This window comes from Vipera berus (genome assembly GCF_964194415.1).
Source record: "Vipera berus genome assembly, chromosome: 8".
Taxonomy (NCBI): Eukaryota; Metazoa; Chordata; class Lepidosauria; order Squamata; family Viperidae; genus Vipera; species Vipera berus.
The window spans coordinates 21,757,588-21,900,048 of record NC_138211.1 but is presented as its reverse complement, the minus strand read 5'-3'; the positions used below and the strand labels follow the sequence as shown (position 1 = coordinate 21,900,048).

At 46.6% G+C, this 142,461-nt stretch overlaps 5 protein-coding genes across 5 annotated transcripts in view; 2 read left to right on the top strand and 3 right to left on the bottom strand.

Moving 5' to 3' along the window:
* Window positions 1-1,282: 1,282 nt before the first annotated feature.
* On the bottom strand, window positions 1,283-47,607 carry SNRNP200 (small nuclear ribonucleoprotein U5 subunit 200). Its single transcript, XM_081333680.1, has 45 exons — window positions 47,415-47,607; window positions 45,465-45,628; window positions 42,207-42,378; window positions 40,107-40,299; window positions 39,444-39,499; window positions 38,246-38,344; window positions 37,518-37,670; window positions 36,172-36,271; window positions 34,435-34,571; window positions 33,814-33,897; window positions 33,521-33,694; window positions 33,293-33,430; window positions 32,878-33,033; window positions 32,308-32,478; window positions 31,763-31,956; window positions 31,101-31,224; window positions 30,775-30,924; window positions 28,611-28,721; window positions 27,743-27,874; window positions 27,396-27,584; window positions 25,067-25,264; window positions 23,798-23,950; window positions 22,984-23,064; window positions 22,232-22,315; window positions 21,713-21,819; window positions 19,549-19,667; window positions 18,807-18,961; window positions 18,275-18,464; window positions 16,639-16,812; window positions 15,258-15,418; window positions 14,076-14,300; window positions 12,155-12,346; window positions 11,237-11,415; window positions 10,923-11,074; window positions 9,251-9,359; window positions 8,302-8,410; window positions 7,393-7,582; window positions 7,078-7,242; window positions 6,850-6,971; window positions 6,266-6,409; window positions 5,940-6,116; window positions 5,011-5,171; window positions 3,506-3,587; window positions 3,286-3,378; window positions 1,283-1,770 (listed from the first exon to the last, which is right to left on the bottom strand). The coding sequence occupies exons 1-45, from the start codon at window positions 47,457-47,459 to the stop codon at window positions 1,627-1,629; spliced, it is 6,408 nt and encodes a 2,135-aa protein (XP_081189806.1). The 5' UTR covers window positions 47,460-47,607; the 3' UTR covers window positions 1,283-1,626.
* An 11,191-nt stretch (window positions 47,608-58,798) lies between these two features.
* On the bottom strand, window positions 58,799-75,795 carry LOC308671632 (pituitary homeobox 3-like). The gene is made up of 3 exons (XM_081333983.1): window positions 75,240-75,795; window positions 66,889-67,103; window positions 58,799-59,410 (listed from the first exon to the last, which is right to left on the bottom strand). The coding sequence occupies exons 1-3, from the start codon at window positions 75,325-75,327 to the stop codon at window positions 58,904-58,906; spliced, it is 810 nt and encodes a 269-aa protein (XP_081190109.1). The 5' UTR covers window positions 75,328-75,795; the 3' UTR covers window positions 58,799-58,903.
* A 17,828-nt stretch (window positions 75,796-93,623) lies between these two features.
* Window positions 93,624-95,174, top strand: ITPRIPL1 (ITPRIP like 1; the record flags this gene model as incomplete). Its single annotated transcript, XM_081333627.1, has 1 exon — window positions 93,624-95,174. The coding sequence occupies one exon, from the start codon at window positions 93,624-93,626 to the stop codon at window positions 95,172-95,174; it is 1,551 nt and encodes a 516-aa protein (XP_081189753.1).
* An 11,584-nt stretch (window positions 95,175-106,758) lies between these two features.
* On the top strand, window positions 106,759-135,538 carry NCAPH (non-SMC condensin I complex subunit H; the record flags this gene model as incomplete). The annotated part of the gene is made up of 17 exons (XM_081333510.1): window positions 106,759-106,991; window positions 107,211-107,304; window positions 108,321-108,413; window positions 108,992-109,130; window positions 110,253-110,374; window positions 115,514-115,703; window positions 117,729-117,820; window positions 118,337-118,542; window positions 119,099-119,247; window positions 120,254-120,360; window positions 122,577-122,699; window positions 122,872-122,991; window positions 126,194-126,373; window positions 127,988-128,104; window positions 129,384-129,469; window positions 134,393-134,468; window positions 135,047-135,538. 17 exons carry the CDS (start codon window positions 106,759-106,761, stop codon window positions 135,104-135,106), a joined length of 2,187 nt encoding a protein of 728 aa, XP_081189636.1. The 3' UTR covers window positions 135,107-135,538.
* A 5,504-nt stretch (window positions 135,539-141,042) lies between these two features.
* Window positions 141,043-142,461, bottom strand: part of NEURL3 (neuralized E3 ubiquitin protein ligase 3) — a gene marked incomplete at both ends in the record, with an annotated part of 11,538 nt that continues 10,119 nt past the window's right edge. The window contains 2 exons of the mRNA XM_081334102.1: window positions 141,043-141,314; window positions 142,103-142,461. The exon at window positions 142,103-142,461 is cut by the window's right edge and continues 139 nt beyond it. Coding sequence (XP_081190228.1) covers window positions 141,043-141,314; window positions 142,103-142,461 — 631 coding nt within the window. The remainder of the gene's footprint in view (window positions 141,315-142,102) is intronic.

Sequence of the window (142,461 nt, the reverse complement as noted above, 5' to 3'; positions counted from 1 at the left end):
ATTAGAGCAGTACCCGCGGAGGCGGCCCTGCGGCCCGGCTTTCTCTTGCAGAAAGCAAGCTGAAACGGAGCGAGGGAGATTGCCAGAAATGCGAATCGGCCGATCTCGCGCTCCTGCAAACTCCCTTGCTCGGTTTCAGCTTCCCTTGCTACAAGAGAAAGCAGGCTGAAACGAGGGAGATTGCAGCAGAGCGAGATCAGCCGATTCGCATTCCTGGCAATCTCCCTCGCTCCGTTTCAGCCTGCTTTCTCTTGTAGCAAGGGAAGCTGAAACCAAGCGAGGGAGAGTGCAGGAGCGTGAGATCGGCCTTTCTCAACACGTGCCGATTCGTGCTCCACTTGCAGAGGTTGGGGCTGGCCATACGGATCACCTTCGGACCATAAGACGCACCCTCGTTTCCCCCCCCCCCCTTTTGGGAAAAAAAGTGCATCTTATGGTCCGAAAAATACGGTAGTTCCGTAAAGGCTGTTGACACTGTTAGCACTGAGTGTCTCCTCTCCTGGATCCTAAACAGTTCAATGATTATTCCACTTGTACCTTTATGGTTTCTCATCTGATAGCTGTTCAATTTCCTGACATGCTTTGCTTCCTAGAATTCATTAATAGAATTTTGCCACTTTCCAAGTATTACAAACAGCTTTTTTCAAACCCTAACAGCATCTGTTCACTCTCTTATTACTAAGGAGCTGTTAAGAGCAGGCATGTCAAACTGCCGGCCCGCGGGCCGGGTGCGTCACACCAATGGGGAAACAGTCACAATACGTTGCATGACGTCATCATGTGACGTCGCAAGTTTGACATGCCTGTGTCAGAGTCAGGCAAAAAACCAGGAAGAGAGCCAGCTTTTAGCAGCACTGTAAAGCCTGCCTATTTGGTTTACTTGAATTCTGCTAAAACTGATGTAGATGGAATGCTGAAGATATACAATCTCTTACAAAATCTGCAGAGAACTGTGTTTTTTTTGCTAATGAAAAGCAGCCAGGGGAATAATTTTGTTAAGATTGAAAAGGGGTGCCTGCAGCTTCTTTACTTAGACCTTCTTGCCGAGAGGAATACTTTACTCTGGAGGGCAAGACTATATTTAGTTTCCTGCAATTGAGATTCCAAAAAAAAAAGGATTCTAACTTTACACCAGATAATGAATAGCAAAGATTACACATGTTCAAGACAAATGCAAATCCATGTAGTACAGAGGATTGGGAATATTGAAAAGACATCAACAGGTATGCTGAACAAATATAACCACCTTCGCTTGCTTACCCTCCTCAAAAGATGATCTGAGTTAATTACTGGAAGTTTTTATTTTGGAAAATTAGCAGGATCTCAAAACTACTATCAATTCAGCTCATTTACTCAAAACATTGTACATAAAGCTACTGTTTGTTTTGCTGAATTTAAAAAAAAGAAAAAGGTCAAAATGCTGGAAGAAACGCAAAACAAGGAAATCCCTTCTACGCCTGTCGGTTGAGGCTTAGACGATGCAGGAAACCAGAAGACAGAGAACATCTACAGCACACATACAAAAACACCTTCCCAACCACCTATGGTGGTCCATCTGCTCCAAGAGAGTCCACAATGGCTTTATGGGTCCATCACAGATGATGATGATGATGTTCAGCGTGTCACTCAGTCGGAGTCGCTGTCACTCTCTGCCTCCTTTACATCCACGCTGAACTTATATTCCTGGTCACAGCCCATGTAGGCATCGCTCATGAAGTAGAGTGTGTAGTTGTGCGTCCCAGTGGCCGGGGCCACGAAATCCAGTTTCACCTAAATAGCATAAGAATAGGGTTTTTAGAACAAGTCAGATCACAAGGGACTGATGTGGTGAGAGTTTGCCTGCAAAAAGCTCACAGTGCAAAAACAGCTCAAAGCGATTGGTGTCCCTTTGGGAAAAGCATGAAAAGCAGGCAGGTTGAATCAGCTAAGAGCTACAACAACATCAGGGGCACTTCGTGCTTTGTTTAACTTCTTAAGGTTTCATCTTGACATTTCAGTCCAGATGTTTTTAAAACCTACAAGCCCACATGCAGGACAATGGACATTACAGAATGTGAGACAGGAAAAAGTGACACAGGGGACAGAATTCAGCTTCAAAGAATCCTGGTTTCAATAGAAGTGAATAGGTTGAACTGACGGGTCCTTGATGCTCTCTGAATTTGGTGGTTTTCTGGTGTGTGTGTGTGTGTGTGTGTGTGTGTGTGCGCGCGCGCATGCGCATACACACACACACGTATACACAAACATATCTGAAGTTAGTAAAGATAAAAACGATGCTGCTCTCTGAATTTGGTGGTGTATATAAAGGTAAAGATTCCCCCGCACACGCATGCTAGTCGTTTCTGACTCTAGGGGCCGGTGCTCATCTCCGTTTCAAAGCCGAAGAGCCAGCACTTGTCCGAGGACGTCTCCGTGGTCATGTGGCCGGCATGACTAGATGCCAAAGGTGCACGGAATGCTGTTACCTTCCCACTGTAGTGGTCCCTATTTTTCTACTTGCATTTTTACGTGCTTTCAAACTGCTAGGTTGGCAGAAGCTGGGACGAGTAACAGGCGCTCAACTCTGCTACGCGGCACTTGGGATTTGACCCGCCAAACTGCCGACCGCTGTTGACATCATCAGAGCAAGGGCTGAATGATACACACACTTGTATGGCAGTTACAACGTTCAAATTGTGGAATGTGGGTGTGGCCTGTTCGTGACAAGCTCGTTTGTGTGTGTGCATGTGTGCGTGTGTGTGTGTGTCTGCACTGTCTGATAAGCCTGTGAATTTTAGCTTATCACTGTCCAGCAAACCACTTCCAGAAGAAAAGGTCTGTAAATGTAAAGTCTAGCCCATCTTCTTCCTTCTTGTTCCTCCACCAATTTCCTTCCCTGGTTTTCTACTGTTATTCCAAAGCATCAGCATTACTGAAAAAAGCACTGGAAAAAATTCCAATGGCCCTTGAGTAAGATTGGCCTTTCCCTGATCACAAGCATATATTGTTCAAAAAGCTTGCTTTGATAGTCAAGATTAGCCTTTAACATAAATACTGAAAATCCTGCCTAACGCTGGTCTTCAACTGCTCGGCCTCCTGACCACCAAGGCTCACCACTAACGTCCTACCACGCTCCCTAGAATGCCCTGGCTTTTAAGCTTACACCTGTGCAAGACGTGTATCAAAAGAGTATCGAAAGGTTTTAAGGGAAGGAGAACGTAGCAAGGCGAAGAGAGAGATGCTGGTTCCCCACGTCTTCAAAGCGCCTCTGCCTTTTGCCCTCTCTGCAAGCACTGCTGGTCTCACCTTGGCCTTCTGCTGCAGCGTCAGTCGCTTGATGGAAATGAGGCTGTTGGATTTGGAGTCACCAATCACCACCCACCAGCCTTCCTCGCGTTTCTGCAGGAAAGAAGCAGCAAAGTGGGGCACGCAAAGTGTGTTCTCGGCCCCAACAGGCCCTTGGCCTCTTCCAGAAGCTGAATCGGCCGTAGGCTTCCCAGAATCTTTCTCCCAGGACTCTACTTACCTGTGGGAACAACGGGGCAATCACTGGCCCGGTCACTTCCTCCTCTCGCTCCAACTGCACCAGCACAACCACAGGTCCTCCACTGGAGAAACAAAGAGAGTAGACTCGCACGTTTCCCCAGAACTGTTTAGCCTTTACTCCCTTCCCAGTCCACTACAGGCAAGAGGCTGAGGAATCCACAGAGTGTTCTGTTCCAGCCTACGACCGGCCCTGTTTGTGTGTCAGGGACAACCCCTTTTTCCTTTTAACAATCAACAGGTTGGAAAAAACCCAACCCAAATCTATTTCAAATAATAAAGTCTTTCAAACAAAAAAGCAGGAGAATATTTTCTTCAATAAATGATTCAAAGCATCAAACAAAAGTGAACAAACAAGAGTTAAACAGAAGTAGCAAGAACAGACCAGGATTCCCTTAGAAAGTCTCCAAACGGTTGCCTTCAGCAACCAGCCCCGCCCACACCTTCCCCTTTTATTATCAGTCCCAAGGCGTGGCTTCTCACTGCCTTCTCCTCCTCTCACTGAGTTGCCTCATTGATTTTCTCTGCCCTGGTGGATTGCCTTCTGCTTCTAGCGTCTCTGAACAGATTCAGCTGTGACTCCTCTGAGTCCGACACCTCGTACTCACATAGCTGAGCCTCATGAGGAACACGACTGGAGGGGCCAGGCTGAGAGTCCTGAAGTGCATCAGAGCCTCCCTCTGACACCGAAGGCTCTCCAAACCCCTCCTCCTCCTCCTCCTCCTCCGATTCTTCAGACTCAGCTGCTGGGAGCATAGGCTGACACTGAATCACAACACAGAGTGCTAAAACCTTGGCGGTTTCCAGCATGGAATTCTGTCCCATAGATTTTTTTTTTGTTGGTGCCTTCAAGTCAGTCTTGACTCCCAGGGACTGCCTGGACATCCCTGCAGTTTTCTTGACAAGGTTTTCCAAAGTGGTTTGCTGTTACCTGCTTCCTAGGCTACCCAGCTGGCTTTGTGCCTAAGACAGAACTAGAACTCACAGTCTCCCAATTTCTAGCCTGATGCCTTAACCACTATACCAAACTAGCTCTCACAGAAAGTTTGTCAATTTGAAGGTAGACAAAGAGCCTCTGAATGCCCAACTTAATTTTGGAAAAAAAATGGAGAACCTGAAAAAATGCATGACTATTAGGGAGCATCTTAGAAAGTCCAAAGCATTTCGTGTTCTTCTAAAACTAAGTTTAAAAGTTCTATAATAGTTCCTCAGTACAAATTGCTGCAACGCTGGTTACCAAATTTGTCATTCTTTAGCTTGCACCACCCACTCACCCAATGACAAAGTAGCTCACTCTGTAACTGAAGAGCCAATCCCTTCCTTTAGCCTCAGGCCCTGTTCTCCCCTACCTGTCTCTCCTCACCAGCAGCAAAGCCCATTCAACAAGACTCGCCTCTATCCGTAAGCAACGAGAATAGAAAAAATGCAAACTGCTACTACAAGCTACATCACCAAAGTCCTCTTGCAGCCTTCCCCCGGCTGTCTTACCTGCGGATGCCGTCCTTTTCCACCACCTCATAGGAGAGTTCAATGTTGGGGTAGCGGTTGCAGAAGCGAGCCACGTCTGCAATCTGGGCGTCGGAGAGCTGAAGCAGGGCGTTGCGGTCCTCGTCTTCCATCTCCATAATGTCAAACACACTCTCCACTCCCTGTGCAGAACGGCAGGTGGAGGATAAGCAGAGAATGGCAGCCCAAGGGGAAAAGCTGCCGGGTTACAGCGTCATTCAAAGAGCCCCCGACACCCACACCGCACTCAGGATCAGCTGACCCATGGATGAGGATCAGCTGGAGGCGCTGTTGAGGTCCCACCTGTGGGATGACTCTTAAGCCCACCTGTTTTTGGCAACGGCAGGGAGGGAAGAAAGCAGGGTGAACCACCCACCCACCCACCCACCCACGCCTGTCATTCTAGGAGCAGTCAGGCAGTTTCTGAGAATAAATTCTCCAGGCTGCAAGAGGTTCATGGCACTTTGGGTAAAAGAGACCTCCTTCGGGGTCAGACCAAGCTAGAGCATCTTGAATTGCTCCCCTTTGGGAGGACCTGCTCCCCAAAACGCCCCCCCCCCCACAAAGAGCTAGCAATGTTCCACAAATTGGGCTCCTCCCTGGCTCTCAATCCTTCCCCAGGAAAGACAAGAGGCAGCTGAAAGCTGCCTGCTAACTTCGGCACTGGAAAATAGACAGCTGGAGTCCAGAATGCTGTTCAAGCAGGCCGGATATAAATCTTGTAAAGAAATGGGGCTGGTGAAAAGTTCCTTTTTTTGTTTTTTTTTTTAAACTCTCATTGCAACTGGGCCCTCCACTGTGAACCGTGTCCCGCTGTGCCCAGTCGGCGGGACCTCCCCTGCCCTTTTTCTGGGCTGCTTCGCTGCTCTTCCTACCTCGCCAAAAGGGGGGGGGGGCGGGTCAGTCCTCACCTTCTCCGTGCAGCGCTTGATGTGTTCGGAGGTGAAGTGGGGCAGCTGCTTCAGGTAGGAGTCCTTCGACCACATGGCCTGCGTGACCATCTGGGCCAGCTCCATGGCAGCCAGGGCGGGGCTGAGCCAGCCGTTGCTGGAGAGGACGTCGACGCAGGCTTGGATCAGCCGGATGGCCTGGGCGGGGGCAGAATCGGCTTAGTGCCCCAGGTGCAGCAGGAAGAAGCCCCCGCTGGCTCCCCGGCTGGACAAGACTCCTGCCCCAGGGCATGTTTCCGTTCCCCCACCCCTCTTCCCCCCACCCGTCCTCCCCCACCGCTCTGCACCTTGCTCAGAATCTCCTCGGTGTCTGACTGGAGCTCTGCGCTTAACTGCATCCGTGACAGGTGTGCTTGCAAAAGGAGGTTGGTTTTGACGTGGGGGTCGTTGAACTTAGGGTTATTCAGCTTGTGGGGCACTTTCTGGGCCAGCTGGAAAAGGAAGGGAAGCGGGAGTCTTCTGAGTCATCAAACACAACTGTACACTGGCGCGAGCTGCCCTCCCCACGTGCTGCCCACCGATGCCCCGCTTACGAGGATGGAAGCTACTGAAATTGGGAGCTTAGGAGATTAGGCAAAAAATACCCTGGGGGAAAAACAGGTGGGGTTCTGCAAGAAATGCACAGCCACCTCTCTGTTGGTGAGCTTATCTGAGGTCTTAAATTTATACGCTGCCCATCTCACCACCGAGCAGTAGAGAATCCCTCCTGAGGCCCCCCACCCCACCCCCAGGGCTTTCCTTGTTAGGGAAAGCCCCCCCCCCGTGGGCCGGCCATAAGAGGCGTAACGACTAAGTAACTCACCAAGCAACCCCAGAAAACTTGTAAGGCAACCAGGAACTTCCCTTGGCACGGAGATCATTCTTCCCTTACCTGCCGCAAGAGATTGTCCTCGTGGTGCCTGATAGGAATATTCTCATATTCTGCAGCATTGGAGATAATTTCAATCAGACCTCTCACTTTGGTCTTGGCATTCAGGGACATGCTGAAGAGTTCTAGAGGGAAGAATTTGAGGAAGAGAAGTGGCCATCAGATGCCAAGCTGCAAGCTCAGGCTGAGGCAGCAAGGGACACGGGCCCCCCTCTTCCCCAGGCTCCTTACCGATGGTGGTGTAGTTGATGTAATAATAAGCGGCAATCATCCCAAGATTCAGAGGTGCCACGTCCATCTCGTCTTCGACACTGATGCACTTGGACTGTTCCAGATCACTCAGAGTTTGTTCCACTAACTCGGAAAGGTGATCAGAGAGATGCCGGTGGGACACACCTGGGCAGAGAACAAATCCAAGTCAGAAGCTGCACATTTGGAAAAAGGCTGGGAAACTGTACGGGAGCTGCCCGGAGCGGGTCAGGGGAGACAGTCAGGAAAAAAAACCCAAAAAACCCACAAATAGTATTGGGACACCGCCCCTTTCACCTTGCAGATTGTAATAGTTGGGGTTCTGGGTCATCCTGCGGTACAAGAAGGTCCAGGTGAGGTAGTCCACGGCGTCCTGCTTGTTCTCAATGGTCTTGGTGACAATTTCAGCATTGAAGTGATCGTGCATGCAGTGGTCAAGGTGAGACTCCACAGGAAGAGGCTCGTAGAGGAACTTTTTGAAGAAATCCTTGAAGGGAAGAGCCAAAATGGTATTTAGCACGGGAAAAACGGCCTGCTTCTTAAGGTTCTGCTCCAGGGCAAAGGACTGCAGAATGGAAGAGAATCTGCTCCAAGGAAATCAAGCCACTACGCATCCTGGAAAATCAATGAAGGATCCCAGGGGTGCAGGCTTTTGCAGCCAGTGTCAGTCAAGCAGCGATGAGTGTTCAGGCTGAATGACCACGATTTAGTTGTCTGATGTCCTAACATTAAGAGCTATTTAATCTTGAAGTGGCAAAAAAATAAATAAATTCTACAGCGGCATCAGAAAGAATATCTAGCACTATCCTATCTCAAAGACGAGCCAATCAGGAACCGGGTCTCTTGAGGTTCTCAAAAGCAGGTCAGTCAGAAATCTACCTATGTAAAGAACCAATCAACGGTCGGGTTAAAGGACGGCCCAATCAGGAACTGGTTCTCTTGGAACTTCCTCAAAACAGATCGATCGGAAGTCTATCTAGAGAAGGAAGCAACTTGCTTGGGCTCTGGGGACAAGGATCAATCAGAGATCAACATGCTCCCTTCATATACAAGAGCTCGGTCAGTCCGTTGCCTACGAGCTGCTGGCAAAACATGAGGGCCCACCCAGACTAAAAGCTCTTCCCAGCGAGAAGGATCCCACGTTCTAGGAGCCCTACTTAGCTCCTAAGCAGCAGAAGAATCCACCTGCTTCCCACCTTTGCTCACCTTCTTGGACCCTTGGCACATAATAACACAGCGTCCCTCATCATCCTGCAATGGGCGGTTAGCACGGCCCACCATCTGAAGAACATCATAGATTGGATAGTCCACATACCTGGCACAAGGAGAACAATTAAGTCAGTTAAGAATCTTGTTAACTGTTTGGGGGAGGGACTGGAATCTAGTTGGATTGAAGGATGTTAATTAATGTCTGTACGTGACAAAGGTCAGCAGTAAACAGAGAAAGCGGCTGTGATTTCAACTAATTAATGAAAGCCCCACTTACATTCTGTGACCTCTTTGTGAACAGAGGAGATCATGCACCTTTAACTGCATTAACCCTGAATCCATATTTTTACATATGTTTCACATACTCCAACGTGAATATTTTAAAGGTCAAATCGCATTTGCACCCAGAGGCAACTCTAAATCTTGCAGCAATCACTCTGGACATTATAATAAAGATGTAAAGCACAAGGGCCCGTATTTTAATCTTAATTAAGTGAACTGTCAACCTGAAGGGAGACCAACTTCCAGTTCACTGGACCCGGATTTCAGCAGCAAACTTTTAAGGATTCTTTGGGGGGAAAAAGAGAGCCAGTTTGGAATAGTGGTTAAGGCAACAAGCTAGAAAGTTGGAGGCTGTGAGTTCTAGTTCTGCCTTAGCCATGAAAGCCAGCTGGGTGATTTTGATCCAGTCACTCTCTCTCAGCCCAACCCACCTTTTTGTTTTGGGAAAAATAAGGGGAGGAAGGTTTGTGGGCTATATTTGCCACCTTGAGTTACTTATAAAGATAATAAAGGCAGGATATTAAATAAATAAAAATTAAAAAATAAATTTAAAAAAATCACCAAGTGAATCCAATTAACTCCCTCTGAATTCCCCATCACACCCCAAACTGCAAACCGCTTAGTGGCAGCTTCAGACAACCCTTTTCCGGCACCCTTCACTCACGCATGGATCTTCCCATTGTAGTACTGCGTGTCCATGATGATCACCAGGTGGGCTGCTAAATTCATTCCCCAACAGAGGCTCCGGGAAGCCACCACCACCTGGATGGCCCCTAAGAACAAACCACAAAGAGGGAACACTCCAGAGCTGAAACAACCACCATGGGACATATTCATTCAGCTGCCTGCAAACAAAAGCCCCTAATAGCCAGAGTACAAATAAGCTTCCATAGCTTGGAGGAAGTATGTCAAGTCTGCTACTACCTAGAGCAGGGCTTTTCAACCTTTTCACCCATTGTACCACTTTTAGGATATGGCAACATCCGAGTACCAACAGTCGCCTAGCAAGGTGTCAAAAACTTGGATGACCCCCCCAAAAAAGGAAAAAAGTGATGAAGTACAGGTAGTTCTCGACTTACAACAGTTTGCTTAGTGACTGACGTTACAACAGCACTGAAAAAAGCCCCCCCCCAAGCCACAGCTGAGCAAGAAGCCTGCCTGCCTGCCCGCCCAGCGACGCTCTTCCTCCTGTCTGAGGTTTTCATTGTTGTGAGCCTTTCTGTTGAGGATTGGCAGCGGAGGTGGGGTGGGGGGGTGTTTGGTTTTTATCCCCCTCCCCGGGTCTGCTGGGTGGTTGCAGCAGGTTTTGGTCACTTCACATGACCCTGGGACACTGTGACTGTCATAAATAGGAATCAGTTGCCAAGCATCAGAATGTAAATCACAAGACCCTGGAGATGCTGCAACATTCCAGCTGATCGGTGCTTCTTCTGGGCTCAGAAGCACCGGGATCAGCGCTGAGCTCCAGCTGGAGCCTGGCGGTGATCCTGGCGCTTCCACTGAGCCCTGACAGCCCTGCAGCTCCAGCCGTCTCTCGCTCAGGCTTGTGCGGTGCTGCCACCGGTTCAGTTCATTCCCCTCCCCCGCTACTTTTCTAGGATGTTCATGTACCACCTGCCAGGTGCCAATGTACCACAGGTGGTACCCGTACCACTGGTTGAAAAGCCCTGTTCTAGAGCAGCACCTTCATTTCTGTTACGGCTGACCAGAAGCATCTTCCAATATGCAACTGGTGTTCACCCACTGCACCTCACAGCAACCAAATCAGCAAGATACAGGTAATCCTCGACTTGCGACCACCACTGACCCTCAAAGTTTTGTTGTTAAGTGAGACAAGTGAGCTTTGCCCCATTTTACGACCTTTCTTGCCACAGTGAATCACTGCAGCTGCTAAGTTAGTAACAGGGTAGTTAAGTGAATCTGGCTTCCCCATTGACTTCCCCATCATAAATATGAGTCAGTTGCCAAGCCCCCGAATTTTGATCATGTGACCATGGAGATGCTGCAACGGTCTAAGTGTGAAAAAGGGTCATAGGTTTTCTCAGTGCCATTGTAACTTTGAACTGTCGCTAAACGAACTGTTGTTAAGTCAAGGACTAAATGTACACTTTTGATTATTTCTTCTCTGCAGATTGTTTATTTCCAGTGGAAACTTAAAAGCACACCCTCCTCGCGGCCTTTTCCTGCAACGTTAACAGTTTACTAGCTAATCTTTCCAGCAGAAGGGATTTGACCTATTAAGTTGTTTCCCTGTGAATCTGATGGGTTGTTGTTTTTTTTCTTCCAAGTAAGGCCTATTTGGGCCCAATTGGCTTTGCTTTTCCTTGACGGTTTACCTGAGCTAAATAGCTGCTCCACCACTCTTCGCTCCATTGAGGTCAGCCCCTCGTGCAGGTAGCCCACCCCGTTCACCACCGTCTCTTTCAAGGTATTGTCGTTCAGTTTGTCCACGTACGGAGCCACGTCCTTCTCAGTGCAGTGCAGAAACCTGTCGAGACAGGAAGCCAGGCAAATCAGATCAGATCAGATAAGCCAGATCTCAGCCAGCTTTTCCTTCGCAAAGGAGGACGTGGCTTTGTCGAGGGCCGGACTCTGCCGGGCAGAAGCAAGCAGGAACGGGAGTCGAGTTCGAAGCACGCTCAAAGTCTACCTGTGTCTCTGGACATCTGAAGCGCAGGTGGTGAGGATGTCAATGGCCGTCAGCCGGGTCTGCTTGCGCGAGGGAACGAACACAATGACCGGCTTCTTCGGAGAGTGTTTCATGATCGCATGGTAGACCGGCTTCGCCATGGAGAGCAGGCGGGTCTGCGTGTGGCTGATGTTGAAGCCCTGAGCAAAAGAAGGGAAGGAAACCAAGGCAGGATGACAATCACATCAAATCTACTGGCTGGGCAAACTTTAAAAGGAAGAACTGCAATTAAAGCCCACTGACAGCATGGAAGGGGAAGCTGAGGTTTGAGTAGCTCCAGAAAGGGACGGAAAGGGAATCTGTGTCAGGTCCACCAGCGTGTCCTGCCATTCTGTGGAAAGGTGGGGGTGGGGGGGAGGAATGTTTGCTGGCATCTTTCACATGCTTTCACTTTTGCTATAACCGCTTGGGAATTAGGGAGGGAGATTGTCTTCAGAGACGGAGCAGACTCTCTCCCAGCCGGTTCCAGCCTGGCTTCAAGGCCGCCAGGCCCTGAGGATGCCCTGTTATATGCCTAGCACCTCAGCATTCTCAAAACAACCTTCCGGCATCACACTGGCTGCTGATAGACCGGTCAGGGGATGGATTTGGGGAAACGGAAGAACTGCTTTGAGCTTTGCGCGGGGCTCTCGGATTTGGCCTGACTTTTCTGCATCCACTTTCTCTCAGTAAAAGTTCTTGTGATTCAATTCAACAGAGCCAAGAGTTCTGCTTTCCCGAGGGACCAGCTGGGTAGCTCCTTACCCTTTGCTTTGCCTAATAAGATGCAAAGCATCTCTCAATCAATGAAGGTGGATGCAGAGGTAAACTGAGTAATGGACTGATTTTCAGGAGCTCCGTGTGGGTGGAGCTGGCCCACTGAAAGAGCGGGAGACTTACTTGGATGTGCAGCTCCAGAGGTACAGGGCGCACATTGGGGTGGAAATTGAAGGTGGCTGTAGCACTGCAACCAAGCCAATGGGCCACATCCTTGGCATTGGACAAGGAGGAGCTGAGGGCCACAATTCGGATGGGCCGCTCGATCTGGGAGGAGATGTAGCGCATTCGGGAACAGATCACCTCTAGGACTGGCTGTGAAAAGAAACCAAAGAGAGATAAGTTACGTCAGGGACACCCAATCTAGCAATTAGGGACAAGTGAGGAAGAAAGGCATGCGATGAAGTGCTGAACTTCACCCAACTTTCGCTGAAGAAATGAAGAAATCACCCAGAGCTCTATCAATGAGCAAGAACTGCATTAGGTCAGGGGGTGGAGGTCAACAATGGATTATCAGTCACAATCCCACACATCAGTGTTTCTCAATCTTGGCCCCTTGAAAATGGACTTCAATTCCCAGAATTCCCCAGCCAGCATAGCTGGCTGAGAAATTTTAGGAGTTGAAGTCCACCCCTCTTCAAGGGGCCAAGGTGGAGAACCATTGCCATACATATCTACACATTTTCAGTCTCTTAGGAAAACAAAAGAGGGATTCAAAATGGCAACCGTTTCATTTAGGCCGTCTACAATCCTGTCCCAGAAGGAACGAAGGGACTGCAGATGTGGTGAACTGGGTGAGCTGAAACTCTCTGGCTTTTTTCTGGAAACTTAATTTACAAGGAGAGCTTGCTTTCTTAGTACTCAGATCTTTACTCATTTGAACCTATCTCGGACATAATACATTTTAAAAAGACTATATCAGATCTCCTTTTAATAACCTGGTTTACTGAACAGTGGATTTCATTCCTGCAGTAAGGAAGAATCAGTTGTCAGTATCCAGGTAGAGATGTGCTACCACAGATGTGCTACCACAATTTTAGACCAGAGATGACTACATCCTCAATCACATTATGCAAAGCCATTATCCTTGAGGAAGGTAAATGTGTCTTATAAAACAGCGTTCCCCAATGTTTCTGGCTTTGTAGACTTGGTGGTGGGTGGTGGTGGTGGTGATGGGGAATGGTGCACGCAAGTGGCCAGCGTGTGCCTGGGTGGCTCCATTTGCACAAGCAGCTTTCACATGTGCCTGCCGCTCACGCACAGCGTGTGTGCACACACTTGCTGGATGCTGGCACAAATGTATGCACGCGCACGCTCGCTGGCTGTTTCCACGGCCCAGTTGCAAACCCCTCAGGGCCCAACAGGTTGGAGACCCCCGGTTAAAAAAAAGCCTGTTGCTGAAACACGCCACACACCTGGCAGCAAACCCGAATGGCTTCCTTTGCAAATTGCACTAACATCCAGAGGTGAGGTAGCAGTCCAGATGAGACAGATCCCTACGTGCCTGCTTTCCTCTTAAAAGAAGCAGTGGAAGTGTTTTTCAAGCAGGAAAAATAGGGTGGCTTGGAGCAAAAACACCCCCGTGTGCACCTCTCAGTAAACTGGGGTTGATGTCTTCCAGGTCATTACACGGCGTGAAGTACTGCCCCAGTTGGTTGGGGAGGAAAGAAGGGAAATTGCTCACCCGAAATTTCTAACACAAGCACTGACAAAAACCTTTCACAGTCGGAGACCTGCCTTTCTCTACCACGCGAGGCAAAATTGTCCAACTAGGTTGGAGGGAAAGAACCAAAGCTTCAGGATACAGGCATCTTCTCCATGAAAGAATAGAGCAGGGCTCTTCAAACCTGGCCCTTTTATGGCTTGTGGACTTCAACTCCCAGAATTCCTCAGCCAGGCACACGTGCCTGTCTGAGGAATTCTGGGAGTTGAAGTCCACAAGTCATAAAAGGGCCAGGTTTGAAGACCCCTGGAATAGAGCAAAAGGAAGCTGTGCCCAACATTCCCCCTCCAAACAGAGCGATTTTCTCGGCTGGAAACTCACCCCGTTCTCGCCTCCAATGAGGTGGACTTCGTCCACAATGAAGAGATTGACGTTCTGCACGTTTTTGCGCTGCTTCCATCGCCGGGACAGGATGTCCCACTTTTCCGGGGTGCTGATGATGATGTTGCCCTTGCCCAGCAACTTCAAGTCAGTGCTGGTCTCCCCCGTCAACAAGACGACTTTGAGCAGCCGCTCTTGGAATTTCTCGTACCAATCCAGGAAGATCTGCCTCAGAGAAGGAAGGAAGGAAGGAAGGAAGGAAGAGGAAGATGAGAACATCTCAAGAGGTCCTCCAGGTTGAACCTTGGCTAGCTGGGCCCCTTCTACTCTCGCCAAACCCCCACCCACTTCCTCCTTTTCACATCTGCTGCCTGCGAGACTCTCTGTAAAGCAGGGCTGGGGAACCGTGGCCCTTGTATGACTTGTGGACTTCAACTCCCAGAATTCCTGAGCCAGCCACGGGTCAAGAAGGGGCCAAAGTTTTTCCCATGCTGGCTAGGAATTCTGGGAGTTGAAGTCCACGAGTTATACAAGGGCCAATACGGTTTCCCGGCCTTCCTGCAGAGCGAGCAACCTCCATTGAGTGCTGATCTGTTCCCTTCCATGTGTGTGTGTGTGTGTGTGTGTGTGTGTGTAAAAATAAATAAAAATGGGGAGAGCGGATACTTAATGTTACATGTATTGACAGCAGCGAGAATTATGTATGTCCAATATTGGAAAAATGAAAAGTTACTGACTGAAGAAGTATTAATGAAGAAAATATTGGATTGTGCAGAAATGGATAGATTAACCCTAGAGATTAAAGAGGAAGGACATTCAGTTTACTATAGAACTTGGAATAAATTCTATCAATGGCTAGATAAGGGAGTTAGAGAGAAAGGAATGTGACATGCAATTTTGAATGTATTTGAGTAAGAATACCATACATTGAAAACTTAGTACTGTTTATGATAATCTATTATGCCTATCATTGTTATTATTACCTTTATTACTTTTATTTATATATATTTACCCAGACAATATGCTGTTTTCCAAATAATTAATGTTACTGGGGGAAACCCCAACCCTCACCCCCAACCTTCCCTGTACCCTACCCCAAATTTCCATTCCCTTAGCCCCCTCTTTAACCCTATAAAAACTAATAAAAAAATTCAAAAAAAAAGCTAGCCCAGAGCTAGGCACCTGTTCGGCAAGCGCCTCCATGGGAGTGATGTAGACGCAGCGTCCCTCCACGTTCTGCAGAAGCATCCTCAGGATGGCAAACTCCGCACAGATGGTCTTCCCACTGCCGGTTGGCGCGCCCACAAAGACGTTTTCGTCACTGTTGTAGACGGTGTTGAACACTAGACATGGAAAGAGCCGGACTGAACGCCTTGCAGGCATCACTGGGTGCTGCGGTGATGCCACAGGTGCAGCCAGGTGAGCGACAAGCACCAGATAGGGAAGCCATGCTCCTGTGCTATAAGGCAGGAGTTTTGACCATCTGCAATTCTGCAACGATGCGGTGGAATCCCCGGCTGACAGGGAGGGCCCTCTCTAGGGGAAGTAAGGAGACATTCCAGCTTGGAGTTGGTTCAGAGGAGGAAATGTATCAGTGATGGCGAACCTTTTGGAGACCGAGTGCCCAAACTGCAACCCAAAACCTATGTATGTATTGTTGGTGGGCATGGCCCATTGGGTGGGCGTGGCCCATTGGGTGGGCATGGCCCATTGGGTGGGCGTGGCTGCGGTGCTAACGGCAGACTGGGTGGGATCAAAAACTTCACAATCAATTCCAACTTTGCGAGATCTTTTTCCTGCGAGAAGTTGAAATTAATTGATTCACTTTTTTTTTCACACGGCGGCGGAGGCCTAAAGCGACAAGGTTTTCTAAAACCCAGCTGAAGGGCTAGGACTGAGGTGATGGTGCACGTGCCCACAGAGAGGGCTCTGCGTGCCACCTGTGCCATAGGTTTGCCACCACGGAAATATATCCCCAGGTCTACATCTGCTACTTCCCAAGGGACGGTGGACAGTCTGGCGAGATTCTTGTAATATAGGTGATCAACAATGAAATATCCCCTTGAGCCTATTCGTGAGCTATTCTGGCTGCGCACGCCCGACACAGAGGCAGACTTTGTGCCGGCTGTCATTTGAGTCTTCACAACTTATGGAGGAAGCAGGAGGTGATTTAATGTTACAAACCATGACCCTAATTTCCACTCCTTGTCAACGAAAGGCATCCAGTCTTGGCTTAAGCCACTCACTTCATCGCTATACCCTCTGGGCTTGATTTTCATATTTCTCCAACCTTTTCTACCCCACCTTTTTTAAAAAAAAAAAAAAACTTTGCCTGAGGAGAATCCCAATCATCTGCACACACTACGACCCGCTTTGCTTTGTCTTAATAAAGATATTACCCAGTTTTGGGTATTTTGTTTTAAGTTTCTAATGGCTTAAAATATTTATTTATTTATTTAGCTATCGTTTATTTAGATATTCCTGTGCTGTCTACGTTCAATCTCCAGGACGCTCTCCACGGCCAAGAAAATGCTTTCTTTTTTCTTTTTTTGGCAATGCCTACCTTGGGTCTGGATTGGATTGAAGAAGGGGAACTTGTCCTGGTAGAGGCTCTCAAAGGCGCTGTTCCGCAATGCAGAGACCGGCAGGGGCTGTAAGTCCAGCAGTTCGGTCGGAGGAGGGTACTTCTCTGGAAGGATTAAGTGCCGGAAGGAGACGGGCAGCTGCGTCTCGCAGGCTGGAATGAGCAAGCAGAGAAACCCAAGTGAGCAGCAGGGACACTTGAAGAGCCCGGGCACCAAGAGGTGGAGGAGAAAACAAGCTCGCATCAGCTCTCCACGTTTCTCTCTTGCTAAGCCAGTCCCCTTTGGAGGAGAGACCCGGCAGTCAGTTTGAGAATCCTGAACCGTAGTTTTAGTCTGGTTGCCAAGGCGTCTGCAGGGGAGCCCAGTGACGTTGTCACACGTGTCATGAAGTTATCACACAGATTGCACTCTTCGCATCAGTCATGCAACAATGTCACTCGGGATGTCATTGAGGCTTGTGCCGGACACCCGACGGGCTGCCATTAGCCTTCAGGAGCCCAGCAGGATTAGCAACAACAAGGCAGACTGGACTGATATTTCTGTCTCCTTTACATTCACTTCTCACGGGCTCTGACTTGTAACTGTATATTAACTGTGAAATATTCTTTTGCCATTTTTAGCTATAGGGCTCTTGAATTGGTGTTAAACTGGACTTTTTTTTACCTTCTTGTCAGAACCCATTCCTGTTTCATTTCATTTCTATCTACCCTCTCTGATCTAAGAATAAATCCCACCTTTTCCTGGGTTTTGCCATACTTCCAAGGGGGAGGGGGGATATGCCTGCAAGGCTATTACTTTCACTTCCCCTATTCGCTACAATGAAACCCTTTACTTTGTTTATTGGGTCTGTATCATGTTTCCTGCCTTCTCTCTTTTAAACTGTCAGTTAAGAACAAAGGAAGAAATAAGGAATGTATAACCTCAGTGCCTGGTTTATGTCTACGTCTCTGAGAAAGGTGTGAAGAAGCCACGGGCATGTTGAGACGCCAAGATCTGAATTCCCCTCCCTTCAGCACCTAATACCTGGCACAGTTCCCTCCTCCAATTAGCAGTCATGAATCACGTTCTCCAATTAGCAGGCTGAAGGGCAAAGCTTCCCTTCCATTCTATAAAGGGCCATTTCTTATCTTATTAAAAACAACTGGGGTAGCATCCTCCTCCCCCCAGCTTCATCTAATTCTAAGAGCAAAACAATTTAAAGGAAGAGGGCGCCTCTTATATTGTCAAAGCAAAAACATCCAAGGTTTGCAGCGTTGACATACTGCTTCACAGTGCTTTACGGCTCTAAGTGGTTTACAGAGTCAGCAAATTGTCCCCCCCCCAAAAAAAACAAGCTGGGTCCTCATTTTACCAACCTCAGAAGGCTGGAAGGCTGAGTCGGCTTTGAGCTGGTGAGAATCAAAATGCTGGCAAATCGGCAGAGTCAGTCTGAATTACTGCATTCTAACCACTGCGCCCGGCTCTTGCAAAATCCAGGCTGGACTGACTTCTTGCAAGAAAATGCTTACGTGCAGACGGAATGCCTTCCTAACCTATCCCCCCAACACTGCTATTTCCATAAATAGAATAAACCTGTTTGGCAAAAGACCCCTACCCCCCTCTCCACAGACTTACAAAGCCAGCGATCCGAGACCACCCGAATGAAGTACTGTGGAGGAAGAGGCTCAAAAACCGGCACGAAGAAGGTGATGAGGTGCTCATCTTGGGCGTACTTGGCCTTCAGAAGGAAATACTCGTGATGGAGAATCACTTCGCTGTCCACGTCTTCCACCAAAATCCAGAAGGCCTCAGAGGAACCATGGACCTGCCCCCAAAAGGAGAGAGAGAGAGAGAGAGAGAGAGAGAGAGAGAGAGAGAGAGAGAGAGAGAGAGAGAGAGAGAGAGAGAGAGAGAGAGAGAGAGAGAGAGAGAGAGAGAGAGAGAGAGAGAGAGAGAGAGAGAGAGAGAGAGAGAGAGAGAGAGAGAGAGAGAGAGAGAGAGAGAGAGAGAGAGAGATGGGATCGTATCAAGGAAGCAAGAAGAGTCACCAGACCAAGACTGAAGAGATTTCTCCACCGTGAACTGCCCCATCCACAGGTGACCCTCAGATCCCAGCTTCTCAACATTACTGGAAGTTGTTCCTGCAGATTCCAGATTGTCCGTTTACCTTTTCATCCCACTGGAAATCAGGAGTAATCGTTAGCTCCACTTTCAGAGTAGACCTAGTGATGGGCTGCAAGTGGACAGACAGCTCCAGTTTGGGGAAGAGGTGGACATACTTGTGGATCGTCTTTCCCATCTTGGGCATCCGAATAAGCTCTCCTGCAGAAGGACAGTATTGGTAAAGAGGAGGAGACAAGGATCTCCTCAGAAGCATTAGAATCAGGGCTGGGTATTCCCCATGGCTGGGTTCATACACCGTGGTAAGCTTTTGGCATGGTTCTGGTTAAGCGTTATCATGTGAATCCAGCTATCGGATTTATAAATCCCGGTTTATGACTTGCCATGTCATGTGAGCTAAGGCATTTGTAGTTGCTCATTCTTCAATGTGAGGTCAATCTTTGTGTCACTTCAAACACAATCGAACAGAGATCTGTAATCGTGTATTCAAATAGTCTTCAGGAGTTTACTGTTTTAATTTAATTTACGTAGAAATATCAAATTCATTACAAATGGTATTTATTCTGGTGATTCACATAACGCCAGGTCACTTCTGTCTCAGCTTTTGGTGTCTTCAAATTCAGCCGTAATCTAAACATTTAATTCAGGATCAAAGATGTGCACTCAACTATGTTGTGATACAAAACTGAGCAATGCGCACCTTTCAAAGGGATACAGTACCTTTGTCAGCCTACAGGAGGAGCCCTCCCCTACGCACATCCCTCCTGTCTGCCGTCTCCCTCACTGACCTATTTCGTTGTGATTCAGGTCATACAGCCGCTCAAATGGGAAGTTTTTCTTCTCAATTTTCTTCACCACCTCTTCAGGCAATTTCCGGAACTGTCGGAGGGGGCACATGGACTGCCACCTGTAGGAACAAGAAGGATCCAGCAGATGCTTTCCTTCAATTGTCGGCATCTCCGGAAACAATATCTAAAACTGCGAACCAGTGCAGGGAACTGATCTAACTCCAGGATTGCATCTCTCAAGATCCAATCCTCAATCCTGGCTAGAAAAGATGAAATACTAGAAAGCTACAGTTTAGTTCCTTTCATCTATTCAAGGAGAGAAGCAACCTAGAATTAAGGAGAAACTTCCTAACAGTGAGAACAATTAACCAGTGGAACAGCTTGCCACCAGAAGTTGTGGGTGCTCCATCACTGGAGGTTTTTAAGAAGAGACTGGACATCCATGTTATAGGGTTTTCTACTTGTGCAGGGAGTTGGACTAGAAGACCTCCATGGTCCCTTCCAGCACTATTCTATTCTATTCTATTCTATTCTATTCTATTCTATTCTATTCTATTCTATTCTATTCTATTCTATTCTATTCTATTCTATTCTATTCTATTCTATTGAATCTTTTATTTTTATTGGCAAAAAGTGGTCCTTTGCGAGGGCGGTGAGACCCAACTTTGCTCGTTCTCATTTACAAGACTCCCTAATTTTACTATCTTGGGGGTATGCACATGTTCCTTATGTGTGTCTACATGTGCAAAATAGAACATTCTCTTCCCAACATCTAATGTGGGGATTCCGAAGCCTGCACTGCTGCAGTCACATTTCACGTTTTCTAACAAGACCTCTTGGGAAATAGAGGAACTTATTAGAATATTAAAAAGGTTTATAGAAGGTTCTGGTGGCAAGGACTGCTTTCAAGGTTGACTCAGCCTTCCATCCTTCCGAGGTAGGTAAAATGAGGACCCAGATTGTTGGGGGCAATTAAGCTGACTTTGTAAAAATGCCGCTTGGGGGAAGCCCTAATAAGCAGGTATATACATAGAATGAAGGCTATTGCTAAGCACATTGATTTGTGCTTCTTAGATTGTAAGCCGCCCTGAGTCTTCGGAGAAGGGCGGGATATATTAAAAAAATGCTGATCAAGGAATATGCCAGAACCCAGCACACTTAAGGATACAAGACACCCATGCTGCCATCTCCACAACGCAACGGTTCCTTCCTTTCTCCCTGTTAACCCTGCTTAACACTACTGGCAAACTGTTAAAAACTTTTCCTTTAAAAAGTGTGTTCCTCCCCAGAGACAAAATTCAGAAGACCAGGACACAGATATCACAATTGCCAGTTGCATCATTTGAGGGAAACCAAAGTATGACTGTCTTTCACACCATCGTTGCAGCATCCCTGGGGTCACATGATCAAAATTCAGACGCTTGGCAACTGACTCATGTTTATGACGGTCGCAGCGCCCTGGGATCACGTGACCTTCTGACAAGCAAAGTCAAAGGGGAGGCTTCGTGGTATCCGTAGCAGAGCAACCAGATTCAGCCATAGTTTCATTCCACACAGCATTAACCTTGTGAACTCTCAGGCTTCCTCCTTCCGTTATGTATTCAAGATGGACAGTATTTAATATTTTGTTACGTATATGTAGGGGTGTGGGTCTATAGATACGCTGTACGTGGTATGTTTTAGGTGTGTGTCATGTATGTGTTTCACTTTGAGAGCGGGCAACTAAATTTCATTTTTGATGTGTGCCGTCGTGCCCATAGTAAAAAAAATGACAATAAAGATTATCTATCTATCAGATTCACTTAACCACCATGTTACTAACTTAACTGCAGTGACTCTCTTAACAACGGTGGCAAAAAAGCTGGCAAAATTCACTTAATGCCTGTCTTGCTTGGCGATGGAAATTCTGGACTCCGTTGTGGTCCTAAGTCAAGGACTACCTGTACATATATTTATTTTTGAAGTTGAACATACATTCAACAGATTTGTCCCTCCCTATCTTAATCCTTAAAGCCCTATTTCAAACCATTCTAGCAATATTTACATGGAACATTGCCGAGACCGAGCAACTGAGTTATTTCTCTCGCACGGAAACAAATGATATGATAGGCAGGTCAAATTAACAGACGGAAGCTACAAAAAAAATTAAGAGAAGCCGCCTTACATTCGCTTGTCAATCATCTTACAAAGGTTGAGGGTCTTGTCGGTGAGCTGCGCCCAGCCCCGGTTAAGGACTATCTCAAAGATGGCCCGCATGAGCCGCCCAGCAGACTGAGAAAACAAAAACAGAGCGACAATTTCAGTTCGCTACAGGTACCGAGAGGAAGAGGAAAAATAATGTGCATCCCACCTCAGGGAGCCTTTAATTTCCCATCTCAGAGAACCATCGCCTTCTGAATCCTAAACCGTCTGGATCTGAGGTTCCCATTCCATCATACAGAGGAGGAGACCTCAGAGGCATTCCCCCTTGTCTGAGAGCCAAAGAAGCTTGGACAATCAAGAGATGGATCAAACTGGACTCTAGTCCACCGAAGGCTTTATGATTTTAAATTTCATGAAATAGTAAAAAAAAAAAATCTCCAGATTCCACAAGGATCCTGAAAACCTGGGATAGCCTTCTCCAGCATTAGGACAGCCACCCCCAGCTACGGAGGCATCCAATTATCTTGGAACTGTGACTCACCTGAGTGACGTAGACCATGTCCGCCATGAGGGCGAAGCCTTCCAGTTTCAGCTGAGAGATAAAGGCTTGGAGGAGCACGTTGATCTAGGAGAGAAAACGAACTTAGCCCTCTCCCAAGAACATGTCCTTCCTTCTGTCCCTAGAAGGGGAGATACTGTTGGGGGGGGGGGGGGGGTTAAGAGAATTTTCTTAATTTGGGACTCCAGCCTCAAACCAACTAGAACAGTGGTGGCGAACCTATGGCACGTGTGCCAGAGGCGGCACTCAGAGCCCCCTCTGTGGGCACGTGCACTGCTGCCACTAGCAGCTCACGCAGGTCCCTTAGGGCGCCACTGCCACCGCCCGGAGCACCAGCCCCGCCCAGCACAAAGCAGGCAAAATGGCCAGCTAGCAACCTCACATAGAAGTGTTAGAGTAACGAGGTGGCCATGCCTACCTGGTCACACCCACCCAGGCTGCTGTGACCACCCTGGCCATGCCCACCCAGTGGGCCGCACACCCCGCCCTCCCTGAGGGAACCGCAGCGCTGATGCAGCCCTGCAATAAATAAGTGGGTTTTGGGTTGGGGTTTGGGCCCTCGGTCTGTAAACGTTTCTCCATCACTGAACTAGAACATACTGCCTATTCATCTGAATCTCCCATTCAGTCTTCTAGGCACTTGGCAATATGTGTGTATGAACAGACCAAAAATAGACACGCACTGTAAAATATAAGCAAGTCCAGACTTTCCCACAGGACTTGGAAAAACGTACCTTAGCGCTTGGCTCCTCAATGCTCTCTTTGACTGGAATCGGGACCCTTTCAAGCAGCTTCTGAAGCTCCAGTTTCTCTTCCTGCAAAGATTAGGAGAGAGGGGGAAAAAGGGGGGAAGTGAATCACCCCTGTCAGGCTAAAGTGGACAGACCTTGAACAAGAAAAAAAAGTGTTTTATTTTTATTAGAGTTCCACCAACTGGAATCTGCTGTGTGAGACTCACTGCATAACAATAAAGAATGCTGAGTTCAGAATTTAGTTCCAAGGACTAGGATGGAGCTTTTCTGATCCCCTTTTTCCTTTCAGCACTACAATTTGGCTGTCATTCGGGAATCAACTGGCTACGGTGATGGATGAATTACTGCAAATCACCCCTACCTCTGCCCATCTTAAGTCAATCCATTTCCAAAGGTAAAACATGAGCAACAAAGGGCTACACTTGAAAGCAAAAATTGTGGCTAGATTCTGTAAAAAAATAATAAATAAATGAAAGGACTGTGAGGTTCTTGTGGAGGGAAAGCTAGAATGCCAGACATTTAGAAATGGGCACACTTATTTTCGTGAAGGGAGCTAAGCAACAATAGCTCTAATGTTAACATTCAAAACTATTTTAATCCCTGAAAGATGGAAAACAAGCGCCGAAACTAAGGCAGTAATATTATCCTCCTCCCCTGATAAAAGCAGGAGTTGGGAGAAAGCTCTTGGAGCGATGCAAAAATACCGGAGGAGTTGCAGAATGTGACTGTCCCAGTATTAGCCCAATGGTGAAGATAACAGATTGGCAGGAAGGAAACGTCACCTCTGACTTCATACCTCTCTCACGGTGATGTTCTTGAACTCGGAGGACAGAGAGAAGACGCGGAAGAGTTCAATCTCACTCAAGGTGGGCTTGAGCAGCTGATTGTAGGTTTGTATGGTGTCGTTGGTGATGTAGTAGTGGCTGGCAATGCGGCCCAACTCGGTCACCTGCGAGGGAGAACAATTGGGGAAGGAGCAGCTAACATGGGGAGAAGGAAGAATCAACTGTACGCAGAGCTATGCATTGTAATGCTGTTGTTCTAAAGCCACTGAAGATAGGGGGTGGGGGTGTGTGTCTCTCTGTGTGTTTGTGTCACCGGTTTTGCAGGCAAAAAGGTTTGTGTTAATTAAGCTTTGTGTGGAGCAGCGCTTCCTTATATCTTGAAGCTGCTGACAATCTGGTTGACTTGCAAACTGGGCAACCTAGCTTTACAGGAAGATTTTTATTTTTATTTTATTTTTATTGATTAGATTTGTTTGCCGCCCGTCTCATCACGTGGCAATGCTGCCGCGCCATGCTTTTCACAGGCTCGAACCTGTTGTAACTCCCTTGTTAAATTTCATTACAACAACAGCACTGAGGCTGAACTGCACGAGTCTCACCGAGCAAATTTTTGTATATTTTGTGGTCTTGCCTGCCTTCTGGAACAGCATCCCACCAAAGTCCAGTCACAATGCTGCTGAAAACAGCAGCATTGCTGTTTGGCTCTTTTTGCAAACTCTAAAGACAGGATGACGGGTGGTGTCAGTTATTATTTTGCGAGCATGATGTAATTTTTAACTGTTGTATATTTTATCTTGGTTCTTTTCCCCCTCTCCGTAGTATTTGTCTTTTATTGTTGTGGTCTTTTTCAATTTTAGTAATTCTCTGTAAGCTGCCCACAATTGCAAGAGAGTGGGCAGCTTTAGAAATAAAATGAAATGGAAATGTACGAGATACTTTGGGCCTCGTACACGATAGCAACAGCACTTGGACTTATAAACCCATTTCACAGTGCTTTACAGCCCTCTCTAAGAGGCTTACAGAGTCAGCATCTTGCCCCCAACAATCTGGGTCCTCATTTTACCGACCTCAGAAGGATGGAAGGCCGAGTCAACCTTGAGCTGATCAGGATCGAACTCCTGAAGTGAGCTGTGACTTAATCTGCAACACTGCATGCTAGCCATCGGGTCATCAGGGCTCTTTGCCAATCACCAACGCAAGTGATGATTTATGGCCAGACCCTTAACAGAGGCTGATGGAATATGCTGAGGTAAAGTAACCTGAAACATCTCCGTACTAACCTGGAAATTCCCAGTCTTCTTATCATATTTGACTAAATTGTTTTTGTCCAGCATCAGGGCTGCCGTGTGCACCAAGTCCAGTCGGCGCTGGTCCAGCAACGGGTCTCCTTTCATGTCGTCGTGGGAGATGCCGTAGAGATTTGGAGATCTCAGCATTCGTATGTAGAGATAAGTGTAGCCAAGCCAGTTCACTGCATCCTACAACAGCCCAAATAGGAAGCACACAGGGACTATCAATCTCTGAAATGCTACAAGGGCCAGGGAATGAAATGGCATTGACGACTCCTGCTCTGAACACCAGTACGGTGTGGAAAGTAGGCTCATAGACTATACTAAAAGGAAAAAAAGTGAGAGAGCAGAGAGGATATAAGAAATGGCCTTGAGCACGGGCTGGCAACCCGCGGCTCTGGAGCCGCATGTGGCTCTTTCAGCCTTCTCCTGCGGCTGCCAGTTGTCTTCCGCCATTTGGAGAGGGAGAGGGAGAACGAGAGGGAGAGAGAGAGAGGCACTTGCGCTTCCCTTCTCTCTCTCTCTCTCTCTCTCTCTCTCTCTCTCTCTCTCTCTCTCTCTCTCTCTCTCTCTGTGTGTGTGTGTGTGTGTGTGTGTGTGTGTGTGTGTGTGTGTAAAAAAGAGAGTAGCCTCACGCTGTTCTCCAACAAGCTGACAAACTTATTGGGTGGGGCTCCTGCCTTTGCTGCGTCTCCGCAGGAAGCAGCAGAAAGCAGCAGCTCAGGAGAGCCAGTCCAATAAGAAGGTGTGTCAGCTTGTCAGAGAACAGCGCGAAGCCAGCTTGCCAGGTGAGCAGAAGATCGGAGAGAGGAAGAGAGGAGAGGGAGGGAGGGAGAGAGAGAATTCATGCACAGCAGCCTCTATTTCTTTTTAATTAAATTCTTCAATCAAGCTCTACCCCCAGCCCCCTCGCACGAGTGAGTTTTCTGGCTCCCAGTGTTTTCTTTTCTCTGGGAAATGGGTCCAAGGGGCTCTTTGAGTGTTTAAGGTTGCCCACCCCTGGCCTTGAGGAACAGAAAGAAGAGCACAACCAAGGCAACAGTCAGGTAAAAGAAATCTGAGTGTGGGACAGTCCCCTGGCACAAATGCTTTTATTTCTGCTTTTGCTTTTAACCCACTGAAAGCCACCCAGAGTTGCTTTCTTATTTTATATTTAAATTTATTGCAGTTGTTCAACTCCATTAGACCCTTCATGAGAGGGTGGCCCCAGAAAGAAAACAAATGAGTAAAAGAGCATCATGACAAGGTTGGAGGGGAGGCAGGGAAAGAGACAAAAGGGGGAGATTTTTATTTTATTTTTTGGTAACTGGGACAAACTAAATCTTTCTCAGTTGTAGGCTGATAGGCGCTACAATAAAACAGGGCACAAAGAAACATCTGCAAGAATTGGCAGTGATGCTCCAAGCCCTCCTGAGATAAATCTTCCTCGTCCTGATATCCTTGGATGGGCTGGAAATGTAACTCCCCAAATTCTATGCCAGCAGATCTCAAGACATTAGGAAGGCACCAGGGCTCAAAAAGCTTGCTGCAGATACTAAAAGCATTGAAGTAGGAACACACACGGAGGAAATCTACACTAGGCAGAGACATCCGAGAGTAGGTCAGCGAGAGGGACATCTTACCAGCAGTTGGAATGCAGAATTCAAAATGCAAACAGGAACAAACAAAAGCAGAAATTGTCCTGTATACTCTTCACCCAGGGTAAAAGACTGCAGTTGGAGAAGTGTTCGTAGCCCTGACTATATATTCTGCGGGGTCCTTGGTGCTCTCTGAGCTTGGTTGTTTTCTCGAGACATCTCGTTACCAAACTAGGAAGCATCATCAGGACTAGAAAGGAGTGGCTTGCCTACCACTGTTGGAGGGAGTGTTGTTGTTGTTTTTCTTCTTCTGGATAGTTCCTCGATTGAGCTGTTTTTTTGCTGTTTGTCTGAGTTGGTAATCCCTTTACTTGGGTATTGTTTTACTACTTGATTATTAGCTAATATTAATCTTGGTATTAATCTCTGCTTATCTGGGGGTTGACTGCTGGCAATGAGTTGTTCTGGTCTTTTTGCTTCCACTTTGATCTCCTTTGAATGATATGCAGATTCTGCTTATCTCTATGGGTCTGCTGATGGCTGTTCTGTATTGTTACTGAACTCCAACTTAACCGTTTATTTTTTAAAACTGTAGCCTGCCATTTGCTATTCCATACGGAATAGATTACAAAATGGCAGCCGAGTGCCAACTATCTTTATCTTATTTTCACATACATCCTGTGCAAAGACTGCCAACCTAGGAACATTTCCAGAGCAGCCAGATATAGGCACCCCATCCTCACCTTTGCATTCTGGACGTTGCCCAGCACGACCTCTGCATTTAGCATATCTGGGAGCTTGGCCACCATCTGGCTCTCAATAGGAAGCTGCTGGTTGAGAAGAGATAGATAGTACTGCAGTTCGCCATGGGACGTGATGAGGATCCCCTCGCCCTTCGTGTCGTACTGAGGTCTTCCGGCACGACCCAACATCTAAACAAAACACACCACCACATCTTGAGACTCACGCACAGGACCTGGTATAGGGTTTTAAGCATGCCAGACAAATTTCTTGTGATGGGAAAGAAAGGAGCTCTGAACATTTAAATGCACTGCATTCTGGAGCGTTCCAACTCGTGAGCAGGATTTACCTGCAAGATGTCCAGGGCACCCAGCTCAGTCCAGCGGCCTTTCTCGGGGCTGTAAATCTGCGTCCCTTTGATGATGACCGTGTGAGCAGGGAGGTTAACACCCCAAGCTAAGGTTGCCGTGGAGACCAGAACCTGTAAAGAGAAGAACGCCCAGGAGATGAACAAACTTTAGATCTAATACAGCTTCTAATCTCTGTGTAAAATGCAATATCAGTAAAAGCCCAGTTAAGAGATGTCTTTGCAATAATTAATTTTGATCACACATAATTTCATTTAATTTTTACGCAACTAATATAGCTAGTCAAGTTATAACTGACTACCTATAGTAGGTAGGGCACTCAAAAAATTGACTTACAATCAGGCCTCACACTTATGAATGGTTGCACGGTCACATGATCAAAATTCAGGCACTCGGTGCCCGGCATATGAGGGTTCCAGTGTCCTGGGGTCACATGATCCCTTACAACCTTCCCAGTTGGTTTCCCACAAGCGAAGTCAATGGAGGAAGCCACTCACTCACTTAACAACATGATTCACTTAACAAATGCATTGATTTGCTTAACAACCACGGCAAAAAGGCCATAAAATTGGACATGACTTGCTTTAACAACCACCTTGCTTAGCAATGGAAATCCCAGCCCCCAACTGTAGTCATAAGTCAAGGACCACGCATCGTGGCAAAATACTCCTCATTCAGACTCATCCACCGAGGGGAATAGAACAGCCTTTCACATCTAATCTTCCCTGAGAACAAAAATCTACAGTAGCCCCCAAATAATGCAAGAACATTCTGAGCCTTCTTTGCCTTTTAAGAATTTTAAGACATTCAACAACAGGGAATTCATTATTCCGAGAAGTGCTGCCATGCCTGAATGTGCTTGTCTGCAAACAAATCTTCCACCAGTGTCCGATCCACCCTGGTCATGCCCGCGTGGTGAATGGCAAATCCATAGGGCAGCAAGTCTTTAAGTTCCAAATTCTGTAAGGGAGAAAACAGCAAAGTTGTTAGAAAACAAAGAAGAAAATTCCTCCCAATGATTGCAATGATTTGAAAAAAGCCAGAAAGTATTTTTAGGTGCCCACCACCCCTTTAAGGCAGGGGTAGGCAACCTTGGCTCTTTTATGACTCGTGGACTTCAATTCCCAGAATTCCTGAGCCAGCATGGCTCAGCTTGGAAATCTCTCTCTTTCCCCTCAGCATGGCTGGCTCAGGAATTCTGGGAGTTGAAGTCCACGAGTCATAAAAGAGCCAAGTTTGCCTGCCCCTGCCTTAAAGGGCTGAGGGAGGCTTGCTGACTGTGCCAATCCAAGGGATAAGATGACTTTGGCTAATAAGAAGAAACAAGTACAATTCTCTATTAAAAGTTTTTTTAAAAGGGCAAAAGCTGCATCTTTTAGAAATACGGCTCTATCTTCTATCTTGGATGTTCTATAATACAGGTAGTCCTCGACCTACGACCACCACTGAGCCAAAATTTCTGTGGCTAAGCGAGATAGTTAAGTGAATTTTGCCCCATTTTACAGCATTTCTTGCCACAGTTGTTAAATGAACCACTGCAGTTGTTTAATCAGTAACACGGTCGTCAAGTGAATCTGGCTTCCCCACTGACTTAGCTTGTAAGGTCAGAAAAGGGGATCACATGATCCTGGGACGCTGCAACCGTCATAAATACGAACCAGTTGCCAAGCGTCTGAATTTTGATCCCCTGACCCTGGGGATGCTGCAATGGTCACAAGTGTAAAAAATGGTTGTAAGTCACTTTTTCCAGTGCCGTTGCAACTTCGAGCAGTCACTAAGTGAACTGTTGTGAGTCAAGGACTATCTGTACTTTGCACATCATTGTTGAGATGGGTCTATCATTGCAGGATCCAACCTGGGTGGCTCACCAGGACCAGAGGCTTAAGTCTTCCGAGCTTTCGGAGTCGTGCCGGAGCCCGTCCTCGGGAAACTTCTCTTTCTCCACGGACGGGCTGAGGGTGGGGAGGGAGAGATGTTTCCAGAGGACGGGCTCCGGCACGGGTCCAAAATGCTTGCAACAATAAACTTCTGGTCCCTGGTGACCGACTCAGATTGGATCCTGCAACATTATTGTCCGGGCTGCCATCCTGCTACTGTCACGGTTCGGACAAATGCAGTACTTCAAAGAACTTCAAGGCATTGTTTACCTTAAAGAATCTTTTATTATACTCGCATAGCTTCCGCACGTATATATTAGAAGCCAAGATCTGAATTCTCCTCCCCTGAACACATCGTATCAAACGTGGTTCCCTCCCTTAATTTAAACGTCATAAATCACATTCTCCAATTAGTTTAAAGTGCAAACTTTCCCTCCTGTTTAACAACCCGCCAAATTCTTCTCTTATTACAGTCTTGAGATACATTCCCTCTACTCCCCCCAGCGTCCACTAATTCTAGCTCTAAAAATAATATACGAGTTAAAGGAAGGCTACGTCTCCCTATGATGTCAAGCAAGAACATCGGATGTCAGCAGCATGGACAGCTACGCTATGCACTTCCTGCTGGCAGCCTGCCATGCTTGAAGGGCAGAGAGTTGTGGAGTGGGATGGGGGGTTAGTATGAGAGGAATTGAAACTAAGGATCGGACCCTCCCGCAAGAGCCGTTCCAAGGTCATACTGTGGAATGAAGAATCCAACCAGCCCGTGAAGACAAAGATTGTTACCCAAACAATTCGTTAACACCCAACTGGATACTCAGAGAAGAAGGGAAAAGTTAGCCATATGCCTTGAGCCCAAAAACGTTAGATCCAGCTTTGCTTCTACTGTAATCACTTGGCTTTAGCAAAGCGTATATCAACTTCCATCTCAAGTACCCAAATGTAAGTCCAGGATTGTTTTCATTTTGGCAAACCGTGCCCTCGAAAGTCTCTCTTTTCTAACTGACCAAGCTGGGACGGTTGACAGTTATCCTGGGGCGCGTATATTTGCCTTCATTCAGATTTATTGTTTTACAGGTGCTTTGTTCAAAGCCTCTCTTGAAATCGGCATGGAAAGTGTTGGGAGAATAAAATACCTTGCATTGCTCTGCCTCTGTCCTCAGGACCTCCGTGGAAGCAGAGCCCTCTCGCAGGAAGAGGCCTAGCGTGTCTTTCTCCAGACACATGTCTCTGATGGCTCGCGCTGTCTTCCCCGTCTCCTTTCTGGAGTGGACAAACACGAGCACCTGGTTTACAAGCATCAGAAGCAGAACCATTAATCAGAATCGCCCAGAGTGGCACTGAGCTTGCAACGAAGAACACTAGAGGGCGCCGAAGACAAATGACAATACTGTATATCTAGTTTTGCAATCCCTTAAGAGCAAATGTAGGGGGAAATGAAAGGAAGTCCAACCCATCGTACCTGGTTCTTCCCAGCATGCTCCATGATCTTCTCATACACGATTTCATTCATAATCTGAAAGCGCTTGATGGCTTTCTTCTCTGTAATTCCCACGTAGGTCTGCTCCAGAGGAACTGGGCGAAAGCTACAAGGAGACGGGCAGAATTCAGAGAGATGAAGACGACAGCAGCTAGCCTTGTAAATCTTAAATTAGAGATGTAAAAAGGTCTTTCTATCCAAGACGTACTTTGTACAATTCCTTGTTCTGTTTGACAAGAACATGGTAACCAATGTTATATTTCTCTCTCTCAGGACTTACAGTGAGGGAAAGAATTATTTGATCCCCTGCTGATTTTGTACGTTTGCCCGCTGACAAAGAAATGATCAGTCTGTAATTTTAATGGTAGGTTTACTTTAACAGTGATAGTCAGAATAACAACCAAAAAAAAAATAGTTGTAGGCCTGTTTTTTTGTCTTTGCTGGCGGGGGAGGCAGTTTAGCTCCTGTTCCCTCCAGGAGGCGGGATCCACTGGGCTTCACTGTTGATTGCAAAGCTTTTGTGGGTCAAGCTACTCAGAACTGTCTGCAAACTGGGCAGTTTAGAGATCGGCTAGACAGCCCGGTGTCACCAGTTACGCCCTGCATAATGCCCAGTAACCGTTCAGCCGCCTTCTGCCACATACCTGTTGTCAAAGTAGAACAGTCCTTTGGTGGGCTCCACCCTCAGGAAGGTAGCCACATCCTCGTAGTTTGGCAGGGTGGCACTGAGCCCAACCAGCCGGACGTCCTCCTGAGTCATCTCGATGTTGCGGATGGTTCTGGCCACCAAGGCTTCCAGAACCGGCCCCCGATCATCATGGAGGAGGTGGATCTCATCCTGCCCAGAGGAGAAAGTGTGACCTTCATGCATAGCAAGCCAAGAGAAGTAGAGTTGCCAAGAGCAAGGGTGGCACAGTGGTTAGAAGGCTGTATTGCAGGCTGACTCTGCCCTACTGCCAGGAGTTTGATCCTGACCAGGTTGACTCAGCCTTCCATCTTTCCAAGGTGGGTAAAATGAGGCCCCCGATGGTTGGGGGCAAGAGGATGACTCAGTAAAGCACTTAAGAGAGGGCTGTAGAGCAGTGTGAAGTGGCATAGAAGTCTAAATGCTACTGCTAGTGCTGTTCCAATGGATCACACGGCCAGGGCTGCTGTCTGGTCCCGGCCAGAGGCTCGAGAACCAACTCACCAAGATAATGAGGCGCACCAACTGGGTGTAGGTGCGCTCCCCTCCTTTGCGCGTGATGATGTCCCATTTCTCCGGGGTGCAGACGATGATCTGGGTGGCATTGATTTCTTCCTTGCACAACTGGTGGTCACCAGTCAGCTCAGCCACAGTGATGCCGTAAGTGGCCAAGCGCTACAAGGAGGAAGAGAACCGACATTTAGTAACAAACGGCCCACACTTTTAAACAAGACAATTCGACATTCGTTTCAAAAACAGATCAAATGAAGTTCACCTCCTTGCCTAAAGCAGCACTGCTCCAGCAGCTATTCTGGCCCCAACCAAGTGATGTACCAGGGATTTTGAGTGTTCATTTCTGCCTTTTGATGTTGGCTTTAGTGCATTTTTTGGGGACTATTTAGGCCAACTAAAGTCCATTAAAATTTGGGCGAGCCATCAATATCATAAAATAATGAAGTAAACATAAAATATAGCTGGTCTTAGCACAACTGGTGACCTCCCCTCATCCCAGCTGTGCCCCACCTGTGCTGACCCGTGCGCATGTCTTCTGCAAATTCAGAAATAGCTCCTTACCTTTCCAAAGCTGCCCACCATCTCCTGCACTAAGGACCTCATGGGTGCGATGTAGATAATTTTGAAGTCATCGATGTTGATTGTCCCGTCAAGATTGATGTGCTTTCCGATCTCACGCAGCATGCACATCAAAGCCACGTTGGTCTTCCCTGCACCCTGGATTGTGAGAGGGAGTCAGGGCAGCAAACCCTCATTCTGGCTGACCCACCCCCAGCCCCTTCCCCACAGACCGCCCTCTAACAAAATACTCAGAAACAAAGCAGAGAGCAGCCTTTGCCTTCCAGGTGTTCTGGACTACAACTCGCACTAGAATTACTCTAGGGTAGGGATGAGAGAGCGGGGGGGGGAGGAGAGCCCACCGAAGGGCATCTGGGTGGGGAAAACTCAGGTGGACGAAGAGAAAGGCGACACTTGCCGTGGGCGCACAGAGTAGCAGATTCAAGTCCGTCTCGAGTGCAGCGCGGTAGAGCTTGCTCTGAATCCTGTTGAGGGTTTTGAACCCTTCGAATCCAGCCTGGGCGTATTTGGGGAGCTTCTCCACGGGAACTAGTTGCTGAGGAAGAGGATGGAGGGAGAAGAGAAACGACCATGAGGCCAAGTTCACAAAACAGAGGCCCAGAAGGGAAATGAGAGGGTGACTCACCTCTTCCGATCCAAAGGGCTTGGGCTTAAGGGCAGGGACGTGAACTTCCTCATAGCCTTTGCGCTGCTTGCGGAAAGAACCATCCGGCAGTTGGCATCGCTTGTTGGCCATGAAGTGGCTTCCTTGGGCAAACACGAGGTCCTCCAGGTCCAACACTTGCCGAGGAGCCAGCGCCTGGGATTGAAGAAGACAACCGGGGCAAATCTCACTGGAAGAGGACTTTAGATAGGGACAGAAAATTGAGGCACCAGCCAGCCTGCAGCTCCCTCAAACCACTACATTCCCCAAATTACCTCTCCTCCTTGGTCCAGATCCATGGTCTCTAGGTCAGTGTCCATGCGGGACTGACGGACGCGCTCCCTGCGACAGCGTTCTTCCTAAAAGAGGAAGACAAAGACAAGTTGGTTTAATCTTCATTCTAACAAGGAATGCCAGAAAGATCTTTTTTAAAAAAACAAAACCCTAAACAGCATTCTCATCTGAAGGGGGATTTTTCGGCTATGGGTGAGTGGGGGGGGGTCTCGGAAGCTTCTGTTTTGCCAATAGCAAATATTTGTGACTTTCAGTCAGTTAAGGCTATAATCTTAAATATCCTTCCCAAGGAATAAGCCCCAGTGAACTATCGGGGTCATTTTACAATTACAGCAGACAACTGCATAGTCACTCAATGTGTAGGGATGCAGAAACAAATGAGAAAAAAATGGTAGAGGTTAGAAGGCTGCAATATTAAATGAAGTCATTTGTTTTGTAAGTAAGTAAATCCTGCAAGTTTCTTAATGTAGTGATGCTATACACAGAAACTATAAGCTACGCAGCGCAGCTGTAAAGTCAATACTGGTTCTGGATTAACCTGCCTTGATGCAACCATACTTTTCACAAGATTCCTCCACTCGTCGTTACTATCAATTTCTTACCCGGATCAAATCTTCCTTCTCGGTTTCATGCAGCTGATACAGGAATTTGGACAACTCGGGGTCTGACTCCATCTTTCCCATAATCCTCTCCTTCTCAGCTTCACTCTGAGCACTTGCCAGGAGACTACAGTAGAGGACTAGCAAGAAAGCAAAGCAAAGCATCAATTGCACATGGCACAGCCAGGAAGAATGTTACCCAGGTAACACACTGTTTACTAATTATCGAGTGATTTATGCTGTGTTAAAAAATCAATTATACACACACACACACAAATAAAAATAAATGCTCACACAGGGAATATGCAGCATGCAGGCTAGTATTAATGCAAATAGGCCTCAACATATGACCAGTCACTAAGCAACCATTCAAAGTTAGGATAGACCTGTAAGGGGGGGCGGGGCGGAGGGCGGGGACCTATGATCTGGATTCCAATAGCTGGGGGAGGGGAATGTCACTGTATTCACTTGATGACCCCCACAAAAAAGTTCGTAAAATCAGGTCAGTCATGTGAGCGGCCCTCTTTACAACCCTTACGATTTACGATCGTGTTGGGCGGGCTCCCATCATGATCTTAATTCACAAACCAGCTGTATGAATTTTTTTTGCATATATTTTCCAAAGCTAAGTTTTTCCAAGCCTTTTTGGGAACACAACCGTATTTTTAAAATTCCTATACTGTCTTCCTCAATAGCGCCTAGTATTCCTGGCAATAAAGATTCGTTTTTAAATACGACAATCCCTTCAAAGGGGGGGGGAACCCTTCCAAGGGCACCAATGAACTATCTCCAACTCCCGGTTTAATTTCTAATTAAACTGAAAATTATATCTTCCTCTGGTAGGAACCATCTACTCCTGTTTTACTATTTGCTGTTTGGATGAGAGAGAAAAGTATGTGAGAAAGTCTGCATGAGGAACAGAAGGGTGTGTCATAAGGAGAGGTGGTCTGCTCCACTCCCAGAAATCAGTGCATGGGCGTGCCCACACGTGCACAATGAGGAGGTGAGATTCACAACAGAGGCAATATATTGCCAGCCAGCTTTGCATCTCATCTAACTTGCCCTGAAGAGCTTTCCTGCCCTGGACAGGATGCATCATTCTGTTTTCAATCATTCTGCATTTGCAGAATGTTCGGCAGGGAAGAGAGAAGCAGTGAGATCTCATCGGTGAGATCTGGAGATTAAAACATACGAGGAACGGTTGCAGGAATTGGGAATGGCTAGTCTAGAGAAAGAAGGACCAGGGATGACATGACAGCAGTATTCCAGTATTTGAAGGGCTGCCACAAAAAGAGAGTGGGTCAAGTTATTCTCCAAAGCACCAGAGGGCAGGACAAGAAACAACGGTTGGAAACTCATCAAAGAGAGAAGCAACCTGGAATTAAGGAGAAACTTCCTAACAGTGAGGACAATTAACCAATGGAACAGCTTGCCTCCGGAAGCTGTGGGCGCTCCATCCCTGGAGGCTTTTAAGAAGAGGCTGGACAGCCACTTGTCTCAAATTCTATAGGGTCTCCTGCTTGAGCAGGGGGTTCGACTAGAAGACCTCCAAGGTCCCTTCCAGCTCTATTCTGATTGATTGTTTTCAGAAGAGCAAAACAGATTCTTGAAAACTGAGCTGGGTGGGAAAACCCAACTCTCCTCGGCTACGTATCTCAAACGGCCTTTTGTGAGAAGAAGTCCATTCTTTCAAGTCCCAGGAAAGTAACATTCCACATTCCAACAACAAGAAATACTCACTCATCATTCTGTGTTGTCTCAGGACTTTAATAAAGTCGAATGTGTTAAAACCCAAGAGCAGGACCAGCTGATTCTCACATTCTCGGTCATCGCTGGCCGTCTGGGGGAGGAAGCGAGGAAAACGGAGAGAGCTTGCTGTCTGTTTGTAACGATTTCATCTTATCTGGAGAATTCAAACCATAGCAGGCCGGACAGAGCCACTCGGCAGTCAGCGAACAGAAACACAAGGCGCTGCCCTTGACATTTGCATTGACTGGCAGGTGCCCTTCAGGTGTTTGAGGCAATTTCACCAGCCCTCTTTGGAGGCCCCACTAGTTGCATGCAAACACGATGATTTACGGGGCTTCCCTGCCTAAACGAAAGTCTGTGGAGCTGGCAGAAGAGAATATTTGTAGCTCAGGGTTGAAAGGAGGGGTCCTAGGTGCTCTGAGCTTGGCTGCTTTCTTGCAGACGTTTCACTATCAAACTAGGTAACCTTATCAGTGCTAGAAGGGAGTAGGCTTTGCTCTTGGTTCCTTGAATACTCCCACCAATCCTGGCAGGGCAAGCCATTGGTATAGAAACAGAAGACAAACCCCACTCCCTTCTAGCACTGATGATGTTCCCTAGTTTGGTAATGAAACGCCTGCAAGTAAACAACCAAGCTCAAGAGAGCATCAAGGACCTCAACAGGTCTATGGAGCCCAGCAATACAAGATGGGAAGAAGAAGAATGAAGGTGAAGAATCGTGACTGGGAAGCCAAAAGACAAGGTTTCCTGATTCCCATTTCAGGCACCGGAAATTGGTGTTGTACTTCAGCGAAAGAATAGGGACAATGTCCTTCACCCTTTTGAATCGAGGGTTGAAAGAAATGGGATATTTTACATATGCGCATTTGCCAAGGTGTGTCAGATGGTATTAATATACATAATTTATTTTATCAAATTTATCTGCCATCAGTTCAGCCACAGGCAACTCCAGGCAGCTTCCAGACATTGAAATGCTGCATAAAACATTAGAACAGTAAATAAAGGTCTTAAAAGTTGACAACCATTAAACTAAGCAGGAGGGAGCAAAATGCGCAGAGAGAGAAGGTGGGGTGTTCTCTACTCGATCAGCCACCTCTGACATGCCACACCCTCACTGGGATCCCCCCCCCAGCCGGTTGGCACAGCCGTGTCTGCAAGGCCTTTCAGAAGGCCAAGAGGGCGAGGGCCGAACTGACCGGGGGTGGGGGGGGAGGCAACAGGTTATAGAGAGTGGGAGCCATGGCAGGGAACACACTTTTTCTTGAGCCGTAAATATTAAGCCAACTCCCCCCACGCAAAAGCAGGATCAGACCACCAGGGTCCGGCAAGCAGCGCACCTTCAAAATTTCCAGCACTTCGTCTGCCTTTTTCTGGGAGACGATGGCGTCGTCGTAGAAACGGCTCAGCTGGCGTTGGAGCCAGAAGGCGTCGATGTCCCTGGGGTGCAGGTCTTTCTTCTTGGAGCTCATCAGCTCACCGGAAGCCACCAGCTGGGGGGAAACACAGCGTTACTTGCGGCAGGAGCTTTGCTGAAAGCACAAATGCAAAGCCCGAATGGGACACCAATAGTAAGACCAGAGCCTCTCCAGTTCTCCCTGAACTAGACAGCACTGCAGGGAGTCCTCAACTTACAAGCTTTGCTTAGTGACTGCCGTAGCAACCCTGTCGTTGCGGGATCAAAATTCAACCGCGTTGGCAACGAGCATGCATTTATGACGGCTGCAGCGTACCGGGGGGTTGGGGGGGGTCACACCATCCCCTTTTGCGACCGTCCGGCGAGCAAAGTCAGTGGAGAAGCCAGATTCACTTAAGAATTGTGTTGCCAACAAAACCGTGGCCAGAAAGGCCGAAAAAGGGGGTGAAACTCACTAAACAACTGTCTTGCTTAGCAGTGGAAATTTAGCACTCCATCGTGGGCATAAGTCAAGGACTACCTGTATCTACTTTCATAGGAACAACGGATTCTCAAGTTATTCAGACCGTTCCCCGCTGTCAGGGAAAAGCTACGGGTGGCCAGTCTCCGATTTGATCAAACGGAAGCAAGCCGGTTTTCCCAGGGACTCACATTGGCCGAGAGGGTGCAGCGGACGACCGCTTCGTCGCCTTCCAGGTCTTCATCAGAAGCTTCATCCCGAACTTCGCCATAGACGTCCTCATCGCCCTCCTGTCGGTTCAGAATGGCTCTTACTTAATGGTCCCTTCCAGAGCAAGTCCTCTTTCTCCCAGGGACGGGACAAGCTTTGGAGAGGCCACTGACAAACGGGGGCATCGCTCAGGTAGCAGGAAACAGCACAATCCCAACGGGCAATCAAGGGTTTACGTGATGCTGAATCCTAGCTAGAATGGAGTAGGTTTCCCTAACCCAGGGGTAGGCAATCTTGGCTCTTTTGTGACTCGTGGACTTCAACTCCCAGAATTCCTGAGCCAGCCATGCTGAGGGGAAAGGGAGAGGTTTCCAAGTTAAGCTATGCTGGCTGAGGAATTCTGGGAGTTGAAGTCCATGAGTCATGAAGGGGCCATAGTTCCCCCATGCTGGCTCAGGAATTCTGGGAGTTGAAGTCCGGAGGTCATGAAGGGGCCATAGTTCCCCCACGCTGGCTGAGGAATTCTGGGAGTTGAAGTCCACGAGTCATGAGGGGGCCATAGTTCCCTCATGCTGGCTCAGGAATTTTGGGAGCTGAAGTCTGCAAGTCATGAAGGGGCCATAGATCCCCCACGCTGGCTGAGGAATTCTGGGAGTTGACGTCCACAAGTCACAAAAGAGCCAAGGTTGCCTACCCCTGGCCTAACCCAAAAGTTCAGAAAGCACTCATCCCAATTGCCTTTAATAAAAGGAAGTGTGGAAACTATACTGGTTTGTAGGTAAATCACATCACCCCAGATTGTACACAACAGGCATTTCAAACAGTGAGATAGAGAGGTTGCACATTGGAAAAGTAGACGGCAAGGATGTTATGACGGATGTGAACTCCGCAAGCTGAAATTTACCCAACCCTTAAGGTCACTGTATAATTTTGGATCAGCCAGTCTCTTTCTTAGTCTGATCCAGCTGATAGGATTGTGGGATGGGTAAACTGGAAACGGGTGATAGAAAGGCATACGCTGCCTTGTGCTCCTTGGGGGGAAAAGAGAGAACAACAATGCAGCCCATAAGCTCACTGATCCTTTAACAAGAAGAAATAAGCGACTATGCAACCTCAAACGAGGCCACACGCATAAATGTTAGGGGCCTCCTGGCATTCTGCAGCAGTCTCCGTGCTCACCTCTTCGTCAGACTCAAACTGTACATTCACGCCATACGTCTCATCAATGTTGTCATCTGCAAAGGAGAGCAAAAAGGTTTCGGTAAGGAGAAGCAGGTTGCAAGTAGCCCTTGACTTAGAACCACTCAGTGACTGTTCAAAGTTACAATGGCATTGAAAAAAGCAACTTGATCGTTTTTCAATTTATATACCGCCCTTTTCCCGAAGGACTCAGGGTGGTTTACAGGGCAAAATTAAAACAATGCAATATAAAAATTAAAATAAAATTAAATCAATAGCCCCAAAATTTAAAATTAGAATTTAAAAACCTTAAAACCCCTCAGTCCAGGCCAGCTAACTCAAAAAACCAGATTTTTAGGTCCCGGCGAAACGAACGAAGGTCGGGGGCGATCCAGAGTTCCACCGGCAATTGATTCTATAGGGCAGGCGCGCCCAGAGAACGCCCTCCCCCTGGGGATCGCCCGCCGGCATTCCCTGACTGGCGGGACCCTGAGGAGGCCCTCCCTGTGGGAGCGCACAGGACGATGGGAAGTTGATGCTGGCAGCAGGTGCTCCCTGAGATAATCCGGACCCATGCCATTTAGGGCTTTATAGGTCATCATCAGCACCTTGAATCTCACACGGAGACCAAAAGCTAAAAGGAAGCGAGGCTGCAGATTATACCCATATTCTGGATCTCCTTGTCTCCCCCATAATCTGTGATCTTCTTGCCCAGATTAACCAGTACATGGTAACGGGTGTCATCTGTCTGCCCCAGCAAGAGGTCGATTTCTTTTCGCCGTTCCTTGTCTCGCAGTTTCTCATTTTTCAGGACAGCCAGCACCTCATCGGCAGCTCCACAGAGAATGTCTCGAGGCTGCCAAAAAAAAAATTGATACCATGCCCCGTGTCCAGTTTAAGTGATGAAATCTTGAGAAAACTGACCCTACACCAGGGGTAGGCAACCTCGGCTCTTTTATGACTCGCGGACTTCAACTCCCAGAATTCCTAAACCAGCTGTGCTGAGGGGAAAGAGAGGTTTCCAAGCTGATCCATGCTGGCTCAGGAATTCTGGGAGTTGAAGTCCATGAGTCATAAAGTAGCCGAGGTTGCCTACCTCTGCCCTACACCATAGGACTCATTTGTGGGACTCCATGGCTATTTGCCCACCTTATATGCTCCAACACGAGGGGGCACACGTAGAAACACAATTAAGAGCTGGCTGCTTTCTTGGGCCTTTGATATCATATAGCATACTTCAGTTGTCGTGCCTCCGTCGGACCCTGAATCTGCGGAGGAAAGTGAGCTGGAACGGGACCCTATGGAGGTCGAGGGAGAGGTGCCTGTGGCTTCAGAGGGATGTGGGGAAGAGCAGGCCGAGGCAGGCCAGGGCCCTTCAGGATTGGGACAGGAGGAACAGGAGAGACAGAGCTCAGGCGATGAGCAAGGGCCACCCCCTCCTGATCCTAGAGCATGGAGAGAAGGAGGGAACAACGCAGGCAGGCAGGCTCAACTACTCGGGAGGAGAGCACCCTGCCCCTCTCCACAGGGCACATCTGGAGACTGAGAGTTAAGGAGACGCTGTGGGGAGGGGCATCTGTCGGGAACAAAAGCTGATTTCTTGGAGTTTTGTGTGCTGTTGCTGACCTTGGAAGCAACTCTCTGATCTCTTGTTCGGTGTTGTGACTTCTGCTTGGAAACCCTGAAACTCTGACCACTGGACTGGCTGACAAACTTGATTTGGTGTTCAGACCTCGGATTGAATTTTGGGTTCTCTTCTGAAACTGGTCAGGCAAGCTCGTATTTCCACAGACTCATTAGAGTTTGGATGTACATTTCATTCCTTGTTATCTACGTGGCCTTGAGTAAATTACTCTTCTAATCTAACTGTGTGAAACTACTTGCAGCCAGAGGCTGCTGAAGGTGTGTGTGTCTTACTTTGTTCTGGGGCTTGCCAGAAACGCGGGAACATTTAGGGAAAATTTGGAGCAATTAAAGGGTGATTTGAATTGCCAGCTGACTGCATTGCCTCTGTGCCATGCCCTTGGTCATCACGTTAATTCTGTTTGTTAGTTTATTATCTTAGTTCATTTTTAATAGTATGTTTTAATGTGGTAATTGTTGTATTATTTTTGTATGCCATGTTGTCTGAATTAGGGAGCCGTAAACATGTTTCAGAAAGCGATAAGCATTTGTGGAAATACAACATAATTGGAAGCAATTCTTTAATAATACTTCAGGTACACCCCTGAACAACCATGGTTAACAAAAATCCAAATAGAGTTCAAACACTAGGAATCGTATCTAAACATGCCTATAGAAAAAGACTTGATCAGGTTATCCATAAAAAGATAATAATAATGAGGCACCAGATTATTTTCTTTAGTATAGCAAGTGAATATTCAACATCTCAGGAAAAAGTGGATCTCCCAAAGACTGAAATAGCTTCGTTTTCACATTGCACCAAATGATATGTTCATTTCACTCAGCTGACAGAAACAGCAAAAAAAATAAAACGGTTGATCATTTTAAAGTGTCACTGTATCTCTTATTTATTTAAAATAATTTTTATTTTATATTTATTTAAAAATTTATTGGCCATTCAACTACAGTGGACGCTGCAGTAATGGTAAAGAACTTCACAAATTGATCTGACTGTATTTCTACCCAAGAGCTCAGTCATGGTCTCCCATAATTTCTGCCCGAAAGTGCAAATACTGGATGCAAAGTAGGGTAACTATGAAAGCTCACAAAGGACAAATGCAGCACCTGCTTTTCACTCACCTGATCCCCAAGAGCTGCCTGAATGAAGCTCAGTAAAACTTCATAGGTCTCCCGAGTCTCCTTCGTTTTGGGTTTATAGATAATTCCTACCATCTCATCAATACCCTCGGAAAGCAGAGTGTAGCCTTTCATCTTGTTTATGTCGTGCCTGTCTTCGTCACGTTTGCGCCTCCTAGAAAACCAGGAGGATTAGCTAGCAGTCAGAAAAGACCCAAGAAAATCTAACGTACAGTCAAGAAAGCTCATTCTGAGGTTTCGTGTTAGACACAGATGTGCATTTTCTCTCTGTCCCAATCATATTCTGATATGAACAGTATTTTAATTACTCTGAATTCAGTCCAGGATCCTCCTTCAGAACTGACCTGTAACTAGAAATCCATCTCTTTAAACATCCTTCCTATTCCCCTCCCCCTCTCCAATTCTTTTTTTAACAATATTCTTATGACAAGTTATTGAGACGTCTGTCCTCACTTTTGTATAAACTAAATTATCCTGATAAAAGTATCATCCAGCTATGTTTTATGACAAAAATGTATAGAGTTTGTTCTTCCATTAACCAATTGTGATTTTTTAAATACACATTCTTTACTGCTGACGGGGTAGCTGGTATCCCTATTATTCTATTTAGTAGCTATATCTGGTCAGTGTATTTTAAAATTATGAAGTCCTATCTCCCGGAGATCACCAAACCTAACCTTAACCCTTATCATCTCAAAGCACAACAACAATCTTCTTTTCCTATGTACTGAGGAACATTCTCATTAGTTCTTTATCTCAGTTTGAAATTTCCTCTGCCCCAGTCCTCAACTTCTATTAATTCAGATTGCCTAATCAGAATTGTTTCTTCAATGTCAAAAACCTCTAGCTGAGGACTTCCGGTGGCTCCGTGGCGCCGGAGACAGCCTTCCCGGGCTGCCCGCCGCCCAGCTGTGTGATTTTTCGCCCGAAACAGCGCCGATCAGCTGTTCGGGCGAATTTGAAGCCCCCTCCTCGGGAGAAGAGGAGGGGGTGAGCCCCCAGGTAGGGGTTGAGTTCTCCGGGGCCGCCTGAGCTTGGAGCTTGGGCGGCTGAAGGATCGAACTCCCCCGCAGCCTGGGCTGCTCCCAGCTGGCTAGCGTCTCTGCTCCGGACTTCATGGAGCAGAGCCAGGCGTCTGCGACCATCCCTGCTTGAAGGAGAGACTATGAAAGGAAAAGAGCAGGCAGAGCAGTACAAGAGGGAAAGATGAAGAGATGAAAAGGATTATTTTATTTTACTCTCGAGCTTGATGGACTTTGCTTAAAACTTAAAGTGAAAGTGCGACACAATTGTAAGTAAAAGATGGCGTCTAAACCTCCCCCTAGAACTTTTCGGAGTGCTGGAAATTCTCCGGTGCAACAACAATCATTACTGCAGGCGTTGCATTCTCCAGATGTAGTGACATCGAAGGATCTTGAAAAACATACCCAGTTAATTTTGGAGTCAATGGGTGTTAAATTTGCACAGATGGAGGAGAAATTGGAGAAATTGGAGCAGAGAATGGAAGAAAGGATGGAACAGAAACTTAGAGAGATGAAGGTAGACATTTTGTCCTCAGTGCATAAAATAGCTAAATGTGTGGAGGTGCTGGATGACAAAGTGGCAGAACTGACTCAAAAGAATGCTATATTAGAAGCAAAAGTATTGGAAATTGAAGATTTCAAAGACAAAATGGATAGCGAACTGAGTTTGGCCCAATTTTATCAGATGCAGTTTGCTGTTAGAATTAGAGGCCTAAAAGAGAATATTAAGGAAGATTTAAAGCAGCTGGTTTCTGAGGCTTTTGAGGTGGTATTGAACCATCCAGCATCTGAAATAAAACAAGGCATGGACAAAGTGTTTCGTGTGAACTCGTGGATTGCTAAACAGAGAAAGTTGCCTAGAGATGTGGTGGTTTATTTTGTAAAAAGGGAAATTAGAGATGAAGTTATACAAGCTGCCTATGATACTAAAGTTGTGATTGCTGGTCAAGAAGTTTTGGTTTTAAAAGAAATTCCTCCAAAGATTTTAAAGAGAAGGAAGGACTTTATATTTCTTGTGCAAGAGCTCAAGCAAAGGGATATAAGGTTCAGATGGGAGATCCCAGCTGGGTTGAGCTTCATGTATGAAGGCAAAAGGTACTGTTTGGGTACTGTGAAGCAAGCGCATGATTTTTACAATAATGTCTTAAAAGCAACCCCATCAACACTTTTGGAAGCTGCAGAGGGATCTGGAGAAGGAGAACATCAAGAGGATCAAGATGGACAGATAGACGAGAATGGTACAGGAGGAGATCAAGCTGCAACTCTTTTGGATGATCCTAGAGAACAGAGGGTGACGCGTGCTGCCTTAAAACGCTCAAAAAAGAAAAGAAGATAGGTCTAGTAGAAATCTATGGAACTTCCACAACATACTGATAGTCAAGTGGTAGTTGTGTTTTTAAGAGTTTTGGGATGATATGTATGGTAACAGAATCTTTAATTTGGAATTAATGGACAATTTACTACAGAGGAAGAGGAAGAAAGTTTTGTGGGTTAATGTGGGTTAATTTGTGTAAGAATTATCTATTATAGCCTATTTTGGCTAGAGAGGTTAATAGGGATAGGTGTTTGTGATGTGTAAATGAGAATATGTTTAGGAAATAGTGAATTGTGGAAGAACATAGATGGGAATGACGCTAGTTTTTTTTTATTTTAGTTCTTTATACATATTTAGTATTATTAAGGATTGGTTTACTCTATATAAGCTAGAGAGTGATGGATTTTAGAGTTTATAATTGTTAGTATATGATTGTTTATGATTGCTTTTTAGATATATACCTTGTATTTTGCTCTGGGAAGTCGGGGGGGGGGGAGGGGGGGAGGAGGGGAAGTAGGGGGGGGAGGCAGGGGAGGGAGGAGGGAGAGGGGGAGGGGGGAGGTAGGGAGGGGAGAAGGGAGGGGGAAGGGGGGGTTTTTTAAAGGAAAACTGTATTTTAAAACTTTTCAATAAAAAAAACAAAAAAAAAACCTCTAGCTGAACCTTGGAGAGTGAGGTTTTAGTGCATGCCAAAGCAGAGTTTTGCAGACTCTCTCAGAAGATGATCTTGAAATGTTTATAATTCTCATCAGCTGAAAATGCTATGCTGGCACACCAGCTTGCAACAGAAACCTCAGTATCATAAGCAGAAGATGCGATGAACTTGTCAAATGCATCTCATTCTAGAATTCAGTCAACTAAGTATGATATTAATGGGCAACAAATACACAATTCTTTGCTTACTTTGCTCGTCTCTCTTCCTGCATCTGGGGTTTGGTCCTTTGGGCCTTATCACCCATGCGGGTGCCCTCCAGCTTCCCAACCAACGACAAGACCTCTCCTGTAGGCTCATCACGTCTGGTCCGATCAATCAGAGACCGGTCAGCTTGAAGCACAAGATTAGAGTTCTGAAAGAATTGCAGCAGAGACAGACAAGAGAAAGAGGAAAGAGGGAGATCAGAAAGATGGTGAGTGATATACAACAATTTATCTCAAACATTTCCTTCTAACATTTGCAGTCAGGCAGTGCCTAAATTGATTACATTATAATTAAATTAAAGGCATTTTCTACTGTTGCCCTGAAATTAGTCAATCACCACCAAATCAGAAAAGCTGGTAGTGGGTTATGACAGGGTTTTTCAAACCTGGCAATTTTAAGTGAGGGTTGAAGTTTCAAAAACATCGGCTTAGACGACTGAATTGCACCTCGCGCTTGGCGGAAGAATCCACACCTAAGTTTCCCAATTGAGGGCTGAAGACATCCATCCCATTTATTATTGTTTTTTTTACTTATTGTGTTATTAATGTGCACTAGTTTTAATGTTTCCAAGCTGTCCAGAGTTGTCTCTGACAGGATGGGTGGCAGATAAATTTAATAAATAAGTACAGGTAGTCCTCGACTTACAAACACAACCGAATCCAAAGATTTCTATGGCTAAGCGAGCCAAAGTGAGTTTTGCCCCATTTTACCAACTTTCTTGCCAGAGTTGTTGGGTGAATCCCTGAAGCTGCGAGGTTAGCGCTACGGTCGTTACGTGGCTGCTGGAACAAAAACTGCCGTTGCAAAAGGGGATCCCGTGACCTGGGGACACTGCGGCCGTCACTGCGGCTCTCTACATGGGGCTGCCCTTGAGGACCACTCGGAGGCTTCAGCTGGTGCAGAATGCGGCCGCGCAAGTTGTGATGGGGGTTTCCCGATACTCCCATGTAACACCTCTACTCCGCGAGCTGCATTGGCTCCCGGTTGCCCTCCGGGTGAGATTCAAGGTGCTGGTGATGACCTATAAAGCCCTACATGGCTTGGGTCCGGGATACCTGAGGGAACACCTGCTGCCGGCATCAAGCTCCCTTCGTCCAGTGCGCTCCCACAGGGAGGGTCTTCTCAGGGTGCCACCGGTAAGAGATTGCCGGCGGACGACACCCAGGGATAGGGCCTTCTCAGTGGGTGCGCCTGCCCTTTGGAACCAGCTGCCAGTGGAGCTTAGGACTGCCCCCGACCTCCGTTCATTCCGCCAGGGCCTGAAGACCTGACTCTTCGAGCTCTCTGGCCCAGGCTGAGGATTTTAATTTTAGTTTTAATCTTAATTTTAACTGGGGTTTTACTTATGCAGGGATGAATATAATTTTTTTTAATCTGTTTTTAACTCTTGTATCTCTGTTTTTTAATTACCCTGTAAACCGCCCTGAGTCCTTCGGGAAAGGGCGGTATATAAATGTAATAAAATAAATAAATAAAATAAATAAATACGAACCAATTGCCAAGCGCCCGAATTTCGGTCGCGTGACCACCGGGACGCTGCAACGGTCGTAAGTGTGAAAAACAGCCACGATCCCCTTTTTTCCCCCTCCCCACTACCGTCGTAACCTCGGTCACTAAACGAGTGGTCGTTAAGGCGAGGACTACCTGCCAAGCCTAGGGAATCTGCGTCCCGACTTCCAGGCTGCCCTGAGGAGAGGCCGCTTTCCCGGCACGACGCCTGATCCTCATCCCCAGCCTTGCCCTCCCTTCTCGGCCTTGCCCTTCCCCGCGCTGGGCTCGGCCGGCTCCCTCGACGTCACCCTCGCGGGGCCCAGGAGGAGACCCAGCCCGGGAGAGGCGGCGCCCTCGGCCCGTGGAAGCGGGACCCCCACCCCGGCGGGTTTCGCCGCCTGCTCGCCCGGCCCGAGGAGTCCCGCGGCCGGCCCCGCACTCACCGCCTTGTACTCGTACTGCAGGCTCCGGGCGGTCACGTCCGCCATGGCGGCTGGGCGGAGGCCTCCCCGGCTCGGCTGGCCCTTCTCCGCGGCCGCTCGCTCGCCTTCTCCGGCCCACCCGGCTCTCTCTCCCTTCCCGAGCGACGCTTCCCGCACGCAGAGGGAGAAAGCAGAAACTTTTCGGATCTTCCGGTTCCGGGTCAGCTCCGGAAGTCCTTCCTCTCTTTCAAAAAAAAAGGCTCTTTCCGGAAGAGGGAGCGTGACGGACGGATCCTAGAGGGGACGTGCTTTTGCGAGCGCACCGGACGTGCGGGTTCTTTTCGACGACTCCGCTTTCCCCCCTCTGAAAAGGGACAGCGGTGATAACAAAATAGCAGAGTCGGGAGGGACCTTGGAGGTCGTCTAGTCCAGCGTTTCCCAACCTTAGGAACTTGAAGATGCGTGGACTTCAACTCCCAGAATTCCCCAGCCAGCATAGCTGGCTGGGGAATTCTGGGAGTTGAAGTCCACGCATCTTCAAGTTCCTAAGGTTGGGAAACGCTGGTCTAGTCCAACCTCCGGCTCAGGCAGGAAAAAACTATCTCATTTCGGACAAGACTCTTCTTCAAAGCCTCCAGAGATGGAGCACCCACAACTTCTGGAGGCAAGCCCTTCCACTGGTTAATTGTTCTTCTTCCTAAATGAATAATGGTAATGAATCGGGTTGCCTTTGCGGCACAAAGTGTGACACGGGGGCGACGGGCAACCGAGCCCCCCTCACCCAGGCATCCTCCTCGGGGAGAGAAGTGGAATTGTTCAGCAGACCGATAAAATCTGTGCCCTACGCACAGTCACCCATGCGCTCGTGACCTCCCGGATAGACTACTGCAACGCTCTCTACATGGGGCTGCCCTTGAGGACTACTCGGAGGCTTCAGCTGGTGCAGAATGCAGCCGCACGAGTTGTGATGGGGGCTTCCCGATACTCCCATGTAACACCTCTGCTCCGCGAGCTGCATTGGCTTCCGGTTGCCCTCCGGGTGAGATTCAAGGTCCTGGTGATGACCTATAAAGCTCTGAATGGCTTGGGTCCGGGATATCTGAGGGAACACCTGCTGCCGGCATCAAGCTCCCTTCGTCCAGTTCACTCACACAGGGAGGGTCTTCTCAGGGTACCGCCGGTCAAGGATTGCCAACGGGCGATCCACAGGGGGAGGGCGGTCTCTGTGGGCGCGCCTGCCCTATGGAATCAACTGCCAAGGGAACTCCGGACAGCCCCCGACCTTCGTTCATTTCGCCGGGACCTAAAAACCTGGCTCTTTGAGCTATCTGGTCTGGACTGAGGGGTTTAATGTTTTTAAATTGCGATTTAATTTTTGTGGCTAGACTTAACTTAATTTATTTTAATTTTATATTGGATTGTTTTTAAATTTTGCCTTGTAAACCGCCCTGAGTCCTTTGGGAATAGGGCGGTATATAAACCGAATGAATGAATGAATGAATGAATGAATGAATGAATGAATAACAGAAAATTCCTCCTTATTTCTAGGATGGATCTCTCCTTGATTAGTTCCCACATGTTACTTCTTGTCTGCTTTTGGGTGCTTTGGAGAAAAGGTTCACCCCCTCTTCTACATAACCAAAGAAGAGGAGGTCAACTTATTTCCCAAAGCACCAGAAGGCAGGACAAGAAACAAGGGATGGAAACTAATCAAGGAGAGAAGCAACCTGGAATTAAGGAGAAACTTCCTAACAGTGAGGACAATTAGCCAGTGGAACAGCCTGCCACCAGAAGTGGGTGCTCCATCACTGGAGGCTTTTAAGAAGAGACTAGACAGCCACTTGTCTCAATCTGTATAGGGTCTCCTGCTTGAGCAGAGGGGGTTCAACTAGAAGACCTCCCAAATCCCTTCCAGCTGTATTCTGATTCTTTGTGACAGCTCCTCAAATATTGGAACACTGCTATCATGTCACCCCTAGTTCTTTTCACTACCTACCAGTTCCTACTACAAAAACATTCAATGTATGTAGCCTCCAGTTCCCTAATCATCTTTGTTGCTCTTCTCTGCATTCTTTCTAGAAGAGTTGATGATGCCTAGTTTGGTAATGAAATGTTTGCAAAACAATAACAGCAACCAAGCTTAGAGAGCAGCAAGGACCTCTCACTTAACATGTTTTTTATATTGTGACCAAAACTGAATGCAATATTCCATCCAAGCTGAAATCTTCTCCAGCTTGAAAATAGGAGCGCTCTCCCAGTGATTCTTCCCAGCCCTGCTTTGCTTTCGCTTAATGAATTAAGTGTCCATAGCTCTGATTTCTAAGGGACGCGGTGGCTCAGTGGGTTAGGACGCTGAGCTTGTCGATCAGAAGGTCGGCAGTTTGGCGGGTCGAATCCCGAGTGCCGCGTAACAGAGTGAGCGCCTGTTACTTGTCCCAGCTTCTGCCAACCTAGCAGTTCAAAAGCACGTAAAAATGCAAGTAGAAAAATAGGGACCACTACGGTGGGAAGGTAACAGCGTTCCGTGCGTCTTTGGCATCTAGTCACGCCAGCCACATGACCACGGAGACGTCCTCGGACAAGCGCTGGCTCTTCGGCTTTGAAACAGAGATGAGCACCGGCCCCTAGAGTCGGAAACGACTAGCATGCATGTGCGGGGGAACCTTTACCTTTACCTTAGCTCTGATTTGTGTTCTTCATGTACATATTTCTTTCCTTGTAAGGATTGGGTAGAACAACCCAGGTGGCCAGAAAGGCCCAACAGAGACATCACTTCCTCAGGGTCTTGCGGAAGAACAGGGTAGAACAACGGCTAATGACCTTCTTTTACCAGTCTACTATAGAGAGCATCCTCTCGCACTGTCTTGTGGTTTGGTATGCTGTTCTGACAGCCGCGGATAGGAAAGTATTACAGAGGGTGGTGAGCACAGCATAAAACATCGTGGGCTGTCCCCTGACACCACTGGATGACCTCGCCAGGGCTCGTTGCCTTGGAAGAGTGAGAAAGATTCTCAGGGATGACTCACACCCTGGACAGTATCTCTTTACTCTCCTACCATCAGGTAGGAGATATAGGAGTATAGCCAGCCGTACCAACAGGCTGAAGAACAGCTTTTATCCATGGGCTGTTAGGCTCTTGAACGGGAAATAATTTTATAAACTTTATGCATGATTGACTTGCGAGGCCGGTGTGTTGTGCAATTAGCTCACGTGGTGTAATAAGAGGGAGGGTTTGTTGTCACTGTGAGTTGGGGGTGGGGGCACGAAGGGAGCCTCAGCCAATCTCAACGTATACATGGTTGTACTTTGACAACAAAAGGTTCATTCAACAGCCTAACCACTCAATCATGAAAAGATGGGAAAGCTGTTAACGTTACCTAGGTCTCAGCAATAAATGTCTCTTTGGAAGGAGTAGGAAAGGGCAAGAACAAGGCTCAGTTCAACCACTTGTAAATGCAAGAACTAAAAGAAAGAGGAACCGGACCTGCAGAATAAGACAATCCAACCAGCTTAACTCTCCTGCCTTTCCCCGCCATCCTTGCATGGTAAAAGACTCCTGGCCTTGGATGTGGAGGGTCCCAGTAATACAGGTGAGATTTGGAAATTAAAAAAAATCTGAGAAGAATCAGAGCAAACTGTTCCCATAGCGCTGCAAAAACAAGCAAGCAAGTAAACAACTCCTAAAATCTTCTCTGGATGTGACAGCATAGCTGCTGGGATTGATGGGATCCGTTCTGACTCTTGAAGCCCAAGGATGTGGACAAAAGGTTTGTGGTTATGTGCTTATTTGCTATTTTATCTCATCCCTTTCCTGGCTGATTCTATCTAGCTTGAAGTTCAGATACGTTCAGAATATGTCAATACATATTCCTTGTGGAAGGGGCAATGTGAAAAAGGTGTGCCTCAATCTTACAAAAACCAGATGCTTGGTTTGTAATAATTGCCCATTTATTCACATCCTCTTTCTAAAGAAGGTATTCGAGATAATAATGGCTGTAGAACTGCAGATGCATCTGGAAGAAACATCTTGGATTTAGGTCTAGTTATTGCCTTAATTAGGGACGCGGTGGCTCAGTGGGTTAGGACGCTGAGCTTGTCGATCAGAAGGTCGGCAGTCTGGCGGGTCGAATCCTGAGTGCCGCGTGAGCGCCTGTTACTCGTCCCAGCTTCTGCCAACCTAGCAGTTCGAAAGCACGTAAAAATGCAAATAGAAAAATAGGGACTACTACGGTGGGAAGGTAACAGCGTTCCGTGCGCCTTTGGCGTCTAGTCATGCCGGCCACATGACCACAGAGACGTCCTCGGACAAGCGCTGGCTCTTCAGTTTTGAAACGGAGATGAGCACCGGCCCCTAGAGTCGGAAACGACTAGCATGCATGTGCGAGGGAACCTTTACCTTTATCTTTATTGCCTTTATTGGCCTTGATCGGCTAATGAATGATCTTCATAAGAAAGAAGTTTCCATTCTCCTTGATTTTTCAGCAGCTTTGATCCCATTTACCAAGAGATCCTTCTATACCAGCTCCCCATCAGTTCTCATGGGGATGCTTTTTGGAGGTTGCCAGATGATCAGACAGGTGGTAACCCAAATTGCTAACTTGTGACCTGATAGATAGAGCATTTTCCTAATAATAATTCTCCACTTATAGAAGCATTTCACTGTTCCATTAGACTGGATCTGTTTATCTACACCTCTAGCTAACTAGTCCCACTATTGCTCTGCCTTTGTTTTTAGATGTTTAATTATTCATTTTAATGACAAGCTTTTCATTCATTTTAGCTGAACTTCCACTTCCACTTGGCCAAAAAAGCTATTTTGATCTGTTCTGGAAAAAAAAAAGAAAGAGCATGTTGCAAATGTTGTAAATAGAAAATAAGGAACTGAATCTTCTGAGAAAACCCATTAATGAACTTAAAAGTGTGTCCATCATTGAGAGGGGCCGTGGTCTAACTCTGCAAGCCACGGGTTATCTGATCCTCTGTGTACTTGCTCAGATGCTATGTTTGATTATCCCAGTTGGGCAACCAAGCATGGAGAAGATAGGAATCTTAATGAAGCAGAGTTCTTTGAGGACATGTCACACTGACCTCTTCCAAGTGGGCAAGGTCTGTTTGTGTGTGTGTTCCACGGTACCATCACTTCCTTTGTAGTGGGACTGAAATACACTCCTAACATTCTGTCAGAGACTCTGTTCCAGGAGGCTGATGACTTGTTTACAGCAGATATATTTTTAGACATAACCAAAAGGCCTCAATTCACCAGTAGCTAGTATGTCAGAAGAACTAAGACCCTTTGTTGCATTGTAATATTACAACAAATGCCATTGACCTAGAAAACTTACAACCAAGACCATAGCCAAAGTAGTCGTAGTCTTATACTCAGAAAAGTCAAATTGGGAACTTATGCAAAAGAATAAAATGGGTTCTTCTTTGTCTTCCTTCCCCATTAATTTGTTCAGCTATATAAGGGGTCTCCAAACTTGGCAACTTTAAGACTTGTGGACTTCAACTCCTCCTGGCTGGGGAATTCTGGGAGCTGAAGTCCACAAGTTTTAAAGTTTCCACGTCTAGAGACCCCCTGAGCTACATGGATCTTTCTGCAAGACTTAAGTTGTGTTGGCAAGCATATATCTGTATGGTGAGTCTATCTTTGAGGGCATTTGAAGGTGAGATACAATGAGCAGGAATGATCACTCCTAACACTCCTCCTCTGGACCAATTTCCCAGCCCAAATCTTGTAATTCTCAACTTTTTTCTCCCCAGAGACACACAATAAGAATTGCTGTTTGCTGTTCTTTCCTCAAAGGGACTGCTGGTGAGGAGATTCCAATCAAAAATAAAACATCCCTAACTCCCCCCCTGTTGATTCACAGTGGGAAATTCCAAATGTCTGCAGGCACATTTTATTATTATTTTTTTAAAAAAATATCCGTCTATGACCCTAAATGGCTCTGGTTACAGTAAAAATATTATACAGTTAAAATATTATAATAGATGATAGATGATGCTGCAGATGATAGGTGATACATAGAAGATAGATAGATAGATAGATAGATAGATAGATAGATAGATAGATAGATAGATAGATAGATAGATAGATAGATAGATAATGATAGATGATAGATAGATTGATAAATTGATAGATGATAGATAGATAGATAGATAGATAGATAGATAGATAGATAGATAGATAGATAATGATAGATGATAGATAGATAATGATAGATGATAGATAGATAATGATAGATGATAGATAGATAGATAGATAGATAGATAGATAATGATAGATGATAGATAGATAGTGTGTCAGTCACATACATTACAGATAGATAGATAGATAGATGATAGATAGATAGATAGATAGATAGATAGATAGATAGATAGATAGATAGATAGATAGATAGATAGATAGCAGAGAGTGAAGTAATGCAAATCCTAAAACATAGTAGTAAACATTTAAAGAAAATAACTATGGGCTTATAGTTGGAGTAGAGCGTGTTTCATCTTCAGTGGAGGCAAAGACTGTTTTCTGCTATTGTGAATTCCACTCTCTGGCAACACGCTGAGTGAAGAAGTATCTGCTTTTATTAGTTCTAAATTTATCAACTGTACTTCAAGATGGATAAGGCAAAAAGGACATGATTAAAGGTCTCCAGATAGTTTTCAAGGACATTCTTAATTTGGAAGGGTAGCAGAATTAGTAGGCAGCCTAGTTGTGGGCAGACCAAGATATCTAGCATAGGGGGCACCTGGAGGGGAAGGATGGATTACGGGGATTAAAAAATAGGGCTACCATCTGACACTTTCATCTGCACAGAAGGAGAACGTTCTGAAATTTGTGTGCCTAATAGAAGAGAAAGGAGAAAATGGGCTGCAATGCTCTGGTTGGCTTTTACGTTATTTGCAATAGATGGCAAAAGATAACTCAATTTTAGAATGACTCTTGAGCTGATAAATTACAGGCAGTCCTCGACTTACAACAGCTCACTTAGTGACCATTCAAAGTTGCAACAGCACTGAAAAATGTAACTTAGGACTGGTTTTCACTGTTACAACCATTTTTCACATTTATGATGGTTGCCGCATTCCCCCCATGTTCACGTGATCAAAATTCAGATGCTTGACAGCTGACTCATATTTATTGATCAGTGTCTCGGGGTCACGCGGTCCCATTTTGCGACCTTCTCACAAGCAAAGTCAAGGGGGAAGCCAGATTCACTTAACAACCGTGTTCCTAACTTATCAACTGTAGTGATTCACTTAACAACTGTGGCAAGAAAGGTTGTAAAATGGGGCAAAGCTCGCTTAACAACTGTCTCGCTTAGCCACAGAAATTTTGGACTCAATTGTGGTCATAAGTTGAGGACTACTTGTATTTCCCTCCCATACACTCACACACACACACACACACACACATACACGGTGCAATCCAAGGATAGGACGAGAGTTGTTCAATATTCTCTTACATCACTAACTACATCTGGTTTTATCAAAACATTAACGTGAGAAAGTCTTGTGTGTTATCATAGATGTCCATTATGGAAGACTTTAAATTGTTATGTAAATTCTTCCAAATAGTCTTCCAAGCTTTGAGCACAAGATAAGAAGCTTAGTGCCCATGAAAACACCTATAGATTCCACATCCGTAGGCATACTTTAATACTGAATTTTTTTAAAAAATGTGATAGGATGTCAGAAAGAATGCACTCCTAAAGTAAACATCTGCCTTCCAATGCAGTCCTTTATCTCAAGATGGCAAAACAGTTAAGCTGTGTGTGTGTGTTTTTTAAGTCTTCGTGTTATTTCCAAGTTTGTATCTAGAACAGAGATGGCCATCCTTGGTAAGTTTGAGACTGCTAGACTTTGAGATTGTGATATGGCTGGCTGAAGAATTCTGTGAGTTGGTCCACAGGTCTTAAAATTGCCAAGGTTGGACACCCCTGATCTAGAGGGTAACCAGGTAGCCAGTACTATCCTTGAAACCAGTGCCTTTTGCTTGCCACCCATCAATAGGGGAGGCATGACAGCAGTATTCCAGTATCTGAGGGGCTGCCACAAAGAAGAGGGGGGTCACGTTATTCTCCTCCAAAGCATGAGAAGGCAGGACAAGAAACAATGGTTGGAAATTGATCAGAGAGAGAAGCAACCTAGAATTAAGAAGAAACTTCCTGACAGTGACGACAATCAACCAGTGGAACAGCTTGCCTCCAGAAATTGTGAGCACTCCATCACTGGAGATTTTCAAGAAGAGACTGGACAGTCACCTGTCTGAGATGCTATAGGGTCTCCTGCTTGAGCAGGGGGCTGGACTAGAAGACCTCCAAGGTCCCTTCCAGCTCTATTCTATTCTATACACCTTCTCCTTTCATAATCCTTCACTAATGATTTTCTAAAGATGAAAGGATGGCCAATAATGTATTCCCATAACAACCATGTCCTTTTAAAGCTGAATGTTCAGTTTTGATGTTCTTGAAAACAAAATTCTTTATTTTTAGTAGGAGAGGACATTTTTAGCCAGTACTCTAGCGCTTTCTACCTTACTGGTGAAGTGGACAACAGAAACATTTTCAGAGAGAATGGAAACAGAAGGGGCAAAATGATTTGAGAAATATTTGAGGGGCTGTCACGGATAAAAAGGGGTCAACCTATTCTCCAAAGCACCTGAGATCAGAACAAGAAGTAACAGATGGAAGCTTAACCTAGAACTAAGGAGAAATTTCTTGACAGTGAGAACAATTAACCAGTGGAACAGCTTGCCTCCAGAAGTTGTGGCTGCTCCATCACTGGAGGCTTTTAAGAAGAGATAGGCAGCCATCTGTCCAAAATGGTATAGGGTCTCCTGCTCAAGTAGCGGGTTGGACTAGAAGACCTCCAAGGTCCCTTCCTACTCTATTATTCCGTATTCTTAAAAAGTTATGGTAATAGAACTTTTTTTAAGCCTCGTGTGAAATAAGGTAGAGAATACAAATAAGATGCCACTTCTTAGAAACTCCTTTCCAGAATCCCCAAGTTGATTAAAGTAGCCAACAGTTATTTACTAGAGGGTATAAAATGAGTCTCTCTCTTGGTGAAGCTCAGCTTGTCCAGGTATAGATCACTTATCCTTCTAGGGTGGTGTAAGAGAGTAAGGAAGATGACCTGGATGGAGATACACAGGGACTGTCACTTTGCGCTAAAGCATCTTTTGAGATTTCATTCAACAGCAACTCGGGGAGTTGCCCTCCCTAAGTCAACGGAGTATAAGAAGGGGGAGATGAGGCAGAACAACCAGACTGGCAAGATTTGGTTATTGTAGCCAATTTCAATCAAAGTCAACTTTGTACCTCTTTTACTCCCTTTCAAAATAGGCTGAAGGTCTTGTCTTTGTTGGCGGAGACACCTTCCAACTCTCACAGTGCACCACTGTCCGTTGAAAACAGAGTTGTTATCTTGCTGCAACACCAACCGCAGGCAGATTCGTCATATGTTCCATCAATCATTGCATGGATGGGAGATGCCCCCTACCACTTACAGGCTAGAACAGCTCCTTCTCTGTCGCCCCCTCCATTTATACTGGTAAAAGTATGAAGTGGAGTCTCCTCTGGGCTCTGGATGCCAGGGGAAACATTTGGGATATCCAGTCTGGTGGAAGGGCCCCCCCAGAATCAAAGAGACTGTGGGAGAATGCAACAGACATGGAGGTCCCCACAACTGCTTTACCACTTTCATCTGCAGTGCTGAAAGTCTGTCCGCAGGAACTGCCACTGCTATAAGGGACTCGCACATCTCAGGATAAATAGGATTGTAAGTTTTCTGAAACGGAGGAGGCCACAGAGCAGACAAGGGAAAGGAGAGGCTGTCTTGGCCTCCTCTACTTTGGAGCTGCAGAATTGATGATGTAGGATGCAGAAAGGCTCTGAAAGCGATGATGAAACTCCAGACTGAACAGCAGGATAACAGAGTAAGAGAGTTGGGAGGGACCTTGGAGGTCTTCTAGCCCAGCCCCCCCCCCCCGCTTGAGCAGGAGACCCTATACCATTTCAGAGAAGTGACTGTCCAATCTCTTCTTGAAAGTCTCCCACAACTTCGGAAGGCAAGCTGTTCCACTGGTTAAGGAAAGTTTCTCCTTAATTCCAGGTTGCTTCTCTCCTTGACTAGTTTTCATCCATTCTTTCTTGTCTTCCCTTCTGGTGCTTTGGAAAATGGGTTGGCCCCTTCTTCTTTGCAGCAGCCCCTCAAATATTGGAACCCTGCTATCATGTCACTCTGAGTCCTTTTTTTCACTAGACTAAAAGGTAAAGGTAAAGGTTCCCCCGCACGTGCGTGCTAGTCGTTTCTGACTCTAGGGGCCGGTGCTCATCTCCGTTTCAAAACCGAAGAGCCAGCGCTTGTCCGAGGACGTCTCCGTGGTCATGTGGCCGGCATGACTAGACGCCAAAGGCGCACGGAACGCTGTTACCTTCCCACCGTAGTGGTCCCTATTTTTCTACTTGCATTTTTACGTGCTTTCGAACTGCTAGGTTGGCAGAAGCTGGGACGAGTAACAGGCGCTCACTCTGCTACGCGGCACTCGGGATTCGACCCGCCAAACTGCCGACCTTCTGATCGACAAGCTCAGCGTCCTAACGCACTGAGCCACCGCGTCCCTTTTTCACTAGACTAGACATACCCAATCCCTGCAATTGTTCCTAGTATGTTTTAGCCTCCAGCCCCCTAGAAAAAAGGAGGGGGAAGCAAACCGCTCATTTGTAAAGCTGAATTACAGGATCTGTCTAGCAATCTAGGGAAGTGGGCCAGCACAAGAAGAGAGCAGGGGATCTAGTTCATTTTCATGGCCCTGACCTGGAATTTTCTGGGCATCCAGGAGGGGAAAGTGAAATTAAGAGGGAAAGTGGGGTAGAGATTAAAGTTGGCCTCGATGAAAAGGGCTCTAATTACCTGCCTCGTTAGGCCTGTTCTCCAACTCGGCCTTCCTGTACGTGCTGCTTACTACCTGAATTGAACTTAGACTGTTATGGCCATGCTGGCTGAGGATGAGAGGAATTGTAATCCAACACCCCTGGGGGTGGCCAAGTTGAAGAAAATGGCCTTGGTAGAGAGGAGGTTTGGTGGGGGATTTTTTCCTCCTCCTTTTTTTGAGAGCTTCTGCTCTGATGATTAAAAACAGGTGCGTTTTTTTCTTCTCTCTGTCTGCTCCAAACATCTGCAAATTCATCTTTCCAGGATCATTATTCATTAATTAATTCCAACCATCTCGGGTATCTGAGCCTGAATGGTTCAGATGAAATTAAGACTATGGTTGGCTGCTTATAGCCTTCAACCAAAGCAAGATCTGGGCTAAGAAAATACTCAAAGCTGACATGGTCTTCAGAAAGGAAAAAAAACAACACAAAAAAAACTATTTGGGAACCCTAATTTTTCCCCACACAGGATTTGAACAGGCGCTTTTTTATTATTATTTTTATGGAGGCCACTGGTAAGATTCTTAATGGGATACAAATTCTGATCATCTTTTGACCTACAACCGAGGGTCAGACTGGCCTGTCCAGATGATACTGGCTGGAGCTGGGGCCGATACCCGTGTTTTGCGGAGCACCGTAATTGAGAGCAGAGGGTGGCTGTTTTGCTCTGAGTCTCAGTCCAGCCAGGCTTGAGTTGCAGGGGTCCCTGTACATGTAGGGTGAAGGGGCACCAGCTCCATACATTGAACCCGAGTGCCCAGGAGGACTTGCCAGGCTGTTGAAGTTTTCCAGAGATGGGACTCCAGAGAGAGACGCACCTGCAGCTGCTGGGAACACATTCTGGGGTGCAAAAGAATTGAGGTTAATGGAGTTGAAGAGCTGGAAGCCTTTGCCATGGATAGGGCTGCTGTGTAGCCCCTTGGGAGTCCAGGTGTTATAGGCGTAGGTTGGGTAAAGGTCGTCATAAGGGTTTCCGGTCAAAGCATTAAGCTGTGAGCCAAAGGCTCCTTTGCAAAGCTCTGTCTGCTGGTGGCGTTCCTTTTTCCGCCACTTGGCTCTTCGGTTCTTGAACCAAACCTGGAAAGAAAAAGAAAGAGGTAGGGAGAAAAAAAAAGTACTCGCTTATGCAAGGCTGAGGAACAATTCCCAAAATAGTTGTGTTAAACCAGGGGTGTCAAACTCAATTTCATTGAGGGCCGCATCAGCATTGTGGTTGCCCTCAGGGGGCCGGGTGGGTATGGCCAGGGTGGGCGTGGCCTACTGGGTGGGCGTGGCTGGAGTGTGTATGGCCTACTGGGTGGGCGTGGCCAGCTCTACATCGTTGGCATCAAGGGTGCCTATGGGGGGCCTGGGCAGGAGTGGGACAGATCTGGGGGTCTCTGGCAGGAGGAGGGTCTCTGGGCCAGGGCCAAGGCAGTGGGGGCCGTTCCCTCACTGTTTCCAGGATGGCTTCGCGGGCCGCATGAAACCACTTCGCGGGCCGGATCTGGCCCCCGGGCCTTGTGTTTGACATGTCTGTGTTAAACTGTTGCCACGTGACAGTGATGGTGCTCCACGTATTGTTCTGGTCCTCTTTTAAAAGAGAATAAGAACTATTCATGGAAGACTTTCAAGAGCTACTGGTCTTGGTCTTAGCTGGGAAACTGCGGAGAGCATTCTTGAAATGCCAGCTGCGGTGGTCAAAAGTGGAGGAAGGCTATCCAGCCCTTGTCCACTTGTGGGCTTCCTACCTGCGCGTGGTGGAGACTACGTGACTGTTCTCCTGTTAATTAAAGACCAGCATGCTGAGGGAACTCAGGAACCCAGTCCCTTCTGGATTGGGATCCAATTCTAAAATCACACCAAAAAGTCCTGGGTTAGTTTTAGCTTACAGGTAGTCCTCAACTTACAACAGTTCATTTAGTGACCGTTCAAAGTTACAGTGGCACTGGAAAATGTGACTTACGACCGGTTTTCACTTGTGCAACCGTTGCGACATCCCTGTGGACACGTGATCAACATTCGGATGCTTGGCAACTGGCATGTACCTATGACGGTCACACGATCCCCTTTTGCAACCTTCTGACGAGCAAAGTCAATGTGGGAAGCCAGATTCAGTTAACAGCCATGTTCCTAACTTAACCACTGCAGTAATTCACTTAACAACTGTGGCAAGAAAGGTTGTAAAATGCGGCCAAACTCACTTAACAAATGTCTCACTTAGCCACATACATTTTGGGCTCAACTGTGGTCATAACCTCAAGGACTACCTGTACTTGCTCTAAGCAGATCAGCTGTCCTCATGTAAACCCAAGAAAAGGCAGTTAACGGAGCGTTGGTCCTGCCTTCTGGCCATCTGTGCCTAGACAGGAGCCTGGAGCTGCCTTTAAAGAATGAGATCTCTCTATGGCCTGTGTTTCCTCCTCCTCCTCCTCCTCCTCCTCCTCCTCCTCCTCCTCCTCCTCTTACCTCTCTGAGAGAGCCAGAGGGGCAAAATGGGTATTTGAAAGGGCTATGAGAAGGCTTAAATCGTTACTGGCCTATCCTTGGTGATTCCAACTCCAATCAAGCCACCATAGCTTTTTTCCCCTTTGGGAGATGAACTCAAGATAGGGGGAGACCATTTCCCTCCAGCCTTTACAAAGGAGATTGTCTTACAGGCCAAGATGCAACTGACCTATGCAGATTTACATGCCGTTAGCATTTGACACTGCATTCCTTTATAAGTAATTTAAGGGGTAGTGGAAGATTGCAGGAAGAGCAGTGTTTCTCAACATTGGCAACTTGAAGATGTGTGGATTTCAGCTCCCAGAATTCCCCATGCAGCATGCTGCCCAGAGGCTTCTGAGAGTTGAAGTCCAGCTATCTTGAAGCTGCTATGTTTGCGAAAACACTGAGGTAGAGAATATGGAAATTTGAGTCGGAGGTGCCTTTTGTCTAATCCTACAGACCTTTTCTTATGTCATTAGGTAAAGGTAAAGGTTCCCCCGCACACGCGTGCTAGTCGTTTCCAACTCTAGGGGCCGGTGCTCATCTCCGTTTCAAAGCCGAAGAGCCAGCGCTTGTCCGAGGACGTCTCCGTGGTCATGTGGCCGGCATGACTAGACGCCAAAGGCGCACGGAACGCTGTTACCTCCCCACCGTGGTGGTCCCTATGTTTCTACTTGCATTTTTACGTGCTTTCGAACTGCTAGGTTGGCAGAAGCTGGGACGAGTAACAGGCGCTCACTCTGTTACGCGGCACTCGGGATTCGACCCGCCAGGCTGCCAACCTTCTGATCGACAAGCTCAGCGTCCTAACCCACTGAGCCACCGCGTGCCTTAGTACAGAACAATTTTCCATGAGCGTTGAAACTAACTAAACAGTCGGGGAGCTGTCGAATCTGAATTGAGCAAGAAAGGCTTATTTTGAATGAAACACAGTCTGGGATCTCAGCACAATTCTGGTTTCAGATGTTCCAAGCTGCTGCTCTTCCAATTCCTATACCAGGACTCTAAAGACAATAGTTCTCAGCCTTCGAACCTTTTGGCTCGGTTCATCCAATCAGACAAAACCATATGCCAAGAAGAAATTGGGCTACTACTGGAGGGTCTATGTCACAGGGGTAGGCAACCTTGGCTCTTGTATGACTCGTGGACTTCAACTCCCAGGTTGAATTCTGGGAGTTGAAGTCCACGAGTGATACAAGAGCCAAGGTTGCCTACCCCTGGTCTATGACAACTCGCCATGGCCAACTTGCCACAGGACAACTCGCTGCAGCACAAGAGTTACACCAATATCAAAGAAATGGGAGAACAGAATCATTCAAGAAAGGATGCAAGAGGAGGGATGGAATGAAATGTTAAGGATAAAAATTGAATTTTTGTAATCTATTATAAATCATTAAATTGAATTGTTAAATTGCCCTGTGGAAAGTTGTCCCATGGAGACTGTGGAAGCACCTTTCTAAATACCACGGAGAACCACCACTAATCCTTAAGGCCATGAAAAAGAAATGGTGGATGGACTCAAGTCACAGCAGCAAGGAATGCACCATTTCAGGGAGACTCGAAAGACCAAGTTAGGGACAGACTGTCATGGAGAAAATATATTTATGGAGTCGATAAGATAATGACTTGATGGCGCAAAACTGATTAATCGGGATAATTGGAGAGCCAGTCGGCACAGTGAAAAACAAGAGAATATGAATTCTAGTCCTGCTTTAGGCACAAAGTTAGCTGGGTGACGTTGAGCTAGTCCCTCTCCTTCAGCTATAGGAAGTAGGTGACAAGGACAAACCGCTTCAAAAAACGCTGCCTAGAAAACCACAGGGACTAGTGTAGACAGTCACCAGGACTCAATGCTTAGTTGCAGACACCAAAAGACAAAACAAAAAAAGAATAGAATAGAATAACAGAGTTGGAAGGGACCTTGGAGGTCTTCTAGTCCAACCCCCTGCTCAGGCAGGAAATCTTATATCATCTCAGACAAATGGTTGTCCAGTCTCTTCTTCAAAACTTCCAGTGTTGGAGCATTCACTGCTTCTGGAGGCAGGTTGTTCCACTGATTAATTGTTCTAACTGTCAGGAAATTTGTTCTTAGTTTTAGGTTGCTTCTCTCCTTGGTTAGTTTCCATCCGTTGCTTCTTGTCCTGCTTTCAGGTGCTTTGGAGAATAGGTTGACCCCCCTCTTCTGTGATGCAGCCCCTCAAATATCATGTCAGCACTAGTCCTTCTTTTCATTAAACTAGACATACCCAATTCCAGCAACCGTTCTTTATATGTCTTAGCCTCCAGTCTCCTGATCATCTTTGTTGCTCTTCTCTGCACTCTTTCTAGAGCACAGGTGTCAAACACGCCACGTCACATGATGTGTCACGACGTATTGTGACTTTTTTTGCATTGCTGGAGCTGGGGTGGGCGCAGTCTCCGCAGTCTCCCAGGGCCAGCAGTTTGACACTCCTGTTCTAGAGTCTCAACTTTTTTTTCCATTATGGTAAAAAAGGATAATAACCAGACTGTATCTAATGTGATTTCCTACAATCATTTTGTACTGGACATCACTCCTCCAAAAACCAGACCATGTTCATCTATAATGTCCTGGAGAACTAGAAAAGTCAGGATCACTTCTTGGAATGGAGCTCCCACAGCCATAATTGAAAAAAGAAATGTTGAGACATGACAAAGTTACCCCTTCTCAAAGACTGAAACATAATTTGAATGTCTTGATCCAAATTGTCCCTGCCACACAGGTCCTATAAAATATTTCTGTGAACACATTTTGAATAAGGACATGCATTCATTCTTTCACAACTAATATGGTTGTTGGCCAAGCAGGGACAAAAATAGCCAGAGAAATTATTTAAGTCTGGGAAACGAGCCCTTTTTCAGTCAATAGGAGTGCTGATTTACCACCAGCCTACCAGGTAAGTTAGGAGCCAAGGGTGCAGCGGCACAAAGAAACAACAATTAATGACTTAATAGCTGGTCATCAACACCGTAATTAACAACTAAAAGCCCACACCACCAGGCACCATATAAATACAACATGTAGAACAGCCTAGTGCTCACATTCTAGAGAGAGAAGTACCCTGAGGATGGGCTCCAACAAGAATCTGAAGGGTTGGAAGAATAAATCTGACTCAGATTGGACCCTGCAACACTATCCTGGGACACATATATTTACTTATATTTGCAAAATGCATCTATGAATGCTTTCAGTTTATACCATTCTCCATGCTTTCCTAGAGGAATGCGTGAACAATCACAGGATTCTGTGTTTTAACAGAAAAGAAACTCAAAGTGTTGCCGCAACATTACTTAAGTCAGCCTGCAAACCTCAAATCAGACATCTCATCCCATCACTTTGCTACCATTTACACAAGTTTTCGTTCCCCTCTTTCCCTTGCTGCTGTCTTCCAGATGCACTGTCACTAAATGCCCCCCTCCCCTAATTTCCAACCAGAATGTAGACTTAACACAACTGTGATTGGAATGTGTAACAGACCCTGGAAAAGCAGAGGAAGAAAAAAGTGCAGTGCAAAAGAGGTGTCTCAGAGCAGGAGTGTGCGAAAGTTTCAAACTTACTAGGTAGACCAGACCAAGAAATCAACTCCACAGAACATCCCAAAGGTGTTGTTTTTTTTTCAAGAGGCCACTGGACTTTCTTGTTTTTCTTTGAAGACGCTTCTCATCCAAGAAGCGTCTTCAGCTCTGACTGGATGGTGGGGAATGGAAGGATTCAGGGCTTTTTTTGTGGGGGGAAAAAAAGGTGCCGGAACTCACACACATCATACAACCCGCTTTGCCTAGCCTACAAGGTTTACCTTTGTAGTTGGGAAAAAAACCTCTTCAATTTTGTTAGATGTTTTTGTGCCAGCCATGGCAGTTCCCCAAATAGGTCATCAGATGGGAGCAAAGAGGCTTCTTTACTCCCACTGGTATGTCAGGGGTCTCCGGCCCCTTGCAGCCCCATTGGCGAGAGAGTTTTATGGTTAGGGAGGGGCTGAGACCCCCCATAAATACCTCTGCTCAGGGGCTGCTCTTTGTTCGTTCTTGTTCTTGCTTTTCTCTCTCTTTCATGAAGGCATGGATGCCTCCATGCCATATAGCTCTTTCTATCTAATCTAATGATGAATAAAGCTTCATAATGATTGCATCTCTGCATTCTGCTGCCTTTTACTTGGAAGCACCTTAACGATCCATCGACCTTGTGAGGCCATCTCACAAATTTTTAGTGTATCTAAAAGACTAGGATTTTGTTCAAGGTAAGTTAATACTAGTATTAATGTTACCATGCACTGTGTGGCTTTAAATTACAAGAAGGCATTTTATCAATCTTTTGGGACATTTACCACTGGTTTAATGAGTGGAAATGTCAGCTTTCTGTGTGGAATGAAATTGGCCCAATAAAACAAAATTTGGTTGCTTGTAAAAGATTGAATTATTGTTAAGAAGTTGTCAAACAAGGTGGAAAAATTTACATTTGGAGTTTAATATGGATATTGACTTGAAACAAATTAAAGTTGAAATTTTGTCAGTGAACAGATTACTTTTAATTTACCTTTAAGTTAAACCCAATTTAATAAATAGATCTGATTAAACCTGTAAAGGTCTACCTTTACATCTGACCAATACATAATATATATTATTATTAATAATAATAATACCTCCAAATCACAAGACATTGGCTTTATTCTTATTCTTCCCCTCCGCAGTTTGAATATAAAGTACAAAAGACTAAAAAGAGATTTTCGTAGGCATCCCAGCCTTTGAACTACCCAAGGAGCCGAAACAGCAAAGTTTCGCTGTCGGGCGAGCTTCCACGCCAGCCGCCTTTCTTTCCTCTCGCTTCGCCTCTTTTTAACCTCACACCCCGCCTTCTGTGAGGGAAGGCAAAAGGCTCGTGAAAGAGGGCCTCCATGTTTATGGGTCTCCCACCGCCACCATCGGCTTCCACACCACGTGGTCCGACCCAGCCGATCAAGCCACGCTCTGGCTGTGGTGCTCCAGTGCCTCATGGCTCCTCCTGGAGGAGGCAAACAGCGCCGGAGGGGACCCCGCTTGCACCATACCGCCAGCGGGGCATTTTCAAAAACAAATGAGGCTAGGAAGGGCAACCATAGGAAAAGAACACAACTCTGGAAAATCCATTGAAAAAAGGTGCCAGAACTCTGTTCCGGTGCGTTCTATGACAAAAAAAGCCCTGGAAGGATTTATACTCCTTGCAGACAGCTGTTCCACTTGCATTCTTTTAGAGAGTCTTTGAGGCCACTTGGAGGTTTACCTGTGTCCTCAGGGTCACCTGAGGGGTGCAAATGGGTGTGGAGCCACCTTGGGACCGCTGAAAGGACTGTGTTGTAGACCTGCGATAGATGATGTCAGATCCCTCCCCCTCTGTTGAGAAAGGGCTGTTCAATTTTAACCTAGATGGCCTCTTTGACCCCTCTTTCAAACCAGCAGTCCTCTCTGTCAAAACATGGACTTTGCTGTCTTCGAAAGAGCGGCCTTTCTCTTTTAAATGCAGATGGACTAGATGAAATCTAGTCCTCGTGGGTTTGATCTCCTATGTTGTGCCAGACGTTTATGAAGTGCTTGTTTCATTTCCGCAATGTCCACATCTGCACAACCACTGCATGGCACATCATTAACATTTAGTGTGGCTGAGCTAATTTGAGGAGCCGTATCCTCAAATCTGCAGTGGCTCAGTGGGTTAGGATGCTGAGCTTGTCGATCAGAAGATCAGCACTTTGGCGGGTCGAATCCCGAGTGCCTCGTAGCAGAGTGAGCACCTGTTACTCATCCCAGCTTCTGCCAACCTAGCAGTTCGAAAGCACCTAAAAATGCAAGTAGAAAAATAGGGACCACTACGGTGGGAAGGTAACAGCGTTCCGTGCACCTTTGGTGTCTAGTCATGCCGGCCACATGACCACGGAGACATCCTCGGACAAGCGCTGGCTCTTCGGCTTTGAAACGGAGAAGAGCACCGGCCCCTAGAGTTGGAAACGACTAGCACGCGTGTGCGGGGGAACCTTTACCTTTATCTTTACCTATCCTTTGTTCACCCCATCACCTCTTCCTACTACAGGGATCCTCACCCTTATCCTCGGCTCTGTCAGATTGGTCCAGCCTGCTATCTCTTCCCTTGTGCTCATGTCTGGGTAGCGGTTTCTCTGGAAAGTCGCCTCCAACTCCTGCAGCTGCTGGCTGGTGAAATGGGTCCTCTGCCTACGAGGCTTCTTTTGGCCCATGCTTGCTTCCTCTTCACCACTGGAATCGGAAGATTTACCTCGAGAGGTCTCACCATTTTCTCCTGAAGAGAAAGAGAAAAGAAGAATACCTTGACACAGGCCCTGGACATCAGAACTGCCTGATCTTTCACCCTCTGGAGTCAAAGTCAAAATATTTATTTTGGCCATGAACCATTTTGAACCACAATGCAGAGTGAGAAAAATGAAATAAAATAAAATAGGGTTTAGAAAAAACAGAAAGATGTAAATATCAACATACGTACAGTGGTGGGATTCAAAATACCTGAACAACCAGTTCTCTTATTGGATGCGAGCCTGGGCCTCTGAGGCTTAGAACGGACTTCTGGAAGTGACATCCACGCACTTCCAGCGGGCCGTTCTAGGCTGGGGAGGCCTCCTCCAGGCCTCTGAGGCCTAGAATGGACTCCCAGAAGCTGTGTGCATTCAGCCGGTTCTCCGAACTCAGCAAAATTTAGCTATCGGTTCTACCGAATTGGTGCGAACCGGCTGAATGCCACCACTGCATATGTAGCCAAATCAAGCTGGTCCTAGCAAAGTTCTGACAGATCTTGTCAGCTATTAGAGAAAATTGGAGTTGTCTTCAAAGTTCTAGGTTCAAATCGTATCCCATGAAGCAACCTATGATGACCGAATCCTACCAGGAGCAAATTTGGATATTCCTCCAGGTTCTAGAAAAGACAGCTGCTAGCAAGAACAAATGTTTATCATCATTCTGTCCTTCCCTAGAAAAATATTGTGTGAATACTTAGCCATTGCAGGAAGTGCTAGAAAAAAAACTGTCCCCCTTTAAAGCCCCAGGATTTTTAAATAAGTTTAAGAAGTGATAGGATATCTATTCCAAGTAAGGATGATAGCTACAGATAGTCTGATCAAAGCTCTACCCCTGCTGGAAAGTAAGCCGGAGGAGGTCTCAAGCAGGAAATTAGTCTAGAATCGTTATGTAAACAAAGAGGGCAAAGTCTGACTCTTCCCCACCCCCCCACCCCTGTGTGCCTTTGAGCCTTATCTGGTCTTTCCCAGGTGAAAGCCACCAGTCTGGGGAGATTCCTGTGGAAGAGGCATAAATCAGTGAAGTAGTTTGTTTGAATTCTACAAAGGTGGGTCTGGTTGTTCCCACCTGACAGCCCCTTTCTCAAGCACCTTGCAAACGTAGGTGGGACCAAGATCAATATAGGAGAGTCAAAAACTAAACTATGTGAAGATAATTAATGGAATTAATTTATATAACCAAGAGCATTAATCTAATTCATATTATTTAGTCACCTTATAAGGCAGCAGTTGCCAACCTTTCCCGCTCTGCGGGCTGGCCGTGGACCGGTGGTGGGCTGTGGGCAGGGGGAGGAAGAGGATGGTTTCACATGTGCAACCTAATCCCGCGTGTGCGCAAATGGATCGTCCCACGCTTGCCCACCACTTGTGCCCCCCCCCGGTTCCTAATGGCATGTGGACTGGACCCCTGTTGTAAGGGAGATGGGTGGCACGGAAGTGTAATAAATAAACAGAAACAGAAAGAGAAACAGCAGCGGTTACTTCCTCTTTTCCCACGGAAACAGCGACTGAATAATTAAGCACTACTTCATATTCAAACTACACAGTCCTTGAAAAATGGGCTGAGACTCGCATGAAAGGTTACTTGTGTTTATCGCAAACTAGCCTTTCTACACGACTGCCTATGTAACAATCTACCTCCGAGGTCGCTCTGGAAGAAACCGCTTCTGGATTCCATGGAGTGCCGACTTTCCATTTGTCGATTCCAACACCGTACTACACGTGCATTGATTAACGACCATCATAGAAAGATCCACACTATGACAATGGCAGCCCGTGAATACCAGGAACGTTGCCAACAAATCCTTGCACGCTTGCCATATTAGCGAAGCTACAGAAAAGACCAAGCAACTCAGGACTGAGGTCCTGCATCGCAAAATGCAGCACCTGCGCGCAATAAGCAACCCTGGTTCTAACAATGGTTTGGTATAAACGCGATCTCCCCACCCCGGCGTTTCCATCCTGACGACGTTGGCAGCTAGCCAATGAAAGCTTGATCTTTTAGCAATAAAAACTGTTTTAGTTTTTCTTATTTCATCCCAGTGTTTGCTTAGTTTGTTAATTTTAATATGCCTGGGATTCGCATTTTTAATCTTATCAAGGAATGTGTGTGTGTGTGTGTGTTTGTGTGTGTGTGTGTGTGTGTACATAGCACATCTATATGTGCATATGCATATACACACACACATATATACATACATACGTGCACATACATACATTTTCTTTTGGGAGCGGGCATCAGAATTTCATTTTTTAATATGTGCCAGTGTGTTCACAGAAAAAAGTGACAATAAAGGTTATCTTATCTTATTTGATGTATGGTCTTGTATTCTATCAGTAAATATTTGTTCTGTTGATTCAGGATGTGACACCATTCATGGTTCAAGCCAGACATGTTTATTTATTTATTTATTTTATTTTAATTCCATTTATATCCCGCCCTTCTCCGAAGCTGACCCACTATCACCTTAGGTTACCCTACCAATTGTCTAACCCAGGTTAGATCAATAGAGACAATTATTTTTGTTCCACAATAGCAACAGGAGTTAAATAACATCTGTGCACTGAGAAGCAGACCTCCGATTCGCCTGAGAATCTGAGATGAGATGCAGAACAACACAGGGTTGCGATAGGAAATTTGGGCACAACATTTTAGGGCTGAAACACAATAACAACACGCTCAACGACAAGGAAAGTGGTGAAAATGGCATCTCCACCTCCCCCAGTTCTTTTGAATTTACATTCAGGTAGTCCTTGACTTACAACCATTCGTTTAGTGACTGTTGGAACTTACAACAGCACTGGAAAAAGTGACTTTTCTCACACTTATGACTGTTGCAGCACCCCATGATCAAAATCTGGATGCTTGGCAACTGTCCTGTACTCATGACGGTTGCAGTGTCCCAGGATCACGCAATTCCCCCCTTCTGCGACCGTCTGAGAAGCAAAGTCAATGGAGAAGCCAGATTCATTTAACAACCGTGCTATTAACTTGACAATTGCAGGGGTTCCCTTAACAACTGTGGCAAGCAAGGTCATAAAATGGGGCAAAACTCAAATACTGTCTTGCTTAGTAGCAGAAAGTTTGGACTCAGTTGTGGTCGTAAATCGAGAACTACCTATACAGGGAGGTTTTCTGCTAGCAACGTGGTCTTCTGTTGGAGTAATCGGGTCAGGGGAAGCCACAATCCCTATCAGAGTAGCTGGGACTTGCAGGGGCACCAAAAGGTCAAGAGGGCGGCCTCAATTGCAGGCGCCCAGCCACCCTCTTAACCTTGTTGTCCTCCACGTACACCCATGTCCGCAGCATGTCCACAGTCAGCTTTATTCTGCTTGAGAAACACATGTATTATAAGCAGGCAAAGTGCTAGCAAAAGGCTGTCCTGGTGAGGGATGATGAGAATTGACACCTCAAAGTTGGTGTTAGTTCATGTCTAACAAGACTTTTGAGCCTAGTGTTGTGATTCAGGGTCAGCCTGTGGGTTCGGCAGTTTGGTCGGACGACTCAGAGGAGGAGGGGGGTGTTGAAGACCTTGCTGATGATAGCCCTCAGGCAGGCCCCTCCCACTTGGTCACCATGGAGACCCAGCTGTGTGAGCCTGACAGTGTGGATGAAGATGACCCACAGCTGGCCCTGTTCAAGGACGCCCGACGCAGGAGGCAGTCAAGTAGGAGCAAACAGAGGAAGGCTGTGGGGCTTCTCGGAAGGAGGCAAAGAGAGGCCATGCCCTGAACTCTTTATAAAGGGAATGTTTGGGGAGGGCTGGTTTGCTGAAAGCAACCACTCAGATAGTGTTTCAAAGCTCCTGTATCTTGGTTCGTGTCTTGTTTGTTTTTGTAATAAATTTGGCAGACGTCATTCCAGCCTCTTGCCGTTTGTAAAGGGGTTGCCTTTTCTGCAAGGCCGGTAGCAGGCTGGTACAGAACACCTTGCTTCTGAAACTTTGGATTGTGCCGCTCTGTCTGTAACAGCAATACACTAATTAAATGCATAGCAATAAAACTCTTTGTAAGAGTTATGATGAAAGCTGAACTTGCATAAAATGCCTGCAAAACCTGAAAATGCCCAGGAAGCATCCATCTCTGTTCTTCTGAGAAACATAATGGTTTTGCTTCCAACTAGGAAAACGCAACGTCCTTACAAATAAAGGGCAGATGATTGTTCCAAATAAATAATAAAATCCAACCTGTTTAAATCCCTAAGCTGCCACCTTGTGCAATGAAAGGAGCTCTTCTGCATTGTCCTAGTGCAACTACAGTCCCACAACACCAGAAACAAAATCTGTCAAGCCCAATTTATTCCAGACTAGGGTGTGCGGTGACTCCAAGTGTACACTACTTGCTTTCCTCCTATGAGACCCCGGGGCTTAGGAGCATAATAGGGTATAAGAATAATTAGGAGCTTAAATAAGGTAGTCTTCAACTTGCAACAGTTCGTTTAGTGACCATTCAAAGTTACCACGGCACTGACCTATGACCGTTTTTCAAAGTTATGACCGTTGCAGCATCTTTGTGGTCACGCGATCAAAATTCGCCTGCCGGGCAACTGGTTCATATTTATGACGGTCACAGTGTCCCAGGGTCATGTGATCACTCTCTGCGACCTTCTGAGAAGCAAAGTCAATGGGGAAGCCATATTCCCTTAACAACCATGTTACTTACTGAACATCTGCGGTGATTCACTTAACAACTGTGGCAAAAAAGGTCGCAAAATGGGACAAAACTCACTTAACAAGTTTCTCACTTAGCAACATAAATTCTGGGCTCAGCTGTGATTGTAAGTTGAGGAGTTCTTGTACTGCTTTCTTAGTCTGGATTGAACCTGATTACTTACGTTGATCTGTATCTGAGGTTACAGAGCAAAGCAGAGTTTTTTAGAGTTGGGCCCAGATGTCTCAAGAGGAGGAAGCTGGGTTGGATTTGCACATGACGTCAACAATAAAAAGAGTATAGCTTTTTATTCTTGCTGTTGCCTCCAACATTGCTGGGTGGACTTTGCCTTCCCAGAACCTGTTGACAGCCCTGAAGCCCAGTTGGAAAACTCTTCTGAAAATTGTTCAGCAGCTTGAGTAGAGCAGCTGTTTCTTGAGCAGAATGCGAAGGCAGATGTCCTTCCCAGTCCAGCCCCAGAGCAGGAATTCTCAGAGCATAACAGACTATTTGTTGTCCATTTTTTTCTTGGAAACCTCCAGTAATGGAGCAGCCACACCTCCAGGAAGCATGCTGTTCTAATGTGGATTGTTCTTACAGTCAGGAAATTCCTCTTTTGGGGATCTTGTTCGGTAAAGCTTCCACCTACTGGTTCTTGACCTATCCTTGGGAGCTGGGAGAACAAATCTACCCTCTTTTGCCCTGCGGCAGTCCTTCAAGTACTGGAAGACTCCTACCCTTCCCCTACCCACCCAGCTTTCTCTTCTATAGGCTAAACATAACTACTTTCTTTAACTATTCATATAATTTAGCCTTCAGGTCTCCCTGTTCTGTATTCTTTTCAGTTCCTTGGTATCATTTTTTGGAGTCCAGAATTGGACATGGTAGTCAAGGTACGGTCTAATCCAGGGGTCTCCAAAGTTGGCAACTTTAAGACTTGTGGACTTCAACTCCCAAAATTCCCCAGCCAGCATGAGACCCCCTGGTCTAATCAATATAACAAACAGCAGAACAGTTAACTTTCCTTGATCTTCAGGGGCAGAGAAAGGTATACTTTATTGCCCACAGTCGTCATATTTAGAAGCGTTTGCATGAAGAATCATTTCCGTGTCCTGAAGCATGAGAATTTCATGGGTCGATCACACACATTTCAGTTCAGCTTCCTCACACCTGGGCACCCTTCAGAGATCTCCTGGTTACGGATTCAGAGGCTCACAGTTCCAACATACCTGGAGGACGCCAGGTTGCAGAAAGTGGGACAATGAAGGACCTCTTTCTTTTTTTAAATTTCCATTCAATTGTGTCTGATTCTTGGAGATTGCCTAGGCCAGGGGTAGGCAGCCTTGGCTCTTTTATGACTCGTGGACTTCAACTCCCAGAATTCCTGATCCAGCATGGGGGAACTATGGCCCCTTCATGACTCATGGACTTCAACTCCCAGAATCCCTGATCCAGCATGGGGGAACTATGGCCCCCTCATGACTCGTGGACTTCAACTCCCAGAATCCCTGAGCCAGCATGAGGGAACTATGGCCCCCTCATGACTCGTGGACTTCAACTCCCAGAATTCCTGAGCCAGCATGGGGGAACTATGGCCCCCTCATGACTCGTGGACTTCAACTCCCAGAATTCCTGATCCAGCATGGGGGAACTATGGCCCCCTCATGACTCGTGGACTTCAACTCCCAGAATTCCTGAGCCAGCATGAGGGAACTATGGCCCCCTCATGACTCGTGGACTTCAACTCCCAGAATTCCTGATCCAGCATGGGGGAACTATGGCCCCCTCATGACTCGTGGACTTCAACTCCCAGAATTCCTGAGCCAGCATGAGGGAACTATGGCCCCCTCATGACTCGTGGACTTCAACTCCCAGAATTCCTGAGCCAGCATGAGGGAACTATGGCCCCCTCATGACTCGTGGACTTCAACTCCCAGAATTCCTGATCCAGCATGGGGGAACTATGGCCCCCTCATGACTCGTGGACTTCAACTCCCAGAATTCCTGATCCAGCATGGGGGAACTATGGCCCCCTCATGACTCGTGGACTTCAACTCCCAGAATTCCTGAGCCAGCATGAGGGAACTATGGCCCCCTCATGACTCGTGGACGTCAACTCCCATGACTATGGAGAGACCAGCTCCTCTTCCTTCCCCTTTTCCCTACCTCTTTTCATCCCAGCCAGACATTGCACTGATGATATTACCTAGTTTGGTAATGAAACGTCTTCAAGAAAACCACCAAGCTCACAGAACACCAGGGACCCCTCACTTCAACTCTGAGTTGCAAATGTTCTCTTCTGTCAGATTTTAATTTTACTTTTCAACAATTTTCTCATTTTCTTCCTCCCTCCCTTTTGGAGTCAGCTTTCTGGGATGTAAATTTGAACTACCTTCTTGGTTGTTGGAATTGTTTTGTAAGATGCTCTGTGAACTGTTTCAGCTGAACTATCAGCAAAGCTTCTTTAAACACACGTATCAAGGAGAATCAACATGCTGGCAACTGGAATTGCATTTTTTAAAGTTCTTTTCATCAGTAGAGAGCATGGCAGAAATATAGGGATATCACCCAAGAGACCAAGTCAGAATTGTTGGTTGTTCTATATTTTTTTAAACAAACAACAAAATAACAAAACATAGCAAAATAAACTTATTATGCATGGAATGTAAATATAATACATTTTTCCCATTCCTCCAAATGGCATAACATACAGTATACACTGGTATTACTTGTCTTCTGCTGGATCCTTAATACTATCAAAACGGGGCTCAAGAACAGCAGGCAGTTTTGGGCCGAGCATTTTTCCTCCCTGAAATAAACAACCTCCTAGAAATTTTGCAGACACTAAGGAAGCTAGTCAGCTCAGCACTAAAGATCCCCAGGTATTATGAGATTGGATAAAACAGCTCAAATCTTGCAATTAATATGTGTGCGTTCATCCCTTTAGTATTGAAGAGGAACTCTACAATGGTCCGTCATATACTCTGAATCTATTATGAACTTGCCTTCCTTTTTTTCCATAAAAACACAGCCTGATTCCGATTCTGCAAAACTACAAATATTAGAACCTCATCTTACACTTTGAGCCTCTGCTGGGTGAAGGGAAGCATTTCTCCTTTGATCTGCATTCGACAACATTAATTTTGTGGTTGCAGAAAGATGGGATCTGCATTCGACAACATTAATTTTGTGGTTGCAGAAAGATGGGATCAAGGAACGATGGGATCCAGGAACGGGCGAAACCTGTTTGGCCCAAGGCAACACTGGGACAGCGTAATGCATTGGACTGACACCATGGAAGACGGGATCCTTTTCAAGCAAGTGTTGGAACTCTTTCGTCAGATTTGACCTACCACGATTAAACGATACAGTTTATCTATCTGAAGGGAGGTTGCACATCCTCAAAAATAGTCCCTCCCCGTGTCAATTATTTGCAAATCCTCAAAGAAACCTGAATTTTCCAAAATTCCCAGCCTTACCGCTACTTTCCATGCTGCCTGTTCCCGAGAGAGTTTTTGGTTGCATCCCCATTGCGTTTCCATCTGAAGCTTCCAACAATGCTGACATAATTCCTGAAGATGTAAAAACGAAGCCCTGGTTCCAGTTTGGAGTAGAGGAGCAGAAGAAGGTTGTTGCGTGTGCCACACGTTGCGAAGGACCTTCCCGGTAGAAAGTCCTGCGGTGGACCGATGGAAAAGGCTCAAGAGGGGACCCCAAAATATATATATATATGGCGGTAATCTTGAGCAACTAGCTTTACAAAAGAAGAAAAGATCCAGCTAAAGAATACTTTCTCAGGACGTGTTTGGACAGGCTCTTTTTCAGTTCTGAAATCCTCAGCAAGGAGGTCCTCTTCACGCAACCATTTTTTCAAGAGCTCAGCTTTCCTCCACCAGGTCTACATCAAGATCTGGCTGCAGCGGATCCCTCCACCAAAGAGGCTGGCAACTTCCTAAGGGCCTCTTTGCCTCTTGAAGTAGGACTTCTCTTTGCCTTTTCCCTCTCCCATCTCCTTCTCTCACATGTTTATTTCCCTTTCCCAGGGCCGATGTGTGTTTTTTGGTTTGGCAGGAAGGAGGGGTGTGGATGTGTGTGTGTGTGTGTGTGTGTGTGTGTGTGTGTGCGCGCGCCAGTGTCTGTGTGTCAAATATCAGGGACAGCTGAGTGCAGCCTAACCAGGTGCCAATCAGCCATGGTCCTCTCCAAGCCGGCCGGGGAAGTTGGACTGAAGTGGGGATGGATGGAAGGATGGCAGCTGGGAGGCCACAGTTTTGTTCAGCCTGCTCCAGAGACGAGGCTAAAAATGCATATTTCAGCACCAGTTGCTTTTGGGGCTGGGGGTTGGGTGGGGTTTGCATTTTCTGAAAGCCAAGATCCCTTCTTATGAGGTCAGATCTGAAGTCTGTCTGATCCAGAACTGGGAGACTTCTGGATCCCAACTAGAAGTCCTCCTTTTGGGATTCTCTCAGGGCAGCGGTGGAGGTCGTACAAGCACCTTACCACCAGCTTACAACCATTTCTTTACAAACCATTAAAAATTATTGAAACACGCGACTTACGGCCGTTTTTCACACGATCCGGTGCAGCATCGCCGTGGTCACATGATCGAAATTCAGATGCTTGGCAACTGGCATGTACCTACGACAGTTGCAAGATCCTGGGATCGTGTGGTCACCTTTTCCCAACCTAGATTGGATCCTGCAACATTATCCTGAGACCCCTATATTTGCCTTCATTTGTGAGAGACACGGGTGGCTAACCGCTTCGAACAGCTCAGCTTTGGGAGTCTTTCACAGCTAGCGAGGCATCCACTTACAAACAACTAAGCCACACCCAACTAGGCACCACATTAAATACTACTCAAAGAATAGCCCAAAGCACACATTCTGGTAGAGAGGAGTTCCCCGACGATGGGCTCCAGCACAAGTCTGAAAGCTCGGAAGACTAAACCTCGGGTCCCGTTGACCGACCCTGATAGCATCCTGAAACCTTCACCTAGGAATGTTAAGGGTTCTGGAAGGAAGACCTTTGGAGGAATGTTTGGTGGTGATGGGCATGTTTAGCCTGAAAAAAAGAGACGACCCCGGTGAAACACGACAGCTCTCTTAAGAATCTGAAGGATGGTCTTCTAGAAGCTCAGAGCTCTTCCTGAAGGCAAGGCAGGAAAAAGAATAGAAAAAGAATTAAACTGGAAGGAGATAAATTTCAGAAATGGCTACGTGGGTCTCCCGCAGGGGCTTTTTCAAAAGGCAACTGGACTCCCCTTGTTTTTTTCTTGGAAGACGTTCCGCGTCTCAAAATGTCTTCAAGGAAGAACCAAGAAAGTCCCGTCGCCTTTTGAAAAAGCACCCTTGGAACAACCATGGATGACGGGGACAACCTCCAGAGACATTTGCCTCACAGGGAGCCGTGGGGTGCTCAGGAACCTTCTTTAGTCCAGGCTGGGCATTCCGGACTGCTGGCTGACGGATGGCCGGAGGGACAGGTGGGAGACGCCAGCGCTCTCGCCGGCTAATTAGGCCTTGAAAGATGGGATGGGGTGGCTGCTTCGGAGCCATCCCAAGGAGAAGGTCAGGTTTCCGAGTTTCCTTTCGCCAGAGTGATGGAAGAAGCCAAGGCACGCTTCCCCATCTCCTGGGCTCCCAGACAGGCTGCCAGCCACTCGGGAAATCCTGTTCTTCATTCCAGGCAGCTGCAGTTTCCTGAGAGCTTGCCTCTAGCTTTATGTGAAGGCCATTTCTAGAGGAGGAGGAGGAGGAGGAGAAGAAGAAGAGGCGGTGAGGTGTGAATATGCCTATGGTCCTTACAGCTGTTCCTAGGACTTGCTGGAACTTTGTTTCAAGAAGACCAGGGAATGTGCATGCTAAACACAAACATCTCTCCAAAAGCCGAGTAGCATCTGAACAAGTTAGGTGCAGAGAACCACAGAGATGACCTTGCAGAGGGTAGGCAAGGGCAGCGAGCAAAACGAGAATGAAGCCTGGGAGAGGAAAGAAACCTAAGGCGGCTTCCCCTGGACCGTGGAAGGTAGAATGGGGAGGAAAGGCGAAGATGCTGTTAGGCTTTCAAGATTCTGTTATCACGTTCTCTATCAATACAGTAGAGTTCCAGTAGTTCTCGTGGAGTCTGTTTTTTCACCTGGCCTACCTTGCAGGGCTGACGGCAACATTGGGAGGGAAGACCACCAGGAAATCTTAGAATAGGGCTGGAAGAGACCTTGGAGGTCTTCTAGGTCTTTTTGTCTACATGACTGTGTCTGGGAAGTCATCAGGAATTCATCTTGACTGGAAAGAAAGTTTACTTTTATAGGCGTGAGGCAAGAACCTCCAATTCCCAGACAACAGGTGGCCAATATGTGAACTTATGAGGGGTCCTTGCTGCACTCTGGGCTTGCTTGTTTTCTTGCGGACATTTCATTACCCAGACTAGGTAATATCAGTGCTAAAATAGCACTGGTGATGTTACCTAGGTTGGGTAATGAAATGTCCGCAAGGAAACAAGCAAGCCCAGAGTGCACCAAGGACCCCTCATGTCAACCCCGAGCTACAAATATTCTCCTTTATTAATGTAAACTTATCACAGGTGTTGGCAAGGTTGCCAAGCAATTCGCCAAGTCCTCAGCCAAGTTAAGAAGGATATGGAGATGAAGCAAGGACGCATCAAGTCTTTGCAAACTTTGGAAGGCTTTGGTCAAAGCCGTTGTAATTTTTTTGTATTCTAAATGCGCATAGTATGTGTGCCTTTTTTTTAAAAAAAAATGTAAGTTTTCTTTCTTCCCCCCTTTTTTGCTACCTCCCCTTATACACACACACACACACACACACAGAGAGAGAGAGAGAGAGAGAGAGAGAGAGAGAGAGAGAGAGAGAGAGAGAGAGAGAGAGAGAGAGAGATATTGTTCTTAAGAGCAGGAGAGAGGCATACGCATTCTATGTTCTATGTTCCATGTGTCCTTCAGCTTTTATGGCCCGGTGCCATTTCCATGCATTGTTTTCTTTATTGCTCTGGCTTTTACCCTCCGTGAAAGCTCCCCACTCTCTGCCCTGGTCTGCCCCCCCCCCATCTACCGACAGCTGCGCTGAGGCTGGGTTAGACAAGCTAGAATCTGGGGACAAATGGAAACAGCTGAGAAGCCATCCCGCTGGGAAACATTTTACTCTTTGGCCAAAATGGCTCCAGCTCTGAAATTCAAGGGGGTAGCCCCCCTCATCCTCCCTCCCATCCTTTACAAAGAAATGTTTTAAAGGAGTTTTTCTGCCTGCAGAACTGATGGCCTATAATTGAATGTTGCAAACATTTTCCCATCAATCTCAGATGGGTTCCTGCGGAGCTCCAAAACAGGTGGTAACCTATTGGAAGTTTGGTGGGTTGCCCCAGAACTCTCCATTTTGTTCTACGCGGTAGAAAAGAAAAATGATGAAATAATTAGTAAGTATTTTTTTAAAAAGCAAGATGGGAAGAAAATTGACTCATTTGAGCTGAGGTGCTGGAGAAGGACAACAGAGGTGACCAACAAGCAAGTGCTGGAGCACATCACACCAGACGTGTCGCCGGAAGGCAAAAATCACAGAACTGTATCTTCATTTATTATGGTCATGTCATGCGGGGGAATTCACTGGAGAAAGCAATGATGTTCGGAAGAGTGAGCGCTCAAAGGAAACCAAAGGCTGCCAAAGATCACGGTGAAAGCTGACACCGGCCAGAGCACAGAAGAACTCAAAGAAGCAGTACGAGAAGAGAGGAATACAACTGAATGGATAACATCATCATCATCATCGTGGAATCATTAAGTCAATGTGATTTTAATTCCAGAAGAAGGCAGTGTTAAGTTAGATCCACATTTTTGCCAGGAAAAGAACACAAAGACATCCAAATGATCACCAGGGCTTGAAATTGGCTTTTTGAGGAGGCTTCAAATTTAAGTAAAGGCTCTGCGTTGCTGAGGTCAGATCCTGGTCATTATCCCGACATCTGCACAGTCATAGGAGGCCTTTTGGCTCCTTAAATACTCTCCTCTAGCACCGATGATGTTACCTAGTTTGGTAATGAAACGGGTTACCTCTCACCCAGGTGATGCTTGGAGACACAAGTGAAGAAATAGACTAAACCCTGGCTAGCAACCTTCGACCTACGGACCGCATACAGAGCCGAAGTCCTTTGTGGCTTCCGAACTGTTAGGACTGGCATTTTTGAAACCTAAAACCTGAAGTCAAGGCTTTAAAATAGGCTTTAGCAGTGATTCAACAAAGAAAAGAAATCCATGTTCCACAAATTGGGAGGAACAAGCAAACGCCCCAAGCATTTGGGTCTATAACACGGGCCTTCAAACTTGGCCCTTTGATGACTTGTGGACTTCAACCCCCAGAATTCCTCGGCCAGGCACGCGTGCCTGGCCGAGGAATTCTGGGAGTTGAAGTCCACAAGTCATCAAAGGGCCAAGTTTGAAGGCCCCTGGTCTATAACATGGCTGGGCCCACTTTGCATCTCCGTTCTGGCCAGTTTCTCAAATGATAAAGGGCCTCGTGGCCTCCCAAAATTGTCCTCTCTAGACTAAGCCCAAGGTTGACCCTACATGAAACACAAGAGCTGGGTTCGTTCCGCTCACCACACTGAACTCCTCTCCATTTTTTCTGTAATGATTTCTTAATTAAAAGGCAGAAGCTTTGGTGAGCTGCAGCTCTCTTCATCAGATGCGGTCTCTTCCTAATGTTTTTTTTTTGTTCCCACTGAAGCTGCCACTACTGTGAAAATATGGTGACACATGGCTTTTTTTTCTAGGGACACTTTAATAAAATAGGTGCAATAACCATGGCTTACTTAGGTGACTGCTTTCCCCTCCCTGCCCTCCCCACCCCCAAAATCAAAGAGACCAAAGAAAGTGTACATAGAGAAGAAGAACAGACTGCTCCACTAAGATTAGTGCAAACTATTTGACCATCTGGTTGGTTTTGAGATGAGGTCACCTTCCGTCAACACCAATCCCTTACAGTCCTGTAAATATGCTGAATTTCACGCCTCTATTTGCATGATCAGTTCTGTGGGTTCCCCGCACCTAGGATTCCCTATCTGGAGAAACAGTTAAGGTTGCTCATGAATTTAGGTGAACTTGTGGGACAACAGGGGCCTGTGACAGGATGGAGAAATGGGACGAGAGGTCCCAGCATTTAAGAGTTTTTCCACACAGCCAAAAAACACATAAAGGCTGTAATCATGTATTGGGTTTTGTCTTACTAAAGAGCAGGGGTATCAAACTCAATTTCATTGAGGGCGGCATCAGCATTGCGGTTGCCCTCAGGGGGCCATCTGGGTGTGGCCAGGGTGGGCGTGGCCTACTGGGTGGGCGTGGCTAGAGTGCGTATGGCCTACTGGGTGGGCGTGGCCAGCTCTACATCGTTGGCATCAAGGGGGCCTATGGGGGGCCTGGGCAGGAGTGGGACAGATCTGAGGGTCTCTGCCAGAAGGAGGGTCTCTGGGCCAGGGCCAAGGCAGTGGGGGCCGTTCCCTCACTGTTTCCAGGATGGCTTCGCGGGCCACATGAAACCACTTTGCGGGCCGGATCTGGCCCCGGGGCCTTGTGTTTGACATGTCTGCTAAAGAGTATCACGTGGGGTTAATGACTGGAAGGTTGTTTAAGCAGGGAAGCTGGCTAATGGCTCCCAGCTCCTCAGACAACCCGTCTCCAGCGCCGCCATTGGCTGCTTCTAGGGTGGCAACAGGTTGCTTTAAACCTATTGGCCGCCACCTGGAGGCCAGGGTATAAATAGCTGCATTCACAGCCCTGTTTCTCAGTTCAGTTCCTGTAAGCAAATAAAGAATGATTCTTGGTGAACTCACTTACCTCGTCTTGTCAATCAAGCAAAGAACCCAGTATATAACAAAGGCCATCTCAGCTGTGGTGATCCATCACAAGAAAATCCATAAAAGCAAGAATATGCAAAAAAAAAGTTCAAAAGGTAGACCAGAATTTACCACCTTGAGTTGAATTGAACTCCAGACTTTTTGGGTGCAACGCTTGGCCTAATTTTTTAGATGCCCCTGGAGGTAGAAAAATACCCACTTGCCACCAAGGTCACCCTTTTTCACAGGCAAAAGCCTTCCCCAACCAACAATCAACATTATAGAAGATGCCTAAAAAGGCTTTCATTTTATAGCGACAAAAGTGTATCTCCCTAGGAAGCAACCAGAGAGCAAAATCCCTTCAGGATAAAGACATCTCCCTAAATCACAATGCTACGCCAGACACACACACCCCATAAAATTTCATACCTAGGAAGATCTGAACATCTCAAATGTTCCTCACAACCAAAGCCCATTTTGGATTTCCACCCCTCCTCCAGACAGGAACATCTTAATTTACACATCTAAACGTGCCTCACATCAAAGTCCGTTACTTCATGATCTAAGCCTTAGCTTTCTAACCTTGAAGATATCTTTTGATTGCTGTACTCCATGTTCTGCTTTCGGAATGAACTCTGGTCTCTCCTTCTAGTGACTTACCCTGTCGATGTATGCCTTACCTGTACGAAGGATGGTTGCAGGAATTGGGTGGTTAGGACGCTGAGCTTGTCGATCAGAAGGTCGGTAACAGCGTTCCGTGCGCCTTTGGCGTCTAGTCATGCCAGCCATATGACCACGGAGACGTCCTCGGACAAGCGCTGGCTCTTCAGCTTTGAAACAGAGATGAGCACCGGCCCCTAGAGTCGGAAACGACTAGCACGCATGTGCGGGGGAACCTTTACCTTTACCTAGTCCGGTGAAAAGAAGGACTAGAGGAAACATGATAGCAGTCTTCCAATATCTGAGGAGCTCCTAGAAAGATAAGGGGGTTCAAATTATATTTTCCAAAGCACCAAAAGGCAAAATGAGAAACAATTGATGGAAGCTAAGAGAGAAGCAACCTAGAACTAAGGAAAAATTTCCTGAGAGTGAGAACAATTAACTAGTGGAACGGAAGTTGCCTCCAGACGTTGTGGCTGCTCCATCACTGGAGGCTTTTATGAAGAGACTGGTCAGTCATTGATCTTAAGTGGTATAGGGTCTCCTGCTTGAGCAGGGGTTGAACTAGAAGACCTCCAACATATTCTATGTTCTATGTGTTCTATGGAAAACCCAGCTAGATGCAGATCCAGGATTTTCTTCCAACGTCCCCATCCCCTAATTTCTGCCACATCATGAATTCTTTTGAAGCCCTCAAGAGCTTGAATACCCTTTTTATTTGCCATTCTGGCTGCTCTTAAGATAGGCTTAGTCCAGCTGTGGATTCAGCCTGAAGAGATGACAAAGTGTTAGAGATGGCTTTAGAAACAGATGGGACCAATTCACCCGCATGTGATAATCTTAGCCGGGAGAGTAGGAAATTGCGTTCAGGCTTTGTTGATATCCTCATCGCTCTTGATAAGAAGAAAAGGGTTTACTGATGCTGACAGTTGGGATTCAACCAACGGAGGGTGGTAATGGCATGGACGAAGGGCCAAACTTTCATCTTTGATCTCTGCAACTGATGTAGGATTTAGAATGCTTAAATAGGGCTATGGAGCATAAGGCTGCCAGTGGATATTAGTTGCCGGGCAAAATGGACTATCCACGAATAGAAATAACAATGAATCCTGAGTGCTACAGAAAAGGAAAGAGCAGTTCCTCTCACGCCTTGCTTAAAACAGAATAAAGGAGTTGGAAGGGACTTTGTAGGTCATCTAAGCCAACCCCCTCCCAAGCAGGAGACCGTAAACCAGGGGTCTCCAACCTTTTGGGCACCAGGGACTGGTTCCGTAGAGAGAGGTTTTTCTGCGGACTGGAGGGGATGTGGTTTTGTGTGCTGCCTGCATCCTGCAGATGGGGCTTTGCTTGTTTGTGTGGCCCAGTTGCTGGCATGCTGTGGCCCAGTACTGGACCATGGACCAGGGGTTGGGGACCCCAGCCCTACAACATTTCTGACAGATGGCAGTCCAGTCTCTTCCTAAAAGCTTCCAGTAATGAAGCTCCCACAACTTCTGAAGGCAATCTGTTCCATCGCTTGATTGTTCTCACTGTCAGAAAAATTCTCCTTATTTTTAGGATGAATTTCTCCTTGATCAGTTTCCATCCATTATTCCTTGTCTGGCCTTCAGGTGCTTTGGAAAATAGGTTGACCCCCTCATCTCTGTGACAGTCCCTCAAATAGTGGAAGACTGCTATCATGTCTCCCCTGGTCCTTCTCTTCACTAGACTAGCCACGCCCAGTTCCTGCAACCCTCCTTCATATGCTTTGACCTGCAGTCCCCTGATCATCTTTGTTGCTCTTCTCTGCACTCTTTCTAGAGAGTCTCAACATCTTTTTTATAGTGTGGAGACCAAAACTGGATGCAGTATTCTAGGTGTGGTCTTGTCTGAGGTTTTGGCTAGTCTCTGCTGAAAGCAGAATGCGGGATTAGCTGGCCTGTGGTACACTCCAATGGGGGTTTGTTGGGTATAAATAACCTTAAGGGTGCACCATAACTAATGAGCATTCTTCTTCAAGGATGCGTCCACATTGAAATGTACAGTTTAGGTCTGCCACTCCAGACTTGTGGATAAGGAATGGGTGCTTATGGAAATAAAATCTCTTTGGATAGAGGTATATATATGGAAATATAATGAAATAGGTCCCATTGGATAGAGAGCTACTACATCAGGAATATGGGAACGCTCCCCTTCTTTCCAATAGGCTAGTTTTCTAAGTGAATGGAGTTCTCTTTGCTCTTTGTCCTGTGGAACCTCCATCCCTTCACTCTGACACGACATAGCTCAGGGAGAACATAGAATGTCAGAGTTAGAAGGGACCTGGAGGTCTTCTAGAGGAGACCTTATATCATTTTAGACAAATGGCTGTCCATTCTCTTCTTAAAAGCCTCCAGTAACGGAGCACCCATGACTTATGGAGGCAAATTGTTCCATTGGTTGATTGTTCTCACTCTCAGGAAATTTCTTAGTTCTAGGTTGGATCTCTCTTTGATTAGTTTCCATTTATTGTTTCTTGTCCTGCCTTCTGGTGCTTTGGAGAATAAATTGACACACACACCCCGCCCTCTTATTTGTTGCAGCCTTTCAAATATTGGAACACTGCTGTCGTGTCACCCCTGGTCCTTCTCTTTTCATAGACATACCCAATTCCTGCAACTGTTCTTTGTATGTTTTAGTCTCCGGGCCCCTAATCATCTTTATTGCTCTTCTCTGCACTCTTTTCAAAATGTCAACATCCACCAAAAGTGGATGCAGTATTCCAGATATGGTCTTACTAAGGTTTTAGACAGCAGTCACATGATCTGGATTCTATCCCTCTGTTAACGCAGCCTAGGATTGCATTGGCTGTTTTTGGTTGCTGCCACACACTGCTGGCTCATATTTAAGCCATGGTCCACTAGGATTCCAAAATCCCTCTCGCAGTTTCTGTTACTGAGCCAGGTTTCACCTAATCTGTACTTGTACTTCCAGTTAATCTTGCCTAAGTGTAAAACCTTGCTTTTCTCCACATTAAACTTCATTTTGCTGGATAGAGTGCAGTGTTCAAGTCTGTCGAGATCCGTCTGCATCTTGAGACTGTCATCTAGGGTGCTGGATCTTCCTGCCCTCCTAGTTTCATCAGAGAATATAGGTGAGAGGAGGAGAAAGACGCCAGAGAGCCCTGTGGGTTCCTGTCTGCCCCCTCACCACCTTCCATGTCCTCGGCCTTCTCCTCCTTTGGTTGTGAAACTCAAACATGAGAACCATTTTAATGGAAGACTATTTGGAGCTAGGCTGGGCTCCCTGCCACTTTGACCTTTTGGACAAGCTAAATTTGTTCTTCTGCAAACAAATCACATTATTTATAGCTGCGATGACAGGCCTTCAGGGCAGCAGGGGCCTGTGGTCCAGTGGAAATGCGTGCCCCATCCAGCCCAGGAAAATGAGGGCATCGATTGGACCCAAAGGTAATGAACTATGATTGACAGTAATCCCAGCTAAAGAGGCCGGGATTAGCTGGTTGTCATTACAAGGGACCCTCTAACTCAAACCAGCTGCCATTCTGATTGATGGTGGGATTTGGAATTGCCCCCCCCACCCTTGGCACAGCAGGGCGCAGTGCATCAGCCGGGCATAAATAAACCTGCAAAGGTTATTCAACAGTTCTTGGCATCAGTGCCTCAAGTGGGTCCTGCTACTACGAGTTGCAAATGCACCAGCTATTGTCACGTCACACCTTCCTCTTACGCTTGTGTACCGTGTCCCTTATTTCCCCCTTCTCATGTTAAGGAAGCCAGTTGGAACAAAATGGCATCTAACTCAGATTCTTCTTGTCGATGGCACCAGGTTGCACAGATTGTGGGTTAGGGTATTAGGGAATTGAGAGTAAAAGAAATGGGTGAAATTAAGAGGTCCACTCTTGTTTCAGCCCATATTTTTTTTAAAAATGCCATTTATATCCCACCCTTCTCCGAAGACTCAGGGCGGCTTACAATCTAAAGCACGATGTGCTTAGCAATAGCCTTCATTCTATGTATATACCTGCTTATTAGGGCTTTTTGCCCCCCCCCAAGCGGCATTATTACAAAGTCAGCTTATTGCCCCCAACAATCTGGGTCCTCATTTTACCTACCTGGGAAGGATGGAAGGCTGAGTCAACCTTGAGCCTGGTGGGATGTGAACCTGCACTAATTGCAGGCAGCTGGTGTTACTTAGCCCACTGCTCCACCAAGGCTCTTTTTGTGTGGAGTGCACCACAATGAGGCTAAGGCTGGGTCATCCCTTCTCAGGGAGGAGGCACAACTTCACCAAAAGCCCCCCCCCCCCCAAAGTATTTCCAAGAACCCTATTGTGTCTTGTTTTGAACAGACACAGCAAAGCTTGCCACAAATTTGCTCTCCAAAGCACCTGAAGGCAGAACAAGAAGCAACGGATAGAAACTAATCAAGGAGAGAACTAATCTAGAACAAAGGAGAATTTTCCTGATTTTGAGAACAATTAACCAGTGGGACGGCTTCCCTCCAGAAGCTGTGGCTGCTCCATCACTGGAGGTTTTCAAGAAGAGACTGGACAGCCACTTGTCTGGAATGGTAGAGGGTCTCCTGATTGATCAGAGGGTTGGACTAGAAGTCCTCCAAGGTCCCTTCCAACTCTGTCATTCTGTTAACCAAAATGGTTTTGGGACACTGAATGATCAGGATGAACCCGGCTATGAAAGTAACTTGATGCTTCATGGGGTGACTATGTTTGGACACATCAAAGCACAACTAGTTGGAACCATCAGTCTTTGCAGCTCATTTCCCCAGAATGACTTTGTGGAGTAGCCATTCCTTGTATTAGCACAAACACCACCATAAGATTGGATATCCATGTCGCCAGTCCCAGTCCTGCCACTGTCTGGCCGGTGTGGCATGCTAAATGATGGTCTCTTGGGGGCTTTGCTGCTGTCCCCCTTCAGCACATCACAAGTCAGGAGGAAAAGCTGGGACCACAGCATCAAGTGGGATTGGCATCACTGTGCAATTCCATCATCTGGAGACTCCACCACAACTTTTCTAGGATGGTTGATCTGCTCTCCGCCCAATTCCCCATTTGGACATGTCACAGATTAAAAATAATGTGAAAATAAAGTCTCATGTGGAAAGATGGTTCCCAATCTTAATTATGCACCTACAGACATTTTTCAAGTAATTGAGAAGTAACTAATTTTAATAATAAATATGATTTGGGGACTGGAGGCTAAAATATATGAATGACGGTTGCAGGAATTGGGTATGTCTAGACTCTAGTCCAGGGGTAGGCAACCTCGGCTCTTTTATGACTCATGGACTTCAACTCCCAGAATTCCTGAGCCAGCTTGGCTGGCTCAGGAATTCTGGGAGTTGAAGTCCATGAGTCATAAAAGAGCCGAGGTTGCCTACCCCTGCTCTAGTCTAATGAAAAGCAGGATCAGGGGTGACATGATAGCAGTGTTCCAATATTTGAAGGGCTGCCCCAAAGAAGAGAGAGTCAAGCTATTCTCCAAAGCTCCTGAAGGCAGGACCAGAAGCAACGGATGGAAACTAACCAAAGAGAGAAGCAACCTAGAACTAAGGAGGAATTTCCTAACAGTGAGAACAATTAACCAGTGGAACAGCTTGGCTTCAGAAGTTGTGGACGCTCCTTCACTGGAAGCTTTTAAGAAGAGACTGGACAGCCATTTGTCTGAAATGGTGTAGGGTTTCCTACTTGTGCAGGGAGTTGGCCTAGAAGACCTCCAAGGTCCCTTCCAACTCTGTTATTGTGTTATTCTCTTAAAGTCATACACACACAGGAAGATAGTAGGGCAAGTAGAAGAAAGCAACTCTTACTTTGATTGTGAAATTAATTATGTCCTCTACAGTGGTGTAATTAGAAAGGGGTAAGTGGTCCCTTGTCACTTCTCTTTCCTCTACCAGGAAGAGTGGAAGAGACTGAAAACTGACAAATAAAGGGGAATTGGCAAATAGGCAACATATTCATAGTTGAATATCCATGATTGTTTTCAGGGCAGTGCAACAAGGAAAAAGCACAGCAGCTGCATCTGAAGTTGAGGCCTCCCCTCTGCTGAAGCTGGAGGCCCTAGCATTTCAGACAAGTGGCTGTCCAATCTCTTCTTGAAAGCCTCCATTGAAGGAGCCCCCACAACTTCTGGAGGCAACCCGTTCCACTGGTCAATTGTTCTCACTGTTAGGAAATTTCTCCTTAGCTCTAGACGGGTCCTCTCCTTAGAGGGATCTTCAGTCGACAGAAGATCCAGGAATGATCTGATGTTTATTAGGGTGGCAAAGGGACCAACAATGTCACTGTAAATGGAACAGATCCCTCATTGCCGCCTCCTCCTCCTCCTCCTCTTCCCTTGAGCTGCTGCACCAATCTCAGTTAATGTGGCCAGCTTGGATCTTGTTGCCCACCTCCTGCTGCATAATCCTCCCATGACATCCCCATAATTGCCATTTTATTCCACTGCAATGTGACACCTCATAAGGAGATTTAGAGAAGGACTCTGGGGTCGGAGAAAGACTGTGGGTGGAGAATTCAGGGGCACTGCCATGTGTTAAGTTAAATTTGGAGTCCTTCTACAGACTTTAGTGGAGTTGCTGTGGATTTACACCACCGTCCAAGCAGGTGTCAACAGCCGTCCTGACTCCCAAGCTTTTAGGAAGCAGCGCTGGCATTTGAGTCTAACTGCTCATGTCCAAATGTATTTCATGTTGCTTGTCAGGCTATCACTATGTTTGTTTGTCTTCCTTCCTTCCTTCCTTCCTCCGTTCCCTCCCCTCCCACAAATCTAATGTATGCTACAAATGCACCCATCAAACATCTGCTCTACTCTAGTAATGGGCAGGGGCAAAAGTTTAGGTCCTCTTGTGACTGTACAGTTAAAATTGCACAGTATGCTAAGCCGGGGTTTCTACATATGTGCTTCAAAAAGTTCAGAAAAACCACTAGATGGCAGCAAAGTGATACAGAAAGCTGACTCTTTGGTACCATCCTGAGGCCAAACAAAGTTTTGCAGCTTATCGCTGGTAGCCTTAGGCTTAGCACACTTAACTCAATGCGCTCTCCTGCCTTCTAATGATTAAGATGTGGTAGCCAGGCACTGAGGACCCAGATTGTTGGGGGCAATTAAGCTGACTTTGTAATAATGCCACTTGGGGTATGTGTGAAAGCCCTAATAAGCAGGCATATACATAGAATGAAGGCTACTGCTAAGCTTGTAAGCCGCCCTGAGTCTTCGGAGAAGGGCGGGATATAAATGGAATTAAAATAAATAAATAAATAAACGTCTTCCATTTCCATAAAAGCAAGCTCTTGGTTTGCCCATGTATTTTTTTCAGGGAATTTAAATGGATTGCTGCAGTTTTATGTTTTGTGTTGTGATTACGATTTGACTATACTATGGCAGAAGTAGTGAAAAAATTCCTTGGTTGTCATGTAAGGCTTTTTCCTGTTTGGAATGTAGGACCCCTCTGGAAAATGAGGAGGGGGCAGTTCTCGTTCTCCAAATTAATGGCTGCAAAAGGTTTAAACCGCAGGGGAAATTGGCGTAACCTCTATATTTCCTTTTCTTGCTGGGACGCGGTAGAACATTCTGGGGACCAACTGTCCAAAACCAGGATAAGAATGCCAGGTGCCCTGAATCTGCAAATGGGAGGCTGAATTTGATGTCCTTTTAAGGCCAGCTGTGACTTCACAGTCAGTCAAGTAACAATGGGAAGGGGTTACTAGTGTAGCAACTAGCAGCCAATGGGGCTCCCCGAAGGCTGGAGAAAACCTGGGATTGTGACTTAGGATGTGATGTTCTGTGGTGCCAGGAAGGAGCAGGCAAGGTATGGAGCATCCCTGGTTGAAGATGCGCTGCCCCTTAAAAAAACGCATGCCGCCAGAGGTAGGTTGGGGTGGGGGAATGAGGCGGCCCTGCAGGGCTGCTAGTGAGGTTGCTGTCTATATGAGCCCTGGTGGCGCAGCGGTTAGAAGGCAGTACTGCAGGCTACTTCTGCTGACGGCTGACTGCCAGCAGTTTGGCAGTTCGAGTCTCACCGGGCTCAAGGTTGACTCAGGCTTCCATCCTTCCGAGGTCGGTAAAATGGGGACCCAGATTGTTGGGGGGGCAATACACTGACTCTGTAAACCACTTAGAGAGGGCCGTAAAGCACTGTGAAGCGGTGTGCAAGTCTAAGCACTATTGCTATATTGCAGCTGCCAATTCTAGACCCAGTTTCTGAGTTTTTAACAACAATCCAAGACACAGATTTTGTTTGTTCATTGATTTATAAAATTTATAGGTCACCTATCTTACCTTACAGCAACCAAAGATGCAGTTTATTTATTTAAAAATTTATAGGCCACTCATTTTGCCTCGAGGTCACTCTCGGCGGCTTATTAAATCCCACGCCTCACTTTTTCAGCAGTGGCAATAATATCATAGGAGAAAAACCAGGGATGGATTGCACTAGATTTTTTTTGTTTGGCTTGACTCAAAGAACTCCTGAAAGAGCTGGTTAGAAAACCTGAATTTCTGCTCCTGTACAAAACAATGAGTGTCAATGCCCAGCAATCGAGACACAAGTGCCTCAAAAGTACTGATATTAAAACTGAGGACAGTCGAAAGACGCAGAGAGCAGTCACGGACAGGACTTGTATTAAAGACTGAGCCAGGGACCCGGGCAAGAGAGGCATAATTTGCATCACTAGCAACATGATCGCCAAGTGCAGGAAATCAGGAGCTCAGGCAGTTCAAATGAATACAGGTCAATCCCAATATTTACGTTGCTAACAATTGTTAAAGTGAATTTTGCCCTGTTGTAGGGCCTTTCTTGCCACGGTTGTTAAGTGAATCACTGCAGTTGTTAAGTTAATCACATGGTTGTTAAGTGAATCTGGCTTTCCCACTGACTCTGCTTGTCAGAAGGTTGCAAAACATGATCCCGTGACCCAAGGACACGGCAACCGTTCTGAGTCAGTTGCCAAGCATCCAAATTTTGTTCACGTCACCACGGCGGCCGCTGCAATGGTTGTAAGTGTGAAAAACAGTCACACGTCACTTTTTTCCAGTGCCGCTGTAACCTCGAACAGTCACTAAACAAACCATTATAAGCCAAGGATTTTGCAGGGATCTAATCGGTCCCCAAGGGACGCGGTGGCTCAGTGGGTTAGGACGCTGAGCTTGTCGATCAGAAGGTCGGCAGTTTGGCGGGTCGAATCTTGAGTGCCGCGTAGCAGAGTGAGCGCCTGTTACTCGTCCCAGCTTCTGCCAACCTAGCAGTTCGAAAGCACGTAAAAATGCAAGTAGAAAAATAGGGACCACTCCGGTGGGAAGGTAACAGCGTTCCGTGCACCTTTGGCATCTAGTCATGCCGGCCACATGACCACGGAGACGTCCTCAGACAAGCGCTGGCTCTTCGGCTTTGAAACGGAGATGAGCACCGGCCCCTAGAGTCGGAAACGACTAGCATGCATGTGCGGGGGAACCTTTACCTTTACCTTAATCGGTCCCCATCCCGTTATGAGATGAGAGAAAGCAAAATGGCACCATGGAAGGAGGGTGAGATATGTTGTTGTTCAGTCACTAAGTCCCCATCCTCCGCTGCCTCCTGAGGTCTGGCCAAAGCCCACTGCACCAGTGAGACTGTCTAACCATTTCGTCCTCTGCCATCACTTTCTCCTTCCCTCTTTCCCAACATCAGGGTCTTTTCCGAGGAGTCCTCACTTCTCATTTAGCAGCCAAAGTATTTGAGCTTCAACTTCAGGATCAGGGTTGATTTACTTTACGACTGACTGGTTTTTTTCTCCTTGCAGTCCAGGGGACTCTGAAGAGTCATCTCCAAGTTCAGACTTCAGGTCAATTCATTACCAAGATGAATGTGGTGAAATCATGCTCTGGCAATGTTAATCGGGCGCTTCCTACCTATCCATCCCATGAATCCTTACGCCAGACTCCCTCACCTGCTGAGTCCAGAGATGCTGGAAAGCTTTCGGCATTCTGGAAATGTCTTGGGGTTCCCAACTGGGATCCTGACAATTCTTTTCTCAGGGTAATTGGAGGCTAGGAAAGGCTAACACCCATATTTAACTTGCTTGTCCCATCCTGCCCTCCTTTCAGCTCCTTTCTGGTGTTATAGATTTTCAGTTCTTGTTTTGAAGGACTGCAGTTGGAACGGTGCATATTATTCTGTTGAATCCACCGGCAATTTCCATAAAATTATAACTGCAATTTTATTTACCTCATAGTTCCTAACGTGCATATTGTTCCCCAGACTGCTTCATAACAGACCCATTTTTCCCTTCTCCAGCTAATTCATTGATAAGGTACAGCTGTAATATAGACATGCACCACACACCCTCAAGTTGGGCAAGCATTTTTTTTTCAGCCGCTGGAAAAAATGCAAACCTATTCATAAAAGCTTTGGACTAGACACCCCCTGGTTTCATCTCTCATGAATTTTCCTTAATAATACTAAGAAATAATAATTGCTATGGTCATGCATCTCATTGTAGCAACCTCAGGCAGTTAATAGCATAAAAAGACAGAATGTGGAAGATATTAAAACCACAAGACATGTAACTTGTAAGACAGGGTTCCCCAACCTGTGGGCCATGGCCCAATACCAGTCCATGGCCTGTTGGCCACTGGGACATGGAAACGGCTGGTGAGTGCTTGCACGTATGCATGCACCCTCAGTTGCGCTAGCGCTGCTGTGCAGGCGCTAGCGGCCCTGTTTCTGCATGAATGGAGGCGCTAGCATCACCGCTGTGCACGCACCGCGCACATTTCCCTGCTCATCCCTTTCCCTCCAGGCTGCCAACCTGGAAAGGCTGGGGAGCGCTGGGGTAAGACAGCCAAGATAAATTTGATGGTACAGGTATTCCTCGACTTACAACAGTTCACTTAATGACCCTTCAAAGTTACAACGGGACTAAAAAATGTGACTTATAATCATTTTTCAAAGTTATGACCTTTGTAGCATCCCCAGGGTCATGTAATCAAAATTCAGATGCTTGGAAACTGGTTCATATTTATGACCATCGCTGTGTCCCACCTGATGCCCTTTTGAGACCTTCCGACAAGCAAAGTCAACAGGGAAGCCAGATTCACTCTTAACAACCGGGTTACTAACCTATCAACTGCAATGATTCACTTAACAACTGGAACAAGATAGGTCGTAAAATGGGGCAAAACTCCCTTAACAAATGTCTCACTTAACAACAGAAATTATGGTCTCAATTGCGGTCGTACGTTGAGGACTACCTGTATATATTTTAAAAACCCAATGAATGGCTACATAAGGGCAGCCGTTAGTTTAAAATAATACTTTTCTCTTTCTTGCCTGCCCTTTGAATAGTTTTGTCATTTGTGCTTCCTTCCAGAGACAACTGTTTTAAACATGGCCATAGTCCCTCTACTTTTCCTGGCTGCCCTAGCATTAGTCCATCACCCCCTGTTGGTCAATGACATCACAGATTTGGCCACACTGAATCGTCTCCAGGAGCATGAGGAGCGGCTGACGACAGAAATGGGGCGTCTCCAGGTGGAAATGGACCAAAAGAAGTGGAACTGGGGTCTCAAACAGAACCGGGAGCAATGGATCACCGATGACCAAGAAACAGGCGACGGCACCTGGGATGGCTGGCCTTACGTAGGGCTAGTTATCCTCATCCTGTTTGGGTGCTGCAGACGCACCGCTGAGAAGGAGCCCAATGACGATTCTAGCACAGACAGCTCCAGCAGCACCACCAACGGAGAAGATTTTGAAGACACTGACCAGGAACCTGAGGATTATCAATCCAAGCAAAAATTGCTGGAGACTTTTTATGAGCAGCACATCGAGACGGGAACTGGTGACATGCCCAGCTTGTGTGATTTTGTGGAGATGCTAGTGAATGATTTGATTGAAGAGAGTCGGAATCAAAATTTACTTCTGCTGGAGAACTGCATCGGGGTGGGCAGCGCCTTTGAAGGATGGTCCACGGAGGTTTCAAAGACGTTCTGTATCCTCGTGCCTATATTGCCACCCAAGGGCCATTCCTTTCAAATTGAGACAAGTGACTCTGAGGGTCCTCCGGGTAAGCACGGCCACATCTTGGTAGAGGTAGAGTGCATGTGTAAGAGGGAGAGGCTCCTGGGGGACGTGGTGTGTTCCCTTCATCACCCGGAACGAGAACTGAGCCAAGAAGAGCAAAGCAAGTCCCTTATGCACGTTCTTTGCACCCGTTCCCATTTGGATGCGGAGAAAACCATCCAGTGGTTCCAAGCTTTGGTAAACAAGGTCTGGGATGCTCTCGGTCAGAAGTACAATTTAAGTCTCACCATCCAGGATTCCAACAAAACCTGCCGGCTGAAATTAGAACTTCAATCCAGGAAGGAGATCTTTATCGATATCTTACTCGGAGTGCAGCAAGGAGACTCTCTGATCTTCCTGATCACCCAAGATGACCAAAAAGACAGTCTGAATGGTATGGTTTGGCATAGGACTTTTGCCGTTCAGGAGCTGCTCTTTTTCAAATGGGTGAGCCAGCGCGCTCCCAAGGACAGCTGCCACTTGAAATGTCTTCAGATCCTCATCTTTTTCAGAGAGTCTAGTATCCCAGACAAGAAGAACCCGGTGCTCACAAACTATCACTACAAGACTTGTTTAATGCATCTCTTGCTTTTCCGGCCTCTCTCCTACTGGGAACCAGAGCAAATCGCACAAAGACTTCAGGACCTCCTCTTGCATATGAATACTGCCTTGGAAGAAAAATATCTTGAACACTTCCTCATAGGGAACATCTCTCTGCCTATTCAAATCCCTTTGCCCAAGAGCCTCAGAAGCGCGGTCCCTTTCAACCTTTTTGAGTACTTGGCCCAAGACCCACGCCTTCACGCCGAGGCAATAAATGAGTTTGTGCAGGTTGTAGAGCAGGTGAGGACGCTCTGGTTAGCACCTGAAGAATAGCAACACTCAACTCCGTTTGAAAGGCCAGCTTCCTTTGGCTCTTCCCTGAATTGCATATCCTTGACAGAGCCCAAAAGGTCAGGAGCATTGTCTCCAGCAGTGAAACAAAGATGGATTACATGTCTCACATCCATCGATGATCCTGGAATGGTATTTGGGTATGCTTCAAAATGATCTGGGCAAAGGCCAGTAATACTTCAAAGAGCCCTTCAAGTAGGATTAGCTTCCTAGGGCCAGCTATTCTTCAATATTTTTCTACATTTTAATTCCAGACAAATTTGCTCTATTAGACTCGAAATAAAGATTCCAACAAACTCCGTTCTTAAGCTTCTTATAGCATCTTTCCTGGACTAATAATCTCCTACCAGTTTTCTGAGTTGTCAACTTTTCCAAACCCAAGCTGAGAATGTTCTGTGTCTCAGATGTGAAGGCTGAGGGGCCAGAGATGGGAACTAGTTGGTTCCTAGTTTCTGCAGATAGTCCTTGATTTACCACAATTGAGCCCAAAATTTCTATTGCTAAGCAAGACAGTTAAGTGAATTTTGCCCCCATTTTACAACCCCTTTTGCCATAATTGTTAAGTGAATCACTGCAGTTGTTAAATCAGCAACACAGTTGTTAATATGGCTTCCACGTTGACTTTGCTTGTAAGAAGTTCACAAAAGATGATTCTATGACCCGGGGACACTGCAACCATCATAAATACGAGACAGTTGCCAAGTGCAGGAATTTTGATCACGTAACATGTGGATGCTGCAATGGCTTGGAAGTGTAAAAAATAGTCATGTCACTTTTGGCATGCCACTGTAATTTTGAATAGTCACTAAACAAATGGTTCTGAAGTCAAGCACTATCTGTAGAACTTCTCTCTGTGCTGTAAATGAATCTATAATTATAACCATGATTTGTTAGAATTGTAAGAATTGGCAATGGCTGCTGATACCATCAAATCCAAACTCTGCTCAGTAAAACAATCTCTTTGAACCATCACAGTGTCAGAATCCATTTATATCTCATTTCTAACTATCTCTTCTGAGTTAACCCCAAATCTCATCTCCCCCTGGATTCTGCCATCCCAAGGGAGAGAGGGAACAGGCATGGAGTTTTATGGCTTTCACTTCCTTCCTTAAATGTAACCTTTTGTTTATTCCGCCTGCCTGCTATCCATCACAATATAATCAATTACTCTCTCACTAGGCATTTCCCTCTCATCTTACGGACAACTAAGAAAGGGGGTGGAAAAAGGAGGAATAAAACTCTCTGGAATCTGGTTTGTTTCTCCGGATGAAGTATGAGGAGGGTGGAAACGATCCTGCTGTAAAGGACTGTTATCTCTCCTCTCCCACGAGGGGTTTATCACCTGGAGCTTGGCTGATCCGGAACTGGGCTTTGCTTGGGGACACTTTAAAAATATCGATCTGTGAGGGGATTCCTCAGATCCTGTCTAGCCTGCCTGCTATCTTCTATTTCTTAGTACAAGTTCCTGCTTGGAAAATCTTGTCTCCAAGAGTCCTACTTTCTTAAGATGTGGGCTGAAGTGGGTTCTGACACAGCCAGGGTCTTTTTTTGAAAAGGTGCCTTTTCAGTTCCCAAATCTGATGAGAGACTCACGGTAGTTTTTCTCCTCAGCAGTGGAGTCTGGATTAAAGCGTTCTTGTTGATGCCAGCTATTGAGCCTTTACTTGGAATTCAGAGGATTGCTCACTCCCTTTTTTGATCACTGGCTCTGTCAAACTGCACTCAGGACGCTTCTTCTAATGGTCAAATAAAATTCACCATTCTTTAATTAAGATTGCAGGTAGTCCTCAGCTAACAACCATAACTGGGATTGGAAACTCCATTGCTAAGCAACGTGAAGTGAGAAATCATGTGACAATGCTAACTTACAATTGCAGTTTCTGTCGTGGTTTTTAAGCAAATTGCACCCAGTTGCTAAGCGTGGTGTCAATGGACTGTGACTTGCTACTTTGTGCCCCCTCACCATTGACTTTGCTTGTGGGAAGCTGTCAGGGAAGGTTGCAAATAGCAATCATTTATTTTATTTTATTTAATTAAATTTCTATACCGCCCTATTCCCGAAGGACTCAGGGCGGTTTACAGGGCAGAATAAAATACAATATAAAAAGGATATAGAATTAAAATACATTAAATTAATTAAGCCCAATTAAAACATTTAAAAAGCTAAAACCCCTTCAGTCCAGGCCTGATAGATCAAAAAACCAGGTTTTCAGGTCCCGGCGAAACGAATGCAGATCGGGGGCGGTCCTAAGTTCCACGGGTAAATCATTCCAGAGGGCAGGCGCGCCCACAGAGAATGCTCTTCCCCTAGGAATAACCCGCCGGCATTCCCTAACCGGCGGTATCCTGAGAAGGCCCTCCCTGTGGGAGCGCACGGGACGAAGGGAGCTTGATGCCGGCAGCAGGTGTTCCCTCAGATAACCCGGACCCAAGCCATTAAGGGCTTTAAAGGTCATCACCAGCACCTTGAATCTCACCCAGAGGGCAACTGGAAGCCAATGCAGCTCGTGGAGTAGAGGTGTTACATGGGAGTATCGGGAAGCCCCCATCACAACTCGCGCGGCTGCATTCTGCACCAGTTGAAGCCTCCGAGTGGTCCTCAAGGGCAGCCCCATGTAGACAGCGTTGCAGTAGTCTAAACGGGAGGTCACGAGCGCATGAATGACTGTGCGTAGGGCATCTCGGTCCAGATAGGGTCGCAACTGGCACACCAGGCGAACCTGGGCAAAAGCCCCCCTGGTCACGGCTCCTATATGATCTTCTAAACTGAGCCGTGAATCCAGGAGGACGCCCAATCATGTGACCGTGGGTCTGCTGTGTGACAGCTGCAACTTTGAGGACCGGTTAGAAATCTCCTCGTTCAACACCATTGTATCTTCAAACTGCCAGTGAATGAACGGCAGTTGCTTGTATCATACATTCTGGGATAGGGACGTACAGGGTTCTACGTAACAAGCAGGCTGTATTTTTTTTATGGCAATACCTGACCGTAAAGCCCAACAGTACTGGGAAATCCCAAAGGTGCTTTTCTAAGAGGAACTGGACGGAAGAAGCTTCTTGGATGAGAAGCGAAACGTCTTCAAACAAAAACAAAGTCCAGTTGCCTCTTGAAAAAGCGCCTTTGGGACAACCATGACCTGGATGACCGAGAACCTCCATAGACAGTACTGGAAAAAGATTCAGTGCGGAATGCAAGACATTCTAAAAGTCGTTAATTCTATTCCAAATGAGATATTTTACCATAAATATCTCTTAATCTTAAATATCCTTAATGCAACCTAGAACTAAAGAGAAATTTCCTGACAGTTGGAACAATTAACCAGTGGAATGGCTTCCCTCCAGAAGTTGTGGGGGCTCCATCACTGGAGGTTTTTAAGAAGAGATTGGACAGCCATTTGTCTGAAATGGTCTCCTGCTTGAGGCGGAGATTGGACTAGATCTCCAAATTAATCCACATTCTATTACATTCTTCAAGACACTGCACTTCCTCATAGTTATATATTATATTATATATTAATGGCAGTCAGAATTCCCTTTTCTTGGAAAGAAATCTTTGATTGTTAACTTCCCATTATTTGAAAGCCATACTGCAATGGATATAGCCGAGAATCCTATTTGTACTTCGCTTTTGAAGCATGACAAGCTAGATTACAAAGAAAAAAAAGAACAAATGAAATGATCCTTTTTTCCCTCTACAAAACCATGTGCAGTTTTTCCTAAAGCCCTTTAAAAAAAAAACACCCTTCTGAGTATGCAAGTTATAGGCTGCTCCTGGCAAATAAAGCAGTCACTCTTTTTCAAATACAGGTAGTCCTCGACTTACATCCCACAAGCCCAAACTTCCTGTTGCTAAGCAAGACAGTTGAGTTTTGCCCCCATTTTATCACTGTTCCTGCCACAGTTGTTAAGTTAGCAACACGGCTGCTAAGCGAATCGAGCCCAAAATATACAGTGCTAAGTGAGACAGTTGTTAAAGAGAATTTTGTCCCATTTTGTGATTTTTTCTTGCCACAGTTGTTAAGGGAATGACTGCAGTTTATTTATTTATTTATTTTATTTAGATTTATATACCGCCCTTTCCCCCCCCCCCAGGACTCAGGGCGGTTTAGAGGATATTTAAAAGAAAATCAATACAAAAGTGAAAACAAATTAAAAAAAGATTAAATGAAACCCTGAGGGAAAAAAATAAAAACCCAGTTGTTAAGTTAGCAACGCAGCTGTTGAGGGAACCCGGCTTCCCCCTTGACTTTGCTTGTCAGAAGGTCGTCAAAAGGGGTCACGTGACCCCGGGACACCGCAACCGTCATAAATGCGAGTCAGTTGCCAAGCGTCTGAATTTTGATCAAGGTGAACATGGGGGTTGCTGCAAAGGTGGTAACTATGAAAAACGGTCAAGAGTCACATTTTTCAGTACCATTGCAACTTTGAATGGTCACTAAAGGAACTATTGTTAAGTCGAGGACTACCTGTAAGGTGGTTCCCTTTACCCTTTCTAGCTCTATGCACCCCGTCCATTCCATGTTAACTCCGCCCACCCAATCACGCGCCTTTTCAAATCCGCTCCCTGCGTGATGACGTCACGCATCTCCAGCGCCTGCGCGATGCGGCCGCGGGGCGATTCAAATTAGCGGCGTCTCCAGAGCGAGGAGAATTCATGGCCGACGACGCCGGGGAGGGGATCGTCGCCTGAAGACTACCAGCGGCCGCGACTAGTCCTCCGAGGTCCGGTGAGCGAAACGCCTTGTGGGCTAGAAGGGAATGAAGAAATTAAAAACTCCTGCTGAGGTAAATTCGGCAGGAAGATAGGAAGCGCGCAGAAAAAAGGGCGGGAGAAATGTTGTCTAGGGAACTGCGCGCTGATTGGTTTGACGTGAGGCGGGGCGGGAATGTGAACTGATGGGCTATTCGACGATTCATTCGGCTCAGCTGAGCGCGGCACACTAAACTCGTCGTCTGATTGGCTAAAAGAGCCAGGTTGGGTATTCAAGCCGTTTGAACGGGAGGAAGTGCGCACGCGCTGGATGCCTCGCTTAGTTCTGGTATTTCAACCCGTGTTAACTTGTGAACGTCGGGGTTCTTGAATTCTGACTTGTAACAACCCGAGATCTTGCAGTTGCCCAAAATGCACGTACAATAAACCGAAAGCGACTTTCCCCCGCCCTGCCTCATCCGTCCACGAGTGGGAACTACGACTCCCAGAATGCTTAGCCACGGGATGACTTCCGAGAATTGCAGTTCCGACGTGTTTGTTGAGTATCTGCAGAAGGCTGGGTTGAAGGTTTCTGAAAGCCTCAGGCAGGGGTAGAGAACCTTGGCTCTTTTATGACTTGTGGACTTCAACTCCCAGAATTCCGGAGTCAGCATGGCTGGTTCAGGAATTCTGGGTATTGAAGTCCGCAAGTCATAAAAGAGCCAAGATTCCCTACCCCTGGCCTAAGGGATGCCTGCTGCAAATGACCAAGTGGCAGCCCCATCATGTTTCTATCACTGGAGAAAAGCATGCACAGTTGGAAGGGACCTTGGAGGTCTTCTAGTCCAGCCCCCTGCTCAAGACAGGCAAATGGCTGTCCAATCTCCTCTTAAAAACTTCCAATGATGGAGCACTCAGAGCTTCCAGAGGCAAGCTGTGCCACTGATTGTTTATTGAACATGATTTATCCTGCTTGTGAGTCCAAAAAAGTAATGAAACCATGTCTGCATTTAGGAAAACGAGGCTAAAAGTAACCAAGACGCTGATCCATTAAGTAGCTATTGTAAAAAAGATGTTGAGATTCTGGAAAGAGTACGGAGAAGAGCAACAATGATGATCAGAGGACTGGAAGCTAAAACTTAGAAAGAATGGTTGCTGTATTTGGTTATGTCTAGTTTAATGAAAAGAAGGATGAGGGGTGACATGATAGCAGTCTTCCAATATCTCAGGGGTTGCCACAAAGTGCCTGAAGGAAGGACAAGAAGCAATGGATGGAAACTAATCAAGGAAGAAGCAATCTAGAATTAAAGAGACATTTCCTGACAGTTAGAACAATTAATCACTTGCCTCCAGAAGTTGTGAATGCTTCAACACTGGAAATTTTTAAAGAAGAGACTGGACAACCATTTGTCTGAAATGGTATAGGGCAATGATGGCGAACCTTTTAGAGACCGAGTGCCCAAACTGCGACCCAAAACCCACTTATGTATCATCAGGTGCCAAGTGGCCATGCCCCATTGGGTGGGTGTGGCTGCGGTGGTAAAAACTTCAATCAATTATTCCTACTTTGCAAGATCTTTTTTTTCTCTGTGAGAAGTTGAAATTGATTGATTGACTGAACCTTTTTTTTTTTTGCACACGGCAGCGGAGGCCAAAGGCAAAAATGTTTTATAAAACCCAGCTGAAGGCCTAGGACTGGGCGACGGTGCTCGTGCCAACAGAGAGGGCTCTGTGTGCCACCTGTGGCACGCATGCCATAGGTTCACTACCATGGGTATAGAGTTTTCTGCATGAGCAGGGGGTTGAACTAGAACACAGGTCTGCAACCCGCGGCTCCTGAGCCGCATGCGGTTCTTTCAGCCGTCTCTTATGGCTCCCAGTCTTCTGCCATGTGCAATCCAAAAAAACAAAAAAGTGGGACTAAAAAAGTTCAACCAATCAGTTCAGATATGCAGGGTAGGTGCATATCTCGCCTTGGCTCCACTCTTCAGTCAAATCCTGTTCTGCACATGTGTGCATGTACGCACATGCGCACACATTTTTTGCGGCTCCCAGTTTTTCCTTTTGTGAGGGAACCGGTTCCGAGTGGCTCTTTCACTGTTTCAGGTTGCTGACCCCTGAACTAGAAGATCTCCAAGGTCCCTTCCAACTGTTATTCTGTTCTGTTCAAAGGCAATAGCACTTTATAGTGTTTTACAGCAGTGTCTGAGTGATTTACAAATGTCAGCATATTGCCCTCAACAATTTGGGTCCTCATTTTACCAACCTTGGAAAGATGGCAGGCAGATTCAACTTTGAGCCGGTCAGGATTGAATTGCTGGTTGTGAGTAGAGTAAACGAGGTAGCCGAGCAGAAAATAAATTGCAGGCTAAAAACCTACTGGGGCAAGACAACGTTTTCCATTAGGTTGGGGAGCACTCAAGGCAGGTTTCTGAAGGCAGCGTCTCTTCTCCATTTCCCTTATCTTAGAGATAAGCCTTTGAGGCATGTATAATGCCTCCTTAAGTAACACCAGCTGCCTGCAATTAGTGCAGGTTCGCATCCCACCAGGCTCAAGGTTGACTCAGCCTTCCATCCTTCCAAGGTAGGTAAAATGAGGACCCAGATTGTTGGGGGCAATTAAGCTGACTTTGTAATAATGCCGCTGGGGTGTGTGTGAAAGCCCTAATAAGCAGGCATATACATAGAATGAAGGCTACTGCTAAGCTTGTAAGCCGCCCTGAGTCTTCGGAGAAGGGCGGGATATAAATGGAATTAAAATAAAATAAATAAATAAAATAACAGCTAGAGCAGGTTGTGGTAAGGCACTGGTTTCTATTGGAATTGAGTGATCTTGGCTTTTGTTTTTTAGATTTTTAATCCTGCCTTTTTCATATACAACTTGAGGTGGCAAATGTATCTCATACTTCTCCCTCCTGTTTTCCCCACAACAACCCTGTTAGGTGCACTGCTTTGAGAGAGTTGACTGGCCCAAAGTCACCTGGCGGGTTTATAAGAATGCAAAGCCTCCTGATTTCTAAGCCACAATTTTAGCTACTACAGATAGTTCTTGACTTAACAATCACAACTGAGCCCATGCACATCACCCACTAGCCTTGGCAATGCCTGATCTCGTTAAATCCCACATGCTACTTCTGTCTTTCTAAGTTAACAATTATTTTGTAATGGCTACTCCATCCCTTCAAGGTTTTCTTCATAATCTTACTGAACTCGGTTTTCTGGGAAGCCTATCGAACAGTGTCTATGTCAGGGATGGTCCCTTGTCACATTCTCGGTGCTGCTGTCAGGCCTGCCAGCACTTAAACCTCTCTGTTTAGAGGTTTGTAAATCTGTCAGAGTGCTGTAAAACATTACAAAGCAGTATATAAGTCTAAGTGCTATTGCTACTGCTACTTAATGGATCTCCCCAAGAGCTTAAATGGACTCCAGAAGATGGTAGAGGACAGGAAGGCCTGGAGGAACGTTGCCCATAGGGTCGCGATGGGTCGGACACGACTTCGCAGCTAACAACAACAACAACTTAATGGATCTGCAGCTTAGTTACTTTTAGCCTCTTTCTCCTAAATGCAGCGATCCGTTGGCTCCATTTGTTGAAAAAGGTATACCGTATATACTTGAGTATAAGCCGAATTTTCAGCCCACTTTTTGGGCTGAAAAATTCCACTTCGGCTTATACTCCAGTCAACAAAAAAACTTACCGAGGACTTGTGCGCGGCCGAGGCTTTGGTGCTTCCGGGATCGTGCGCACCTCTCCCAAGCCACCGCCGTCCGAGACCTGCCGAGGTTTGGGGAGGTTTGGGCACCTCCCCAAACCTCCCCAAACGTCGGCAGGTCTCCGTTCCTCCTGCCGAGGTTTGGGGAGGTTTGGGCGCCTCCCCAAACCTCCCCAGGTCTCCGTTCCTCCGCGCAGACCTGCCGACGTTTGGGGAGGTTTGGGCGCCTCCCCAAACCTCCCCAAACGTCGGCAGGTCTCCGTTCCTCCTGCCGACGTTTGGGGAGGTTTGGGCGCCTCCCCAAACCTCCCCAGGTCTCCGTTCCTCCGCGCAGACCTGCCGACGTTTGGGGAGGTTTGGGCGCCTCCCCAAATGTCGGCAGGTCTCCGTTCCTCCTGCCGACGTTTGGGGAGGTTTGGGCACCTCCCCAAACCTCCCCAGGTCTCCGTTCCTCCGCGCAGACCTGCCGACGTTTGGGGAGGTTTGGGCGCCTCCCCAAACCTCCCCAGGTCTCCGTTCCTCCTGCCGACGTTTGGGGAGGTTTGGGCGCCTCCCCAGGTCTCCGTTCCTCCGCGCAGACCTGCCGACGTTTGGGGAGGTTTGGGCGCCTCCCCAAACCTCCCCAAACGTCGGCAGGTCTCCGTTCCTCCTGCCGACGTTTGGGGAGGTTTGGGCACCTCCCCAAACCTCCCCAGGTCTCCGTTCCTCCGCGCAGACCTGCCGACATTTGGGGAGGTTTGGGCGCCTCTCCAAACCTCCCCAAACCTCCCCAGGTCTCCGTTCCTCCTGCCGACGTTTGGGGAGGTTTGGGCGCCTCCCCAAACCTCCCCAGGTCTCCGTTCCTCCGCGCAGACCTGCCGACGTTTGGGGAGGTTTGGGCGCCTCCCCAAACCTCCCCAAACGTCGGCAGGTCTCCGTTCCTCCTGCCGACGTTTGGGGAGGTTTGGGCGCCTCCCCAAACCTCCCCAGGTCTCCGTTCCTCCGCGCAGACCTGCCGACGTTTGGGGAGGTTTGGGCGCCTCTCCAAACCTCCCCAAACGTCGGCAGGTCTCCGTTCCTCCTGCCGACGTTTGGGGAGGTTTGGGCACCTCCCCAAACCTCCCCAGGTCTCCGTTCCTCCGTGCAGACCTGCCGACGTTTGGGGAGGTTTGGGCGCCTCCCCAAACCTCGGCAGGTCTCCGTTCCTCCGCGCAGACCTGCCGACGTTTGGGGAGGCACCCAAACCTCCCCAAACGTCGGCAGGTCTGCGCGGAGGAACGGAGACCTGGGGAGGTTTGGGGAGGCGCCCAAACCTCCCCAAACGTCGGCAGGAGGAACGGAGACCTGGGGAGGTTTGGGGAGGCGCCCAAACCTCCCCAAACGTCGGCAGGTCTGCGCGGAGGAACGGAGACCTGGGGAGGTTTGGGGAGGCGCCCAAACCTCCCCAAACGTTGGCAGGAGGAACGGAGACCTGCCGACGTTTGGGGAGGCGCCCAAACCTCCCCAAACGTCGGCAGGTCTGCGCGGAGGAACGGAGACCTGGGGAGGTTTGGGGAGGCGCCCAAACCTCCCCAAACGTCGGCAGGAGGAACGGAGACCTGGGGAGGTTTGGGGAGGCGCCCAAACCTCCCCAAACGTCGGCAGGTCTGCGCGGAGGAACGGAGACCTGGGGAGGTTTGGGGAGGTGCCCAAACCTCCCCAAACGTCGGCAGGTCTGCGCGGAGGAACGGAGACCTGGGGAGGTTTGGGGAGGCGCCCAAACCTCCCCAAACGTCGGCAGGAGGAACGGAGACCTGGGGAGGTTTGGGGAGGCGCCCAAACCTCCCCAAACGTCGGCAGGTCTGCGCGGAGGAACGGAGACCTGGGGAGGTTTGGGGAGGTGCCCAAACCTCCCCAAACGTCGGCAGGAGGAACGGAGACCTGCCGACGTTTGGGGAGGTTTGGGGAGGCGCCCAAACCTCCCCAAACGTCGGCAGGTCTGCGCGGAGGAACGGAGACCTGCCGACGTTTGGGGAGGTTTGGGGAGGCGCCCAAACCTCCCCAAACGTCGGCAGGAGGAACGGAGACCTGCCGACGTTTGGGGAGGTTTGGGGAGGCGCCCAAACCTCCCCAAACGTCGGCAGGTCTGCGCGGAGGAACGGAGACCTGCCGACGTTTGGGGAGGTTTGGGGAGGTGCGCGCGCACCTCCCCAAACCTCCCCAAACGTCGGCAGGTCTCCGGACGGCGGCGGCTTGGGAGAGGTGCGCGCGATCCTGGAAGCACCGAAGCCTCGGCCGCGCGCAAGTCCTCGGTAAGCTCCGGGCGGTCACTTGCTTCGCGTCTCCTGAGGGAAGGGGGGGCGACTGGAGCGGGCGTGTTTCCTCGCCTGCTGGGCGCCGCGATTTGCCCGGGGAATGCGCGGGCCCCGAATGGCAGCGTGGAGCGAGGAAGCGGACAGCCAGGGCTTCCCCGAGAGCCGCGGCCACACAGGGTATTCCTGTGTATTCAGGCTTGCAAAATGGCGGATCGAGCCTCTGCTGGCGGCAGAGGCTTGCAGAGCGCGGATCCAGCCTCCGCCGGCGGCGGAGGCTTGCAGAACGGCGGATCGGCTTATACTCGAGTCAACAACTTTTCCCAGTTTTTGGGGGTGAAATTGGGGGTCTCGGCTTATACTCGAGTCGGCTTATACTCAAGTATATACGGTAATTTTATTAGAAGTCAAGTGTATTGCCATAATGCACAGCCAGAACTGAGAATTGTGCACCAAAATCCCTAAGTTCAACTTTTTCCTCCCTTAATTGCCTTGCATCGCTGACCTCCCCATGGCCAATCATGTTCAAGTAAGATGTTTTCAGAAGGGACATTTCAAATGTATGTTGGTATGCAGCTGCCTTCTTCTCCCAGCAGGGTGTCCTTGAAGCAGCATCTCGGGGAGATACAGAAGTTACTTTCGCTTTTCCCCTCCCTTCCACCCTCCCCAGAGTTCATGGCAGTTAGGACTGCATGTTAGCGAAGCACACAAACAAACACAAGGCAGTTGAGAGCTGCTCAGTTCCAGCACCCTATCCAACATTGTCAGAAGTGAGGATTGCTGAACGTTTTCCCTAGGCCTACAAATTTCCAGTCTAATTGTAAATGGTCTGGATTCCTGGCCTATCAGCTTAGAACCTCAGTCTGAATATGTTTATTTTTTTGCTAGTGATCATGAGCTTTTCAACACCACAGTCTGCTGGCTCCAAGGGTGATGCCTCTTCCGACAGTCAGTTTGTATCCCCTGGCACCAGGCGACAGCCGCTCAGTGCCTCTGGCACCCCAGTGCTGCAGAACTGCCCACAGAACGATGATGAACGGGAGAGGAAACAGCGGAGACGCTCCAGAGTGTTGGATCTACAGTTTAGCACTGAATCGCCTCTGTCCATACAGTCTCCAGTTAACAAGTAAGAGCAATTTTTACACACATAAACACACCTGCCAAAAAAAAAAGTGACTGTGCCATTGCACTAGAATACGCAATGGAGATTAGGATTTGCTTTGAAGCTTTTAAGGAGCTGTAAGCATGATTAGTTTACAGAAATGGGCCACTTCAAGGATGGATGGATGGATGGAGAGAGAGAGCGAGCCTTGTCAAAGTCCACATGTCTGCATTTGTCTTGTAGGCAAGCAGAGACATCGCTGCCAGCAATCCCACAACTGTCCAATACTCAGATTGCAGATCATTACTCCACGTGTGTCAAGCTTTCAGCAGAAAATGTGAGTTAAACTTCTACTGTAGAAAAGAACTGTTCAGACTTGCTACCATTAGGACTGTGTATTCCATGAAAGCTCGCAACATTTTTGGCATTTCACTTGACTGCAGGAATTGTGACTTTTTTATTGATATATGTGTGTATGATATCCACTTTTGTTTTGTAGAATTCAAGTCTGTTCACATAATGCTCCCTCTTATTTTATTTATTTTTCCTCCAGAGCAGCATCTGTGGGGTGAGTGGTCTGAGACAGAGTAACCGGTACAAGGACACATGTGCAGCTCTGTTAATATATATATTGCTTACGTGTTAAAATATACTGGTGGTCCATGTATGATATGCCACACGCTAAATAAATACCCGTGCAGCTTTCATGCCCAAGGAAGGACCAGAATTCCCAGTCTCTTCGGTTCTGCTCTAGCAACTTAATTGCTGCATCAAACTTTCTTAGGTTTCTTTATTGTAAAACAATAAATCAAAACAAGTTTTAAAAAATGTTGTGCCTGAAAAACACGGGGTATATATAATGAAATCTCAAAATAAGGAAGGGCCTAACACAGACCTGAGCCACATGTATGGATTCCTTTTTTTATAAAGGCGATTGCTTTTTTTTTTTTTTTGCAATTTATGTATGTTTTTGCACGCATACCAACACACCTTCACAGCCCTTTTGGTTTGGCCCTCCACAACAGTTTCTGACGTGGCCCATTGGGAAAATTAATTGCCCCAGCAGGATCTTCAGAAACCCAGGCCTATATCCAGCTTAAGTCCCTACCCTCCCTCTCTTTAAGGCAGGGCTTGTGATAGTTTTGTTGTGGTTCACTTATAGTCCTAACTATTGGTGGCATTTCATATTGAGGGGTGCTACTCAATTTTAGGCAAGAAATCCAACATCTTAAGATTATGGCTTGGTATTTCAGAGGTGAGAGTGCTGAACTTTTTTGAGCTTGGTGATGCACACCGTTGTAGGCATTCTTAAAACATATTGTTCACCACCTTTAATTGTGTCTTTCTTTCCAGAAAATCACCACAAAGAATGCATTTGGCTTACACCTCATTGACTATATGACTGAAATACTCAAGCAGAAAGATTCTGAAGTCACCAACTTCAAGGTTGGTTTTTTCCCTAATTCGGCTTACTTTGATGTACATAGAATACGAACAGCAAATGCTGGGTTATCTTTCATACTGCTTGTTGTGCATGACTGGCTTGAAAAACTGTGATGAACACAAAACTACCCTTTCCTGCTGGTTACATTCTTTTCGGAAGAGCCCGCCCCTTCCAATACCTGGGCAGTATGCTAGAGATTGTGCCATTTATGGAACAAATATATCTGGAAGTCTGCTGTAGGAAATAAAGATCAGCCATCTCCCCCACCCTACAAGCAGGGGGATTTGTCTACATTCTATTTGCTTCTGAGACTCCTGGGGCCTATTGTATGTTCAAGGAAAGACTGCAATATTGTTGAAATATGAAAACAATGGCTAATATTCCTGGCCCTATTTCTAAATGAAGCTGATCTTCCATGTTGGTTTTGAAAGCCCTAGTTCCAAGTGAACAGGCAGAGGAGAAAAGGCAGAGAATAGAAGCTCTGTTTGTATTCTTTTGGCTATTAACTCAAAGACATTTAAGGCATAAACTCTAGCACCAGGTTGGGGTCTATCTCATTTCTCTAAATTTGCTTTTACAGGTAGCAGCTGGTACCCTAGATGCCAGCACAAAGATCTATGCAGTGAGAGTGGATGCTGTCCATGCAGATGTTTATCGCGTCCTTGGAGGGCTGAGCAGAGATTCTGCAGCTGCCGAGACTGAGAATAACCAGGATACAGGTGGGCCTTTTGTTGCCATTAACAGAGCCTATAATTTGGAATAGCTTAGCTCTTGGAAGCCTCTCCTCGCTCCCTAAGATTCTTCTCTCCTATTTGTAGGATTTTTTTTTTGTCATTTCCTTTGCTTATTTGACCATCAGAACAAAAAACCTGGAGCATTGCAGCAGGTCACATTCACTTTACCGAGCAAATTGGATCAACCCATCTATTTTTTCCCCCCATTTTTTTTAAAATTAATTTTCCATTATTACATTTGATTAGTGCTTAATAAACATTGTGTTGTCTGGGTTAATTTGTTTGCTTAATAATACAAATTACATTTTCCCAACCATTGATAAAATGGCTGTTTGAAAATATTCTGTATCTTCTTTCTCTTTGATCCTCAATGTAAGTCTGTCCATTTCAGCACAGTCCAATGTCTTCAACCATCTATTTTGGTAACAAGTATGATATTTAAATCATATTGGGAAACCTTTGGGCACCTTTGGGACACCTAGCTTCAGACTGAGAGAGGCAGAAAGCAAAATGGGTGGTCTGTGTCATGAATATAAAGGACACAGGATTCTTGAATTTTTTTTATTGCTTTAAGGGGGATTTGCTTTTTCTGTTTTCCTTAACTACGTTAAGTCAGATCTTAAAAATGGCACAACAATGTACATTCCCATTTCAAAACAAAAGGAAATTGTGTCATCCATTTTTGACTAGGGTTTGGGCTGTTTGCAACCCTGGAGCTGTCAATTGCTGACTTCAGATATAGGAGAGAGGCTTTGCTTTGTGTCACCTCTGGAGCAGAAAAGCAAAAGTAATAGAAAAGTTTTAACTTTTTCTTGCAAATAACACATGCAAGATCCAGACCCAACGCAGCACTGGAGCATCGTTGTTAACGGGCACCATATTATTTTTCACAGTAGTATTGTATTAGGGCACCCAAAGCAGAATTTGGATAATGAGTTTTGCTTGAAAGCATTTTTTTTCTCCTAATAAGTGAATTAAAAAAAACACACCAATAGCTGGGATGTTGGATTTTCGCACTACATCGTATTTGACAATAGTTTCAGCAAGCTTTGGCTAAAGTGCTGCAGAAAAATTCCACCCGGGGCCCCTGGACTTTCCTTTTTCTAGGTGGCGGAAAGGAGGATTTGGAGCATTCTAAGAAGCCTTCGATTAAGAGGAAGCCCCTGTACAAAACCATTGAACAAAATTTGAATAACATCAATGTCTCCGAGACGGATCGCAAGTGTGAGGTGAGAGGTCTGTGAAAATGACTTTCCTTGTCCCTGCATTGATGCCTTACACGGGGACAGTTTGTACAAGATTGGTTGCAGAAACAGAAGGTGTGAAGGACGGGCCATGGAGAGGCAGAAAGGCTGTGCTCTTCTGTGGCCATCATGTTAGAACTGCCCTTCTGATCATTGAAGAAGCAGCCTGCGTCCCTATCAGCCAAGCTGGCGCTCAATTTTATGATTTTCTGGTAGCGAAAAGGAGATACTCGGAGGCTTCAACTGGTGCAGAATGCGGCCGCGCGAGTTGTGATGGGGGTCTCCCGATACTCCCATGAAATTCAAGGTGCTGGTCATCACCTATAAAGCCCTATATGGCTTGGGTCCGGGGTATCTGAGGGAACACCTGCTGCCGGCATCAAGTTCCCTTCGTCCAGTGCGCTCCCACAGGGAGGGTCTCCTCAGGGTCCCACGGGTAAGAGATTGCTGGCGGGTAACACCCAGGGATAGGGCCTTCTCAGTGGGGGTGCCTGCCCTTTGGAACCAGCTGCCCGCGGAGCTGAGGACTGCCCCCGACCTCCGTTCATTCTGCCGGGACCTGAAGACCTGGCTCTTCGAGCTCTCTGGCCCAGGCTGAGGATTAATTTATTTTAATCGGGGGTTTTATTTGTACAGGGATAAATTTAATCTTTTTTAAACTTGGTTTTTAACTTTTGTATTTTTGGTTTTTAATTCCCTGTAAACCGCCCTGAGTCCTTCGGGAAAGGGCGGTATATAAATGTAATAAAATAAATAAATAAATAAATACTTCTGCTTCTTTTAAGTCTGATGGGCTCTGTGTTTGATACATAGAAGGATGTTTTCCCATTTATGGGCAGGGCAAACAACAATTTAAGCCCTCTTTACCCCTTAATATCATTAAAAGTAAATGCAGGAGAGCAAGGTAACCTTCACACAAGTCAGCCCTCCCTCCTCATATCGCGGGACCCCTCAGCCCTGTCACCGATATCCACGTGTGAAATATGGACATCTACAAGAGAAAAATACCCTCCATTTGAGCTTAGAATTTTATTGCGCAGGAGCTCCTGTTGGAAGCTCATTCCATGAAAGATCCAGTGTGTGGACGTTGGTAGGGAAACCGAGAAGCTTTGTACTTTTGAAGATGGCATATTGAGCTCATTCCCAAACTGCAAGGTTTTACCCATATTATGCTTGTATATGATGAAGATGTTATCCATATAGTTGTGTCTGACTGATGGTGACTGTATGGGCCAGGTCTCTCCACATCTTCCGATCTTGTGCCGGCTTTGATGGTGTCCAGCCGCCATGTTCTTTAGCAGCTTGTTTCCTTTGACCGCTAACTTCTCCAAACGTAATTGCTTTCTCCAGTGAATTCCCTTGCATGACATGGCCAAAGTAAGTGAGTTGCTGTTAGGCGCTCCCCTACTTGCTTGTTAGACGCCTTTGCTGACCGAGGAATGCTTGCATATACTGCAAAGTATCGGTTGATACTTGATGCGACCTCTGGAACGGCAGTCTTTAAATAATAGTTGACTTACTTGTTGATGTTAGATGCTTTCTAAATCTGTTTGGTTGAATCCTGGGTGATGCTGGACTAGATGTCAACGCTGCTAACATCGGATGTTCTTGCTTTGACAAGATGGAAACGTAGCCATCTTTTCTCTTTCGCTTTTAGAGTTAGATGATGCTGGGAGGGAATGTGTGGTTGAGAGTCCAGTTAGTCCAGTGATGGCGAACCTTTTAGTCACCGAGTGCCCCAAACCTGCCCCATCTCCTGCCCACCCACTCCACCTCTGCCCTGCCTGCCCGCAGGGCCACCTACCACCTCCATGGCCTGCTGCAGATCGCCCCGGCGGCCCTGCAGCACCATGGCAGCCATACCCTCCACCTGCACCCTGCAGCATCATCTGCGGGCGATGGGGCACAAGGGTGGAGTCTTGTTTCTGCTGCCTGGATGACATGTACTTGGCTGCGCTGCTCTGCGCGGGCCGTGCCCAGGGGTGACTCTCCTCCGGGGGGGGGCTGCTGGTGAGGAGGGTGCCACAAGGCCAGGCAAGGCTGGGGCAACGGTGCGCGTGCCCACAGAGAGGTCTCTGAGTGCCACCTTTGGCACACGTGCCATAGGTTCTCTACCACTGAGTTAGTCATAACAATAATAACTCAGCCGTGGGAATCCAAGGTTATTGCGCCCAGAGCTGATAAAGATTTGGCGGGCTGGAGAGCTGGGGAGAAAGCCTGCGCTTCAAGCTAATTGGGGAATGTGATTTATGACTGTTAATTGAAGGAGGGAATTGTGCTTTGTGCCCAAGCGAGGGGAATTCAGTTTTGGCTTTAACTATGTAGTGCCGATACTTTGTTTCTTGAATAGACGATTCTTTAAGGTAAACAATGCCTCGAAGTTCTTTTAAAGAGTTTCATCTGTCGGAACCAGGACACTAGATAGACTATCAGCCTGGAATAGCAGAGATGTTCTTATATTATGCAAGGAGCCCCATATTTTAGACCAGGTGATCTACCATGCAGTTCAAATTCCATTTTAGGATTAGAATCTCATAAGACAAATAATACGACCCTAATAAAATAATATAATCACTGTTTTAAAGGTGACACCATTTTTTAATTGATTTTACTGGAAGTAAAGGATACATTCTGAATTTTGGGGGAGTTGTTTTTCTTGAGAGAAAAGATTTCTGTTGAGTGATACCAATCAGTGATATCAATTATATACAACTATACATTTATTTATTTATTTATTTATTTATTTATTTATTTATTTATTTATTTATTTTATTAGATTTATATACCGCCCTTCTCCAAAGGACTCGGGGTGGTGTACAGGGCAATTAAAACATGGCATACAAAGTTAAAAATAAATTAAATTTAGCCCCAAACCCAGTAAATCAAATTCTAAAATTTAACACCCCAATCCCTCAGTCCAGGCCGGCAAGCTCGAATAACCAGGTTTTCTGGTCACGGCAGAAAGAGCGAAGGTCGTGAGCCATCCGGAGCTCAACAGGGAGCTGATTCCAGAGGGCAGGCGCGCCCACAGAGAATGCTCTCCCCCTGGGGGCCGCCAGTCGACATTCCCTGACCGACAGCACCCTGAGGAGGCAGAAGGTGCTCCCATAAATAATCCAGACCCATGTCATTTAGGGCTTTGTAGGTCATCACCAGCGCCTTGAATCTCACCTGGAGGGCAACTGGGAGCCAATGCAGCTCGCAGAGAAAAGGTGTTACATGGAAGTATCGGGAGACCCCCATCACAATTCGCGCGGCCGCATTCTGCACCAGCTGGAGCCTCCGAGTGGTCCTCAAGGGCCATGTAAAGAGCATTGCAGTAGTCTATTCGAGAGGTCACGAGCGCATGAGTGACTGTACCTAGGGCATCTCGGTCCAGATAGGGCTGCAGCTGGCACACCAGGCGAACCTGGGCAAAAGCCCCCCTGGTCACAGCTCCAATGTGATCTTCCAAACTGAGCTGTGAGTCAAGGAGGACGCCCAAGTTGCGAGCCCTATCTACTGGGGGTAACACCTCACCCCCCATAGTTAAAGAATAGGCTGGATTACCCGAGATGCCGGTACGTACAACCACTCGGTCTTATCGGGATTAAGTCCAAGCCTGTTCCTCCCCATTCAGACCCAAACCGCCTCCAGGCAACGGGACATCACGTCGAGGGCATCACTGGGTTGATTATATACAACTATAGGAATATATGATGTTTTTTTCAAGGAATAGGGATATTCTTTATTGGCCAAATGGGAGTCGACACACAAGTATCATCAATATTCATGGTACCATTGTTTTCCAAAGGGCATACATATTTATATTTTTAAAACTACGTTCAGGTCTATTTTATATGTTGTTAAGAATGTTGATGCAAGAACAGTTGCAAACAGAACAGAATATGCAGACCTATTCATCTTTGCCCTGGCCCAGGGAAAATGGAAAACCACGTGTTTTCAGGATCCGCTCCTTGTCTGCAGAGTCAGTCCAGGGCATAGCTTGGACTTAAGGCAGGCCCATTATAGTGAATGCCGAACTGCCTTTCAGCCAGCAAGTGTCCCTGTCCAGAGAACCTTCAGAATTGGAAAAGAAGTCACATATTCATCTTTGCCCTGGCTTGGCCTACGCTATGTTTAGTTTAGTTTCGTTTATTAGACTTATATACCGCCCTTCTCCCGTAGGACTCAGGGCGGTTCACAAGGTTTTCTAAAAGAAACAATACTACAATTACAAAAGTTAAAACAATGAAAATGATTATATTAAACCTTGAATATAAAAAACCTAGTTAAAACCAGTTAAAACCCCAATTAATACCCTCAGTCCAGGCCAGAAAGCTCAAAGAGCCAGGTCTTCAGGTCCCGGTGGAATGAACGGAGGTCAGGGGCAGTCCTAAGCTCTACAGGCAGCTGGTTCCAAAGGGCCGGCGCACCCACAGAGAAGGCCCTCCCCCTGGGTATTGTCCACCGGTAATCTCTTACCGGCGGTACCCTGAGAAGACCCTCCCTGTGGGAGCACACAGGACAAAAGGAGTTTGATGCCGGCAGCAGGTGATCCCTCAAATATCCCGGACCCAAGCCATTTAGGGCTTTGTAGGTCATCACCAGCACCTTGAATCTCACCCGGAGGGCAACTGGGAGCCAATGCAGCTTGCGGAGCAGAGGTGTTATGTGGGAGTATTGGGAAACCCCCATCACAACCCGTGCGGCCACATTCTGCACCAGCTGAAGCCTCCGGGTGGTTCTCAAGGGCAGACCCATTGTTGCGGCAATGGAGCGGAGAAGAGAGTTAAGAGGACAATCTGGGTTGATTGATATTGAGCTAATTGTACGGGCTCAAGCAAATGAATGGTCAGGGGTAGTTCAGCCAGCTTTTCAACCTGGCAACTGACATTTAAATGTGGGTGTTTGTTTATTAAATTTGTTTTGCCACCCATCTCATATCAAAATGACTGGGCAGCTGACAGCATTAAAACATTAAAATCCTAACAGATGAATATTTCTAAAACAATAAAATGGAAATTACAATTAAAATAAAATTGTAGTGAAAAGATGGGGAGGGAGAGAGGATTCAGAGGTTGGGAGGTAGGATTGTCTCTTAATTCAGCTACCACTTCTAGTTTTTCCTGGTTTTTTCTGCAGAGTGATCCCATGTTCCAAAAAACCGCCTCGTCCTTTGATGAATGCAGTACAGCTGGAGTGTTCCTTACCACACTTCACACGCACAGCTACCTCAGCGAAGTCCTGTTCGATTCCATGGTTGTTCCTCTGTCTTCTTCTGTGACTTCTGAGATGCCAAGTTCTTCTCCTGTGAATGTGACTGATTTAAAATGTAAGGCATGAAAAATTGGTAGCAAACGATTGTACTTACAATGTTTGTTTTGAGTTTGTTTGATACGGAGCAAGAAGGACAAACCCTAAGTGTCGTTCAATGGAAATAACTGGTGTTCACCTCTCTTTTTCCTCCCCTGCTGTCATTCCAAGTTGCTAATGTTCAAACTTTTATTTCAAGGTCATACAGGCAGTCCTTGATCGTATAACCATTCATTCCGTCATCGTTTGAAGTTGTAACGGCAGTGAGAAAAGGGACGTGGCTGTTTTCCATGCTTACAAACTTTGCAGCGTCCATGTGGTCACATGATTAACATTTGGACGCTTGGCAACTGGCATGTATTTATGACGGTTGCAGTGGCCAGTGTCATGTGATCATTTTGGGTGGCCTTCTGACAAGCAAAATCAATGGGGGAAGACAGAGTCACTTAACCACCGTTACTAACATCGCAATTGCAGTGATTCACTTAACCACTGTGGAAACAAAGATTGTAAAATGGAGCAAAAGTCGCTTAGCAACTTTATCTTGCTTGGCAAGAGAACTTTGGGGCTCAGTTGTGGTCAAGGATTATTTGTAAACCCAACTTGATTGTGTTACACTGCCTGTAAGAATCTCACGTACAGGCTTCCTCTGGCTTTCTCAGAGTTCACACATTATATTAAGCCATGGTTGCTTTAGTAATGATTTACAAATCACAAGTGGCTGGATTTGTATAACGTCGTGTCCACAAAGTTTGAACATTTTCTTAGGCAAAATTAAACCACATTATTGCCCAGTTCGGACACATTGTGGTAAGCTAGAACGTGGTTGCATGGTTTGTGTCTGAGCATGTTGTATAGACCTAGCCAACAAATCACAGCACGCTGTGTGACCCTGACTTTAAGGTCCAAACTGGGAGGAACGGTTGTAACTAGTGCTCAGCAGAGTTTGAAGATCTCACTCAGGGGTCCAACCTGGCAACTTGTGGATGATAGTTTCCAGCTATCCCCAGCCAGCCGTGCTAAGCTAGCCGCTACTAAGCAAGGCAGTTCTTAAGTGAGTTTTGCCCCATTTTACAATCTGTTTGCCACAGTTGTTAAGTGAATCACCACAGCTGGGCAGTAAATATGCGGTTGTTAAGCAGATCTGGCTTCCCCCATTGACTTTGCTTGTTGGAAGCCAGCTGGAAAGGTTCAAAATGCAATCACATGATCCCGGGACTCTATGTACATCGTAAATAACCTGCCAGTTGCCAATGCCCGAATTTTGATCACGTAACCGTGGGGATGCTGCAATAGTCTTAAATATGAAAAAATGGTCAAAACTGGCAAAGGCAACAAGTTGATCTCTGGAAATTCTGCTTAGATAAAGGCAGGAAAGAAATACCGTACATTCTGACCCCCTATTTCAACTTCAAGTAGTCCTCGACTTAACAACAGTTCATTTAGCGATCGTTCAAAGTTACGCCACTAAAAAAAAAGTGACTTATGATCATTTTTCACACTTACAACCATTGCTGCATCCCCAGGGTTATGTGATCAAAATTCAGATGCTTGGCAACTGACTCGCATTTATGACGGTCGCAGTGTCCCGGGGTCACGTGATCCCCTTTTGCGACCTGACAAGCAAAGTCAGTGGGGAAGCCAGGTTCGGTTAACACCCGTGTCACTGTGACTGACTTAACCATTGTGGCAAGAAAGGTATTAAAAATGGGGGAAAATTCACTTAACAAATGTTTCGCTTAACAACAGAAATTTTGGGCTCAATTGTGGTCGTAAGTCAAGGTCTACCTGTATAGGAAAGGACCTTTGTATATTGCAGGAGTGTCAAAGTGCCGGCCCACGGGCTGGATGCATCATAGCGAAACCGCGCCTACCCCATTGCCAGCAACGGCAAAAAAAATGTCACTATACGTCGTGACACGTTACGTGACGTTGCAAGTTTGACACCGCTGGTATACTGGAAAGCTCGCTGACGTATAAGATTTTAACAGCTTTTAATCTCAGATTTCTTTTTGAACTCCCTTCTTTTTGCTATCGTATCTAGCCATTCTTCTGCGATGTCTTGAAAAGTCTGCCATTTGCCCTTCATTGTCTGGCTTCCTGTTTACTCAGTGGAACAGTGAAACCCACAACGAGGTACACAAATTTGGTTGCTGCTTTATATCAGAAGAAGTTGTCATAGCAATCTTATATTTAGTTCAACATTTTTCTTTTCATTTATGTCCAGGAGATGCCACCATCTCGTGGGCTACTGGGTTTCTTATCAAATCTTGTTTCTAGAGATTTTCTCAACTTCTATTCCGAAATGTTTAAGTTAAGACAGCTTGAACCTTGCAGTGAAATTTGGCTTTTCTCAGCTTTATCATTACTTACGATGGTGGCGCAGTGCTTAGAATGCAGTACTACAGGCTACTTCTGCTGACTGCCGGCTGCCAGCAGTTTGGCAGTTCGATCCTCACCGTCTCCAGGTTGACTCGGCCTTCCATCCTTCCGAGGCCGGTAAAATGAGGACCCAGAGAGGGCTCTAAAGCCTAAATGCTATTGCTAAGTGCTACTATTCTATAACTATTTAGAGTCTAGCGTTGTACAGTTAGCTTTTGACTGTCATTTTGAAAGAAAAAAAAAACCCTTAAAATGTTGTTTTGTGTTCAGTCAGTCTCTGCCCTACTGGATAAATTCAAGAAGAGTGACCAGGCGTTTGATATCAACGCAGAGGCTGACAACGACCCCCAGGAATTTGTTGAGGACGGAATGGAAGATGATTTTGATGCTGACGTTCTGGACAAGACGATGGCGAGAGATCTCGGTGAATTCTCCGAGAAGATGGAGGCACACCGAATAACACCGAAGCACTCAAGGCATGTCCTTCTTGGGCTATTTGGGGGTGGGGGCGGTGCTCTTGACAGGTTGTTAAAGAGAGCTGCTTGTTGTCTTCCCTGAAAAATGATCAGGAACAACATTTGTAAAAAAAAACATGCATGTTATTCATGTGGTCTTTGACATACGACCATAACTTAGCCCCAAATTTCTGTCGCTAAGCGAGACATTGGTTAAGTGGGTTTTGCCCCCGTTTTACGACCTTTCATGCCGCAGTGAATTGATCGTTAAGTTAATAACATGGTCTCCCCATGGACTTTGCTTGTCAGAGGGTCACAAAAGGGGATGACGTGACCCCAGGACACGGCAACTGTCAGGAATACATGCCAGTTGCCGGCCATCTGAATTCTGACCATGTGACCACAGGGATATTGTGGTGATTGTAAGTATGAAACACAGCCATGTCATTTTTTCCAGCGCCATTGTAACTTCAGACAGTCAGTAAGCAAACTGTTTTAAGTCACGGGCTACCTGCACAGCACACTTGAAGACGCAACGGCCACTCTTTTAAACTAGTGTTAAATCTGTTTCTTACAGAGAAAAACTGGCTTCAGTAAGAGAAGGGGATATTGGGTCCATGTGTCTGCAGCTGTCCATGAACCCCAGCGAGTATTCTTACTTCAGCCCCCGAATTATGTCCATGTGGGCAGGCCCAGAGCACTGGCGTTTTAAACCACGCCATAAAGGTACGGTGGACAGAGGTTGGGGAGGGATTGTCAAGCGTCCAGCAGTCAAAGTTAATTGTAGCCTCTCCTAAATTTATGAAGAATCGCAATCTTTTATCTGTTACTGTTTCCTGTGGTTTGAGTCTGTCGGACCTCTTTTACTATTTTCTTCTTCTGTTTCATCTGTACTGCGTGTGAGTGCCTGTGAGTTCACAGATGCACACTCCCCTTTTCAAAATAACGCTCTGTGCTCTGGATGCTGCTGCCTGAAGTTTATCAAAGCATATTCTGTAATAGACAGTAGAGCAGACATGTCAAACACAAGGCCCGGGGCCCAGATCCGGCCCGCGAAGTGGTTTCATGCGGCCCGCGAAGCCATTCTGGAAACAGTGAGGGAACGGCCCCCACTGCCTTGGCCCTGGCCCAGAGACCCTCCTCCTGCCAGAGACCCTCAGATCTGTCCCGCTCCTGCCCAGGCCCCCATAGGCACCCTTGATGCCAACGATGTAGAGCTGGCCACGCCCACCCAGTAGGCCATACGCACTCTAGCCACGCCCACCCAGTAGGCCACACCCACCCTGGCCATACCCACCCGGCCTCTTGAGGGCAACTGCAATGCTGACGCGGCCCTCAATGAAATTGACTTTGACACCCCTGCAGTAGAGTGTATGTTGATCTCTTACTCTGTAATAGAAATGGTATCACGGTATATCTCATTTTAGCTTAAGAGCATATAGATAAATGTGTAGTGGTTGCATTTCCGATCCGCTGTAATTGTTTATTTTCTCACATCACAACCAGGATTGGGAGGTCAGAGTAGAGCTATACCTCATGTTTTAATTATTTTGAAAGTGCCATTTTGTGTTGCCTGCTCAAAGACAATTGGAGTTCACTTTTACGAAACAATACCGTTCATGCCTACATGCAGCCACATTAAAAAAAAAGCCCCAGAAGATTTAATATTCTAAGGCAGAGCAAGAAACCTCCTTCCATCGTGTTTGCATTGTGTCTTCTGTCATCTGCACAGGTGATGCCAGCTCTCAAAGAGTCAGTAAAAGGAAAACGACTAAGAAAGCCTTTGAGATCAATTTTGACGAGGAGATTGATTTTGAAGTTTACTTCCGCAAAACCCGGGTAGGTTTTTTTTCCTGAAGACAGGACAAGAAGCAAGGGGTGGGAAATCATTACAGGGAGAAGCAACCTAGAACTTAAGGAGAAATTTTCTGTGACAACGATTCATCAGTGGAACGGCCTGCCTCCAGAAGTTGTGGGTGTTCCATCACTGGAGGTTGTCAAGAAGAGGCTGGACAGTCCTTTGCGTGGAATGATAATAGGGCAGGGGTAGGCAACCTTGGCTCTTTGATGACTTGTGGACTTCAACTCCCAGAATTCCTTAGCCAGCATGGGGGAACTATGGCCCCCTCATGACTCGTGGACTTCAACTCCCAGAATTCCTGAGCCAGCATGGCTCAGCTTGGAAACCTCTCCCTTTCCCCTCAGCGTGGCTGACTCAGGAATTCTGGGAGTTGAAGTCCACGAGTCATAAAGCGGCCTAGGCCTAGGCCAGGGGTAGGCAACCTTGGCTCTTTGATGACTCGTGGACTTCAACTCCCAGAATTCCTGAGCCAGCATGGCTCAGCTTGGAAACCTCTCCCTTTCCCCTCAGCGTGGCTGGCTCAGGAATTCTGGGAGTTTATTTATTTTATTTATTTTTATTATATTTATATACCGCCCTTTCCCGAAGGACTCAGGGCGGTTTACAGGGTGGTTAAAACAAAAAATACAAAAGTTAAAAACAGATGAAAAAAAATTATATCCGTCCCTGAACAAATAAAACCCCAGTTAAAATTAAAATTAAAATTCTCAGCCACGGGTCCACAGGTCATAAAAGAGCCAAGGTTGCCTACCCCTGCTATAGGGCCTCCTGATTGAAAGAGGGGTTAGACTAGCAGACCTCCAAGGTTCCTTCCAACTCTTACTCTCCAGGGTGCCCCAATATTTTTTAACTGGTAGTTTTAAATAAGGATCTAAATTAGCAGCCCTTTTTTGGAGTACAGTTTGCAAGCAACACTAATGTATCCGGTGTCTTCAATACCTGAGTTGTCAGAGATCAATATTGTAAGTGTATATACTGCCCTCCTGTGGACAGACCCCTACCACATCCTCTGTTTCTTTTGTCTGCCCCTCCTGCCTGAAGGAAAGAAAAGTTTCCTCTGGGCTGTGTTCTAGCAACCTGCTTGGAGATGGTTAACGTTCTGATTTCCTAGAGTGGGAAATCAGTTGTTGGAAAGGAGAGGTGCCAGCACAGCCTTCTTGCTACCTGGCAGTTCTGCTCAGGATCATGGCTTGCCTGTTAAATCGCCGTCAGTGCGCTGAGCTACGGAGAATGCCCTCAGGTGGAGTCATTATGGCTTTGATTCCCAATCTGACTCCCAGTAAAAGACTTATCACTATCCCGTAGGTGTCACAGCTCAGAAGAAGAATTGTTTCTACTCCTGAACTTTTTGTCTGCGTTCATTTTGCTATGATTTGCAAGCAAAGCAGCTCCACACCTAATCAAGAAACAATAACACATTCTAAAACTCAATTTATTTCTGACTTGTGGCAGGCCATCTACGTTGCCAATATTGCAAACACCTCCCCATACCTTTCTTTAGTTTTTATTTAAGCCCGTTAGATGCCACGACAAAAACTGCCCGATAGGCAAATTACATTGCCCTTGGAGTTTACGTTTTCTGCTCCTTCAGCACCTGAACTTCAGTCTCGAATCCATGGTTTAACAGACTCTGAGCACAGAATAATCTCTGTTGCAATGCTTTAGTCAAATATGCCTTATCCTGCCCATATCTATTTTTTCTTTTTGGGGGGATATTGGCTGGCCTGCCAATTGAAATCCATTTATAGCTGATGTTTGCACTGGGAATGAATGAAATTGTGCACGTGTCAAATCTAAATCAGGGCGATGTGGTGGCTCACTGGTTAAGAGCCGGCGGCCCAGATTTGAGATCTGAGCGCCATGCGACGGAATGTGCTCCCGTTCTCGCCCCAGCTCCTGCCAACCTAGCAGTTCGAAAGCAATTGCGAGTAAATAAATAGGTGCTACTTTGGTGGTGGGGTGTGTGTAGCCGTGCTCCGTGATGTCATACTGGCCACATGACCACAGAAATGTCTTCGGACAACACTGGCTCAGTGGCCCTTGAAATGGGGAAGAGCACCACTCCCTATAATCAGCAACAACTAGCAGAGTCAAATCTGCAGGGACCAAGTCAGTGCAAAGTGTGATTTAAGATAAAGCTTGTACAGCCTTCCCCATAGAGGAGGTTTCTGACGTTTCTGGTTTTCTAAAACAGGCAGCTACGGTTCTGTCCAAGTCCACCCTGGAAAGCCAAAACAAGAAAAGCAACACCCTCCCAGCAGACTTCCATTACGATCCAGACAACCTCACTCGGCTGTTCCTCAAACCACAAATCAGGGTAAGGTCCGCTCGTTTAGTGTAAGAATCTTGGCAGTGATGCTTACAGCCTGCTCCTCTGGGCCGAAGATTGGCTAAGAGGTTTTCTGCCCGAGCCAGCATGCCTTGGTGGATCCATTCTTTCCGTTAGTTAGCAGCTGCCCTTATTCTTTCAAGTTATTTTGCTTCTACAGCTATCGAAGATGTCACTTCGGGGCTGTTCACCCGGTCACGGCGATGATGATGATGATGAAGTTGGAGAATACGATTACAACAATCCCAACGATACCTCCAACTTCTGTCCCGCGGCGCAGGTGAGTTGTAAAAATAAGAAGTCTGCTCTGTGTTTGACCGCCATCCTTTCGTACCGGAAATTGGTGGCTGGAAGCTATAAAAATTGGTGGCTGAAAGTGGCAAGATTTAGATAGGATTGGTAATGAAACAATGGAGGATTTTAATGTTGATAATAAGGACAGAGGTCTCACTTGTTACAGCGTCAGCTGGAAAACCTTAAAAAGGCATCACCACCTAGCCAGGGGCTCCCAGCCCTGGGCCACATCCCAACTACCCAGTCCTGGCCTATTTGGGATTAGCTGCCTGGAGTGCACGTGGACAACGCAACAAGCGAGAACGGTGGGCCGGCAGACACATGCATGTGTGCCAGCCTGCCACTTGTGCAAGTCGAGCTGCGCGCTTGCCCTCCCCACCACTCGCACAAGGGCTGCATGCACACGCATGCTGGCCCGCAGCTTGTGGGGTCCAGTTGCCCTCCCCCCCAGCCGAGCCACCAAGGTTGGGGACCGCTGGAGTCGGAATCTGAACTGGGCTAACAGGAGGACGAATAATCCCACTTGGTTTGCATTTCAGAAGAGAAGCTTAAGAGTTGCTGTGCAGTGCAGGTAGTCCTTGACTTATGACCACAACTGGGACCAGAATGTCTGTTGCTTAGCAGGGTGGTTGTTAAGTGAGTTGTTAAGTGATTTTACGACCTTTTTTACCACGCTTGTTAAGTGAATCACTACACTTAAGTGAATCGTGCAATTGTTAAGTGAATTCTGTTTCCCACATTGACTTTGCTGGTCAGAGGTTTGCTGGGTGGGAGATTCACAAATGACAATAATATCACAACACAACACACACAAACACACACAAAGAGGTGCATGCCGGTTGCCAAGGGCCCAAATTTCGATCCCTGAGGACGCTGCGATGAGAGTGAGCAGTGGGAAGCAGCCAGCAGTCACTTCTTTCACTGCTGTTGTAACAGTTGAACGGTCATTAAATGAATGGTTATAAGTCGAGGACTACCTGTATTGCTATACATCTGGGGGAAAAAGGTTGTGCTAAGTGGCGGCACCTTTCTTTGTATCGAGCTAGCTTCTTATTTTAATTTCTTTACACATTGAAATCTGTATTTCGAGAACAGACTTCAGCTCAACCCTGACAAGACTGAGTGGCTGTGCATTCCGGCATCCCGGGATATTCAAAATATTCCATCTCTTTCTATGGGGGGTGAGCTTTTACCCCCCCGTAGATAGGGCTCGCAACTTGGGAGTCCTCCTAGATTCACGGCTTACTCTGGAAGACCATATAGTGGCCGTGACTAGGGGGGCTTTCGCCCAGGTTCGCCTGGTGCGCCAGTTGCGGCCCTATCTAGACCGGGATGCCCTGTGTACGGTCACTCATGCGCTCGTGACCTCTCGTCTGGACTACTGCAATGCTCTTTACATGGGGTTTCTCTTGAAGACCACTCGGAGGCTCCAACTGGTACAGAATGCGGCCGCGAGAGTTGTCTTGGGAGTTTCCCGGTACTCCCATGTTACACCTTTGCTCCGTGAGCTACATTGGTTACCAGTTGTCTTCCGGGTGAGATTCAAGGTTTTGGTAATGGTCTTTAAGTCCTTACATGGCATGGGTCCGGAGTACCTTGGGGACCACCTGCTGCCGGCGTCAACTTCCCTCCACCCTGTGCGTTCCCACAGAGAGGGCCTCCTCAGGGTGCCTCCGGTCAGAGAATGTCGGCTGGTGGCCCCTAGGGGGAGGGCCTTCTCTGTGGGCGCTCCGGCTTTATGGAACCAGCTGCCGGTCGAGCTCCGGACGGCACCGGACCTTCGCTCCTTCCGACGCGGTCTGAAGACCCATTTATTTGAACAAGCTGGCCTGGCCTGATGGGGGATGTTAGGGTTTTTAATGGGTTTTTATACTGTATTGTTTTACTGGGCGATTATTTAATTCTCTTTTTAATTTTTGTATTTGCTATTTATATGTGCCCTGTTCACCGCCCTGAGTCCCTCGGGAGAAGGGTGGTATATAAATTTTAATAATAATAATAATAATAATAATAATAATAATAATAATAATAATAATAATAATAATAATAATAATAATAATAATAATAATAATAATAATAATAATAATAATAATAATAAAAAGGAAAAAAAATCCAGACGTCTTTAGTGGCCAGGAGCCTCGGCATGACTCCTTCCTCGTTCAAGGCAAGCAAAAGTCTCTCTTTTCGGGGCTGCTCTCCGGCTTGTGATTTTTGCAATGGAAGAGGAAGTGGTTTTAGGGCAGAGCTGGGAAGCAGAGAATTTCCAGCTTTTGTGGGACTTTACCTCTTTTTATGTCCAGTCAGCCTGACTGTTCCGAGTCTGAACCAATAATAAATGGCTTGAAAAGGGAGGGGAGGATTCCCAGAATCTTGGAACAATTTTTCCACGGAAAACTGAGTGTTTAACTTAGAGGTCTGAAAGGCTTTTGAAAGTCAGAACTTTTCAAATCTTGTTAACATGATACCCGACATTTTTTATACCACGGGTTCCTTTTGGATGCTCATAAGATAATGTCTACCAAGAGGCACATGGGAGCACAGTAACAAACAAAGAGTTGTGGATGCTCAAAATATTTTTTGGCAGAACTCTTTTAAAAAAGTTCTCTTCCAGCAATTGTAATCCTGCCAAATCTTCCTCCTTTGGGACATACTAATTAGTAGAGATACATCTGCCGTACAGGTAGTCCTTGACTTTTAACCATTCATTTACTGACCACTCAGAGTTACAATGAAACTGAAGAAAGCGACGTGGCTGCGTTCCACGCTTATGACCATTGCAGCATCCCTGTGGTCATGTGATCAAAATTTGGGTGCTTGGAAACTGGCATCTACTTACGACGGTTGCAGTGTCCTGGGGGGGGAGAGGGGAGATGTCATGTGATCACCTTTTGCAACCCTCCGACAAGCAAAGCCAAGGGGGATGCCAGATTCACTTTACAACCGTTTTGCTAACAACTGCAGCAATTCACTTAACAACCGTGGCAAGAAAGATCGTAGGATGGGGCAAAACTCCCTTAATAAACGTCTCACTTAACAGCAGAAATTTTAGGCTCAGTTGTGGTCCTAACTGGAGGACTACCCATATTTCTTTTCTAGATCTCTTTGACTGAGAAAGAGACACTGTGGAACTCTAAAACTTGACTGCACTCCTGTTAATTCCCCACCCCACACCTCTTCTTTCTGTCCAGGGTGATGATGACAGTGATGATGAAAACGGCCCTGTGAACTTTATAGGTCAAGGAGGGATGTTTGAAATGACAGCCAATCCTACAGGTGGAGAGGACCAAGATGGAGAACTTGATGGAAAGGTCAAAGGGCTTCAAATCTCCACCTACGGTGAAGCCAATATGGTAGCTGAGCCTCAAAAGGCAAGTATTAGTTTGGAATGCACAGTCCCAAAACTGTGTCTCCCCAAATTCCCCATTAGTATCTGGAACAGCCGGGTTGGGAAAAGGTGATACACCACCTCACTTGATGATGGGTTGAAGATCTTCCTGTGACTTACCCATAGTCTAGCTATGGGGAAGCTGCACAGTGGTTAGAATGCAGTATTGCAGACCAACTCTGCCCACAGCTGGGAAATCAGTACTGATGGGGGCTCAGCCTTCTATCCCTCTGCGGTCAATAAAATGAGGACCCAGATGGTTGGGGGAGCAATATGATGACTCTATAAAACCACTCAGAGTGGGCTGTAAAGCCCTGTGAAGCGGTATATAAGTGCTACTGCTAGTCCTCGACAGCACTGAAAAAAGTGACCTCTGGCTGTTTTTCACAGCATCCCCACAGCCATATGATCAAAGCTTGCATGCTTGGCAACTGGCATGTATTTATGACAGCTGCAGTGTCCCGGGGTCATGTGATTCCTTTTTGTGGCCTTCTTGACAAGCAAAGTCAACGGGAGAGCCAGCTTCACTTAACAGCCACGTTACTAACTTAAGAGCTGCAGTGAGTCATTCGACAAAAGGGTATCAAGAAAGATTGTAAAATGGGGGGGAACTCATTTAACAACTGTATCGCTTAGCGACAGTAATTTGGGGCTCAATTGTAGTTGTAGTTATACGTCAAAAAAAGGACGCGGTGGCTCAGTGGGTTAGGACGCTGAGCTTGTCGATCAGAAGGTCGGCAGTTTGGCGGGTCGAATCCCGAGTGCCGCGTAACAGAGTGAGCGCCTGTTACTCGTCCCAGCTTCTGCCAACCTAGCAGTTTGAAAGCACGTAAAAAATGCAAGTAGAAAAATAGGGACCACTACGGTGGGAAGGTAACAGCGTTCCGTGCACCTTTGGCGTCTAGTCATGCCGGCCACGTGACCACGGAGACGTCCTCGGACAAGCGCTGGCTCTTCGGCTTTGAAATGGAGATGAGCACCGGCCCCTAGAGTCGGAAACGACTAGCACGCGTGTGTGGGGGAAACTTTACCTTTACCTAAAGTTATACATCGAGGACTAGCTGTAGCGTAATAGATGTTATTTAACCAGATCCAAGCTCTCTAATCCGAAGTGAGAGAACACGTAGAGAAGCAGTTTTCACCTACGAATCTGAGCTTTATCTTGCATTCCTGTTGAGTTTATTGTATATGGACAAGCTTGACCTGGTTTCACGTCAGCAGCTCCTTCAATCCTTTACAATCTTTGCAGAGGGAAATCCTGTATCTTTACTTGTGTTTAAGTTAGTGGAAGGTATGGCTCACCTTCCCCTTTCTTCGTAGCTTGACTGGATAGGATGTCTTCTGGAATTCCATGCTCTTCTCATCTGGGCCAGGCTCAGAGAGAGACTTGCTTTTTGTGACAAGAAACTAGCTCAAAACCTATTTCTAGATTAGTTTTCTCATTCTGTATGCTTATTCCTCTAGAAAGCAGATTTATTCATTTTAAATAAGGCCCTCCCGCAGGCTATATGGAATAGCAGTACTTTGAAAGGTTAGGGTTGCAGATTTGTCTCGGGTTATTACGACTCTTTTAACTCTGCCTAATTTTGGATTCCAGGTGAACAAAATAGATATTCAATATGCAAAAACCGCCAAAAGGATGGACATGAAGAAGCTCAAACAGAGCATGTGGCACCTCTTGACAGAAGTCCCAAAGAATCAGGCCGAGGGAGAGGTACACAAGAGGAGATCTGGTTTTGTTGCTGTTGTTCTTGTTTTCTCCTTCGGTATCTTAGTTGACTTTCTCTGAACTCTGCTTCTTAAGGCAGTAACCGCACACTTTTAATCACCACTTTGCAAAAAGAAGAACTGCAAAATTTTATTTTCTTGGAACGTTGCTCCTCCTCACTTCAATAGACAGTATTACAGGATTAGCGATTATCTCCAGAAGAGAGTAATCCACAAAGATGATAAGGGAGCAGAGGTAAAACATATAAAGAACGGCTCCTGGAATTGGGTCTGTCTAGTTTAATGAAGAGAAGGACTAGGGGTGACATGATAGCAGCCTTCCAATATCTCAGGGGCTGCCCCAAAGAAGAGGGAGTGAAGCTATTTTCCAAAGCGCCCAAAAGCAGGACAAGAAGCAACGGATGGAAACTCGTCAAGGAGAGAAGCAACCTGGAACTAAGGAGAAACTTCCTGACAGTGAGAACAATTAACCAGTGGAACAACCTGCCTCCAGAAGCGGTGAATGCTCCAACACTGGAAGTTTTTAAGAAGAGACTGGACAGCCATTTGTCTGAAATGGTATAGGGTTTCCTGCCTGAACAGGACTAGACCTCCAAGGTCCCTTCCAACTTTATTATTATCATTATTATTTTTATTTTCCTGGCTAATTCTATAAAATTACATAGAATCATAGGGCTGGAGGGGCTTTAGAGATCTGGTCCACAAGGAGACCTCATTCCATCCCAAACAAATGCCTATCCTATCTTTTCTTCAAAACCTCCGGCAGTGGAGCACCTACAGTGCCAGGAGACAACTATTGCATTGATTAATTGTTCTCACTGTCAGGAAATTTCTGCTTAGTTCCTGGTTGCATCTCTCTCTGTTAAGCTTCCACCTGTTGCTTCTTGTCCTGCCTTCAGGTGCTAGGTCCAGTTGCAGCCTGCCATTCTGCTGCTTTTTCAAAGTTTCTTTTCCACTACTGCTTTACATCATTGGGAGGTTATTCGCCTACGCACCATGGCAACCCTGGCAACTTTTAAGATGTGTGAACCTTTCAACACGATGGCTGAGGAATTCCAGCATTTGTAGTCTACACATCTTAAGTCTGCCCAGGTAGGAAACCATTCCATGTGTGAAACATGGTCACCCAATGCCGTTGTAACTTTGAACGGTCACTGAGCCAACCGTTGTAAGTCGAGGACAACCTGTACAGAAATCAGAACACAACAAGTCCTGCCTGGAAGGTTTATGACCTGACTGCTTTTGTTTCGATGTTCCCTCTGCAGACTGAAGGGCCAGAGAAAAAAGTCAACTCTTTATCGGTCAGAGGCTCAAAGGCCTTCAGCAGCATCACCACGGACCTACTTCACAGGTATTTCCCAGGGCAGGGGTGTCAAACTCAATTTCATTGAGGGCCGCATCAGCATTGCGGTTGCCCTTGGGGGGCCGGGTGGGTATGGCCAGGGTGGGTGTGGCCAGGGTGGGCGTGGCCGGAGTGCGTATGGCCTACTGGGTGGGCGTGGCCAGCTCTACATCGTTGGCATCAAGGGTGCCTATGGGGGCCTGGGCAGGAGTGGGACAGATCTGAGGGTCTCTGGACCAGGGCCAAGACAGTGGGGGCCGTTCCCTCACTGTTTCCAGGATGGCTTCGTGGGCCGCATGAAACCACTTCGCGGGCCGGATCCGGGCCCCGGGCCTTGTGTTTGACATGTCTGTCCCAGGGTATCAAAACTCTTGTCAAATACCAGGAAGTGAGATGGAGATACACTCCTCTCTAGGGTAAACCACGGCTTTTGAAACAAGTCCACCCCGTGGAGCTTAGGGCAAGCCACAGGAGGTCAGAGTACTACAGAGGACCATTTACCTGATGTGAACGGATTGACAATTTCTCTGTCTGCACCCAGGTTGGGGAATAATTTGTCCTTTTATCAGCCAGCCTTGCCTTTTAGAGAATTAATATGTCTGGCCATTACAGAAGGACTCTTTGCACATTTGTTGCTTCTTTAATAATTTATGCCCCAGCTCAAGGCAGCTGATAACAAGAAAGCAAATTACAGGGAGCCCTTGACTTACGACCACAATTGAGCCCAAAATGCATGCTGTTCACTGAGACAGTTCACTGAGTTTTGCCCCATTTTGCAGTCTTTGGGCCGCAATGGTGAAATGAATCACCGCGGTTGTTAAGCTAGCAGTACAGTGAGTAAGTGAATCTGTCTTCCCCCGTTGACTTTGCCTGTCGGAAGGTTGCAAAATGGGATCACATGACTCCAGGGCGCTGCAGCCGTCCGTGGCCGAGCCTTTGGATTTTGATCATGTGACCACGGGGATGTTGCGACAGCCGTTAAGTGTGAAAAATGGTCATAAGTCACTTCTTTTCAGTTCCGCTGTAACTTCGGTCTCTAAATGAACTATTGTAAGTCGAGGACTACCTGCATAAAATGCAACCGCACAGTAGTAAATTCAGTAGAATCTACCTCAAAATTAAAAGAATTCAGATTGATGATGATAACTTTATGATGATAACTTTATGGTCACTTTGAATGTACACCAATCGGCATACATCAAAATGAAATTTCGTTGCATACAGCTCTCAAAGGGTCACCACCTCCGATATATACTCCTTGTTCGGGGCCCGCTCAAATTTCACATTGTCCATTTTAGTCTCTTAGGGAGTGAACGATGGCAAACAGGACAGATGGAAATGGGGCTCCATGTGGATTAGCCCTCAAATTTGCTTGTATTCTGACAACCTCGCCTCCTTTCCTTTTTCTGATCCTGACTCTTCCACCCTTTCCTTAAAGAGGCCTTGCTTCTTTTCACCCCTGGAGCACGCTGCTGCCGCCGCCACCAACTCCTCCAAAAGCCTCTCTCTCTTCCTCTGGGCCTGCCGACAGCCTCATCCAGTTCCTTCGCTCCATAAGCTCCAGGCCCTCTCCTCCTCTGCCTCCTCTGGAAACAGCCCTGATTTGCAGTAGAATCCATCACTGGGCCAGCAGTCAGATCTTGCTGCTGGCAGAACAAATTCAAACAGCGCCAATGACTTTTAACGGTCTCACCAACAGTTCCAAAACAACTAGAAACTCACCAGGCCAGCAAAGATTGTCGGTCGTATGTCGTATGTTACCTTAGTTTCACCATGTTGCTCAAACACGTTAAAATCTTCCTGATCATGTGGCCTATAGCCCTTACTATCCCTCCCAAAACTATTCGCCTTCAAGAGCCAATGCAGCCGCAGCCATTCCAGGCGCCGCCATCTTAGAACATTGAGCAAGCAGAAGAACAGAAAAACAGGATTGGAAAGGACAAGCTTGGAGGTCTTCTAGTCCAGCGGCCCCCAAGCTTTTGGGCACCAGGGACCAGTTCCACGGGGAACGTTTTTCCCACGGAGCGGAGGGGGCCTGGTTTCATGTGCTGCAGATGGGGCTTCGCTTGTTTGCATGGCCCGGTTGCTGGCATGCTGCGGACCGCTGCCAGTCCATGGACCGGGAGTTGAGGACCCCTGTTCTATCCCAAACCTCCCGCTCAAAGCAGGGAGAAAAACCCGGAGAAAAGGGCTGTTTTTGTTGTTTTCCTACACTATGGGAAACTCTGGACCAAACACACCTCTCTATGGAAATGGCGCCATGCTCTGGGAGTCGAACCAGAGACGTCTTCTTCATTTTTCAACGAAGTGAGCTTTAGGTAGCAGGGGAATCTTCCAGTTCATTCTCTGGCTGATCAGATAACTGGGCAGGCTCATTGTGGGAGAGGCGATCTCCTTGGCCTGAAAAAAGTTTTTGTGACACTCGAGGTCATGGCCAAAGTTTAAAAGTACGGTAGCCACACTTGTTGAGAGTGCAAACCTTGGTGCTGGGTGCTGCCTTCTATTCACGTCGTAAGGTCCTGCCTCAGCTAATCCCTCAAGACAGCTCAACTCTCGAAGCAAGCATTATTTCAAAAGGAATTTTGTTACTGAGAGAAAGCGATTGCAAAGAAGACAGGCGGAATCTGAAGTTCCTGTGCAAAAACATTATTAGGCAAATTCATTCCCCATTGCTCAAACCCTTCCCCAGTGTCCTGGTCCATGAGGAGCCAGTCCGGGGGTGTGAAGTTGTTGTGAGAACTCCGAGCGGAAATGGTGATAACAAGTTCCCTGGCACCACGACCCTGGTAGCAGGCAGAAGTTTCCGGAGAGGAGTCAAACCAGGGCTACTTCCCCGCTCCCTGATTCCCAGGCAAATACATCAAAGCAGAAGTGGAAACAAGATAGAAACAATCTTAAATTCACCAAGAGTGCTCCACCTTCGCCCCCAGAATGGCAGTGTTCCCATAGGACCTGACACATGTATTTATTGTATGTGAATGGCTGCCTGTCTCACAAAACGTGGATTTGGGTTGTTGTTAGTTGTGAAGTCGTGTCCGACCCTTCGCGACCTCATGGACAACGTTCCTCCAGGCCTTCCTGTCCTCTACCATCTTCTGGAATCCATTTAAGCTCACGCTTACTGCTTCAGTGGCTCCATCCATCCATCTCGTTCTCTGTCGTCCCCTTCTTCTCTTGCCCTCAATCTTTCCCAGCATTAGGCTCTTCTCCAGTGAGTCCTTCCTTCTCATTAGGTGGCCAAAGTATTTGAGTTTTAGCTTCAGGATCTGGCCTTCTAAAGAGCAGTCAGAGTTGATCTCCTCTAGGACCGACCGGTTTGATCGCCTTGCAGTCCAAGGGACTCACAGGAGTCTTCTCCAGCACCATAGTTCAAAGGCCTCGATTCTTTGGCGCTCAGCCTTTCTTACGGTCCAACTTTCACTGCCGTACATTGCAACTGGGAAGACCATAGCCTTGACTATACGCACTTTTGTTCGCTTTGGGTAGCAAGCTATAAAATAACAGTATTAAAACCATTCCATAATTAAAAATCAATATTATTTAATCAAATGGCTCATGTGATTGTTATCATACACACACCCACACACCCACACACAAACACGGTGTATACACCCCAGGGAGTGTAATTGCTTTTTGTTTTAAGGTTTTATCCTTGTGCCCAGAGTCTCCAAAAGTGAGTTGGGCAGCCATATAAGTTTTCTTATATAAATAAATTAAAAGGTAGGACCATTAGATATTAATGTAACCACCTTATTAAATTTCCCTGCGACCCCCTCCCCCCCCCAAGCCTGTTGACACAGCCCTGGAACAAATCGAGGAGGGGGCCTCTCAAGGATGATGTTCCACAGGGTGGGGACCACAGCAGAGAAGGCCCTTCTCTTGGATCTGCCAGGTGTAACTCTAGCAGATGGGATGCACAACATCGCTCTTCTTCCCAAGATAAAGGGACAAGCATCCCTAAACAGGTAGTCCCTCAAAAGTGTTGTGCTAATTGCAAGTTCTGGGCTCTCTTCAGGGATAGAACTTGAAATCTTTTTAGATTCATGCTTTTCCTTTTTTTCCCCCCTGGAGATGAAAAAATTAAATTCAATAATCTACAATATCTTCCTACTTATATTGCAAAGGAAACATCATTTGCCACCGTGAAGCTTGATTCTTGTCAAGATGCTTTGAATTACACAATACACCAATTTGAGAGGTCCTTTGTGCTCTCTGCTGCTCTTTAGAAGGCCAGATCCTGAAGTTGAAACTCAAAGGCCACCTAATGGACTCACTGGAGCAGAGCCTCATGCTGGGAAAGGTGGAGGGCAAGAGAAGATGGAGACGACAGAGAATGAGGTGGCTGGATGGAGTCACTGAAGCAGTAGGCGTGAGCCTAAATGGACTCCAGAAGATGGTAGAGGACAGGAAGGCCTGGAGGAACGCTGTCCATGGGGGTCGTGATGGGTCGGACACGACTTTGCAACTAACAACAACATTGTGCTCTCTGAACTTGGTTTTCTTACAAATGTTTCATGACATCATCAGTGCTACAGTATGTAAATATCAGCGCTGCAGCACTGACGACGCTACCTAGTTTGGTAGTGAAATGTCTGCCAAAAAACAGCCAAGCTCAGAAAGCACCGAGGACCTCACAGTTCTTTTCCTCCTCTCCACAAACCGCCTCTCCCTTCTAGCACTGACGATGTTACCTGGTTGGGTCATGAAACGTCTGCAAGAAAACTGCCAGGCTCAGAGTTCACCAAGGACCGCTCCGTTCAACTCTGAGCTACAAATATTCTCCTCTGTCAATACACCAATTTGTTTGATGTGTCTACTTTAAAAAGTCTGATGGGGTTTTTTTTGGGGGGGCAGCGGCAATAAGAAAACCCAGGCGGAGAAAGTGTTTTTATTTCTTCCTTGCTTCTCGTCCCACCTTGTTCTGTCTTGCAGCCTGCCTTCCACGATGGCGAAAAACCTCTCTGTACCGTTGGCGTTTGCCTGCCTCTTGCACTTGGCTAATGAAAAGGTGAGTGCAATACCCCCAGTAATTCAAATGCAGCTGGGGCTCGCCTGACAGCCACAGCTGAGACCAAAATTTATGTCGCTAAGTGAAACATTTGTTAAGTGAGTTTTGCTCCGTTTTATGACTTTTCTTGCCACAGTTGTTAAGCGAATCACTGCAGTTGTTCATTTAGTAAGGTGGTCGTTTCCCCATTGTCTTTGCTCGTCAGAAGGTGGCAAAAGGGGATCACGTGATCCTGGGATGCTGCAGTGGTCATAAATATGAACCCGTTGCCAAGCATCTGAATGTTGATCCCGTGACCACGTGGATGATGCAACGGTCGTAAGTGTGAGAAACGGGAATAAGTCCCCTTGTAAGCACCGTTGTAACTTTGAACAGTCACTCAATGAACTGTTGTAAGTCGAGGACTGCCTGTAATAGGACTGTCATGTGGGATGAACAGGATCCGTTCAGCTTATCTCTCCTGGCTTGGCTAACCAGTTGGTGAAACCTTTGACAATGCTGAGAAGGAACTTGCGTTTGAGTGGGTAGTTTTAAGGTCTGACATTTTATTCTTCCCCCCCCTTCCTACTTGTCCCCAGAACCTGAAACTCCAAGGGGTGCAAGACTTGTCTGAAGTCTTAGTGCTACAAGAAGATTAACCCGTGCTATCCGACGTTCTCCGGCCTCCACAAAGAGGAATTTATCTGTTCTTTGAGACTTTTCTCCAGCTCATAAAGCGAAAGGCAGGAACTTCTGCCTAATTCCACCAGTTCTTTCTGGGACAAACAGGGTATGATTTGCAAATGATTTCGGCAATCAGATCTGTTTGTCTTTTAATGAGCCAGGGTGCTTTTAACTCCCCATGAAATTGTCCTCTTTGACCCTGAGTGCGGGGAGCCTTTTAACACTCGCGTGTGTGTGTGTTCTTGGCACAATCACGGTACTTGCATTGCATCTGCTTTTTAAAACACGCTTCGGTTTTCCCCACGCTGAAAATGTTCCCATCTTTCTTTCTACAGTTCCTCTCTCCTGTCGTTTTATAATTGTCTTAAAGTCATTTTATATATTTGTACAATTTTTTTTTTAGAAATAAACCCAACCTTATACTAGTTCGGTTCTGCCTATGACTGTAATTTGCTTTGAAACTCTTGACAGAAGAGCCAGTGACTTGAATTTATGCACATGTCTTGTTTGGATTATTGCATCTTGCGCTGCAGTTTCGTGTGGGTGGGGGACATAGTGGAGAAGAGTTTTGCTGCATGTCGGGAAATGCAACCAATGAGAGCCCAAGATTTTAATTTGCAGCCTATCCAGAAAAACCTTCCCTCGTAGGGAGATTTCATCAAGTAATAAGGAAGTTGCGCCAGACAGGTGACTTAACTGAAAACAGAGTTTGGAGGTCCTGTTGCACAACCACATTATCTCATCACATTCTAATGCACAATCTGTTACCTAACTGCTAGGTTGATGCAAGATACGATCTCCTTATTTCTGTTAAAATTGGTCAGGCTGTCAACGTAGAGCCTAAGGTTTCCTTTGTGGTTTGCAATTTATGGAGCCTTCAGCTGGGACATTTCTGTGCTGAAAGACTCTTGAGAAATTACACTGATGCAAACATAAGCTGGGCTTCATGTAAATAAGGGAAAGCTGTTTCCCCTCCCCACTGAGAAAGGACTAAAAAAATGTGACTTCCTGTCTTGGAAAAATTCACTCCATGTACACACACAAACACACGTAGTCCTTGACTTACGACCACAGTTGAGCCCAACTTTTCTGTTGCTGGGTGAAACGTTTGTTAAGTGAGTCTTGTCCCATTTTACCACCTTTCTTGCCACAATTGTTAAGTGAATCACGGCAATTGTTAAGTTAGTCACAAGGCTGTTAAGTGAATCTGGCTTCCCCATTGATTTTGCTTCACAGAAGTTGCAGAATGGGATTGTATGACCCCGGGACTCTATGACCAATCATCAATATGAATCAGTTGCCCAAGTGTTCGAATTTTGATCATGTGACCATGGGGATGCTAGAGTGGTTGTGTGAAAAACGGTCATAGGCCCTTATTTCAGTGCTGTTGCAACTTTGAACAGTCACTAAATGAACGTTTGTAAGTTGAGGACTATATACACAAACGTGTGTGTGTGTGTGTGTGTGTGTGTGTGTGTGTGTGTGTGTGTGTGTGTAAAGCCAAAGAGCCAGCGCTTGTCCAAGGACGTCTCTGTGGTCATGTGGCCGGCATGACTAGCACGGAACGCTGTTACCTTCCCACCGTATTGGTCCCTATTTTTCTACTTGCATTTTTACGTGCTTTCGAACTGCTAGGTTGGCAGAAGCTGGGACGATTAACAGGCGCTCACTCTGTTATGCGGCACTCGGGATTCGACCTGCCAAACTGCCGACCTTCTGATCGACAAGCTCAGCGTCCTAACCCACTGAGCCACCACGTCCTTACATACATACATACATACATACATACATATATATATATATATACACATACATCTTGGCGACGTTTCGACGAGGTCGCACAAGCATGAAACCGAAGACACCAGCCTGAAGATGATGAGTGGGACCTCGTCGAAACGTCGCCAAGACACCCTCAATCTTACACGAGAAAAGACCCGAATACGCCAAGACCTACACATATATATATATATATAGAGAGAGAGAGAGAGAGCACTCAGAACAGTTTAGTGACTGTTCAGAGTTGCAACAGTGAATATAGTATGTATGTATGTGTATATATATCTATATCTACACACACACACACACTCACACATTTAATGCCCCTCTCCGTCAGAGCTTGGTGAGCTCGGCCCCTCCCAGTGTCGTCCTCTGTGGGCCAAATGATTGCCCAGCCCTGTTTTAATCCACCCCTCCCTTCGTTCTTGGAAAGCCCCTTTCAGAGACGGGGATAGCCATGCTCCCAGTCTGAACTTTCATTATGATATTTATGCTTAAGGATTCCCAGGGAGCAAGCATTCCTCCATCAACAAGTCACGACTGTTTGTGTATTATTTCTCAGCCTGTGCAATCAGCACTGCAAAAAAGAAAAGGAAAAAAAAATGTGTCCTGTCCATCAGCCTTGACTGTTTTGCCAATGAGCCTCTGAGGGCGGAAGGGAGAGAAGAGAAATGTGGCCACATGACCGGTGGGAAAAACGGAATTGGGGGAATTTTCCATTCCCCTTGGCAGCCGACGGAGTGTGTGAACTTGATACCCTTTCACGTGCTTGTCTTTCGTTCCCCAAAGGAAATTTTCCACAGGCCTCCCTGATCTCATTTTTTAATGACTAACACACCATTTTCTCTTGTTTAACTTGGCTCTTCTTGTTAGAAAGTTCCTAAGCCCTTGGATGATTCACACGGCTTAATTGCTGGAGGCAGGCTCGGCTGTTTTCTGAGGCTTCCGGATCTAATTATTACGGCAGCTGTAAGTTGTGGGTTACCGAGGAAGGGTTTTTATGGCCTACATCAGGGGTCTTCAAACTTGGCCCTTTTATGACTTGTGGACTTCAACTCCCAGAATTCCTCAGCCAGCTTTGCTGGCTGAGGAATTCTGGGAGTTGAAGTCCACAAGTCATAAAAGGGCCAAGTTTGAAGACCCCTGGCCTACATTGTAAAGAAAGGCTAAAGTGAGGCCCCCTTTTCTAGGGTGGGGCTCTGTGGTTTTGCATTGGACTTCAGGTCTGGGAGTTTTCAGCTTAGTTGACATAAAAGTCCAAGACATCCGCAGTAAAACTGTCACCCGGAGAGCAGAAAGCTAACCCAGCCAGTACGACTTGATTACTCAAGGGTATTAGATATTGGGGTTTATTTTATTTTATTTTTTCTAATTTTACAGACGCTTTCTTATTTTTCGGCCACTACATTTTAAGACCTAATATCTTTTAAAAAATGGCACGGTAGCTTAACTAGTTGGCACACAACCTGGTTCTCTAGAAAGTTTTTGCGAGTTAGATAAGGTTTGGTTATCACCTCTGGCTTACGGCACCGTTTTTTGAGCACCTTCTTGTTCCTTCGATGAGGCTCAACTGCTCAGCTTTTTAGGAGCGACCAAGGTTTTGCTCTGCCTAGTTTAGTACAAGCGTTTCATCCAGTTTTACACTTGACTTTTCTATTAAGTCTGATAAAAGTTTTTTTTTTACTTCTTTCAGTCGTTTTGTGGGAAAATCCCTTCCATTCTCCACACCGAAGTGGTTTCTGATACACACACACACACACACAGACCTTTGAGATCCTTTGGGATCCTTTTTACTGGTTGGTAGGGAAGGCAAAAGAATGTGTCAGGCATCTCCAGGATGATTAGGACAGGAAAAAGGAGACAGGTTTCCTCTTCTCCACCTTTAATTCTGGATCACCCAGAAAAATGGGCACCAGAGCTTTTCAAGCACATTCTTTCAACAATGCAATATTAGCTGTCAAAGCGTTGCCTTCACCACCTGTCTAGCAATTTCCTCAAAAATAACTGGATCACCATTGTTAGAAATGGGCTGCTAAAGAAACTGGTTCTCTGATTTCTTTCTTTCCACATTTCCTGTTACACATCTTTGAACATCACCTCTTTATACTCATAAATATCATTTTTTTAAGGGAAACAATGAGGGTGGTATCTCAATGGTTTATTACAAATTCTTTCTAAAATTTACAGATTTTTACAGAGAAGCAAGTACAAAAAAAATCATTAACAAAAACCGATGATATAGGTTGATTTCTTGCCATTTAGACAAATCTACTCTAAAATACTGTACATTTCCAATGGTTTCTATTCTGAATTCCTTAGAGCAGGCATGTCAAACTCACGACGTCGCTTGACGTCGCGTGACGTATCGGAACTTTTTCCCATTGCCGAAAATGGGATGGGCGCGGTTTCTCCGTGACGCTCCGGCCCACGGGCCGGCAGTTTGACACCCCTGCCTTAGAGCATTATGTTACTGATTTTTTTTAAAATTGGTTCTGACTTGTGTCTTTAAGAGCAGATTGAAAACAATTCAATTGCAATTGTGATTCATTTTTCTTCCAAGGCAGAAAGTTATCAGTACCCACTGTGTACCTACCCCACTCTATTAAGAAATTTGTGTCGTTCAGAAGATGGAACTGTTTCAAGTTTAATAAATGATTTTTTTAAAAAAAATTCTCAAAATGCGAGGATGAGGGATTTCCTCATTTGTCCTTCTGAGCAAACTTTGATTTTCACATAAGGCCAGGACCCAATTTGTTTTAGCCTATGACATGATATGACGCAGCTATGATGGATGGTTGGATTGTGCCGAAAGGGTCCTGGAAAAATCAGAAAGCTTGCACCAGTTTTGCAACCTTCATAGACCGAAAGGTACACACTTAACACAGCGCCTCTGGTGAAGAAACCTCTGCCAAAACTTAATCATCTAAGATTGCAAGAGGTGTTTTGTTTGTTTGTCATCTTCCTCTTAGCTTTCAACATACTCAACGTATAGGCCGGGGGTAGGCAACCTTGGCTCTTTTAGGACTCGTGGACTTCAACTCCCAGAATTCCTGAGCCAACCATGCTGAGGGGAAAGGGAGACGTTTCCAAGCTGAGCCATGCTGGCTCAGGAATTCTGGGAGTTGAAGTCCACGAGTCATGAGGGGGCCATAGTTCCCCCATGCTGGCTCAGGAATTCTGGGAGTTGAAGTCCACGAGTCATAAAAGAGCCAAGGTTGCCTACCCCTGGTATAGGCCCTGCCAACTTCGAGACGGTTTGATTTTGATCTTGTAACAAGAACTAACAGGAAATTATCCCTTTGTCTTTGGTCTCGAAGGCCTAAATCTCCAGATGTTTCCTGCAAAAGGAGTTCCCATCTCACTGAGCAGGAGAAACAATAAGAGTTTTTTTGGCTTTCAAGAATTCCTCTCTTAATGTCTCTTCGCTCCCTCTGGTGACTCCTTAAGTTTGGAATTCGACTGTTTGTTCTTGCAATGCTGTTTATTTACAAGCCTGGTCATACTCCCCCCCCCCCCCCCCGCGTTCCCGAAGGCCGCAGCTGTTTTGTTGAATAAGATTGTGTTCTCTGAAAGATAAAATTCTCTCATTCTCAGGCAACATCACTATCACAAGGAAGCCAAGACAGGTAGCAGATTTAAGCAGATTTCCAAAAGTTTTGGTTAACCTGTGAACTGTCTTTTGCCCAGGAAGAGTTCCCTGGCTAATAACATTTCTGGATGGTTGGCATAGCCTTAAAAATTTTCGACAAGCCCTTCCCCTAATTCTTGTTGTTCGGAGAGCAGACAGGGGTGGTGAAAGTCCTGGAAGTAAGTTGCAAAGCTGTCAACTTCGTGCCAGCTTGCGAGTGTGAGGACCGCAACCTTTTTTTAAAAGCGAAAAGTTTTGGGATGCTGCTTTCTCGCACATCCTAACCTTCGGCTTTTGTGCGTCTCCAGTCCTTTCAGCAATCAGATCGTTCATCCATCTAACATCCTTATTCATTGCTTCTATCCCTTCTAACCAAACACTGCTTTTCCCCCCCCTTTCCCCCCCCCTTTTTTTGATCTTCCTGATTGCTTTCTTCGACTTTTCAACCCTTGCCCTTTCCTACTAGGACTGACATATTTCAGGCGCACCGCAACGGCGCACGTTTTGTCACCGCAGGGAACTGATACTCTCTGATTTCCCCACCCCGCTTGGCAGGCCCTCGTTCTCTGCCAAAATGGAGATCCGGAGGATTTTCTTCACCTTCTCCCGACAGAGAGGGCAGCGGCCGCTGGTGCTGAAAATCTTCAAGGAGCAGCTGGAGCAGAAGCCGGTGTGCCAGCAAGGGAACATCATGGTGCTGGCCTGAGACGCACAACAGACCACACAATCTTCCGCAGGGCTTTCTTCCGCTACTTCTTGGAACCCCAGGCAGGGAGAATCTGCAGAGGCATAAATATTTCACGGGGGAGTTTAAAACAGGTGGCCAACCGAACGTGGCAACTTTAAGACTCGTGGACTTCAACTCCCAGAGCCATCGTGGTCTGGTCCACTTTTTGCTTCCTTGTGTGCTTCCACACCCATGCTTGAAGCCCACAAGCCTTACAGATTGTGTATGCATTGTTACTGCGCAATCACTTTAGAATAAAATGGAAATTCTGTCCCCCAGTTTAAGGAAAGAGGGGAAGATAAATATCCTGCAGGCAGTCCTTGATTTACGGCCACAATTGAACCTGAAATTTTTGTTGCTAAGCGAGATGGTTCTTAAGTGAGTTTTGCTCCATTTTACGACCCTTCTTGCCACAGTTGATAAGTGAATCGCTGCAGTTGTTAAGTTTACTAACACGGTTGTTAAGTGAATCTGGCTTCCCCATTGACTTTGCTTGTCTGACGGTCACAAAATGGGATCATATGACTCGGGGAGACTGCAATCATCATAAATACCAGTATGAGGCAGTTGACGACCATCTGAATTTTGATCACGTAACTACGGGGATGCTGCTATAATTATAAATATGAAAAACCATCTTAACTCACTTTCTCTCATATTTATGATGGTTGCAGCATCCTGGGGTCATGTGATCACCTTCTGTGACCTTCAGACAAGCAAAATCCAACAGTTGTCGAATGGGACAACACAGTTCATAAATGTCTCAGCGACAGGAATTCCTCTGCCCTTAAAAAAAAAAAGCCACACCTGCCGCACATTGTCCAGCCTGCAGTTGCTTACCGAGAAGTTGGACTGCTTTGGTTCTTCCGTAGACATCCACAACAGCCCAAAGAGGAGATTCAACTGAGACACCCTTGAAGAGGAAGGAGACTTCAGCCTCAAGGTTGATGCTGCAGAAAACACAGCCCTGGTGGTCCACCCAGAAGCTGATAATGGAGCCTTCTGCTATATATTCATCTGGTAAAACACACGCACAAGTCTTCCCTTGGATGACCAAGTTTGGGCACACAAATGGAGGCAAGCCACCAGGCTGAAGGCAAGGGTCTTTCCAGGTGAAGCCCACCCGTAGGCCACCTTGCCACTTCTGGTCTTCTTGTAAGATTTTCAAAGTCACTTTCTCATAAAGTTCCACGGGTCGG

Coding starts and splice junctions, on each gene's coding strand:
- SNRNP200 (XM_081333680.1), bottom strand. CDS start 47,459: ATGGCGGACGTGACCGCCCGGAGCCTGCAGTACGAGTACAAGGCG. Junction 34,572..36,171: donor GAGACAACACAGAATGATGA/GTGAGTATTTCT, acceptor CTTTCTTGCTAG/TCCTCTACTGTAGTCTCCTG. Junction 3,588..5,010: donor GAAAAGGACGGCATCCGCAG/GTAAGACAGCCG, acceptor TTGTTTCTCCAG/TGGAGGACCTGTGGTTGTGC.
- LOC308671632 (XM_081333983.1), bottom strand. CDS start 75,327: ATGTCAGCATTGTTGGAAGCTTCAGATGGAAACGCAATGGGGATGCAA. Junction 67,104..75,239: donor AGGCAGCATGGAAAGTAGCG/GTAAGGCTGGGA, acceptor CTTTCTCTTCAG/GAGAAAATGGTGAGACCTCT. Junction 59,411..66,888: donor TGACAGAGCCGAGGATAAGG/GTGAGGATCCCT, acceptor TTTTCTTTCCAG/GTTTGGTTCAAGAACCGAAG.